Here is a 144,179-nt window from a genome sequence, read left to right on the forward strand (position 1 = left end):
TCAAATCGATACTATTTTAAAAGTGAATTTCATAAAATAGCTGCTTGCAATGTATTCATATTAATATTGGCATCAAATTGATTTTCAGAGGAGGTCCTTTTAGGATTTCTTGTGTTAATTTTGGTCCAAATTTGAGTCTACTATAGACAAAGAATGTGTATGCTTTTTGGGTCTACGACGAAATGAAAAAATAAATTTGTATGTACTATATATGGTATCATACCACTATAAAAAATAAAAAATTTGTTCTGCATAAGTCAAAAATAAACTAAGATCGTAATTTTTAAGCGAATTTAATGAAATTATGACTCAAAAAAGAATTAAAAAAATAAATTTAAAAAATTCCGGGATTTGGGATATCCTAATCCCGAAAAAATCCCGGGATTTGCAAATCTAATCCCGAAAACTCCCGGGATTTTCGGGATTTCGGAATTGGCATCCCTAGTAACTGCCAATTGTTTGTAATCATTCTGTTAATTTCAGCGAAAATTAGAACTCTAATAAATGAGTAAATGTTTGATATGTTTTGAATCCGACATTACACTTAATACTTGTTTGCTTTTGTTTTACAGGACACTGTATATTTATTCGGCTTTTCAGATACCATATGTTCTATAGAATCTATGTATGTAGTACAATTTGAACAAAGTTAAAATTTTAATTCAGCAAACATTTTCTTACGATTAAAAATACATACAAACTAATGCCAGCAGCGAGCCGACAGTTTTTGCCATATTATTTTTTTTTGTGAGTGTGTGAGCTTTTTTACATTTCATTCTTCGTTCGTTTTGACGATTTTATTTTCTCTTAACAAACTGTCAGATATTTTGTTAGTAAAAACCGATGCTCATTGTCGTTCTCAACCAAATCGTGTGCAACTCTTGGCGAGTGCGGACGTTGTGTATTTAACTTAACTCGGTTATACGTCAACAAGTTAAACGCTAGTGAAAAGAAACAAAAATTATTTTTATCAAACTAAACCCAACCAAATAAAGAAAGAAATTTACAAACTTGTTGCTAATAAATCTCACTTTACCAATTTCAATTCAACAGTTTTACACACAAAATATCCAATTTAAATAATAGTATAACAAATATTTATGTATAATACAAATTAATATAAAAATCACAAAGAAGTGGCGTTAAAAAAATTCAAAGAAAAAAATTCTGTGAAAAAATGTATAATTAAAAATACAAAAAAGTTGTTTTTCGTTGCTGTGTACTCCGAAAGGCAGATGAAAAAAAGAGTATGAGAGATGATTTTTTGTTCAAAGTTTGAAAAAAAAAAAATACAAAAACAAAATGAGAGAATCGAACAGGTAAACAAACAACAATCAGGAAAACATAAAACAAAAGAGATGTTTGCAATGCATGATTTTTGGCTTCCATTCGCTTTTGTTGTTGTATTGTGGTGGGGGTGAAAGGTGGGACGAAATTTTTAGTGTAAAAAGAAAATGAAAACAAAAACAACAATAATTCGTTAAAGATGCTGGCCTAATGGTTGTTCGTCGTTATGGCTAAAGAAATTAAATTAAATTAAATCAAGCTAAACAAACATTCAACTTTTATTCACTTAGATACAAACATACTGTGTTGTAGAAAATATAAAAAAATTGTAAACATGTCGTTGTCTTCTGTGTACGTAGTAAGTGCGTTGATAACAAACGGAAATGGAATCTGTTTAACATCCTTTTAGAGTTGGGTGTAGAATTTGCAAAAAAACAAATACATTCAGATACACACATATACTGTGTGCTTTTTAATGTAGTTTTCTCTGTTTTTGTTTTTACTGCTGCTGATGTTGCCATAGTTGTTATTGTTATTTTTTATTTTTACATATGTAACAAGTGCGCTGCTCATTTTTTATCATGTTTATCGTTATTTTATATTTTTCATCGGTGGAGTTTCACTGCAAAGAGAAGAAAATTCAATAAAGGCCAGTACAAAACTTAACAATACCAACATCAACAAGAAACAAAACATAAGTGGAAAAATGACAATAAATAAATGTTTAATACATACATTACAGACGGCCTTCTTCTGCACATACATACATATGTATGTATATATGTACACACACATACTACATGTAAGATATTTAGTCAAATACCAATAGGTGAACAATCAGTGTTGCCAGAACATTTCAGCCTCAAAATTAATTTCTAATATTATTATTAAAAACTTCACCATTAAAATTAAATAAAGTTTGTTCATATCTATATCTTTCAACATTATAACTGGGAAGTGTTCCTGTCCATGTGAGCGAGTTACAGTTAGTTATTATGCAATTATATTAGTTAAATCTATCAAATACATAAGTTTCCTTTTAGAAAATGATTTGAACATCATTTATACAGTGATAGACAATCGTTTGTATGCAACATGTTTTCTTTGATTTTTAAAGCCATTTTTGGGTTTATTGTAAAACTTTTTTTAGAAACTGGATTGAATACATCATAGTTATTAAATAATAGAAAAATATTATAAAATATTTTTCTCTAATAAAAATATCAGACAAAAAATTTATTTTCGTTGAGACATTCGTTTGTACGCAGTCATGTAATTATTACTTTTACGAGAATAATTGAATTCTTTTGAGCGAGTATTGGGGGTTTAGATATAAAATTAATATATTTTATAGCCATACGAATTATAAAAATCTTTATAAAGATATATTATTTGTAGAAATTGCGATTTGATCGCTGTCGAAGCTAAATTAGGAAATATTTTATCAAAATGTCAAAATTTTGAATTATTTTGAACAATATTTTTTAATATTTCGTAATAGATACTCATGCTGTATTAAAAATAGCATAAAACTATGAAAAACTGTTAAAAAATGGCTTCCTTACTCGATTTTACAAGAGTAATGTTACAAAAAAACTAAAAATTATGACACAAAATCCCTATTTTCTTAATGAAATAAAGACAAAAAATTTTACTCCTTGCAATAAAAGATCTATTATCATTCCTTTATCCTTGATTTAGTCATTACTGTATTAAGAATTGCTTGTAAACCAAGATTTATTAAGATTCATAAGGAGAGAAAACTGCACTCTCCATACGGCCCGATATCGGATATGAATAATTTCTAAAAGTTAATATTTTCAAGTGAAAATAAGTTAAACTTATATTATCTAAGTCGTTACAATAACGTATTGTGCGAATTGAACCAAAACGCCGCTAGAAGTACAAATTAGATTTCGATTGGAATTTTTTCACCCAAAATTAGATTTGGAATATTCTTTGATTCATTAGAAGACTGTTTAGCAGAAAAAATAATGAAAAATTGCGACTCGAGATACAATTTCTATCCAAAAATGGGTATTTGACAAGGGTTTGGATTGATTTTCCGACAAATATTTTAATTCTCTTCCTTAACCAGGCGGAATTTTAAGACACAACAAATCAAAATCATTCTTAAAATCATAGTTGAAAAGATTTATAAACAAAAAAGCATTTAAATAACATAAACAATTTTTTAAGCATGACCTTCGGAAATTCTTTTTGAAGCGCTTTAAAAATTGACCTATCCAAAATCTAATGAAATCTATTATGTCAGTAACAATTATGGAGGTCCTACTAAATGTTATGATAAGAAAAAGAGAAATGTACAAATCATTTGTATGGTTATTATAAATTATGTAAAGTGCGTACAAACAAATGTCTCAGACAAATTTGATTTTTTTCTCTGGAATTGCTAATAGAGCAAATAATATTACAATTTTATATTATAATTTTGTAACGAAGATAGTATTAAACTATTTCGCAAACCTTTTTTCTTAAAACACTATTTACTTTCTTTCAAAAGTTAAAAAAATATATTGCGTACAAACGAATGTCTACCACTGTAATTGACTTTTAAAATCTAATAAATATATGGCTCATTTACTGCAAGACCAGCATAAATCAAAAAACTTCGTTTTAACAGCATTAAATGTGTTATAATCATAAATTTTGTTAGATGGATTTACGTTTACATGAAGGTTATTTATGCAGAATTTAATCGTGATACTAGTGTTTATAAGTGAATTATTGATTTTCATTTTCTGAAGTGGACTTTGTATGGGGTCTATGTCCAAATGAAGACCGATCATTACGAAAATTGGTAGTATCCAATGTCCAATTCGGGGGGTACGGTTTTATGGGGGCTAGGTGAAATTATGGACTTATTTAACCCATTTTCAGTCCTAGGATCAAGTGCGCACAAGGTTTACATATACACACAGACGGACATAATTTAATCGACTAATCCAAACCGAAACTTTACTTTAAAGTGGGCGTAGGACCAATATTTTGGATCTTGCAAATATCAGTACAAACGCATAATACTATCCACACTATATGAAAGAGTTTAATATGATAATATATATGTATGTATGTATATATTCTAATACTTGAAATTGTTTCTAATATGGTCCTTTCTACTATAGGCTTAATTATGGAGCGATTGTCATAAAGTAGAATAATAAGAACCCATAATATATTTACTCTTGGGAGTCAACGACCAATATTTCGATTTGTTTCAAACGGAAAGGCTAAATTTAGGCATGAAACACTGCTTCAAAAACCTTTATATTGGGCTAAGTAAAGTCATATTGTCCATTTTCAATACAAAATATGTATTACACTGTGATATAAAAGTTGTTGTTTAGACTTTAAAAAATTAAAGGTTTGGTATTTTTCAACCGATTTTCAAATCTGACATTTTGTTTTAAAGATACAAGTGTTTCCTTTTAAATGTATAGTCAAATATCTGAGTTACGGCCATTTCAGTAAAAAAACTCACACTTTTTTTCAGAATTCTGGTGTATCCCTGTGTTATTAACATAGAAAATTGTGGAAATTTTCAGCTTTAAATACAAAATACCAAACAGCAACACTTAAAACAACATACTGTTGTAAAATGTTAACGAAAGAGAACAAGAACAAGAAAAATATACATAGAATTACGCACATACATAAAATTGCACAAGAATGTTTATACTCGCACATAAAAACTTGAATAGAGTTATGTAGGGTAACCTAAAAGGTTCTACAGAAACGAGGTATGATTTTTTATTTTAATACATATAGTGTATGGAAGGAAATAGTACAAACAACATGTTACAATATAAAACTTATTTGATTTTGCAATATTTCTAAATGTATCAAATTTATATTTGAGAAATTTCCAACAAATGGTCTCTTTCGGTAAGATTTTGTTTGGTAGCTCCCTTATAAGGTGCCCTTCTCAAAGAAAGGAGAATGTATGTATGCTACATCAGATCCAATGAAATACACCTAGACTATTATCGGACCAGAGTATCTATTGAGTATATAATCCACAAACTAGCCTACCGGAGGCACCCGAATTCGACGTAAGCAAGTGTAGGTATAAAAACCAAAATCTCTAACGAATTTTACAATGTAGTAGGCCCGGCCCTATTCTCTCCTTACCAAAAATCAGTAAATTGCCATTAAAACTTTTAAAAATGAATGTCTTAAGAGAAAAGTCTACAATACTTTTTTGTTATAAGAAAGAGTTCTGTAGAGTTTGGTCCATTATGACTTATTGCCGAAAAATCGATATCCGTCATACTGAGGTTAGGTCTTTTGGAGTTGATGTGGATTCCGGATCATCAACATGCACATTTCAAACATTTATTTCTTGGTATAAACGTCTAATTCGCGATAGACTCTATAAACAAACACAGATTAAATAAGTATAACGAATATAATGTGGCTATGGACATCTGTTCTAATATTGCTCGAACTTAGCTTCGGAGAATAATAACAGTGGTTACCAGTAACTGCTCTTTTGAGCTTCACACCTAAAACTAAATTTTCGGTTAACGAATTTTCTTAAGCTTTTAAAATTAAGAACAAGAATAAACTGTTGTTCACTTTCTCTGTCACTTCCTAGCCCAAAACGAGTATAGGCTCGAAGCTATAAAGAATATAAAAATTTAAGTGATACGTTTTTACATAATCTATAATCCGAGCAGATGACACTCACATCTTTGAATCTACACACATATATTTTTGATACTGATACAGAACTGTATAATAAATATCATTTACTTAGATATATCTAAAATAACGTCCATTTAATACCTAGTATGAGTAAATAAAATCTCGGGTGTGACATACCCCACCTGACTCTCATCGAACTTATTGAAAGTTGTTATTAATCACCCATCGTAGTTTACATATGTACGTGTGTGGGTATGTATATACTTGCGTATTTGACTCAATAACAATTAAATGCGTATGTTCGTGAGTATATCACCACAATAACAATCGTTATTGGCAAAAGCTGTATTTAACTTATTAACTCATTTATCAACTCTCTACTACTGACATTTGCTAAGAAAAACAAAACGCACAAAACAATACGGAGAAGACGTGGTAGAAGAATAACAACATAAAATCAGCCAGTCAGTCAATCCAACCGACCAAATAAACGTACAAAGCACTACTGTTAACAGCACTGACAACATTATTTTAAATGTTTTTTTAAGCAGAATTTCACGACTGACAAATATTCCGGGAATTTTGCAAGTATCTCTGATGTTGGGTGATTTCTCAGTTCTTTCTTTCTGCTTTTATTTTTTTTTGTTATTATTATTTTATAATAAAATTTGTAAACAGTTTAAAACGACACCAATTACTATTGCAAAAAAAAAACAATGATTATAAAAATGAGAGAAATAACAGTTGTTTTTAAGAGAAACGTCAAAACAGATTCAGTAAGCGGCTGTGTATCTCAGAATGAAACAAATTTGAATAAATTAAAATACACCAATATTATTGGCGTCATTGTATACGTCTACAATAGGGTTTCTAAATGTTTCATTACCGGAAATTGAGAAAAGAATTTATTTTTAAATAATAACTTTAAGAACCACTCTCTTAATATAGGTCATAGTTATAAAATTATCGCAAATGATCGACAATGGGACCATTGTTAAATAAACATTTTCACGGTGCATTGAAAGAACATATGCAGCTAAAACAAGATCTGGCAACTTTTCTCACACAACAATCTGACAACAGTGTGAACTGACAACTTTTTGGCAGATAAATTTACTGTCTGGCAATGAAATTGGAAGGTTTTCGTACAACAATCTGAACTGACAATTTACCTGTTGCTAACAATTTTTCATTGTCGGTACATTGCCATTATATTGCCCGATCTGCCAACGTTGTAAGATCTGACAACCGTGTATACATAGCTTTAGTGAAACTGACTTTAAAATAAGATCGAATTACAAAAAAAAATATTCCCGGAAATTTTTCCCGCTTAGAAAAACCCTAATCTCTATATATATATATATATATATATATGTATGTATTTACACTATGTTTGTGTATAATTTTGTTATTAAAAAATAATAACAAGTAAGATTAAAAAAACACAGATTTTTCTTATCACTATAATGTTAATGAATTAAACAGAAACGAAATTTTATTTTTATTTTTACACTGGCGAAAATAAAACAAACAAAATACATAATAATTAACAACAATATAAATAAACACATGTAGTTTTTGTAATTTTTTATATTGCAAAATAAATAAGAACGATAAGCCCTTGATTAATATAAATCTCAACTATTGGTTGCATATAAAAAACAATTTTTAACAAACTTTGCAAAAATTTTTTTTATAAATGTTCAGTTGAATTTTATTAGCATCGCTGGGTACTTACTGGCAACAGAATTGGATTTATTTGGCAACTACAACCGAGGGTTTACTGTATTTGTTTTGTATTAATTTCAATTGTAATATTGTTATTTTTCATGTTTTATATTTATGTACATAGTTAGTTTATTAGTTAATTACTTGTAAATGTTTTGAAATTATTTAAAAATTTATAAAAATAAACAATATTAAAGTGAATCTGCAACCTCTGTTTGCCTACGTAGGATGCTTACTATTCATATGGTAAAGAGTAAGATATTTTAAAAATTCTATTTTTGGACTGACCCATCTTGTAACATGCTGATAATTTGCATATATGCAAATGTTATATTACGTATTTACGATGTAGTACATATAACCCAACAAACATTTCACTTGTGTTTGATTTTTAACCATTACTACAAGGAGTGGCCTCAAAGACCAGCTGCTTATTTTTTAACGTAAAAATTACAAAAACAACAAATTTTGACAGCAACAAAATCAATTGCCTGTGGTTGTTGTCATTGGGTCTTTCTAAATAAACATTAAAAAATTAAATGTAGAATGACAAATAAACCAGGACTCGTAGGTCTATGATATTAACACCAGTCAATATTGATATCAATATCGACCTCTGGTATACCGAAATCATCTACTGACCCCTCAAAGTAAAACTTGTAGGGAAATGTTTAATACTTTGCCATTAGTGTAGACCATTGTCAAGCACTCAACTGATTTATCTGGTTTTGGTTTGGAGATAAACGACCTATAATCATGATGACTTTCCCTCTCAGAATTTTGTAAAATTTTTGATCATATCGCATAGATTAAAATAGTGTATTAACGCTCGTATTCGAATCATAAGCTATACTTTAATAATAATTTGATAATAATAATTTGAGACTCATTTTCGTGTCATATTTAAGTCAGTTGTGTTTGATTTTTAAATAAATATTTGTTTGACTCTGTAGGGGGCTTCCGGTCAACTGGGGCTTGATTTTCGCCATACTTTGAAACATTTATCATAATCGCTACATAACGATCAGATTTATGCGTGATCTTACGATCCGATATTTTTAGAAAATATCAGTAATTTTTTCCGTTTTATCGTCTTTTCAATAGACATGCGGCAGGCATAGCCAGATACATAGATTTATATTATAAGAGTTTAAATATGTATATACAAAATCAATATACCGCCCCATCTTTCGGTGATATAAAAATTTTCTTGATTTGAACCAGAAGAAATATTCTCAACTTTTTTTGGATTTTACAATCCTCAAAGTCGATCATATATGACAGGTGTTAATTTGTTTATAACAATTTGTTTATGACAATTGGCAACACTGGTTGACATGAAAATTATTAAGAGTGAATTCAAAGAGAAATCAATAACATAAGAGAGTGGAAAAACGATAATCAAAGTAAGCGATTTTACCACAAGAAGTAAATTCCGTTATTTATTGCAAGAAACAACAAGGTATTGAATAGTAAGTCAGCTTCCACAAAATACTTGTCACCTGTGCAGATACCAACAGCAGCATTCCATAGCTACTAACTACGTATTGACAAGTACATATCTGCCATTTCTATAAGAAATGGTCTATTGAAGTTGTTTAAATAGTTTATAAAAGGCTCATTATTATACGCAACACTAAAGTGAGGGTTATAATGTACATATGAATGTACTTATTATGTACGTATGTTTGTTTTGATATTTGTAACGCCCAGAAATAGCAGTAATATACAATATCGTTATCTAAAACTCAAAAATTCAAAATCGACTTTATTGTTGATTCTTATGTATCAAAACAAATGTGCACAAAAAAGTTAGCGACTTTATTGTTTCTCTTGTAAAATGTTATATACACTATCGGACAAAATAAAGTGCAAAAGTACTCATGTATATTCTTTCAGCGAAAAATCGGTTAAATGATTATTGAATATGGAATTTTTTTTCAAAATCATTTAGTTTATATACAATGCTACAAAAATAACAATAAAACTAAATTATTCTACTTAAAATTTTTCTGCATAACATCTAAAATTAAAATAAATTCACTTTTTTGTCGGACAAAATAAAGTGTAAATTTTATATATCATTATTTAAATTTCTTGTATATCAAAATTTTTTATCTATTTTGGTTCTGATTTTAATATCTGTATCTATTTAAGCCATTTTGGTAATTTTGTTCTCCATTATTATTCGCAATCGCTTTCCCTTCCCCTTGCTCTGAGCAACTTATTTCAATTTTCAGTGATTTTTCCTACAGTAATGTTATTTTTTAACTTTATCAAGTGCTTAAGCTTATTATCTTGCCGAAATATAAAGTTGCCCAAGTCCATTTCGAAGGCACTGATCTTAAGATTTCACTGCAATATGCTCATATAGTATTCATTGGAGCTTTTTGAATAAATTTCACCTAGGTTCCCCACACCTAACCTTAAAAATTGGACACTTACGAAGAGTCAACTGACCCATACCTTCAATCTTTCACCAACATATTTAAAAGCTTAAAATTTTTTTTCGATTTTAGTATTTAATTTCATATTTTTTAGATCAAATTTACGTGGTTGGTCAGATGAGTCCCAATTTCTACCGAAAATTTTGAAATGTCGACAATGAGTGTGAATTAAGCCCTTCAATATACAAAATTTAAAAAACAATACCCCAGGTTTCAAATATTATGGTGGAGGGCTATCGGTATTGTTACACTATTCAACTTTAAGAGCGAGAATCTTAGTGAAAATGGAGTAACTAATAACAAATGAGCAATTCACGAGCTTATTTAATAAAAATTTGGAAATAAATGCCGTAAAAATGGGTTTGGGAGACTTAATGCCTCAACCGATTCATGACTTCAAACACACGACTAAGGTTAAAAACATTATTGTAAAAAAAAAACACTGAAAAATTTGAATGACCTGCTCAGAGCATCGCCCTAAATCTAATAGATTAATATTTGACCACAATTGATCACAAAATTCCGCTGAAATAGCGAACAAAAACGGATTTCTTTTAAAAATAATAGTATGGGAGAAAGCAAGGGAAAGTGAAAGCGATTGCGAATAATAATGGTAAAATAATTACAAAAATGACTTGAGTAGATCCAGATATTCAAATCAGAACCAAAATAGATAAAAAATTTTGATATACATAAAATTAAAATAATGATATATAAAATTTACACTTTATTTTGTCCGACAAAAAAGTGAATTTACTTTAATTTTAAATGTTATACAGAAAAATTTTAGGTGGAATAAATTTGTTTTATAGTTATTTTTGTAGCATTGTATATAAACTAAATGAATTTAAAAAAAGTTCCATATTCAATAATCATTTAACAGATTTTTCGATAAAATAATGTAGCATGAGCACTTTTGCACTTTATTTTGTCCGATAGTGTATATATATAACATATATATATACATATATGTACATATATGTATACATACAGTGTCTCTCATAATTATTCGAATTTGGGTAAACTATAAAAAGAAACCAAATTTAATAATATATTTTGTGTGCAAAATAAATAAATTAATTTGTTATATTGTCTAGATAGTCCTTATGTTTGATATCACGCTTTTTAAAACTTGAAAAATTTGCATTGATTTAAATTAATTGTGCTTTTTTAAAAAAAGTCCATGAAATTGCCTCACAAAAGTATACGAATTTTTCCTGTATTTCATATTTGATCATATTATACGCAACACAAATTTTAGAATCGAATGGTTTTTATGCGTAATATTGTTTTAAGGGGTTACTATCCACGGAAAGGATATATTTTTGGCCCATTTGGTCCACAATTTTGGGGAATTTGTACCCTCTTTTCATGTAATATCATTAAAATGGCGATTTTTGGACATAATTGTAAATTTTTCTCCTTTTTTCCAGAGATAAAACAAAAATTTGATATTGGGACTTAAAAGACCCTTTGGGGTATCTAAAAATAATATCTTTTGTTACTAGAATCTGTATTTAAACGTTCCAAGATAAATTATTCTGATCATTCTTCTTTCGCTAATTCAATATATTGGAACTTAAGTCCATTTTTATAATACTAGGATCAACTATTTTCGGGGAAAGTTTTCTGGTATATATTCTTTTAGATATCAGCTTTTATACATTTTAAGTTTTCAATGTGTTGTGGAAGTGTACAACTCCAAAACATGCCTCGAAGAAACACCATTCAAAATAGTAAAATCATTATTTTTATATACCAATGGCCTCCATGCTGCATGGCACGATATCATTATGATCACATCAAAAATGTTGATATGTGTTTAAATATTATTTACTATGATCAAATTAAAACCAAAATTTAGGACTTACAGTGTTATTGTAACGGGCAACATAAGCGTGAAAGTTACGAGTAGTAAAAACTGAAATCTACTATATAGGATGACGTTTTGTTAAGGCATGTTTTGGGGTTGTATACCGCTATAATATATTGAAAATTTAAAATACATTAGTGCCAATATGTACATGAATATACACTAGACAACTTTGTCGAAAAATATCGTCCCTAGAGGTACGAAAAGGGACTTATGATCCAGATAATTCAATTAGAAACTGAAAAACGATACCAAAAATACATCTTGGAACGTTTAAGTACAGATCCTTATAACAAAAAATATTATTTTTAGATACCCTATGGGTTCTATTAAATTCCAATATTAAATTTTGGTTTTATTTCTGGAAAAAGGGTGAAAACATTACAAATATAGCCAAAAATCGCCATTTTAATGATATTTCATGAAAAGAGGGTACAAATCCCCCAAAATTGTGGACCAAATGGGTCAAAAATATATCCATGCGGTTGATAGTAACCCCTTAAAACCATATTAAGCATAAAACCATGCGATTCTAAAATTTGTGTATCGTATAATATGATCAAATATGAAATACAGGAAAAATTCGCATACTTTTGTGAAGTAGTTTCATGGACTTTTTTTAAAAAAGCACAACTAATTTAAGTAAATTTAAGTTTTCCAATTTTTAAGGGGCGTGATATCAAAACTAAGGACTATCTAGACAATATAACAAATTAATTTATTTATTTTCCACACAAAATATATTATTAAATTTGGTTTCTTTTCATAGTTTACATAAATTCGAATACTTATGAGAGACACTGTATGTATATAACATTTTACAAGCTTTACATCTTCTTCCAATTCAAAAAATACAAAAATGGAGAATGCTGCTTATGTTTCTACACCCTTCATATGTTGTACACCCCTGATATGTTAATTGTGTTCCCGAAAATGAGAGCTCATTATTATCAGTTCTCCAATTAGAGACATACATATGAAAGAAGTGGAAAAAACTTTATTAAGAGAAATTAATAATGTACTTTTTTAGGTTCGTTTGCCTTATCAGAAAACTATAAAACGTGTGTGCGGAATATTGTTATTGCTGTATGCTTTTACGTATTATTTTGATCTGGCCCACTACACATCTATAAATGTACATGCAAACATACAAACATGCTTAAACACGTTCTCTTAAATATTTATTTACAAATAGTGCATTTTAATTATGCAGCAGTTGTTGTTGTTGTTATTACTACTGTTGATGTTGGTGGTGTATTATTATTGTTGTTTGTGATTTGTTTATTTTTATACAAATTGACAAATTACGAATAAACGTGAAATAAAAACGGTACTTACATAAAACGTAAACATGTAATTGACATTTAAAGAAAAGTGTGTACAAAATTCAATTCAATTCTTTTCTTGTTTTTTTAGAGATGCGTGTGAAACTACATAATTTCTATACTCGATTCTACATAATGATTCTACATAATGATTCTACATAATGAACAAAGTTCAGTTCAAATTATCAAGATTAAATTAAAGGTGCTAATAGAATAATTGAATTGATTGACTAAATACTTAACTGGTTTGTTGTATGAAATAACGTTAAGATTGACTAAAAAATAAAAACACAAATTAAAAAAAAAAAGAAATCAACATAGAAAACTACAATTATGCAGTTAAATATCATGGATCCACAACAAATGAGGTAAGTTAGAGAAAATAAAAAAAAGTTAGGAGTGTTATCGTATTTAAAAGTTCTTACATGAGCAATGATTAAAATTTAAGGTATTTTTCGGAAACTGTCACTGTAATTAATAGACCGATCATCTCAGCATTTAGTCATTTTATTGCATATTCATACATAAATATATCAAAATATATCAGTAGACAGGGTGAGATTTCTAGTGAGAAAATTAAAGAATCATTTCCACATCAAATATTCAAAACATGAATATCACTTTAAAAAATCTATAAACAAATTTATAAAATAAAAAAAGCATTAATATTTATCCAATGTCTATTGCAAAATGCTTTTAGTAAAATATTTTTCCCACAATATTTATGTTTTCTATTAAAATTACCTACTTTAAAATAATACATACATATACATACACATGTGGACAAAAAAATAAATACACCTGTAAAAGTTCTGTTTAACAACTTATAATAAAATATTTATTGAAGATAGATTAAAAACTGAACATAACTAAATTTTTTATAAGATTTAAAATAAAAATACGAAAGAAAAATAAATTAATATCCTAAACTGCTTTCAGTCTTCTTAAAAATGTTTTAAAATGGTGGACAAAAAAATAAGTACATACATTCAGCAAAGGTACCAGAAAAGTAAATCTAATTCAATATTTTTAAATTTGTTTGTTCATTACAACTTTTGTTTGGTAGTATCGTGTGTAACAACCATTATTTTGAATAACTTTATCCACCATTTTTGGCATACCGGAGATCAGTTTTCGGTAGGTTTCCACTGGTTTTCTGGATAAATGCCCGTAATTGATTCTTATTTTGAAAACCTTCATTAGCTACTCTTCTTTTTAACTCTCCCCAAAGGTTTTCTATTAGGTTGGGATCAGGTGACTGACTTGGCCAGTCCAGTAAGACCACATCATTACCCTTAAACCAATCCTGGCACAATGTTGAGGTGTCCTTCGGATCATTATCTTGGTAGAAAATCCACCTTAAAAGCATTTTTATTCACCCTCTGGTCCGGACCAATTTGAGTAAATTTTTGTCGAAAGTTAGCCGTATCTATAATTTTTTGGCCGAAGCAAAGGAATTCTTCTGGCTATTCTACCAGGTAAATTGGCATTGTATTGTCTTCAACGAGCCGTTCGGGAAGAAATTACGTTACCAATATCTGCAGAAATGGCTCTGGAAGAGATGAAAGGGTCTTTTTTGCCATAGTAATTATACGATTATCTGTTGCTGGAGATGTTTTCTTTGGATTTCCACGGTGTTCAGCTGATGGTTGTCTCTTAAGCGCATTTTGTGCAAAAAATAAGGAACGATCCAAGGTTCCGGTAATAAAACGTAGCCTTTTCCTTATTTCTTAGCGTCAACGCAGTTCTCTTCTTTTCGATAGTTCAAAGCTTGCCTCAACCCATCTATTAAATATTTTCCCATTTATTTTATAAAAACTAAATAGAAGTTTAATAAAAATCGCAAACCTTTTCAAAAAACCGATTAAAAACTTAAAAATACAAATATAATTAAAATGTATTTTAAAAGTTCTCTACGAACAAAAAATGCCAAAATTTGAAAATGGAAGATAATTTTGTTTTTTTACAATAAATGGTATTGTCATATCGAAACCGAAAAAATAACATAGAGTTTCCAATAACACTTAAAGCCAGATTCAAATTTAATATACGAAAATGTATTGAATGGAAGTGTATTTATTTTTTTGTCTAGATGTGTATAAGTACAATAGGGTGGTCTCGGAAAAAATGTAGTAGGTACATACTGATGTTTCCATTGAAAATTAAATTTGAACCAATAATGTAATTTCTAAGTGACAATCAATTTACATATGTACATATGTATGTGTATTTATATGTGTTATATGTATGTATGTGTTATTTTATTTTTAAAAGTTATTTTTTATTGGATAAAATTCATATGTATATAAATTACTTATTTTCAATTAAAATAACGTTTCTAAATAGTTGTACTTAGCGATGTAGAAATGCATCAAAATTTCACAATTTATAAACAAATAGTTCAGATCATGCTAGATCTAGATCAGTGTCGAGAAAAAAAAATCGAATTCTGAAACCTATTAGTTATTTTTTTCTGTAAATAATTTTCAAATCAAATTTCACAATGTTAAAATAAGCAAACATAAATTCTATATCATTAATAGGAAACCACATATTTATAAACTGTGGTTTAAAATAATACGTTTTTAAATTTAAAAGTCTGTAAATATTCGTACAACATGGACTCGCAAAAGCACATCCACATTTAATATCGCTGCAATTGTTTACTGATAAAGTTTATGTAGAATTTGATCGTGTTTATAAGTGAATTATTGACCTTCAAATCATTTTCTGAAGTAGACTTTGCGTTACGTTTTTCGACTTATACAAAACTAAGTTGTGCCGATTTTTGTAGAGATATTGGAACATTTAATATAATTATGATCTCAAGAGCCTTCTATATAAAAAAGTAGGAATGTATAGTCGGGCATGGACGACCATATGATATCCTACATCATATTTTAGAAATTATTTATTTTTCATGAAGAAACTTTAGTGTTGACTTTTACCTTAATTTCGATGTATTCAATCAATCAATTTATTGATGAAAAACTAATTTTCTAAAAGAGGCTTTATATGGTGAAACATAGGCCAATCCTCATAAAATTTGCTGAATTTTATTGCTATACTAATGATTGTAGGTAAGTTTTGGACGTATTAAAGGGGGGTTTGTATGGGGGCTAGGGTCAAATATGGGCCGATCATTACAAAAATCGGCAGTTTCATTTGTGCTTATATAAAATTTAGTTGTACCGATTTTTTGGAGAGATACTAGTATATTTAACGTAGTTATGGCATAAAAAGCCCAAATCGGGAGCTCCGGTTGTATGAAGGCTAGGTGAAATAATGGACCGATTTCAATAATTTTTGGTCCAAATTATATCAAAATATCGCGATTTTTAAAATGTTAGTACTGATAAATGCTGATATTTCTTCAAAATTTATCTGGCAGCTCTTATCACAATGTTAGGGCAAAAATTGAACAGAAATCTAATGCATGATATAAAATTCGTGGTTTCAATCTTTAACCATAAATTTAAAAAACCATAGAACAATTTAAACAATACATAAAAAAAATTAAAAAAAATCAATTAAATTCCCAGGATATTTTTAAAACTTGAAAGGACACATTTTTAAGTTCTAATTTTTCTTCTAAGTGATTTTAAGTAACCAGTTGTTTGTTATATGTATATATTAGTACCAAAAAGACTTTTGAGAACCTCGTTGATAAAAATTTCTAGAACTAGTTCCAAAAATGTTCTTGAGATGTATTTGTTCTGTAAAGCTTTCATGGTAGCTTTAGTTTTATGAGCGACACAATCCGAATAAAAATCAATAATGTCGAGCAAAAATCCAAGCGTTCTTGAAGTAGTTCTGAAAGTACTGTAAATTGGCAAATTTAGAGACATTCGAACTCCTATAATTTCCGTACAAATCCCTATTTGGGAATAAATATTTCATATAAATGCAGTTAGTTATCTTCCTCAAGATGTTTCGCGGGAAACTGCATTTTTACGATAAAAATTGTTTTCAAGACAACAAAATTAAATAAAACTAGTTGTAAATATTAAAAAATATTTTATTGTTGGAGAATAATATCAATATTGTGCTTATCAATATAATTAAAGTGATAACATTTACACTTCTACTCATTATGGCTCATTAAACTTTAGCGTAAGAATGTTAATAAGATTTTAAGAAAAACACTTCAAATCTGTTTATATTTATATTCTACATGGTCATATTTTTCCACATGTAGTTTAGCGTATTAATGTATGTTTGTACGTATATCGTATGTACTTGTATTTTGAAGGTAAATATAAATAACAGATTTATATTAACTTTTCAGAGGAATTAAGTTTAAGAATGCAATCATCAAGCGATGGGCCTTTAAAATCAGAAGAAACAAGCTTTTAAAAATATTCAATGCCTGCGATACCCTACATTTGTTTAAGTAAGTAATCGAAATGTTAATACTTCACAAATTGCAAAACGTTGACTTTCTGTTTCAACAATAGAATATTAATATCTATTGAAATGTATTATATATGTGTATACTACAGTATGCCTTTGTGAAATTTAATGTCAATCGGATCATATTCACTTTAGACCTTTTGATTCTGGTCCGCCTTAATTTAATTAAGTTGCTATTATTTCCTTTATAATACCCTTTCTTAGCCGAAATCAATGTGTAATACAAAATAACGTTACCGTTACTTTTACCCTTTAAAATCAGTAGCTATCGTTAGAATTAATATTAGCTTAATTTTGAGTTCCTAATACATATGAAGCATGGATGCGAATAAGGGCGTAAAGACCACTTAGGCCAAAAACGCGTTTTTATATAATAGTGTTCAACTGATCTATTTACATCGATTCCTAAAAAGATAAAATGAAAACTCCATATTTTTCGCCAAATATTTAGCTTTAATTTGCAGGCCCTTGATTGGATATGTGGACGTGAAACGTAAAGATCCCCCCAAGGTAGATAGATATATACGTTTTCAGTTGTGAAAGAAGTTCTTGGACATTAATACTAATAACCAGATATAACCTACAAGATTTCTTTTTGATTTTATTGATTTATCTCATTAAAAACAATAAAATAGAGGGATCAAAATTTCAAAGTCTATACACGCGCCATCTTTTTTATGGTGGATTTTATAAATAGCACACTTTTATAAACTTCCCAATCTGATTTTAAAAATCTTTTAATTAAAATATAATAAAAATTATAATAATAATTTCCCAAAATTATATTTTACTCTAAATGTAGTCTGAATACATGACGTACATATATGGTACATATAAGAAATCGTAGTTTTTTCGGGTTTTTCAGAAATTTTTACATTAGGGTAGCTAGGTCTCCTTCTTGGAGCTGACCTCAGACAATTAAGGGTTAATGCATTAGTCTCATGAAATCCAAAGTAAATGGTTTTATGTTCCAATTTAGAATGTGGTGATTCATCGATTTAAAAAAGAATATCATTGGATTTTATGAGACTATGTTTTTTCAAAATTGTAAAACAGGCATTGAAATTAAAAAATAAAATTAGGACAAAAATAATTTTATACATACAAAAATGAAAAAATAAATCACAATACATTAGAATATGCACTGAAAGAGTAAAATATACTCTAAAAACTCGAAAATATGCGACGCACCATTAAAAACATGCATTTGCATATTTGGCTTCCCTGCTAATAACTATATACCTATAACTCAAAAATATGACAAATTTAAGATATTATTTAGTATTTTGAAACATATTCAACAAAAATATGTATGTGGATATGTATGTATCTTTATTCCATTTTAGCAAAATTTCAAGTATCGATTTTGGCAAGTTGTAACTCGAATTTTTTACTAAAATATTGCACAAATGGTTTATACTCTCTTATTCGGCTCCAAATATGTAACTTTTTTCTGTCTATAAATAATGTAAATAATGAAAGTATGTATGTATGTATGTAAATATGTACCACAAAAAAGTTTAAAAAACTAATAACTTCTAAACTTTGAAATTATTATTTGAATTAATTTTATATGAAAAAATTTTTTTAGTTGAAATTATATGTTTATGTTACATTAATAAACAACTATGTATGTTTAATTAATAACGCAACAATTATTTAGAAAGAAAGTAAAGTGATCATTATGTGTTTGCGTCCAAGTGTTTGTGCATTTCGTTCTTGTGTTTTTTTATTTTTAGTTCAGTTATTAACCACTCGATCACAAATAAAATAAACTGTATGAGTATCAATTTTCGAATCAAACTCACAAATCAAATATTTCCGGCTTTTGTATTAATATCATTGGTATACAGATTCATGGAAATTTCTTTTGTCTCTTAAATAAATCATTTTTGCAAAAGATTATGTTACTTTATATGTATATTTATATATAAATAGATTATTTTGCCAACTAACAAATTCTTATTAAATCTGACATATTGTTTTATCTTTTAAATATTTGGATTGAGTAAATACAGTGAAACTATGCTGTAGCGAACTGCGTAAGTGTAATAGGATGTATGTTATATAAGATCAGTATAAATACATCTGTTGCGCTCTCCTTTACCATATTCTCTGGAGGGAATCGAATTTATTTTTTGGTCTCAAACTTCAATAACGTGCACACTGATACTATTATCCAATCCCTAGACCAGTCTTATGTTGACCGGGTGCTCCGTAACTGGATCAACTACATGCTAAGGAACAGATGGGAAAAAGGTATTTCGCAGTATACCACATGGTCTCATTTTGTCACCTTTACTCTGGGATATCACGATTAATACCCTCCTAAGGACCCTTACTGAGAAAGGACTTAGACCTGTCTGCTATGCAGATGATGTCGTAATACCTTTAAAGGGAAAGGATCCAAATTACTTGTATAGAAGAGCTGAGGAGGCTTTGAATACGGCCTCGGGCTGGGCTCAACCTCTTTTGACAAGAAAGACAAACATTTCTAGGTATACTGAACCTTGCTTCCTGGACAAGAAGATACCGATGACAGACAAAGTTAAGTACTTAGGTGTAATTCTCGACCGGAAATTAAAATGGAGGCACCACCTAGAGGATAGGATCAACAAGGCACATCGGTGCTGGGCGATATGTAGGAGAACTATAGGCATGAAATGGGGTCTTAGTCCTACTATGACAAATTGGCTTTATAAAAGTGTAATTATACCAATTCTAGCTTATGCATCAATAATCTGGTGGACTGCTTTGGACAAAAAGTGTATTATCAAACTACTACAGGGAGTTCAGCGTACATACTGCTTGGGTATAAGTGGTGCCAAGTGTACTACTTCAACCAAAACTCTGGAAACGTTGCTAGATATTTCACCCATTAAAACATATTTAAGATATGAGGCGGCGCTTACAACCGAACGGCTCTTTACTTTAGGCGAACTGGCCAAAAGCGGTTGTAGGACACGTCATCAATGTATACTGGACAAATTGGAAGGTTATACCCAATCATCGGACGTGCCTGATCGCATACCAGACACAGAATATGTCGGAAAATTTTGAAACACTGATCCCAGATAGAATGTCTTGGTCAAGCGGAAAACTAGAGCAAATACCAGTAGGAATCCGTTTTTACACGGATGGCTCTAAATTGGGAGATAGAGTGTACCTGGGGTTCTAACCAGAAGGCAATTAGGGCGATATCAGGTTATAGAATTAAATTTAAGACCGTATTGGATTGTAAGAAAGCTTTAACTGAATACTCTCTCAGAGGTAAGGTTTCATCATATGGGTACCAGGCCACTCGGGAGTAGTCTGCAACGAAAGGGCGAATGTAATAGCTTTAAAGGGAAGAGAGCTGGAGGTAGTTAACCTGACGAACGCAAAACCATTCGATGCAACAAAAACTGAATTAAAAATATAGGTGAGAGAATCCCATGAGGCCTCTTGAATAATGAAACCACAAAGATACTATGTGGTGACTGATGAGAATAAGATGAGAAATCTCTTCAAAGTGAGCAAGTCTGAAGTTAGTATGATGGTACGTATTCTGAGTGGACACACAGGATTACGAGCACACACAGGATTACGAGCACATGTATACAAAATTGGCCATGCTGATTCAGACGAATGTAGAGCATGTGGAGAGGATAGTGAAAACCTGGATCACTTTCTTTACCACTGTCAAGCATTCGTCGAAGTTAGATGGAAGAGATATTCCGGAAATAACATTCCTGACTAACACTGATTGGAAAATTCTTAGGAATTACGTCCAGGAAACTGAGTTTCTGAACATTGAAAAATAATATTTTCAGTGAACAATTTTTTGTTTCATGAAAAGGAGCGCACAACAGGCCCGATAGTGGCCTAGGTGTATTTCTTCGGATTTTATGTACTATACATCCTATCAACCTAACCTGGTCTCAAACTTCTTCAGACACAAAGGTTTTTTCTTCAGACATTAAGGCCGTAGCTCAAATTTATGCGTTAGAGTTATCGAAACGGCTATTGAAGAAATCAATATTATTTACATGGTTTCATATTAATAGACTTAAACGCATACGGAAATATTCAAATATCCCTGTTCTCATTTGAGTTAGGATGAATCACCTTTATAACTATGCTTCAGTGTATTACCAGCATCATTGCGTATGAACAATAAAGTCAAATGATGAACATTCCAATGAAAAAGGGAAACCAAACGAAACAAATATTCACACGTGTGCTCCTTACAAATAAACAAATAAAAAACATGAAAACAGCAGTTAGTTGAAGACAGAAGACTCGTTTAACAAAACGCGTACAAAATGACTCTTATGAAATGATTGAAAATGATTAAGTGGCTTGGCTGTCTTCTGCAAAAAATCGAAACGTATCTATAGTAGGATTGCCCACAAAAAACAATGTGCGATATTTCCAAATAAGATATCCTTGTAGAAAAAGTTGTATTAGTTCCTCAACAAGTTCTAGAATATCTCATGTAATCGTCCCACTTTGATGTTGAGACTAATGATTTTTGTACGAATAGTCGGAAGTGGTTCGCAGGAAGCGTTATGGAGTCGACGCCGTTATTTAGAACGTTTATAAGGTTAGTTTTTTCATCAATTATTTTTGTTAGAAACTATCATAGGTTCTTTAGAAGCGTTGTTTAAGTAGTATACATTCGTTGGGACGAGTTCTTTCTTTAATGATTTTTGTTTGAAATGTCATTAATGCTTTTTATAATTTATACATACATTTTGGAACCACTTTTAAGTATATTTACATATTTCTATCGAAAAAGCTTGATATCACTGATAGCAATTTGTTCCCAAAGAACTGGTTTCTGAAATTTTAAGTTCTGTACAAAACATGACGAATTCAGCAACGACTATGACATGTCATAGATGTTTCCATAAGACGTCTTAATAAAATAATCCAATTGGGTACTTTTAGAGAACAAATTCAAATTACAAGCACAAAATTTTCACCGATTTCAAATACCCCAGCTTAGAAAAAGAACTGCTTAGAAATAACAGACTTATTTCCAGTTTGTAGAGATTTCTTTCATTAGTAGGCACAACAACAAATAATTTTTGTTTCACGGGTCCTTTGAGGAATTTCTTTAATATTCCGAACCTCCATACATATTTTGATAGCTGGAGGTTCTAATATAAAATCAACGTCCAAAAATAGTGCTAGGTCTTTAGAATTAGTCCATAAATTTTCAGGTCAAAAATAATTATAACTGTTTTGTAAATCTTCACGTACATTAGAAGAACTTTTCCAAAAATCATTTAGAGAGTCTTCATCGGCATGGTTTTCAAATTAGAATGACTCCTCTGCTGACATCCCAGACAACCTGACGTTGAGTTTCATGACCGCTGGATTTTTTTTTTTTTTTTTTTTGAATTTCTCTTCAAGTTATCGATGAAGTTTCTATTTCTCATTTTGTTTTGGTTGCCAATTAAGTAAATAGGTAATGTAGTAGTAAATTTTTTGTAAATTGGTGGAAAACCATTATTGTTGAACTCGGGTTTCTTAGCAAAAGCTTACGGATTTCCTGAAGTTACTCAGATACCACAGATTTTTTGGAACTAATATTATAACATTTATAAATGGTGTTTATGTTTTGTGCACATCTTTTTCGCGGACTTCCTAAGCCTTTAGACTTAACTTAATTTTCTTTGATTTATAACTGGGCCGCCCTAATGTACGTACATATACATATGTATGTACGTACTTGAATCTTTTTATTTTACTGCTTTCATAGAAGAGTTGAATAAAACGAAAAATTTAACATTTGATGCAACACTTAAACTATCCCTACACTTGCTGACAGGTAATCTTAACTTGGGAAATGTTTTTAAATTTGGTTATATTTTCAATTCAAAAAAATATTTGAATTCATTTTGAAACTATCCAAAGTGTAGAAATAAAGTGAGATTAGAAACCCCAATTTTAAAACTATTCTCATGAGAGTCTCATGAAGAAAACTCGTTTTTAGATCGCTTATACGAAACCCCGATCTCGTTCGACTCTATACCAGAATCTTGTATATAAAGTATTAGGATGTATTTTTCGAATTTATAATTCCAAATTTTGTGGACGATTTCAGATAAGAAAGTTATTACAATATCTGCAGAAAGATGACCCAAATGTATATCATGTTTTGGTAACATTATTTTTGTCGAGGGAGAATTTTTGCAATGAAATTCGTACTATCGGTAGAGCCTTCAAGGCTTACATACATTCTTCGTTGCCTTACAAAGGTAGGAGCTTATGAAAATTTCAATATAAATTTTATTGTATTTCTTCGAGTCTCTATATTAGGTCGAAATAGATAATGGACGTTTAACTTTTGGATTGCTAATACGATTTGCAAAATATGTATATGGTATAGAAACCCTTGCGACCTAAGGTGTTTTTTATCTCTTTAAAATACGTTATTGGGGACAAGTTTAGATTTCTTTGGTAAAGTGCTTTCAATACAATAATTTCCAGTCGCTTACACTTGTTAAGTGGACTAAAACTTTGCTGATAAATTTTTGCAAAAATAACTTCAAATACAATTTTCACAAAAAGTACGTTTTTGAGAACAATAAATTCTAAAATGCAAACTATGGAAAGTTTTCAAATCCAACTTTTTGTCAGTGTTTTATTCTTTGAATAGTGTCGTTTCTCAAAAGAAGTGTGTAAATCTTAAGTTAACACTTTTATATGTTTGCCAAGTACATGATATATTTAGCTAAATGAAAATACAAATTAAATATTTATTTTAATAGAAAAATGTTGCTTGTGTTACAAACTGTTTGCAGAAACTAAAAATAGTTTTCGGATTCGCAGTAAAGTTGTGGCATCGGGTATGACAATAAAATTCCAAACAACACTTAATAAAAAGCTCTACATTTCAAAGAAAGATACTTACATATTTGTTTTGATGTTATGTATTGTTTGTAGTGGCTGACTGGTTACTGGATATCTGCTGATAAAGATGATGTCTGGGACTGTTGTGGTTCATTTTCTAACATACATATGTACGATCATATGCAGGAACATACACTTACTATATATCAGAGCTGTAAATGAATCATTTTTTATTTAAATTCGTTACAAACTAGCTAAATTTTGAATTAATTCTTTTCACAACAAACAAGAATTGAATGAAATTTGAATCAATTCAAACGAATTAGGCAGAAATTACTTTTATTTCCAATTTAAATGAATTTGTTCGTTTTCAATTCAAATTAATGCTTTTTTCTAATTCATTTGAATTAATTCGAAATCAATTTAATTCAAATGATTTGGAAATGGATGGCAATTCACTTGAATTAGAAACGAATTCCAATTCATTCTACAAATTCATTTACATTAGAATCAAATTGCAATTCCTTTTTACCCTATTCGTTTGAATTGACTCAAATTTCATTTAATAAGTTTTTTTGTATGATAAGAATTAATTTATAATTGTTTAATTCAGTGCATAAATGATTCGCGAATTAATTGAAAAATCAATGATTCATTTACAGCTCTGCTGTATATAAACGTATTTTATTCAGGTTTTTTTTTTAGATTTATTTGTTAGCAGTATTTTGTTCATTTAATTTGTTCGAATTTGAAAATTGGTTGGTAATTTTTTTGTTTTGCCTTGTTTGATACATTTTGTGCTGTGGATCATAATAATGATGATCATGATTAAACTTGGTCTGTCTTGTCTAAAATATGTGCATATATTTGTTGTTGGTTTTGCCTGTCAAACTGTTGGTATATTTACCTTTTAAAGTCGGTTAAAATTAAGCCTGCTCAACTTTTGCTTTGTTATCCTTGGAAATGTTTTCTTTTGTAAACAAGTTTTTTATGTTTTTCTCCACTTCAGGTTTACTTTCTTTAGAATCAGAAGGATTTTAATGTTCTCCTAATATTGACACTATAGTTGAATAAATGGATTTGAATTACAAAAGGTATAACTTGTTAACCAATTCCTGTTATATTTTAATCTAAAAATTTAAAGATTCAAAAAAATATATTTTTTCGTATTGTCCGAGGTCTGCTAAGGGTCGGAAGATTTCAAATTTAATTTCTTTAATTATTCAGAAAGATATGTTTTATTTCCAAAATGGTGAGCACAGACACAGGTAACAATTTTCTAATTTTATTAAAATGTTAATTCACGGATTTAAATCTGACTCGCTCTCCTAGATATTTCAAAAAAAAAAAAAAAAAATACCCTAATATACACATATGTATGTATATTAGGGTATTTTTTTGTACGTATTTTTGTATTTTTTTCACGGATTTAAATCTGACTCGCTCTCCTAGATATTTCAAAAAAAAAAAAAAAAATACCCTAATATACACATATGTATGTATATTAGGGTATTTTTTTGTACGTACATACTATGTATATTCATAGCAGTGAGTGCGTGCATGAATAAGTCGTTCTTCTTCCATTTATTGGCCAATCTTTAGAGCGAACGTATTGTTTTGACTTTTTATACTTTTGCAATTTAAATGAACGAGTTTTCTGTTTGTCTGTTTTATTTTTCTTCTGCACATTGTGTTTTGTTTAATTTTATTTGTGCCAGTTCTGAGAAATCATAATTTAACATTTTTAACAATAAATGCCAACCAAAAACAACATCGCTGCAGCCAGCGATCTCTACCACTACTTCAGCACAAATCACCAGGAGCCAATAACAAGAACTTTAACCACACAGCCTATGTCATCATCAGTTTGTCCAATGAAACTAAATACATATGTATGTAGGTATGTACCACAATAGGCTTCGACTCTACAAACAATTGCAATATTCTTCATTTGATGCTAGAGAGAAAGTAATAGGAATTATCAAATCAAACTCATATTTTTTATCCCAAACTCATATTTTTTATCCCTTTATTCACAAACAACATTTTATTTTATAAAAGGTTTATAAAACTAAATTTCCATACAAAATTTGATTTGTAAATCTATATAAAAATGAATGTGTGTTTGTTTGTATGTTTGTATGTTTGAACGTTATAGACTACAAAACTGCTGAACCGATTTTCTTGAAATTTTCACAGCGAATTCCTTTATGTCTGGAATAGGTAATAGGCTACTTTTTATTTTGAAATTTCAAGTATATTTGAGATAATATAACAGTTAGAGTCCTCAAATTTTGTCGGAGCCACTTTAGTGTCAATATGATTATTTAGGACAAAAAGTAGGCGGACTAGCATTAGGGGGCGTGGCACCTCCCATATAAATTAAAAACAAAAATTCGTTTATCTTAGAAACAATTACAGTTAGAATCTTAAAATTTTGCACAAATAACTTTAACATCCATGTTAACATTTTGGAAAATAAATTGGCGGACTACCCATGAGGGGAGCGGCACGAAATGCAAAAATTCGTTTATCTGGGAAATTAATAGAACTAAATTCTTCAACTTTTGCACTAAGAACTTAAATATTCGTCTGAACATTTTGGATGAAAAAACTAACGGGCGAGCTTTCAATTGGGGGCTTGGCACTACATAAATGAATTAAATACAAAATTTCGTATATCTTGGAAACTATTATATTATTCAAATTTTTCATAGATAGATAGAAATTGGCGAACTTTCAGTAATTTGCTTGGCATCTCTAATATGTAACATATTGTAAATCTAGAGAACTATTGCAGTTAGAATCTTCAAAATCGTTAAGTGGGTTTTTTATTTATACTGCTTTTAGGGTAGCAAAGCACACTGCACAGTGGTATAGGAAAAAAAAAAAGAGGGAAATAATTCGGTAACTTCTAAACGGTTAATCCGATTTTAATGAAATTTGGTGTGCACAAAGAGGAGGTGTTGTCGAGTTTAGGTTTTGAATTTGGACCTTATAGGCCAACCAGGGGCCCGGCGGGGGGTCATCAAATTAGGACACCTCGGCTATGTTAAATTTTTAAAACGATCCTATTTCTTCATTTGAGTTCCGATTTAAAAAAAATTTCGTATATAGAATCTCCTCATCGAGCACTATAAAAAATGTCGTCGTAGCAGTAAATTATCTCTTATAGTTTAGGAGATATTCGCATTTGAATATTAAAATTTTAAAATTTTTACCGTCCTTACTTTAGTTTTTTTGATAATAGCAGGTCCAAATATTTCCGATTTTCGCCATTTTTTTTATTTGCTTAACAACAAGTTTATATACCAAGCAGTGAAAGAATTATGTAAAAATCATGACTGAGTCCAAAGTTATAGGCATTTAAATTTAAAAAATTAAAAAAAGGCGATTTTTTGTCATTTTTTTGGGAAAAAAGTATCTTTTTCTTTTTAAGTTATCTAAAAAGTTTCTAAGAAGATGTATATAGAATTTATACTTTTTGGAAAGCTGACTTTACATAAAATACGATAAATGAAACAAAACCTAAAAATTTTTGATACCGAGGGGACCAGGTCCATCCAAAAAAACCCTATTTTTTATGGAAAATTAAATTTTGAGCAAAAATTCTCAAATCGCATAGTCGATATCAAATTATAGTGACCTGTTTTATATGACCCAATAAGTTCTTAATCATTTTGTAACGGGTTTCGATAACCCCGCCCCTGGTATGGATATAATAGGCAAAAAACCAAAAAATCCCATTTTTGGGATTTTTTAAAACTTTTTTGGGAATTCCGGGATTTCTAATAAGAAAATTCGAAATTTTGATTTAATTTTGGATTTTAAGTAAAAAAATCTACCTAACTGTAAAATTTCATCAAAAAATATTCATAAATAAAATTTTTATTGCAATTTGAAAAATTTGTATCTTCGCAAAAACTGAATAAAAAACATTTTTTAATTTTTTTTAAAAAAAGTATTCCGCGAATTTTTTAATTTTCAAAAATTATATACAGTTTTGAAAAATAGACAAAATTACCTTTCCATTGATATATAACATGCCTACCTAATGTTTTTTAAGTGACAAATTAATTAAGGAAAACTCAACATCTTTTAGAAAATTTACCTAGCACTATTATTTTCATCCATATATGTAACAAATTTAAGAGTTAACCTTATGGATGAAAATAATAGTGCTAGGCAAATTTTCTAAAAGATGTTGAGTTTTCCCTAATTAATTTGTCACTTAAAAAACATTAGGTAGGCATGTTATATATCAATGGAAAGGTAATTTTGTCTATTTTTCAAAACTGTATATAATTTTTGAAAATTAAAAAATTCGCGGAATACTTTTTTTAAAAAAAAATTAAAAAATGTTTTTTATTCAGTTTTTGCGAAGATACAAATTTTTCAAATTGCAATAAAAATTTTATTTATGAAATTTTACAGTTAGGTAGATTTTTTACTTAAAATCCAAAATTAAATCAAAATTTCGAATTTTCTTATTAGAAATCCCGGAATTCCCAAAAAAGTTTTAAAAAATCCCAAAAATGGGATTTTTTGGTTTTTTGCCTATTATATCCATACCAGGGGCGGGGTTATCGAAACCCGTTACAAAATGATTAAGAACTTATTGGGTCATATAAAACAGGTCACTATAATTTGATATCGACTATGCGATTTGAGAATTTTTGCTCAAAATTTAATTTTCCATAAAAAATAGGGTTTTTTTGGATGGACCTGGTCCCCTCGGTATCAAAAATTTTTAGGTTTTGTTTCATTTATCGTATTTTATGTAAAGTCAGCTTTCCAAAAAGTATAAATTCTATATACATCTTCTTAGAAACTTTTTAGATAACTTAAAAAGAAAAAGATACTTTTTTCCCAAAAAAATGACAAAAAATCGCCTTTTTTTAATTTTTTAAATTTAAATGCCTATAACTTTGGACTCAGTCATGATTTTTACATAATTCTTTCACTGCTTGGTATATAAACTTGTTGTTAAGCAAATAAAAAAAATGGCGAAAATCGGAAATATTTGGACCTGCTATTATCAAAAAAACTAAAGTAAGGACGGTAAAAATTTTAATATTCAAATGCGAATATCTCCTAAACTATAAGAGATAATTTACTGCTACGACGACATTTTTTATAGTGCTCGATGAGGAGATTCTATATACGAAATTTTTTTTAAATCGGAACTCAAATGAAGAAATAGGATCGTTTTAAAAATTTAACATAGCCGAGGTGTCCTAATTTGAGGACCCCCCGCCGGGCCCCTGGTTGGCCTATAAGGTCCAAATTCAAAACCTAAACTCGACAACACCTCCTCTTTGTGCATACCAAATTTCATTAAAATCGGATTAACCGTTTAGAAGTTACCGAATTATTTCCCTCTTTTTTTTTTCCTATACCACTGTGCACTGGGTAAAGCTAGTAGTTTATAAAATAAAATTTTGTTTATGAATAAGACCTTTAATATGTAATAAAATCCCTATTTAAATTTGTTTTTGTAGACCATAATCTCAACCTTCGGTTAGACTATAACCGGTTAAAATAATTTTTGTATAAAAAACTGTCAATAAATAACAAAATTTAACAAAATTTTTAATCTTTAAATTCCGCAAAAACTAAAACGAAAATACAAAAAAATTGAGTTTTTATTATTTTTGTCGATAGGGTCCACATTTATTTCGAGTCTGGGAAAATACATTAGCAATAAATAAGGAACACATGAGGGTTTCCAAAACTGCTTCCTGTTTTACGATCCAAGATTTGGGAGTTTAGAACATTTGTTCTAATTTGTTTTAATAAAACAAATTGTTGAAATTCGGAACACGCCTTAGGGGCAAAATTTTCGGGAAATAGTAGATGTTTTTTACATTAAAATATTCTCTTTAAATTTGTTTTATGTAGAAGGTACATATGTTCTAAAATATTTTATTTTAAATTAAAAAGTAAAACCTATTTTTTTGTTTGTGATTAGAAATTTTTTGTAAAATCGATCGAAAATTACGACCAAAATATAGCACATTTATTTGAACCCAAGAAAATGCTCGTTTAGAGCATGTGTTCATTTATTTAGGATGATTGGTTATTAACTTGTAGTACAACGTATAATTCTACGTCTTCTTGTCTGTTCCAAAAAAGTCGTAATCTTTTTTGTGTGAATAAGTTGTGTGGATGACAGTAAGTACCCAGCAGTTCGGGTAGACAGTACCGTACTTGCTATTTAATTTATTAATGTGCTTGTCATACGAGAAAGTCAATCGTAACTCACTCCATAGATTACACAGCCAGAAAGCAAGTATGTACAAAAGAGTCAATACATGGCAATGAACATTTTCGCTTAAGATCATTTTGATGTGTCTACTTTCTAGATTACTTGGGGACAGTAAATTAACGACTATCCTCGCTCTCGCTTAAATAAAGGAACACTATAGTAAGTAAGAACTGTCTTCACTCTCGTTTTCAAATATGTAAATTATTATTTGAGACTTACATATCTCACTTTTCGGATATTGGGATTTTAGATGTTGGGGAAAATGTTCACATTTTTTTATTTCAGTATACACATTTATTTCGGGAAACATCCGAAGTAGTAATATTCGTTTAACATTGCCAAAATAGATTTTCTTTCGTTATACAAATTTGTAATTTATAGAAATTTGGCATATCCCGCACACGCTATATTTTTCTTTATAAAGAAGTTTATTTAAGTTTTTAGAAAATGCATTTTTGGAATTATTCCATAACAGCGTTTTTTTTAATACTTTAATGAGAGCCAACCAGACGTAAGTGGAACTGACTGCCATTTTCGGATGCATTGACTCTTTGTTGAACTGCTGGGTAGACTTTTGTTTTTGATGGTAGTATGTATTTCTTTTTGGGTTTTTTCTTATTCTTTGTTTGCAAGAGTCAGATTACTGAGAAAAATTAAGATATCTGGGAATTGTTATAATTTTATGAATGTTTTATTTTGATCAAACTCTGAATGGTAGTAAAAGAAGGATTTAAATAAAGTTAAATTTAATTTCTTTCAAATGCATTGTATTTTAATATTAAAACAAAGAGTTACATATCTACTCTAATACTTACCTATTTATATATTAGAGTGGTGTCCAAGTTTGTTTCATTAAATCATGAATTGTTTTATTTAAGTATATTTAATATAATTTAACAAAATATACATTGTAAAATACAAGAAAACATGATATTCGATACAGTTTATTAAAAAAATGAATTCAATTAAATTTTGACCAAATGGCAAGAAAAATTATATTCGATCACACTTAGTTTCATTCCAGATATACTCGTCTATGAATAAACATTTTCTATATAGATTCCGCAGTTAGTGGACAATTGTGCACTGATTTAAAAAAGGTTCTGCACATTTTGTGTGACTTTATGTCATTTCGCGTTAAAATCTGATTGTTAGTAAAGGTTTCTTTCTTATTTTGGAATTGAATAACTAACCAATCAACCATTAAATCAAAACTTCTATGTATTTATATGTATGTATGTGTACGTCGGGTATATTATTACCTATTTCTTTGTTGATTTTAAAACAAAACATTTTTTCTCCGTCTTAAATATTGTGTATTTAAATGGAAATAAATATTTCAAATGAATATCATCCATGTACGTACTCATAAGTTTCCATATGTAAGTATGTACTATGTCCTACATTCATACGTAAGTAGGAACATGCATAAATACATATTATGTACATATGTATATATGTTTATTAGATCTGACCGTACAAATAGATTTATGTATTTCGTTAGAGTTCCCATTATCGGATGGGCCTAACTTTTTGCATCTCTTTAAATTAATAAAAAGCTAAATTATATACATTCATACTTTTTAGGGGCCGGTCTAATAAACGGTGTATGTATGAATGTACGCTGTTGTAGAACAATTTAAAGAATTGATAATTTCTTGTTATTGTTGAAAACTGATATTATTTATTAGAGATGTTTAATTTCATGTCCCATTCGCTGTTTTTACTCAGAAAAACGTTTGCTTTTCACTCTCCATTTGTTTTGATAACGATTATTTAGCGCTAAATATTTTGTTTGTGAATAAAGCCCAGTGTATATTTAAACTGGAATTTTAGTTTTCCATAAGAATTATGTGCATTAGAATAGCTCACAGGAACAAGTTCTTTGTTATATTTTTGGATTTATGTTAATATAAAACTGATTTTTGCCGATTTTCGAAGGGAGACTAATATTTACAAGTCATTTATGGACTTGTAAAAGCTTTATCAATTTTAGTTAAGTTACATAAATATTTAACATAATTATGAGTTCCAAAGCCATATTAGGGAGGTCCCGTTGTATGGAAGTTAGGTGAAATTTAAACCAACATAAATAGGATTCGTCCTTGTACCAAAAGTTCCTGTACTTTATATACGAGGTTTTCATGAACGGACATGGCTTAATCGACTAAGAAAATTGTTCTAAGCCCATTGGTGGGTATAAGACCAATATTTTTATGCGTTACACATATTAGCACAAACTTATAATACCCTTCCTCCCCCACTATAGTGGTGTAGGTTATATTTAATAATGATTCAATGATAAAATATCGTTTCAAATTGTGAAAGGATTTACGAAACCAATTTCACTCGTTTTCATAAAGTGTCAAAAACAAAATGCGCAGCTCCTAATAAAAATCGCTTTTTATTAGATTTTTTTAAATTCAATTTGAAATTCTATCAATATACCTAAAGCTATGTATACAAGATCTTACAGATCTAGCAAAAAAATGTTCGGAAAATGTCTATAACCGTGTGAACTTAAATACAATTTTTGTAAACTATTGTAAAACAATAATATTGTTAAACATTTGAAAGATAAGTTGTTTCTATTGTCCACACTTTACATTAAAATAAACAAATAAAATTGTAGTAAAAGTGAAACAGTTCTGGCAATGTCTAACCCTGGATCTGGTAACTTTTGCCATACAACAATCTGAACTAAAGCTGGAGTTGCACACCACGCGTTCTACGCTCCTTCGTATTTTAAGCGTCTGTCAAAAAAGTAGAATCAATGTAGTTGTGTGCTGCTATGTACTTTCTACTTTTGTAAGCGCCATAAGCTGCGCAGAAACATGTCAGCTGATTTTGACAACTAATTCTATTTTTAATGTGTATTTATCAATTTCATTAAACTAAAACGATTTTAATTGAGAAAATATATGTAAATAAAAACTTAAAAAAACACGAAGTTTTTTACAAAAAAAAAAGAAATGACGCTTAAAAAACGTAATGCTTTGACTAGAAAACGCGTACTGTGGTGCTTCAGCTTAACAATTTTTGTTGGCAATTTTTTCTTACATTCGTCTGAACTGACAATTTACCTATTGCAAACAATTTTTGATTGTCAGTACATTGTCAGATCTGACAGAATTGTAAGATCTAACAAACGTTATATATAGCTTAACATATACAAGATCTATGTTTCCGTACTCATCAGCTTTGAAGGTTTTAGTTACAAATAGTCATAATTAATCAGAAAAACAAAAAAAACATATATATAAATTGGGAAAATAATTTGACATATTCAATAATTAATATTTAATTCTACTTTAAATGTTCATTAATTTGTACATCACCGAATTCAAAGTTATGATTTATCAAGAAAGCTTAAGGCCCGTAACCATATAAAATTTTTATATATTTAATTCCGTGTATTTTATTTTCCTCGAATGCAGATGCATTAAAATAATTTAGCTAAATTTGCTGCGTAAAATAAATTTTTCATTCGTCCCATTTATTTTTCATTAAATTACCTAAAACGTTTTTTTTTTTTTTTTTCAAATCAAATAAATATTTATATTATTTTCTTAGAAAATTAAAAAATAAGTTCAATAATTTAACGCGCGTTTTATATATTAAAAACGTAATTTACAAAATTTGAAGAAGTATTTTTTATTATTTTGTTATTGTACAAATATTATTTTACAATTTCTTATCACTTAATTTGTCACTTCCATCACGAATACGTGAACTTTTTTGCTTAGAAATTAAGGGATTATTTTAAGCGCCACTGTTTGACAAGTACCATTTACACAGAGAAAAAGTGATTTGTCGTAAAAACTCGAGTAAAATGTTTTCGCTATAACTTAGTGATAGGGCCCAATTTTGGTTATAACCCTAGTATACATATGTACATACATGTACATACATATATACATGAAAAAAAGTTATAAAAAATATTTACAAGGACTTTGTGACTAGATAAAAATGAAGCTCACATCAAATCATGAAGCTATATACCAAAGAATAATAAGAAGTTGGACTATGACATTGTTTTATAACAATAACATTTCCTTCTCTTCACAGACGAGTTCTGTGTAAATTCAACACACTTGTGAGAACTCAATTCTCTCACAATACTTCAAAACTTTTTCGCGAAAATGCCGGGATAATAGGACTTGAACGACGTTTTTTCACAAACACATAACTATTTTTTAATTTTTTACACAATTTTATCGCATTTAACAATCCGAAATATTTTTATTTTTCACAAACTAAAAAAATATTTTTTTAATTTTTTTGACAATTAATTTTTGTGTGTTGAAATTAAAATTGACAAAACAAAGTTGTATATTTTGGTATTGAAAATGAAATAATTATTTAAAATAAACTTATTTTTTTGCAAAAAAAGAGATTTTAAGTCCGAAAAATATATTTATTAAATGTATACGGATTAGATGTGGGCAAAATAAATTAAAAAATCTGCGAATGTAGAAATTTAAATGTTATTTATTTTTCCTAAAATTTTTATGTACGATTTTATGCAAGTATGTATGTTTGGAAAGTGTGGTGAAAGTGGTTGGAGCTCCAATACTAAAACAAAAATTCTACCAATACATACTTAGAGTTAGGTACCGAATGACAACTCCTTTACGTACCAACTGACAAGCCCCAATTTCTTTATATTCTTTGCTATATACCAAAGAATAATAAGAAGTTGGACTATGACATTGTTTTATAACAATAACATTTCCTTCTCTTCACAGACGAGTTCTGTGTAAATTCAACACACTTGTGAGAACTCAATTCTCTCACAATACTTCAAAACTTTTTCGCGAAAATGCCGGGATAATAGGACTTGAACGACGTTTTTTCACAAACACATAACTATTTTTTAATTTTTTACACAATTTTATCGCATTTAACAATCCGAAATATTTTTATTTTTCACAAACTAAAAAAATATTTTTTTAATTTTTTTGACAATTAATTTTTGTGTGTTGAAATTAAAATTGACAAAACAAAGTTGTATATTTTGGTATTGAAAATGAAATAATTATTTAAAATAAACTTATTTTTTTGCAAAAAAAGAGATTTTAAGTCCGAAAAATATATTTATTAAATGTATACGGATTAGATGTGGGCAAAATAAATTAAAAAATCTGCGAATGTAGAAATTTAAATGTTATTTATTTTTCCTAAAATTTTTATGTACGATTTTATGCAAGTATGTATGTTTGGAAAGTGTGGTGAAAGTGGTTGGAGCTCCAATACTAAAACAAAAATTCTACCAATACATACTTAGAGTTAGGTACCGAATGACAACTCCTTTACGTACCAACTGACAAGCCCCAATTTCTTTATATTCTTTGCTATATACTAACTTCGATGTATTTTTTTTTTTTCGATATTCTCAGAGACTATATGAATTAAGATTCCAAATTCCGTCAAATTATATGTTTAAATTCATTAGCACTTTTTTTGTAAGTGTCAATTATTTATAAATACATCTGTTAAAGAATTAAAAGTTCATCAAACGCATTCCCTGAGATTAATTTCTAAAGCTTTCGATGTAGTTGAATTAATTCCCTAATGGAATGATTTATACGGGATGTTATATTAATTGTGAATGATTAAATTTGTTTTTAAACTTAAATACTTTTCCAAACATTCAAATTGTTATTGATTAAATAAACGTTTTATAATTCAAAAACATTTTATATTTAAGTAAATAAGTAATTTAAATAAATGTACATTCATATGTATGTAGACCGACTCACTCTGTATTTTTAAGATTTTTTTTGAAAAAATTTATTCAAATTGGTGTACCATTTGAACACCGTTAGACACGGCTTCCAAACACCTTCTAAATTATACTACATATTGTATATTTTGTTTAAGAAAAAACTGTACATCGAAAAAAAAAAATAATTAACAATGGCCTTTTTTGTAACCGGTCTAAGTCACGAACGGCCGTCGTTAGACTTAAAATATTTTGGGAACCATCATAAAACAAAAGAAAGATTTTTGATGCTGGGTTGTTGCAAATTTTTAGAACCCTGTTTTCAAAAATACCGATTTAATTGAAATTGAATTCAAAAGAGCGTAACAACAAATTAGGAATTTCCACAAGTAAGAAAGTTCAAATGTGTTTATCGATGTTAGGATACAATACATGTTTTTGTCTTTCCTGTAAAATTTGTAAAAGTGTTGTTACGCTATTTTGCATTTCAGGTGGCGATATGTAAATATCCTATGGGGGATACGTTTTTACATGCCCCCCATAGGATATTTTCTTGAGAACTGTCCAGCTCACAAACGGGCAACACTAAACGCAAAATATTTTGGGTAACATTATATGACATAACAGCGAATATTTTGAGAAGGGTAAATCAAGCTTCATTTTTTGTGAGTCGATCTAATGTACATACATATATTAGAGGTCTCTCAAAAAACATCTAGTTTTGTTTTATGAAGATTTCCAAAAATGTTGGATCAAGTAATGTCAGTCTCATATACATATATACACACAGAGATATACATATGTACACAGAGGGAAAAATAAATAAACACGCCTGGTACCAAATTAACACCAAATTTTTCAATAACATCCATTGTCAAGTATATACATATATACAACAACAACATGCACATCCGTTGTCTAAAAGTTAATAAACGTGGTAAGCTCAAAATGCGTTGTAAATAGTCAGCTTACCACGTTTGTTAATATTTAGACAACGGATGTGCATAAAGTTTAGATTGCGACAACGAATTGTTGCAATTTTGGCAAAGTTGCGTGGTCTACATTACATGCTGTTGTTGTATGTATGTATATACTTGACAATGCATGTTATTGAAAAATTTTGTGTCAATATGGTACCAGGCGTGTATATTTTTTTTCCTCTGTGTAATTTCAAGTTGTATGGTCAAAGAAAGCTGGTAGAATTATAATCCTCTGAACATTGGAATTGTAATTATCTGATAAATTATGTAGATGTTTATTTTAATTATGCCCGAAATCAGAAAAAATAAAAGACAACAATATTTAAAATTTTATATGAAAAACATTAATAAAAACTGAGTAGTTTTCGTATAAAATTTTAAAAATTGTTTTCTTCTCTTCTTTCTGAATTCGGGCATTAATGTGACCAAGTGTTTAACGCTAACAAATTTAATATCAAATTGGCAAATTTTTCATTCAGTATATAAATCCATCAATCCATTCTTACAAAGTGTTAGTTCTATTGGACAATTATTTAATAATGAAGCTTCTAAATTATTTACAAAGAATCTTTATGATACAATTGCTCAATATATACATACGTTCCGGGTAATCTAGCCAGTAGACAATTGTTCGTTTTAGTAATTGAGAGGGTAGTAAAAATTTTGTTATTACTATACTTTAAAAAGTGGTTATTTTTCCCATTGAAAAAAAGATAACAGAGACAGTTTTTCATATGCGATTGCAATTTATGTATATTTTTTGACTTCAGCTCAGGGCACGTAAAATATAGTGACTCGGTTATATATATACTTATGGTTAACATATTATGTTTTTATGTATATATTAATTACATACATCATGTTGACATTTGTTCATACGTACATACATACATATATGTAAATAATTATTATGTTTTACTCATAATTTCCTATTCTCAGTTTCAGTTGTTTTCATTTCATCGTAACATTTCTTATTGCTATTCAGCCGTGGACATTGACGACATGTTCAGGTTACACAGGAGTAATGACAGCAGCGGCGTCTACAAAATCTCCAGGCGGTAAGTTGAATAAAAATTGTAATATAAATTTAATTTGCAATATTTATAATTTGTTATGACAATTGACAATGGCGTATATAAAAATGGATGAACCGAACTTTTCACCTTAATATATAAATATTTTTGTAGATACCCTGCAGGAAATGGAACTAGTAGTAATCTACTAGTACCAAAATCACCAGTACTAGTTCCCAAAAGTAAACTTTCCTATACCATCCTAATGCTCAAATTAACTAGTTTGAAAAATTACTATTAGTATTAGTACTATTAGTTCTAGACTTATACTAGTACACTTGGACACAATTGGGTCCTTTAGAATCAGTTTATTACTAGTTTTAATATTCACAAAACGAAAAAGTACCAGAAAGTTTAATTTTATAGATTTTCAATCAGCGTGCTACGTGTGCCAAAAAGGCCAAAAAGTACCAGTCATAGAGCTAAATAGTATCAAAAATTCATTCCTGCAGATTTAATTTTATGTTTCTAGGTTCAATATTATAAACAATTCTAAAGGTACTTTTTGAAGTAGGAAAAAGTACCAAAAAGTCCCTTTTTATAGGTTCTAACTCACCTAATTTCCTGTTTCTAGGTTCAATATTATAGAATGTTCAAAAAGTTACTTTTTAAATAACGAAAAAGTACCAAAAAGCACGCTTTTAAGGTTCTCACATAAACCGGGCTCTACATGCTTAATTTCATGTCTTTAGTTCAATAAAAAATAAAAATAAAATATTTAATATATGATACACATAACCGATTTCGTTTCAAGCATTTTGGAGCTAAATATTTTAAAATTTGAATCTTTATAAAAAGGAATTCTCTGGTACTTTTTGGTTCTGGAATTTCTGTAATATTGAGCATAGAAAAAGGCATGAAAATTTACAATAATGTTTATTTTATATATTTTCTTGATCTAGAAATGAAACCAGAATCGTTATCAATTTTAATTGGTGGTAGTGCGAATATAACGTGTCGACTTTCAAAGCCCCTTAGTTCGGATATATGGTTCCTAGAAGAAAAAACAAAATGGCCAATTAAACAACCATCCGATAAAATCAAGGTAAATATTTTTTTTATAGATAATTTTAGTGTAATAACAATAAAAATCTAAGTTAAGAAAAATCAAAAAAATCAAAAAAATCTTAGTTAAATATTTAATTACGATATTTAAACAAGAATATCTCTAATAATTTTTCTCTGTTAATTTGAATTAAATATTTTAATACATATATCTTTAGATAATAAAAATTACTTAGAATTTATTTCTTTTATTATTATTATTTATTAAGTATATCAACATTATTTACGAGTACATATTACTAAAGTTAAAAGAAAACGAATTAAAACATTCCCACGTTACATTAATTTGGGTTTGTTGCAACAGTTGTGCTATTAGCATTTCTTTTATTTATTTGTTACAAATGTCAACAATTCGAAATTTATTGCAGACAATTATTCGCTCTCTTAACTTTCCAATGACAATGGCAAAAGTTTTTTTTCTTTAATAGTTTTGTATGTAAATACAATACATTTTTTAAAATTTGTTTCTTATTATTTTTCAAATTACTTCTCGTATCGAAAATAATTGAAATTTTGAAAAAAAGCTATACATATGTAAATTCACACTGCGAATATTCTGTGAGAGTTCGCATTATTGAGAACTAAGTAAAATAGGTTTTTATACTTTTTTTAAATGAAAATGTTGCTAATTTATTGTGAATTTCGAAAATTCTAATTCAAAGACTTGTTATAATAAACAGATTTGTTTGAAATTTCCCACTTTTTTCTCTAATTTACAGGAATATCAAAATACTGTAATTTTTACATACATATGTATGTATGTATGTATGTGTGTATGAATGTATATTGTTAAAGGTTTTAAATTCCTCCTTTGAATTCCTTTCACAGAAACCCTATTGCTAACATTTAATGTGTGTTATTTATATCTTCTAATGACAGTTGGCAATTGTAGCTGAAACTCCAATGTATTTGTTTGAGCTCTTCACAGTATATATGTACATATGTACTTAACGTGGACTCTGGTAGTTTTTTAAAGAAATATGTAAGTGCATGTAGATATATTTACATATTATCAAATTTCCCATGTGATTCTACCTATTCATATAGTGTTGTTCAAAACTTTTTTTAATAAAAACTAATAGGTTGTGTCATACATATCTAAATTTTTAATAAAATTTAGAAATTTAATTGTAATTCTTGTTATTATAGATGTAAATTCTTTATCCGATATTTAGAAATTAAAAAGTACATTCCTTTAGTACTGTCAAAATTTTATTACTTATCGAAATCTATATGGAATTACCGTTCTAAATACAAAGAAAAACTAAAAATTCGCTTTGATTTTCGAGTTCTTTAATATTTTTAAAACCAAATTTTTAACCAGAAAACATAATTTTCTTAAATGGCGCATTTTCAAATCGCCATTTCGGAACTATATTCTCCGAAATCATTCGAGATTTCGGAGAAAATAGTTTTTTGTAATTCCTTAGTACTATGTTTTTTATATAAAACCATTTCGGAATATAAAATTTCAGATATGTACATCTAAAGTTTAAGTAAAATTTAATAATGTTAACCATAAACTGTGAAGGTCAAAGTCAAGCCATGCAATATTCGGAAATTTTATTGAAACCATAGTGAAATATTATTTTGATTTTAACTGATTTAAACATAAAAAATATAGTGATCTCATATTTATAAAAAGTCCAGCTGTTTAGTTTTGTACGCCAAAGGGTTAATGGAAATCGTTACCGCATTTTTGATTGAAAATATGTATGACATTGATCCGGGCGAAATGTAGTGCAATACAGCGACAATTTACGATAACTTCATTTTGAGAAATCGATATGACACCTTTTGAGTCCACGTGAGTTCAATAGTTTATGCTGATAATTCAGAAAAATTTGAGGCCAATTTTGTTATTTGTTGCAGACGGACAGTGTAGTTCGAAAATTTTACGACCGAATTCTACTTCGTCAAGAACAAACATTTATGCCATGGATTAAATCTTTAGAATAAAATAATTTGCTTGAATAAATCTTTTTTTTTTGATGTTACTCTTTACAATTTTAATTCCTACCGGGATTAAAAAGCTTACATATAGTAGCAACAAAAAGTAAACCCTTTGTTTTAAGTTTGCTACAAATAAGTTCAATTATTTTTTTTTTTTTTTACCAAATATGCATGTTAAGTGTCAGTCGGAACCGGCAATTAATTCCTATAGAAACATTGTTCATCGAAAGTATTTTCAGAATATAAGCTTTTTAAGATATCTATGTATATATGAAATATATTGAAAATTAAAAATTGTTTTAAAAACTAGATAATTATTGGATACTGTTAACATTGAGTTAAAAGCTTTACAAAAGTTTTGCCTTTCACTGTATACGCGCAAAATTTGTATATTACACGAATTAGCATTTTTTTGTAATTCGTATTTGTATTCTTAATTCGTGATTGATTTAAATCGTAACAGTTGCAATAAACTTAAGAAATACGTTTTTTTCTGAGTTTCCCTGGTTCTGTTTGCTGCTGTCTGTCATTGTTGTATTCATTTATTTTGCGTTAAAATATATTTATGTAAAATGTATTTTATGTACTTATACATACATATTTACATATGTATTAGAGGCGCCCTTAATAATGTATTAACTTATGGTAAACCTTTTACTTAATATAACCTGAAATAACTCAAAAATCGAGTTGTCGTTATTTCTTGGTCATATCTGAGCAATTTTTGAACTGGAATGCATTATGTTTTAACTTATGATTATAGATATATATACTCTTAATATGATCTTTATAAATATCCAAAAATTGTAAATAAGATATTTAACAGATATGTATATCGCTGGCAAATAGATACCATGTTAGAAGGATAAGTGTTTCTAGAAAGTAGAGTGATTTATTTAAATAGAGGCCCTTAATTATAAAATCTGAGTCTACTTGAACTAAACACTAGTTACTTTAAGATACTAACGAATAAAATTATACTCACCGAAGGCAAATTAATCTTTACGGGCACCTCTAATGTACATTTTTATTTATTTAAGCCATCCTTCTTACACTGGTTAATACATATGAACATATGTATGTAAGTAAATACTGTATTATTTTGAAATAAAAATGGCCTCTAAACTTGTAATTTGGCGTCTTTTTACTTCGTTATAGGTAAATGCTACTTGCATACATATTTATGTATGTATGTTTATTTGTACAATTGTAAATATGCTACTGTGTAAGTCCATTAAATTATAGAAGAATTCTTGTGAACTATCTGACATTTGGTTGATGTTAATATTCGTACAAAGTTGGCTTGTTTTACAGGCCAAACTGACATATCATTAATGTTGTAAATGTATTATGTATTTTATTTCAATACGGGTTTTCACAACAATGCCATTTGTCAGAACTTTTGAATGATTTGCGGCAATGTGACTGTGGCGATACTTTGAATCTGTTTTTGAATCTTAAAACAATGTTATTTAAATAGAACTGTTTGTTAATCTATGAAGTGTATGTTTGCATATAATATTGTCTTTTTTAATATGTTGGAATTTATATTCAACACAACCTCATCCAATAAGATTTGTCCGATTTTTATTGTTTGGCTCCATACACTACATTTTTCAAAATTTATGCAAAAGTTGTGTTTTAATCTCGTGTGAAAATTAAGATATTCAATTCCTAGGAAAAGGTAACAACCAAGTATTCCAATTTTCACCATCAAATATACAATATAATAAATAATTTGTATATAAAAGTTTAATTCCGCATTAAGCATATGAACATTTGACAATGTAGGTATTTTTATATCCTACTTATTACTTGTTATTATTAAAGATAATCCGGGTTTTGGAAATTGTCGAATAGTCGATAACCCAAAAATGTATAGATAATATTGGGTAAATTAAATAATTTGTTTAAATATCTCGACTTATTAGATTGTATGTATATTTATGTATATAATATTCTTAGTTTTTATTAATATTTTATAATTATTTAAACAATTTAATGATTTATTTAATTTATTTATCTATATTTTTCAGATAATTGATTCATATACGGCCGTACTAATGATACAAAATGCTGTTGAACAAAACAGTCGGTATCAATGTAAGGTTGGAGAACATGCAATCGGAGAGTCAGAACTATTCGTGGGTATGTTGATATTTGTTGAAATTTTTAAAGTAAAAATTATATTTTATACCCCTCACCTTCGTGAGAAGGGTATATATAAGTTTGTCATTCCGTTTGTAATTTCTACAATATATTATTTTCGACCCTATAAAGTATATATATTCTGGATCCTTACAGATAGCGGAGTCGATTTTGCCCTGTCCGTTTGTCTGTGTGTATGTTAAAATCAGTTTTCAGAAGACCGCGGATATCTGCGAGATCCGAATTTTCAATAATTCTATCGGAAATACGATCGAATAGAACGCTATTTAAAATCAGCCCTATCGTCCCATAAATAACGAAGATATGAGTAAAAATTCGAGACCAATTCTGAAAATTTCATTAAAAATTTACGTTTTTCGTGCATGCTTATACAGAAACAATAATCAAAGAAAAACAAAACACAGTATCAAACGGTAAATTGTTTTGTTATTGTAATTTTTTTTGTTTATAAACACAAAACAAAGAATGAACATCATGTTACGTTACGTTGTTATTGGCTAGAAACATGAAATTAAGTATGTAGAGCCTGGATTAGGCTCATTAAAGGGGACTTTTCGGTACTTTTTCGTTCTCCAAAAAAATATACTTTTTGAAATTTCTATAATATTGAACCTAGAAACATGAAATTTAGCATGTAGGGCCCTGATTAGAACCTATAACAGGGGCCTTTTTGGTACTTTTTCGTTCTACAAAAGGTACTTTTTGAATTTTCTATAATATTGAACCTAGAAACATGAAATTAAGTATGTAGAGCCCGGATTAGGCCAGCACACATAAAAGGGGACTTTTTGTTACTTTTTTTTCTATAAAATGTACTTTTTGAATTTTCCATAATATTGAACCTAGAAACATGAAATTAAGTATGTAGAGTCTGGATTAAGTGTGAACCCATAAAAGGGCACTTTTTCGTTCTTCAAAAGGTACTTTTTGAAATTTCTATAATATTGAACATAGAAATATTAAATTATGCATGTTGAGCCCAGATTAAATGAGAACCCATAAAAGGGGACTTTTTGGTACCTTAATGTTTTGCAATTAGTATTTTTTGTTATTTTTTTCTAATAAAATTCGTGCTGACTGTTTTTTAAGACATCATGGTGAAGGGTATATAAGATTCGGCACAGCCGAATATAGAACTCTTACTTGTTTGGTCTTAGCTTTCGAAGCAAGATCTACATTTTTCACTTATTATCCCAATGAATATAATAAATAACACAGGCCCAAAGGACAAAGTATAATTTTCGAAGAGATTGAGCTGCGCTGAATCCGAATCTCTTAAGTTCTTAAGTTTGAAAAAAAGGCTAGTTTTGGCCCTTGTTGAGACAATACAACTTTATTTATAAAATATTGTATTCCATTTGAAATAACACCTGACATATCTTCTTTCTTCTACGAGATAACAGATTCGGATTCAGCGTGACTCAATCCTTTAATGTGAAAGTGTGACTTTAGTGTGAAAAGTATGTCTTGGTTTCAGGGTTTCCAGTTTTTAAAAATTTTGTCAGCTTGTGTAATTTATTGGTTCCGTTTTGCATAAATAATTCGTAAATTAAACAAAAATACTGAGGAATCAGATCTTTTAATAAAAATCTTCTTAAAACAAATTATTAAAAATCATTATGTATATAAATATACATATAATTATTTTCATTTGCAGGTACAAAACCCCAAAATGTTACAGATTTCTCTTGTATATCATATGATTACGAATATATGGAATGCAGTTTTACGAGACCAAAAAATATGATATTTACCAGTTTTGATTTGGAATACAGACTAGATGTAAGTTTTTTATATAAATTTTATTTATTTATTCTTATTATTTTATTAAGTTTAAGTTGTGATTTAAAATACCAGAAAAAATATTTTTGTTCGAAATTGCCACTTTTGGAACTGTTAAGTTAATACTTATTCTCTTGTAGTGATTCTGGAACTAGTTTTTTAATCAATGATTTTTGTTTAAATTTGTCAACTTTGGAACTATTTCTAGAGAAGCTTAGCATTTAGCATTATTTAAAATTTGTTTTTATATTCAAAGTTATTATGATTAGGACCAATTTTGAGAAACTGTTGTAGAATTATTTTTATTGTACCAAAAATTTTTAAATTTTTTTTTTCATCTGATGTTGTTTCCGAACTAGTATGCATTTCATTGAACTAGTGTAGTAGCAATGTATAACTATTGTCAAAAAACTAGTTCATTGAAAACTCTTTAAAAGTATTTTAGAATCACAAGAATGATCCGAGGAATGGGTTCCAGAGGAAGTGGTAACATTACTAGTTCTAAGGTTGTTGTTAAAGAATCTGCAGTGGTTCCTTTTGCACTCATTCTAGAACAAATTTTTCTTAGAACAAATGTTTTGAAGAAGAGCCGAGGAGGCTCTGAATACGGCCTTAAGCTGGGTTCAACCGAGAGGCATCAATGTTAACCCGGCGAAGACGGAAAGAAAGACACAAATTTCTACGTATACTGAACCTTGCAAGAAGATACCGGTGACAGACAAAGTTAAGTACTTAGGTGTAATCCTTGACCGGAAATTAAAATGGCGACACAATATAGAGGATAGGATCAACAAGGCACATCGGTGCTGGACGTTATGTAGGAGAGCTATAGGCATGAAATGGGGTATTAGTCTACTATGAAAAATGTATAAAAGTGTAATTAGGCGGCCAATATAAGGTGGCGCTTACAGCCGACCGGCTCTTTACTTTAGGCGAACTGGCCAAAAGTGGTTATAGGACACGTCATCAATAAATACTGGACGCATACCAGACACAGAATATGTCGGAAACGTTGAAACGCTGATCCCAGATATAATGTCGAGGTCAAGCGGAACATTAGAGTAAATACCGTTGTTACACGGATGGCTCTAAATTTGGAGGACAAAGTGGGCCTGTGGTTCTATATTGAAGACCCAGAAACAGAGATATACCACCATTTACCTAATCATAACACAAGCTTCCAGGCAGAAGTCCGAGCAATAGCGGAATGTATAAATTAGATTAGAATAAATATGGCGATAGAGTTAAATCTAAGGCCGTATTGAATTGTAAGAAAACTTTAACTGAATACTCTCCCAGAGGTAAGGTTTACATCATATGGGTACCAGGCCACTCGGGAGTAGTCGGCAACGAAAGGGCGAATTTAATAACTTTAAAAGGAAGGGAGCTCGAGGTAGTTAACCTGACCTCTTGGAATAATGAAACGGTGGATAGTACCACAAAGATCCTGTGGGGTGACCCTGATGAGAGCAAAACGAGAAATCTCTTCACAATGAGCAAGTCTGAAGCTTGTATGATGGTAGGTATTCTGAGTGGACACACAGGATTACGAGCACATCTATACAAAATAGGACGCGTGGATTCAGAAGAATGTAGAGCATGTGGAGAGGACAGTGAAACTCTGGAGCAATTTATTTACCACTGTCAGGCATTCGTCGAAGTTAGATCAAAGTATCTTGGTAGTGTTATTATTCCGGAAATAACAATCCTGACTAACACTGATTGGAAAATTCTTAGGAATTACGTCCAGGAAACTGAGATTCTGAACATTGAAAAAATAATAAAATTATCAAAAATAATGAGTGAACAATTTTTTCCATGAAAAGGAGCGCACAACAGGCACAGTATAGATCCTCCTATCAACCTAACCTAGCCTAGAACAAATTTTAAAAATTTTCCAGGGACTTATTATTTTCGATATTATTTTGCTTAAATATGTATTAAAAAAGTAATAAATTTTTGTGCAATAATACATTTTTTATTCTTTCAGAGCTCTATCCACAGGTGTAACTGTGAAGATGAAAAAAATCACAAATTAAAATGCAACGTAACCGATTATTTACCAATGAGAGAGAAATATGTATTCACTTTAAAAGGAACAAATGATGTTGGTGAAAATATACAAACATTTACAATAAATAATCACAAAATTGGTAATATTATATTTTTTTCTAACTATTAATAGCTTGAGAATAATTTGATGTCTTAAGAAGTGAATTGCATTCAGAAACATTTTAATTCGATATTTTTGTTTTTTCATTCAAGGATGCACTATGTACATTAGTGTTATAACTTTTACACAATTTTAGAAAATTTCAAATCAGCCCCATTCTATTCCATATAGAGTATAAAAAAGATCGCGAAAAAAGTATACAATTCACTTTTTCGCGAGCGTCAAAAAAGTTTCCGCGGCAAATGCTTTAAAAGTTTTCAATATCTACTCTAAACAAAATGTAACATTTTTTAATACAAAATCGAACATTTTTGATATAAACAAATGTCATTATTTGACCAATGACATTTACAAGGAGAAAAAAGAAGAATAGGAGCTGCTGTTTATCTCTCATCCAAATCTAGTACCCAAACATGTAGATTATATACTATTAAAAATTAATGTAAATTTATTTGTGAGTGGTTTTAGACTGGGTGGGTACTACTTTTGGTTACACTTCTAATGTACATATGTTAAAAATTAGAAAAATCGGACCACAATTTCGTATAGCTCCCATACAATAAATAAATCATATTCATATTATGTTAAATGTAATATTTCAGTATGTTGTGTGACCGTGTTATCTTCCATAGCATACTTTAAGAATTATTAAAATTATTGAATATTAAGGAAATATAAAATTTAAATCAATCCACTATTATTTTGATAATTTATTCAACTAGTTTTAATTTTGAACTGAAGGATATTTAAGATCCGGCATAGCTAAATATAGCATTCTAACTTGTTAAAATATAAAATATTCTCACCACTAACAGCGGGTTTTTAAGTGAAAGATTAAACGTCACACAGTGGTATAGGGAAAAAAAAGAGGGAAATAATTCTGTAACTTCTAAACGTTTAATCCGATTTTGATGAAATTTGGTATGCACAAAGAGGAGTTGTTTTTATTTAATTTTGGATTTTGAGTAAAAAAATCTACCTAACTGTAAAATTTCATCAAAAAATATTCATAAATAAAATTTGTATTGCAATTTGAAAAATTTGTATCTTCGCAAAAACTGAATAAAAAACATTTTTTAATTTTTTTTAAAAGAAGTATTTTTAAGTGACAAATTAATTAGGGAAAACTCAACATCTTTTAGAAAATTTACCTAGCACTATTATTTTCATCCATATATGTAACAAATTTAAGAGTTAACCTTATGGATGAAAATAATAGTGCTAGGTAAATTTTCTAAAAGATGTTGAGTTTTCCCTAATTAATTTGTCACTTAAAAAACATTAGGTAGGCATGTTATATATCAATGGAAAGGTAATTTTCTGAATACTTCTTTTAAAAAAAAATTAAAAAATGTTTTTTATTCAGTTTTTGCGAAGATACAAATTTTTCAAATTGCAATAAAAATTTTCTTTATGAATATTTTTTGATGAAATTTTACAGTTAGGTAGATTTTTTTACTCAAAATCCAAAATTAAATAAAAATTTCGAATTTTCTTATTAGAAATCCCGGAATTCCCAAAAAAGTTTTAAAAAATCCCAAAAATGGGATTTTTTGGTTTTTTGCCTATTGTATCCATACCAGGGGCGGGGTTGTCGAAACCCGTTACAAAATGATTAAGAACATATTGGGTCATATAAAACAGGTCACTATAATTTGATATCGACTATGCGATTTGAGAATTTTTGCTCAAAATTGAATTTTCCATAAAAAATAGGGTTTTTTGGATGGACCTGGTCCCCTCGGTATCAAAAATTTTTAGGTTTTGTTTCATTTATTGTATTTTATGTAAAGTCAGCTTTCCAAAAAGTATAAATTCTATATACATCTTCTTAGAAACTTTTTAGATAACTTAAAAAGAAAAAGATACTTTTTTCCCAAAAAATTACAAAAATCGCCTTTTTTTAATTTTTTAAATTAAAATGCCTATAACTTTGGACTCAGTCATGATTTTTACATAATTCTTTCACTGCTTGATATATAAACTTGTTGTTAAGCGAATAAAAAAATATTTGGGAATATTTGGACCCGCTATTATCAAAAAAACTAAAGTAAGGACGGTAAAAATTTTAAAATTTTAATTTTCAAATGCGAATATCTCCTAAACTATAAGAGATAATTTACTGCTACGACGACATTTTTTATAGTGCTCGATGAGGAAATTTTATGAAATTTTTTTTAAATCGGAACTCAAATGAAGAAATAGGATCGTTTTAAAAATTTAACATAGCCGAGGTATCCTAATTTAAGGACCCCCCGCCGGGCCCCTGGTTGGCCTATAAGGTCCAAATTCAAAACCTCCTCTTTGTGCATACCAAATTTCATCAAAATCGGATTAACCGTTTAGAAGTTACCGAATTATTTCCCTCTTTTTTTTTCCTATACCACTGTGCGTCAATTAAAAAGTCACAATTTGCTATCAAAACAGGATGTTTTATAAAAAATAACAACAGTTGTAAGTGTAATATGCATTAGCTGTTAAGGCTTTAACATTTTTGCCCAAGTACTTTACGAATCAAGTACTCATAAACAATTTTCGAAGATTAATTTTTAATTTAATCGCTAATCGTTCACCTAAAAACTGCTTCTAAGACTTTTATTCCTACTGAATATTTAAATACATATACACAATTATATGCATAATTTAATTTGAATAAATTGTGATTACAGTTATACCATCTGCTGTGGACATAGTTCAACGAAATATTACCAGCCATAGTATTGCGCTTTCTTTGGAGAAACTCAAGATTTCATATTATATCGAAAAGGGACTAACGTATGATATTCAAATACGCGATAATAACAGTAATTGGCAGACACCTCAGATGGGAGATTTAGAGTGTCAGAATGGCACTTGTAATATAATTATAAGTAATTTGTATGCATTTTGGCTGTACTGGATCAAGGTGAGGGTAAAATCAAACGCCGTCAACAACGACGATTTTTGGAGCAAAGAAAATATTATATCATTTCGCACGAAATCAGAGAGACCACATAGGGCCCCTGAAGCACCGTTAGGTAGTTTTTATATCGATAGCTCTGACACAGAGCTGCGCTTGTATTGGGAACAAATGCCTGAACATGAGCACAATGGTCCAGGTTTTCACTATATTGTAAATGAAACAAACGGAAATGGTGACGTTATGTAAGTTCTACTTTAACTTTATTAATTAGAAGAAAAGAAACATTTAATTACGGTTTGTATCTATTGTATTGGTTTCATACGAACAGGCTTAGCACTAAAACAAAGGAATCTTCCTTAACATTAGCATGGAAAAATGAAAGTATGCAAACGTTTATTATCAAAAGCGCAAATGATAATGGCGAAAGCATTTACCATAATGTAATACGTGTGTATCGCAGTGCAAGTTCCCGTTACGAACTCAATGAAAATAATATTGCAAAAGTTTATCACAACAGTAGTTACACGTTATCCTGGAGGCCACCGCCAAATGTTGCAGAATTATTGAATTACACAGTTTTTTGGTGTCTACCGAAAATTGAATTGCCAAACCAATGCAGGGTAAGTAGAGGCATTTGTAATTGATCGTAGAATTGCATATAACATGGATAATATCAGAATTCATATTTTTAGACATTTTTGTTATAGAAATGAATATTTCATTTAAATGTAGAGTTTACTTAAGACAAACTACATACATATATGTTTGCATATGAAATCGAATCGTATTTTAGAAATTTACAATTATATATCCTAATAGTACGTATTTCAGAACTTTGAAAAGTTGTAAATTATAATTAAATTTAATTTGTACGTGTTAAGACAATAAGGATAATATGTACTAACTAAATCAATTGAACCAGGTTAAATGCAATAGATTGGTATTATTATCTAAAATATATTTTGTATGTTTTTAATGATTTAAATAATAAAAAAAAACAATTGCAATTTCCTTGTAGGGACCAATTTCGTACAAGTATTTAGACAAAGACGCTACAAATTTCACAACAGAACCGAAAGATCGCAGTTTAAATTTGGCAATATCAGCCAATTATCCACACTACAATAAAGGCATGCAATGGGCTAGATGTTCAGGTGATGTTTCGAGCGAACTTATGAAAATGGAACTAGAGGTTAATGCACTTAACGAAAGTGCAGTCTTAGTTAAATGGAGTTCCGGAAGTGTATGTGCCTCCATACTTAAAGGATATAACTTGACATATTGCCAAGCATCTTTAGACGATAAGTGTGTAACATCTGAAATTACTGTCGAGCTTTTAAGAGAGGAAAAGGAGTATCGAAATTATACAATTTCCGATTTACCGGCATACACCAAAGTATGTTTGAATATGTTCATGTATTCTTCGAGCAAGCAGGGTCGCATTAGTGACAGGAATTGTGTTAGAACCAAACAAATGGGTAAGTGGAATAGATATTTTTATGCCCTTCAACTTCGTGAGAACTTATTCCGTTTGTGATTTGTACAAAGAATATACATATGTATTTGGAAACCTAATAGATAGCGGATATTGATTTTGTTATGTCCGTCTGTCCGTATATTTGATGTTTGCTGAAATCAAGTTCGAGAAGTTTGATATTTAAAATCAGTAAATAATATCGAGGAAAAGAAGAAAATTTTTGTAAAAATTAAAAATTGGAATTTAAAAAATTATAAAATATGTAAAAATTTTGTTAAAAAATACTATGATGAAGGTTTTAGAAGATTCAATATACATAGCTGGATATACATAGTACTCTTACTTGATTATTCCTGTCATTGTATTTTCCATATTTCAAACTATTTTTAGCACCATCTCCACCGAAACATATAAGATATATAAAAAACAAAGTGACAAGCAAATCGGCTGAAATTCACTGGAGCCCGCCAGATTTAAACAATGGAATTTTAAGTCACTATTCAATTTATTGGTAAGTTTTACACCATAACACCAAAAAAATCATAAATCTTTACTTTATTTCCGTATGATCGAGTTTTCAATAAATTCTCGGTTGTTTTATTACAAACTCATTTAAGTAAAAAATAATAATAATACGCATTAATCATATCAATGAAAATTACATTTATCTGCAAATACCCTTTTATGACCTTTTTGTGCGAAACTGAAATTTATAAAAAATATCATGTGATGAGATAAATTCATTATTTAAATTACTTTGCTTGTGTGTCTCTATATCTTCTGTATTTTTCATAGTTTATGAAAAATCAAATAAAATATGAAAGGACGATTATTAAAATGTAAATCTCACCCCAAAAATTGAATTTTATTTTGTATTTTACGATGTATAATTTTAATATCTTTCCTTGATTTATAGGCGAAAATATCCTGATCAGACATTTGAAAAAAATACAACATCTATTGATCAAACATCCTACAACTTGACTGGCCTCAGTAGCTATTCAAACTACGAAGTCTATGTTACTGCTCACACTATCGAAGAATCTGTTCCCAGCAGGCGAATAAACTTTACCACTCTCATCGGAAGTAAGATTTAAAATTGATTATTTGGCCGGCATAGTTTTTACATCATAAATTTTTAATTATGTTTTTAGTTCCATCGGGACCACGCAACCTTAATAGTTCCAAAGACGGTGTAATATCTTGGGATCAACCAGATTTGCCCTCTGGAAGGCATATATTTTATGTAGTTGCTCTTACGTGGAAAGACGAGAACAGTAATACAGTATATGAACGGGTGTCTATTGTTAGAGGTCGTAGTTGCCGCTTTAATAATCCTTGTTTAAATTCAAAGAAGGAATATACGCTAAGGGTAAGAGCAGTCAATGTAGGAGAAAAAGAGGAAGTTGATCGGGAAATTGTAGCTATGAATAAAGATGCTATATTGGCCGGTGCTCCAATTGACGAGGACTTTTGTCAATTGGAGGCTAATGAATATGAAAACTTTTTTGAGGCCAAGACTGTGCCCATTTTCCACAATGATAATCGCCAGTTTTATTTTGCCTCTCCCTGGATTAATGATAAGCGAATTATTACTTGCTCTGGCATTTCAGAGGCCTTAATATACGCTTTGGCATTGATTATAGTATTTATATTTGCTGCTTATATATCCTGTTGGATTCGCAACAAAATTATTAATATGAAAAATATTAAAGTGGTTTTACCTGTGGGCTTAGTTCCTGATTACAACCCACGCAATGGATCGGAACTGGGATCAACAACGAAAAAAGAATTCCATTCGGATATATCTCGTAGTAATGATTGTTTGGTGTCGTATGGACACAAGGAAAATCATAATTTAATAACAAATTTCCATAGCGGTTCTTCGAACGCATTATCCTCACTTTCTTCGACGAACAGCTCCAATGATCACCAGAAGGAAGAACAAATAGGTGAACATCCTTCACTAGAAACAACTAATGAAGAATTAAGTTCCAATTCTAGTTCAACTACGAATTCAAATCACCCATATCATGACCATCACCAGATTAAAAGGTTATCATCGATAGACAGTAACAATACGATACCTGCATCTGGCTGTGAAGAGGAGGAGGAGGGGGAGGAAGAAGATAATGATGAAATCAATAGTAAGGAGAATGAAAATGTTCAAAATTTTACTTCACAGCCATACAATGGTTATGTAACACACAATTCACAATTGTTGGCATCAATTTTAAATGCTAGCGATAGAAATGTCTCAACAGCGCCGCATTTCAACTCAACATTCCCAACCATGACCAATGATGGTTATATTCAACCAAGTGCTGCTAAGCAACTGGTAAGTTTTTCTTTTTTACTTTACTAAACTATGTACAATTCATAGCAAACAAGTGGAAGAAATCTCTCAAAAAAATCAGGAAACAAATTCACGCAAATATGTTTTTCCGTAATTAACAAAAATTTTTGTATCTAACTTCCATACAAATTTTTACAAAAATTAGAAAAAATCAAATTTTTTTAAATTTTGTTTGTATTTAAACATACCCAACACAAAGCTGGTAAAGATTAAGAAATGGAATACCTGGGTCAATACGTCCTTTTTTAAGGGTTTTTAATTTTTAAATGTTTCTCGCAAAGGAATAATGTAAAGTTCGATATCATGTGAAAGATATTCGAGAGGCGCTTCAAATGACGTTCGATATCATGTGAAAGATATTCGAGAGGCGCTTCAAATGACGTTTCATCAATTACACTGTGCAACAAGAAAATCTTTCCCGAATGAGACCAAAGGGAAATGAAAGTAGTCCATTAGTAGACCAAAATCCCCAAAGGATTTGAAAAAGTTAGCTCGAGTTTTTAGGCATTTAAAGTTTTGCAATTTTGTGAACAATATACCCATATATGTATTTTATATATGGGCAATTTCATGTCAGGTGACCCAACTCAAAAAATCGATTTTGAGCTTGATTGCTGCTGAAAATTGCCAGAATCGGTCCACAATTTCATATACCTTCCATACAAAAGTATATATTTCCGGAAAATGGGTTTTTTGTTAATAACTTCCATCAGAATGTTGAATCTTCACGAAATTTTACAAATTAAAATCTTATGTCAATAGAATTCTTTCAGAGAAAAAATTTTCTGGATTGGTCCATAATTGGACACATTGGACACATAATAATTAAGATATCCATATAAAATTTGGTACAAGTATTGCTATCACATACAGAAATATTATTATTAATTTTTTTCGGATCGATCCATAATTGGTCATAGCTCCCATACAAGGTCCACTCCCGAAAATCACTTAAATCCACATAACTCATTAGTAAATGAAGATATCCATATAAAATTTGGTACAAGTATTGCTCTTATATACAGAAATATTACTATGAAAGTTTTTTCCGATCGGTCCATAATTGGTCATAGCTCTCATACAAGGTCCCCTCCCGAAAGTCACTTAAACGCGCACAACTCATTATCAAATTAAGATATCCATATAAAATTTGGTACAAGTATTGCTTATATGCACAGAAATATTACTGAGAAACTTTTTTCCGATCTGTCCTTAACTGGTCATAGCTCCCATGCAAGGTTCACTCCCGAAAATCACTTAAACGCTCATAGCTCATTACCAAATATTGATATCCATACATTTAGCACAGATATTTCTCTTATATACATAAATTACACTATAAAATTGTTTTACGATCGGTCCATATTTGGTCATAGCTTTCATTCTAGGTCCCCTCCAGAAAATCACTTAAATGCACAATATTCATTACCAAATAATGATATAGATATAGAATTTTGAAATTTTGTCTTTATATACATAATTGGTCATAGCTCCCATACAAGGTCCTTTTACGAAAATCTCTTAAACTCATTACCAAATAAAGCTATTGATACAAAATTCGGCACAAATATTAGTTTTGTATACAAAAATTCTATTTCAACATTTTTTCACGATCGGTTCATAGCACCCATGTCTATCCCATACAAGGTTCCCTTCAGAAAATCACTTAAACACACATTACATATTACTAAATTACCATATATATACAAAATTTTACTGAAATATAGCTTTTATGTACAGAAATTTAGCTTAAAGATTTTTTACGATCGGTATATAATTGGTCATATCTCCCATACTAGGTCCTGCCCCTAAAAGCACTTTAACCGTATTTAACTAGTTGCATTATCAATTTGTTTAGAACAAAATCATATATATGTATTTGAAAATTCTTAAATCTTTCATACATGCAAATTACTAAATACAGCTAAAGCCTATCTTAGGGCGCTATAAAAATATAAAAGAAAATGGCGTTTGTAATGTTCAATAAATCTTGGAATTGTAACAGATTTAAGTTGTTTAAATCTTGGGATTTTTCTATTTAAGACATGAGAAAACTTATTTCTACAAATATTTGATCAATTAGAAAAGTATTAATATAAAAGTAGCTGGTGGAGGGTATTTAATATTCGGCTCAGCCGAATATAGCACTCTAACTTGTTTAACTTAAGAATATTTTTTCAATATTTGGCACTTAATTTTTCCCTATTTTTTCAAAATGGACGTTTTTGTTGTATTTTTTTACTCAAAAGAATACTTAGACCATTGCCTTTAAGAGCTTTGTAATTACAAAATCAGAGAGGGTCTGCTCAAAATTTCATTAAATTTCACTGTAAGGGTTTTTTTTGGCTTTTCCAAATTCAATCTACATCAAATTTTATTTGATTTCGAAGCCAACTTAGCTGACCTGAGATCAGTTTTGATCTTTTGGCTACAGGACAACAAATCTGAGAATGAATTGGCAACTTAGAATGAGCTAATTTGTCATTTTCGCCTGGAACATCAGAATCTTCCATTTTGGGCCACCCTAATGTATATATTTTTTGTTAAAACTTGTCTGGAATAAATATATATTAATGTGTATTTTTTATTTCAATTTAGTTTCAGCCATCTTTCTCGCAACAGCAACCGCCAACTTCAATAAATGGCTATACATGTATAGAATCTTTAGGTAAATTGGCAACTCCAGACGAATCACATGTTAATAATGCAACATCGCAAGCCATCGTAAACTCACCAGTTTCAAATACAACAACAATAAATACAACTTCATTGAATGGAGTTAATATACCAACAACAAAAGTATCATCGAATATCTTGTCATCACTACACACATCACCATGCATTACAGATATACGTGAATCTCCAAGCGCAGAATACAATAAAGATAACCTGCAGCAAAATGCCGCAACTCTTGTTTCAGCGACAAATGTATCACTGCAACCAAATAATAACAACAATACAATTTATGGCTACGTAACACAACAACAACTTGCCACCTTTGGAACAAATGTTGCACTAGGAAAAGAACTGAACACGTAAACTATTAACACTCAATCTTAGAACCCACATTCATAGTCCTTACAGGTGGACCTAATGACTTCGAAATGACTGTAATTTATGGACATACACATATTGTTGTTTATATCTAAGTAAGGATGTTGTTAGTGTCAAAATACTCATCAGTTTTTAAAAACAAAATTAACAAATATTTCGTGACTTATAACACTGCTGGGCAGGTACAAACAAATGTTTATATTATAATTTTTATTAAATATTATTTTATAAAATGTTTGCTTAGTCCACTTTTTACAGGAAATTAAATTTGAATATAGAAAAAATACCTACTTTTCAATAAAATTTCTTTCAATGAGAAACGCTGCAAAAATCGAGACTACAACGCAAACGCGTGTAAAGAGTACTCAGTAAAGGACTATGACTAGTCGAAAAGTAATACAAATATGTATATGAAAATAAACATCCATTTATCTTATACATTACATCAAACTAATACCGAAATTTGAAATTAAACTTTATAAAAAAATAATTAAATTTTGGATAACTCGTAACAAAAACATTTAAATTTATTTTTTAAAAAATTAAAATTATTTGATTGACTCCTCGAGAAATTTTCTGAAATTGACTTGGTGCGTTTGCAAACAACCTAAGATTTTACATATTCTAAATACATTAGGATCATAACATTTTTTAAGTCTCAAACAAATTTTTGGATAATAAAAAAGTTAAAAATATTTGAAACTTTTTCTACGAATTTTGAAAACATCAGTTGCAAATAAATTTGATTTGATTGCAACGATATTTTTTACATTTGCCCGAAATTATTTTGTTAAATAAAAATAAACATTAACAAATATAGAATTATTAAATAAAAATAAAGCTTTTCCAATTTGATATCAAAGAATTTATTCACATAGAATAAATTAAGAATCATTTTCCAGTTTAAATATTAGTTTGTGCTTTTAAGTGCGTTAAGGATGAAAGACCAATCAGATTAGTTAATCTAAAAATAAATTTAATCTAATGCGTCTTGAGATCACCCGCAGCGGGAAAAATTGCAGTAACGATGCCTTACAAAAGGCATTATTTTGCAGACACGAGTGTGCATCTAGAGGTGTCAGAAAAATATCGATTTTGTTTAGATGGATCTTATTTTGTTCATTAGTGTCTAAAAATAACTGGTGTTAAATTTTAGTCCAATCGGATAACCGGAACCTGTGGCGGAAATCGATTTAAAAGTGTAAAATTGGGTAAATAATAGGACTTTTTTTTTTGATTTCTTCAAAAATTGTACTCTTAAAATTATCTTTTCTTATCTTTATTACATCAGCATTGCGAAATCGTTTCAATTTTACACAGGCTTTGTCTTCCGTTGAAGACCTATTAAAAAATCTTCCGTCGAAGACTTGTAAGATGAACTATAATTTAATGCATATAAGAAAGTCTTCGTTTGAGGTCATATAAGGAGACCTTCAGTCGAACATCTTTAACTCAAAAACAGAAAATAAAATTATTATTATAATAAAATTTTTATTAGATTAACTAATCTGAGCAGTATTGATGTTAGTTCTTTAAACTGAAAACTGGCTTTTGGAAAATATAAAGTTATTTTCGCTGTTAATACTTGCAAAAAAAAAGAAGAACATATTTACCAAAATTATTTTTCCAAACACTCCAAAATATAAAAAATGAAATAAAGAGTTATCAATTACTATTTAAAAGTTGTTTATGAAACAGTATAATGTCATAAAAATATTTTCGAAACGTCTTTTTTTTGAGTTATGTCAGTCTTATAGTTAATGAGCGATATGTACATTAGTTTCCATTTTGTTTTTGAAAGCGGAGTTTTCGTTATAATTACATACATATTGTTTTTTTACGCAATTTGTTTATTAAATAAAAATTCGTAAATCTAGTCTATAATTAAAAATTAAAGCTTAAGTTTGTTTTGCCTGCTCTTGCACTACTAAATTGCATAATTAAAAAAATATACTTTATATGTTTGTATGTAAACGATATTAAAAGACAAGAATATTTAATATGTTATTAAAAAAACCAATTGATATAAAAAAAATTATTTATTACTTAATCCATCTGTGCCATTACAATTAGCTAAAGAACAAATCTAGTTTAATTTTACATTTTAAAATAAATTAAATTTAACAATGGTGTATAAAGCATGAACTTGTATACAAAATGCAATTTTGTAAAATACATACATACATAAAAACCATAATTTTAAAAATAATAACTAATAATAACTTCTTTATAGTAGAACCAAATAAAAACAAATTCATATTTTATTTTAGATTTTTTATACAGTACATACTATACTAAGATACAGTTTTCAGCTTAAAGATCAGCTATTAAATTAAAATGAATCTTCGAAAGTTACTGTTGTCTTCTCAATTTTTTTTTCTTTGCTAGTTTATGCAGCGATTTCAGATGGTTTAAACTTGGTCAAGAAATACCAAGTGCAAAAATAATAAGTTCAAATTACATTAATTTAAATAAAACAACAAAAAGAGTAATGATTAATATTAGATAAAAATTGTTATCATTAGATTTTTAAGCTCAAAACTGGTTCTAAATCAATCGCCTTGGTTCTATCTATCCCTAAAACCCCAAAAATACCGCTCACTTCAGATCACAAGTTATTAAACTACGATAAAAAGTAAAAACAAAAAACATCTACAACAAACACAGGCAATTGTTTTTGTTCTTTTCTACTGTCAAAATTTTCCTTTTGTTATACTTTTAACTATCTGCCAAAGTTCGCCTGTTGTTTTTGTAACTTCTACGAAAAAAGTATTCAGCTGAGCTTATGAGATAGATCACTGTATTAATACACTTTTCTACTTATTTTTTATGGAATAAATAACGATAAATGAAGTTGATTATTTCAAAGTTTGTAAAGTTGTTAATTATTAGGTAATATTTATATTTCGTATATTTTAAGTAATAAATAAAAGCACTTATATACATATTTATAGATTATTTGTATTTGTAAAATGTTGTTGTTCATTAATATTTTAGTTTGCACTGCATATTTTTAAGGTTATTTCTCTATCCTCAAAAAATAATTTTAAGATAAAAATTATTAAAAAAGACATTAGTTGATATACATCCACTGTATTTTTTCTTATTAAAAAACTAAATAAATATTGTTCCCATTTTGTAAACAATTATTTTTTTAAAAACTAGATTTATTGCAAAAGAAAATAAGACTAATACTCGAAATAAATTCTCTAGACCATTTCTATAAATTGTTTAAAAAATATTGAATTCCCCTGTAAGCTATTTGGTTGTGGGCTAGTCTATCTATGGGTTCTATTCCCACCATAGTCTCTGATCTGTTTACTAAAATTGGATATGGTCATCATCTCTTTGCTCGGTAAATTAATTTAAAAGTATAAATTGTAATTGACAAATAAAAGGTTTATTAAATTCGACCAATAAAAACTTGCGAAAACCAGTTAGAGATATAGATAGTATATTCAGAAACAGTTAATTACTTCCTATCAGATACCCATCCAATGAAAAATTTATTTATTAAGAGCAGTTCTTTGCAATAAAAAGTAAAACATATTCTAACTGGAGATAATTAATAAAATTATTTTTATATAAGTTTCAGAAAGTGACGTCTAATTCTAATAAATAATAGGGTCTTATTCTTAAACATTTATCAAAGATTTACAGAAAAAATTTAGTATGAATTTTTTTTATAAACCATTGATAAATATTTATTATATAATCAGGTCCTAAACATATAATTTTTGTTACAAACTTTGTATTAAACTAAATATATTATAAAAATTCTAGCCAAAATTTGTAAAACAAATTTAAAAAAATATTGTATACCTATGTAATTAAATACATATTATTATTATTTTTATTTGTATACATAAATGAATTATAAAAAGCTATAAAATGTTCTACATGTTTAATTGTATTGACATATGTATAAATATAAACAGTTAAGAAAAAATACGTAATTTAAATGAAAAAAGACTTGAAATGTTTAATTTCTATTTATTAATTAAAATAAAATGTATACTTATAATAAATATTAATTTATCACATAAAATGTTAAACAAAAATCATCACATTTCGATAAGTTTTATTAAATAAAAAAAATATGTAATATTATGTAAAATACACATTTACAGGAATAAAAGATGATTTACAACAATGTTTTGTCTACAAATGTTGTTTTATTACTGTCCAGACCTAATAATATTTTACTAAAAGCTGATTATCTCGAGATTCTCCCATTGTCTTACTCTGATTTTTTATGTTTGCTTATAACACTATAAGCTATATTTGGTGAAGGAATACAGAAAATGGAAGATACCTTATTTGAGATATCCTTGACTAAAGGAAGTTTTTTGGTATAATTATCCTTATGTTAAAACTACATATAATATTAAAAAACTAGTAATATTAAACTACAGGAAATATGCTCTCTAAACTGTAACGACTTTGGAAATTTTGGAGAACTTAAATTTCGTATGAATGAGAAGATTGTATGTACCGAATTTTGTCGAAATCGGTGAAGCTCATGTTCAAAATTCCAATTTTTGTTTCGAAATTTTATGAAAATAAAATTTAAAAAGTTTATTAAATGTTACTCCGTGGTACTTCAAATAATCCCTGGAAGGGATAACAGAGCCATTCAACGTGAGATTCAGTGTTTTACTTCGCTTGACCACAACTCGGGGACCTTTCCCTGAAGCGTTCCGAAAGCAAATTGCTTCCGACTTCGAAGTGTTTATCCCAATTCCCGTAGTATTCATCAATCACTAAAAGATGATCCCGAATCTTTGCAAGTGCAATATGTGGATCACTGTCATGGGCGTAAATTAGGGAGTCGTCGGCGTGTATGATGCTCTTAGAGTCATTGTAGATGTGGGGAAAATCGTACACGAAAATACTATATAGTAATAGAGCTAAAATATCTCCCTGTGGAACATCACTAAAAATATCACCAAAGTCAGACTTGGTACCATTAATTTGAACAAAAACTTTTTTGTCCTTAAAATAGCTTACAAACATTTTTATCAAAAAGGAGTCACATCTCATTTGTATAAGTTTACTAGCTATACCCAGTGTGCTTTGCTACCCTAAAAGGAATATGTATAAATAAATACCAGATTTATTATATGTTACATGTGAAAGATGTCAAGCAAATTATTGCAAGTTCGCCAGTTTCTATCTATCGCCAATTTCTATCTATCTATAAAAATTTGAAAAATATAAGAGTTTCCAAGATGCACGAAATTTTGTATTTAATTCATATATGTTGTGCCAAGCCACCCATTGAAAGTCCGCCCGTTAAGCTCTAAATGTTCACATGAATTTCAAAGCTCTCCATGTAATATTTGAAGATTCTAGCTCTAATAGTTTCTCAGATATACGATTTTTTCTATTTGATTCATGTGGGGGCTCTAAGCCCCCCAGATGAAGGTCCGCTCTTTTTTCCTTAAAAATGTTCAGATGAATATTAAAGTTCTTCATGCGAAATTTGAAGAATTTAGTTCCATTAGTTTTCCAGATAAACGAATTTTTGTCTTTAATTAATATAGGAGGTGCCGCTCCCCTCATGGGTAGTCCGCCAATTTATTACCCAAAATGTTTAGATGGAAGTTAAAGTTTTTCGTGCAAAATTTGAAGATTCTAACTGTAATAGTTTCCAAGATAAAGGTATTTTTTTATTTAATTTATATGGGAGGTGCCACGCACCCGAATGATAGTCCGCCTACTTTTTGTCCTAAATAATTATATTGACACTAAAGTTCCTCCGACAAAATTTGAGGACTCTAACGTTCAAACATACAAACAAACACACATTCATTTTTATATATATAGATAAGAATATACAATTTTTTGTAATTACTTCACGCGAGAGGCACCAAAATTGGGGACTCTAGCTATTATAGTTTTCTAGATATACATATTTTAATAATGAGATTTTAGTATTTACTTCATATGGGAGGTGCCACGCCAGCTTTTGCTGAACTCCCTATTTTTGTCCAAAATATTTGTATTTAAACAAAAGTTACTTGTACAAAATTTGGGGACTCTATACGTGGGACCTCGCTCATTTGAAATTTCAACATAAAAAGCAGTTATAACTCCTTCCAGACATACAGGAAGATATTGTGAAAATTTAAAGAAAATCAGTTTAGCCGTTTAAACTGATTAAATAAAAAACCCACTTAACAATTTTAAAAATTCTAACTATAATAGTTTTCCAGATTAACAATATGTTACATATGAGAGATGCCAAGCAAATTATTGCAAGTTCGCCAATTTCTATCTATCTATGAAAAATTTGTATTTAATTCATATTTGTGGTGCCAAGCGCCCCATTGAAAGTCCGCCCGTTATTCTCTAAATGTTCACATGAATGTCAAAGTTCTTCATGTAAAATTTGAAGATTCTAGCTCTAATAGTTTCTCAGATATACGAATTTAATTCATGTGGGGGCTTCATGCTCCCCGGATGAAAGTCCGCCCTTTTGCCTCCAAAATATTCAGATGAATATTAAAATAATTTGTGCAAAATTTTAAGAATCTAGTTCTATTAGTTTTCCAGATAAACGAATTTTTGTATTTAATTAATATGGGAAGTCAAGCCAAGTCCCCCATTTAAAGTCCGCCAATTATTCCCTAAATGTTCACATTAATGTCAAAGTACTTCATGTAATATTTAAAGATTCTACATGTAATAGTTTCTCAGATATACGAATTTTTCTATTTTATTCATATGGGGGCTCCAAGCCCCCCAGATGAAGGTTTTTCCTTAAAAATGTTCAGATGAATATTAAAGTTCTTCGTGCAAAGTTTTAAGAATTTAGTTCTATTAGTTTCCCAGATAAACGAATTTTTGTTTTTAATTAATAAGGGAGGTGCCGCTCCCCTCATGGGTAGTCCGCCAATTTATTACCCAAAATGTTTACATGGATGTTAAAGTTCTTCGTGCTAAATTTTAAGAATTTAGTTCTATTAGTTTCCCAGATAAACGAATTTTTGTATTTAATTTATATGGGGGGTACCACGCCCCCTAACGCTAGTCCGCCTACTTTTTGTCCTAAATGATCATATTGACACTAAAGTGGCTCCGACAAAATTTGAGGACTCTAACTGTTACATTATCTCAAATATACTGATTTTATATTTTCTTAATGTGGGCGTGGCTCATCGCCCACTTGAAATTTCGAAACAAAAAGTAGCCTATTACCTATTCCAGACATGCAGGAATACGCTGTGAAAATTTCAAGAAAATCGGTTCAGTCGTTTAGTAGTCTATAACGTTCAAACATACAAACAAACACACATTCATTTTTATATATATAGAAGATAGATAAATGATGCCAAACTGATAGGCTTTATCGAAAGCCTTTTCAATATCCAAAGAAATAGCAATGGTACATTTTTGGTCCCTTAAGTTGCAAATCACTTCATTGTGTAAATGAACTAATGCATCAACAGATGAATGGCCTCGATTGAAACCAAATTGTTGATTCGGTATTCCATTCTGAATTTGAGATTTTTCAATCCTTAACAAATGTATTCTCTCGAACAATTTACCAATGTTTGATAGCATAGAGATAGGACGCGCATTATCAATTCGAAAATTGTTAGGTTTTTTCATATTCCCAGAGCTTAGGAAAATATCGGTTATTGAGACAATTATTGCAAATAATAACTAACATTTTAATGGCTGACGGGGGCAATTTTTTATTATAAAGTTGGACAGGTTATCCGCTCCTGAAGATTTCTTAGAATTTAAAGACCTACAATTTTACTAACTTCGGAAATGTCGGTGAAATGGATGTGTCAGGATTAACAAATCTGTACATTTTTGAGAAATGCTGTTCGAACTGACGTCCCTTATCAGCGTCCTTGTCAAATAATACATCATCAGCAATCAGCTTCGAGAATCCCTTAGAGTTCTTATTACCAACAATGTTGAATACTTCCTTGAAGGCTCTTGGACTCGGCTTTATCTTTGTTATCCTATGATTGAACTCTTTTGCTTGATTAATATCGACCTTTTCCTTAATAATTGTCCTAAGGAGTTTCATCTGACCACTTAAGAGACGATACTCATTCGAACTTCTATTACCGTTCCGATGGAAAATCTTTTTCAGCTCTTTTTGCCAGCTCTGGGGCGAATCCCCAGTTCGTATTTCTGAAATTAAAATTCTCCCCAATAAACATGTGACCGTGACACATTATTGATAGTGTCGGGACTAGAACACAAGTCGGATTGAGAAAAAATTCCTTAACGATTGGAGCTCTGTGTGAAAAAGACTTGCAAACGAAGTCTACCTATTATTGCATTTTCATCTTCATCTCTTTAGCCTTACTCAATAATTCCTTTTTATGCTTTAAATGCTTTTTGTAGGCTGGGTATCCCCTATAATAAGCAGCATGTCCAGTCTCATTGCAATTAACACATATTGGAGAAGATTCTCCCTTTTTAATACTACAAGAACCAGGTTCATGGGACAAATTACATTTAACACAATTGAACTTAGAGTTATAATTTCGCGCAGAATACCCCCATTGTTGGCATCTAAAACATTGAATCTCATTTTTCTTTAATTTGGATGATTCCCAAGTTATAGCTTAAGGATGTAGTGTAATTTATTTACATTTTTTAGTTCCAGTAAATAAACCGGTGTCATTATTATTTTTAGCAGAAAACTGCGTAATAAGTTAACTGACCTTATCGAGTGTATTTGGTAATTCCACATCAAGAGCACTTTTAATTTCAGACACCACTCTCAAATGATATAAGCCTCGTAAGACTACTGATACTCTGCTTAATTCTGGAGGATTAAATGAATACGATTTAATATTCTGTGCCCTTAGAATTTCCATCATTTCCAAGTGCGCAGAAAGATTTTCAAAGTATATCTTACTCTTGCTCTTGGACGAGTTGACAATTTTGTAAACGACCTTGAGTTTTCTGTCGTTTAAATGGTCAACTAATTTCTTTACATTAACATTATATAAAACGATCGGAGGACAAAATTTTTGTCTCGTGGGTCTACCAGAAATGTTTAAAAAATTTTTGAGGTTATCTTTGGCAGCAGAATTAAGGTGGAAGTACACAACACACGTTGTACGCGGCATCGCGTTATAGGCTTCTATCAAAAAAAGTTGAAATAGTGTATTTTAATTTAACAAATTACACACTGCCGCTAAAAGTTTAGAAACTTTCAACTTTTGACACGTCGGCAGCTGAGCAGAGTTGTATTTTGTTGTGTAGAATAAGAATAAACTAAAATGTAATAAATTTCACCAACAATGAAAGAGAAATAATAAAAAAAAACAATAACTTAAAAAGGTGACTGCATCACTACAACAAAACATGTATTTTGTTTTTGTACTAGAATCAGACTAATGTCAAAAATGACATAAGAAATGTAAACAAATAACATTCTTAACATGTAAACAATAACAACTTTTGACATACTCTACACAAAAATAAAAAAATAATCATTTGCTTTATTGCAGTCACCTTACTTCACTTCTAATCGTCTTGCTAAAGTGTTCGGTTGTGTTCTGCTTAGTAATTTTGATTTACGAAAATAAAAAACAATGAATATTGTGTCTTATTGGAGGCCATCTTGCTTTTTGTGATATTTTGTGAATTTGCATTTTGTGTTTGAGTTTTCTGAATTTTGAGACTAGTTTGCTTCACAAATTAGTAACTTTATAATTTAAAAGTAAATTATTGTGTTAAATTTTTCACTTATATTCTTTTTTGTTTGTCTCGTTTTTGGTGAAGTGGAAATAATTTTTTTCTGAGGTGTCGGTGAAAAAAATTGTCATAATGGGGGACGGTAAACCGTCCCCTGTTCCGCTCAGCGCATCTAGTGATGATTTTGAACAGTTTTGTGATGGTAAGCTTCCGGGTGCACATGCTCTAGGTAAGAGATGTATTTCGGGTGAACTGATTGATTCCCCACCGAATAAGTTAAGTAACACTATCCCGTCCTCTGGAACTTGTGAGTCTGATATTAATAAGTCTAATGGTAATAATGGTGCTGAATCCAATGTGTGTCCAATGTCTCGATCTCATTCAAATCCTTCCGACCGCAATGGTGGCAATAATTTATTATACCCCTTGGATCATTCTGGTGATTAATTTGGTAATTGTTGATTCTTCAAAGGCTGATCCTGAAAATCAGGTAATGAGAAACTCAATTTTTCTGTATCAGAAGATTAAAAATCTTAATATTTATGGAATTCTCTTAATTAAGGAGATTTGTAGGACCTTATTTGGAATTAAGTTTGATACACCTATGAACGCCAATAATTTCGCTTCTATGAATTTGGATAATCTAGGATTAAGACCGTTTATACCTGATTCTTTTGTATACTCATATGGGGTCATTCGTAACATTCCCATTGAACTTGACGATGAATACATTCGTCTTAACATTCGATCTGACATTCCCATCGTATCCGCTAATCGCTTTATGAAGAGAGCACCTAGGGTGACACTGTACCTGGGGACATCCCTGAATATATTATTTTGGACTACTGCCATTACCGGTTAATTTGTACTATCCACCTGTACGCCAGTGTAATAATTGTGGTCGTCTGGGGCATACTGTAAAGGAATGCCGCTCAAAGAAAAGGTCCCTTAATTGTACCAGAACTGAATGTTCAGGTAATTGTCAAATGAAGTGTATTCTATGTGGGGATTTCTCCCACAATGGCAACGACAAGAAAACGCCTTTCCAGGAAGGAAGTTCTTAGTTCCTATTCGACCAATAGTTTTGATATTTTTAATGACTACGATGGACAATTTCCAAGTTTACGTCCTGATCGACCCGCTCCTGTTAAAAACAGGGATGAGGAAATCAATAAGATTCTCACTTCTCGTCGTTACAACAAAGTTGTTCTTCGAAAACCCCTTCCACCGAGACCCAAACCCCATTTTTATATGCCGCAACCTCTCAATACTGATCCCTCTGCTCCTGTTACCATTAATGGTAAGGAGAGAGTATCTGATTTTGAGAGGGTAATGCCCCAATTTACATCGTTCATTCGTAATTATTTTGCGAAGGAGGGTAATGGTCCTGGCCTTCGTATTCTTGAAGATTTTAATCCTAAGATTTCTACTGCTTTTTCTAACTTGAATCCTGAACCTGATCGGAATGCAGATCTCAGTGTTCCTGATATTGTGGATGCTTATTGAATGAAGATCCTACAGTTTAATATTCAAAGTTTCATTTATAATAAATCATCGCTTGAGTATTACGTCAATAATAATAACATTGATGTCAATTTTTTCTCTGAAATATTTAATATTGACGATAATAATCCTAATTATAAATTGCTGAATTATAATATATTTTGTAGACTATGTGATGGCCGATATGGTGGTACTGCCATTTGTCTAAGGAGTAATATACGCGCCAAAAGGGTGGCTAATAATACTAGATTTGATGTTCTCATTGTTAGGACCTTGAATTTGAATCCGAACTTCAATTTTGTTTCCGTTTATTTTCCACCTCAATTGGTTGCTCGTGATATGCAATCGGAATTATCGAGACTTATTCCTTTTATTGAGAATATGGACAATGTTATTCTTACTGGGGATTTTAATGCCCATCACACTCTTTGGGGTGATAGGGCTGATGATCCCAAGGGAAGAATTATTTTGGACTTTATGAATTTGTTTAACTTTACTTGTCTCAACAATGGATGTGTTAATTACTAGGCTGGTTAAGTTCCTATATAAGAGTAAATTACTGACTAGTATATCTACCCTTCAATTACAACAGGATCCTGAATTAATTTCACCTGTATTTAACACTGAAATTTCTAGGGCTTCTTATCCAATAACCTCGTCGTCTAGGGTACCCAAAACCTGGTGGAATGACGGCCTTGCCTCTTTGTTTCGTCGACATGTTGCGGCTCGCATGAAAGCGAATCAGTATCCATGTCCTGTCAACTTGGAGAATGCTATCGTTGCGTATGATTCATGGAAATCTGCAGTTCGTTTGGCTAAGAAACACTGTTATCAACAGAAAATTGCTGAACTAAATCAACAACCGAATGTTAGGTCTGCCTGGCTTTTTGTTAAGAATGTAAGGGGTCATGACCCTGAAACCCAATGAGACAATGATAACAATCAGGAATTTTTGGAGCATCTTAAGGATCAAGTTCCCAATAATGGAATGACTTTCGCAATTTTAGGCCCATAGCTTTAATATCTGTTTTTGTGAAGATTATTAACTTAATGTTAAAGGAGAGACTCATGGCATACATGGAGAATGTTAATTGCCTGTCCAGGAGATCCAGGAAATCTATGTCTACCACCACATGCTTGAATGAATTCATCTTCTGTGTATCTTTGTTGAAATCAAGGGATTACAATGTTGTGTTAGCCACTGTTGATATTAGCAGTGCATATGATTGTGTCAATGTTAGGATCCTGAGGGACATTTTGGTTGAATTTGGTTTTCCTCATGTGTTTCTTGTCGAATAGAGAACTCTGTCTTGGTGATAAGTCTGTTCGGGTTTATAATGCCTTACCTCAGGGCAGTTGCCTAAGTCCAATTTTATTTAATCTATATACAGCCTCCCTTCATTCAATTGAGGACCCTAACACATTTGCCTTTCTGTATGCTGATGACTTTTTAATTGTTTCATATGATGAATTTTTTAAGACTCTGCAGTTTCGAATCTTGGCCGTAAACTTACCACTTTTGGTAGTCGTTGTAATTCTCTTAACTTGACTTTTAATAGTTCGATGACTAAGACTATGTATTTTGGAGTTGCTCCCACGAAAATTGTCAAGTTGGCTATTGATGGTACCCCTATTGAAATGGTGAATTCCTTTAAGTTCCTTGGTATGACAATTAAGAATACCCTATCATTGAATGAGTACTATGACCGTGTTACTCGCGAATCTTTGTCGGCGGTCAATCTTCTGAAAAAACTGACTAGTGTAAAAGCAGGTCGCAGACCTGATGTGGCCTTAAATTTTTATAGGAGCTTTGCAAGGGGCAAGATTGAATATGCTCGCTCTGTTACGGCCCATTCTCCTCAGTATATTGATAATAGGATTAGGACTTTACAGAATAATAATCTACGTCGTTGCCTTGGTCTCAGCCCTTCGACACCTATCCAAATTCTGTATGTTTTTGCGAATGAACTGCCCCCGCACCTGAGGGCTTCTTTACTTGCCTCTAAGGAATTGTTGAAGATCATCTTATATGACAGTGATTTGTTTAGGGAGATTAAATCTGCGCCTAATCTGAACAATAGTTACTCTTTTGTATATCATAAATTTCGTGAAATTTTCGACAAAGTTTCACATCTTGACCCCTGTTGCTTGTCTGACAAATTTCGTTTCATATGTAACTCTCCTTTTGGGAAAAGGACTGGTACACCTCCGCCACCTCCACCTGAGGCTATCAGGTCTCATTATCTTTCCTGACTTGAGGAATACAAATCAAAAGGTTTTGACATCCTTGCTACCTATGCCTCCGTTTCGCATGATTCAACTGGATGTGCCGTTTTTGTCGTATGTGCTGAACGCTTCTACTTGCTAAGATATCCCCATGTTTTCTCGTCCCTTACTGGTGAACTTTTGGCGATCAGAAAGGCAGTGGAGGTTGCTGCGGAGAAGGGATTTCTTCGACTTGTCATATTTACGGATAGTATCAATTATGTAATGGTTTTGCGACAATCGCGGTCTTTGAATCAATTGATGTATGACATACACAGAATTGTAGATCAATCCTGTATTATTGAGGTACATTTTGTTATTTTCCACTGTGATTAGTATAGGTCTATAAGAAACAAACATGATCTATTTAACGATTACACAAATCTTTCTGATTTGTTGAATTCACAAAATATTGATATTTTTATTCGGTTAATTAAATTTATAAATGACGCGGAAATTTCCGATATAATTTAATCTTTCACTTCTGACATTTTTAGCATTCGGTGGAAGTAGGCATTTTTCAATGCCCAACGAATGTATATACTATACATTATTTTATTTGAATTTACTGCAAGATATCTGGTACCTCAAGTCACTATTCTTCAGCATAATTTCCTGAATCTATATTTTTATTTTGTTCCTGAATTTTTGGAAATTTTTTCCCCAGTTCTTCTTTCTGGGTTTTTCTTATACTGTCTACTGCTTTATGCTGAGTGGGATACCCTGGCTTTTTGGTTACGTACCTTGCCATTTGCCTGATAATCAAAAAAAAAAATCACCTTACTTTATTATGCCATGGCATAGACCAAAGAATAAATAAGAAATGAAACTGTTGTCAAAAGTACCTAAGTCTACTGTCATCCGGTACCTAACTCTAAGAGTGTATTAGTAGAATTCTCAAGTCAACATAGTTGCAAAAAATCGTATTGAAAAATATGGAAAAAAATATTACATTTCAATTTATACTTTGAAAGGGTTCTTAAGATATTTTCCACATATTTTATTTACAAACATTTTATAAACACGTCTATTTGTTTTTTTAATCTATAATATTGAAAAAATAAATTATTTATTTGAAATATCTTTTTCGTTTACCATACGAAAATTTACAACATTGTTTTTTTTTGTTTTAATTTCAACCAACAAAAATTCAATGTCAAAAAATAAAAAATATTTTTTTTCGTTTGTAAAAAATATATTATTTTCGGGCTATTAAATGTGTTTAAATTGTGCAAAAAAATTATAAAATATAATGTTAAGTGATAAAAAATATTTCAAAGTGCTATTATCCTCAAATTTTCGCGAAAAAGTTCTGAAGTTTGGAGAGAGAATAAAATTTTTACATATGTGTTGGATTTACACACCACTCATCTGTGAGAAGAGCGTAATGTTATTGTTGTAAAAAAATGACAGCGTTTCACTTCTTGTTTATTCTTTGGCATAGACTATCAAGCAACTGATTTGATTTTATTTTTCAAGTTGAGAGCAAACCAAATGATATTTATCATTATCAAGGCGATTAGACATTTTGCGGCGAATTCATGAAATTTTTTATATATGTAGTTTGACAGCGTCGGGTTTGAGAGAATTTATTATATAGAGTTTGACAACATCGGACTAAATTTCCATGGACAAAAAAACAATCAGTTGTTGAAATGACTTTACCTTATTATAAGGCGAATTCAGATAAGGTGGTGGCCAGTGTTGCTACAACCGCATTTAAAGTGCAATTCTAGCACTTTTTTTCGTCAGCTGCACTTATTTTTTAGAAAAAAGTGATTCGTCTTTTCCCAGATATTTTTAGCATTAAAAGTGCATTTTTGTCACTTTTTCATTTATTTTGCACTTTTTATATGTAATTCCATGAAAAGTATGTAATTCCATTAAAAGGTGAACCACGATAATAAAACCCTTATAACTTTTACATTTTTGATAATTTAACAAAATTTGGAGTATGAGCTTTTATTACACCAAAGACCAAGGCTGTTTTGAAATCGGTCCATTATTATACCTAGCCGCCATACAAAAGTACCCGCAAATATCGCTTTTTAGCTCATAATTCTGTTAAATGTATAAAACTATCCCTTTTAAAATCTGCAGATATAAAATGTATATAAGCCTAAACCATTTTCACAGCAACTGGACCTTGTTTGACTCACTTATAAGCACTAGTATTATGATAAAAATTGGCATAAATATGTTTTATATGAATATGAATCCCACTCCCAAATTGTATGAGGATTGGTCCATATTTGACCCTAGTCGCCATATCACACCTGTTTTTTATTTTTATCTATAAATTGCTTAAACATGTATATAGGTCAGTCATGTCCGACTTCACTTTCCTACTCCTTTTTATTATACCCTACACCACCATAGTGGGGAGGATATTATGTATTTGTGGATCGACTCAGAATCATATTCTAAGTCCGGCTGGGTGGCTGTCCAGTACACCTTGTGCGCAAGATACAGGCCGCAGTTTTCAAGATATTTCGATGAAATTTTGATCATACGTGTTTTTCGGACTAGGACGAATTTCACCTATATTTTCGGCCCTAAATTGACCCTATCCCCAATAAAATAAAAAAGTGTCTTAATCGTCCATAATTGATTTATAACCATTAGTAACGCGATGAAATTCATCATAACTAACTTTTATACATAAAAGAATTCCTCCTCCGAAATTTATGAAGACCGGCCCATATTTGACGCTTTCTCCCATATAAAACCTCTTTAAAAAATTATTTTTTTTTATCAATAAATTGCTAAAAATACATCGGCTTAAAGATAAAATTCAATATAAAAGTTTTTTTTTCATATGGTCGGCCATGCCCGACTATACTTTCCTACTTATTTGTTTAAATGTGTGTATGTATATATTTACAATATTCACGTACGATATTCAAGTACATATCTTCATTATTTACATTTTTTCTTAAAAAGTTTTTTATTTTAAAATTATGAATTACCACTCTGAAGGTGTGCAAATATCACATTCCATCGTATGAAATTGCCCACATGATTATTGTAATAAAATTAAATCTAAGAAGTGGATTGTTTTAAATATATTATATAACTAACAACAGTTATGTTCAAGTTTAATAGCAACAAATACATATCTTAGAATTTTTGTTGTTTTTATGCCAATTTTTTAAGTAAAATTAAATTCTAATATGATCTAGCGATGTCCGTTCGTCTGTCTTGAAAGCATGATATGGTCCAAACTGAAAGAGCCAGAGGGCTAAAATTTTCCACAAATATTTTCTAGATGTAAGGTTTGTTTGGTATTGCAAATCGGAAATATGACAATCAAATTCTCGCATAGCCCCATAAAAATGACCCCATGCAATACATTTTAAACCATCATAAAAATATTAAATATGTAAGTAGAAAATATGCTGAAAATTAGCATAAGTTAGTTTTATGTACACAAAAATTATTCTGTATGGCGGACTTTGATCTTACCCACACATAAAAAGTCACCTTCAGCAAATGACCATTCTGAAAATGACTAACACTCATAACTAGCTTAAAAATACTAACTACTGATATAAAATTCAACCTAAAAGTTTAATAGGATCTTAAATATATCTAACAAATTTCATAGTTAGTTAGTTTGAAAGGAGGATGTATATACATCAAATCCGAAGAAATACACCTAGGCCTCTATCGGGCCTGTTGTGCGCTCCTTAACCAGTGCCTTAGGTGGGAATCGAACCCACCACCTCCGGTCTACCAGACTAGAACACTAACCACTAACCTACCGGAGGCCACAAATTTCATAAGAACCGGTCCATATTATATCCAAGCGTCTATAAAGGCCCGCTTCTGAAAATGACTTAAGCGCTAATAATTTGATTAAAAATCATGTCATAAAATTCTTCATAATCACATTTCATAAGATCTAAAGGATCTAAAAGGATTTGTTTTAAAACATCATCATTAGATGTCGGACTTTGTCCCAAATATTACACTTTTCTTGTTATACCCTACACCACTATAGTGGGGAGGGTATTATACGTTTGTGCTGATGTTTGAGCCGATTAAGACATGTCCGTCCGTCCGTCTGTCCGGCTGGCTGGCTGTCCATGTAAACCTTGTGCGCAAGGTACAGGCCGCAATTTTCAAGAAAATTTGATGAAATTTGGACCAAGTATGTTTTTTGGCATTATTATTTCACCTAGCCCCCATACAACCGTACCTCCCGATTTGGGCTTTTTATGCCATAATTACGTCAAATATACTATTATCTCTCTAAAAATTGGCACAAATAAGTTTTATATAAGTATAAATGACACTGCAGATTTTCGTAATGATCGGCCCTTATTTGACCCTAGCCCCCATACAAACCGCCCTTCAAAAAATGTCTGAAACGTCTAAAATTGACTTGTCACCATTTGTATCGCAATGAAACTCAACATAATTAACTATTATTTAAAAATATATCCTTTTCCCAAATTTAATGAGGATCGGCCCATGTTTGACCTATACTCCTGTATAAAGCCTCATTTAGAAAATTTGGTTTTTATCAATAAATTTTAAATACTTTGGAATTAAGGTAAAATTCAACACAAAAGTTTCTTTGTGAAAAATAAAAAATTTTAAAATATACTCATGGTATAGGGTGTTATATGGTCGGCCATGCCCGACTATACTTTCCTACTTGTTTTTATACATTTTAAACATTATTAATTAATTTTTTTAAATGTTTTCGAAGGATATTAGCTTTTTTAGCATGCTTTTGGCTAAATACATATCACCGGATTATGTGAAAAATTGCGACCTGTGCATAAGTTTAACATGGCTTAATCGACTTTTAAAAACTTGATTTGAATTTAGCACTTTTTTCAACGAATTTGCACTTTTTTCTGAAGGAGTTATGGCAACATTGGTGGTGGCAGTTCTGCAGCAACAACATTTTACATGTATTTTGTTTTTGCATTTGGTTTACGTAGATCAAGGCGAATTCAGATAAGGTGGTGGCAGTTCTACAACAACAACATTTTACATGTTGCTAACGTTCAAAGGCAATTTCATATAAATTTAAAATTTATAAACGTTAGGAGTTAACGTGTAAAATTATACAAGTTAATTTTAACGTCGATAAAAGTGCTACCAATTCAAAAATAAAAATACAAATATTAATGTGTTTATGTCAAACAATAAAAAATATTTTAAAATAAAATTTAAATCAAAAAAAATATCAAATAAAAAAACCTTTTTTAAGAAAATGTAAATAATTTCAAGATTTAGCAGATTTCTTCTGTGGAGTGATGCCAAGTCAGGTAATGTTCGTTTTGTTGCTAACTTTAAGCGTTAACACTCATTGATAGCAACAAAACACAACTATAATTAATTAATTTTTTTTAAATGTTTTCGAAGGATATTAGCTTTTTTAGCATGCTTTTGGCTAAATACATATCACTGGATTATTTGAAAAATTGCGACCTGTGCATAAGTTTAACATGGCTTAATCGACTTTTAAAAACTTGATTTGAATTTAGCACTTTTTTCAACGAATTTGCACTTTTTTCTGAAGGAGTTATGGCAACATTGGTGGTGGCAGTTCTGCAGCAACAACATTTTACATGTATTTTGTTTTTGCATTTGGTTTACGTAGATCAAGGCGAATTCAGATAAGGTGTAAGGTGTATTTTGTTTTTGTATTTGGTTTAAGTAGATGTCAAAAACTATAAGTACGGCGAATTCATTTCATGAAAAGTTTTGTAAAATTTGTATATTTTGACTGTGTGCCAAACGGCAACAAAGTTCTATGGTAAAATAACATTTTCTTATGGTGGAAAATATTATCACTTTTGCTGTGCCAAACGAAATCTTTTTTGATTACATTAAATTTTGACAATTGTCACTAATTGCACAAGGAAATCTGCATTTGTTTTAATAAAAGAAGCACTTTTATTGATTTTGTATTATAAATAAACTGAAATTATAAAATATTTTATTTTTTGTATTTTCAAATTTTTCTTTTCATTTGTCAAAAATGTATGTAGCCCTATGAGCTAGTAAAATTTTATTCACCTCATGTCTATAAAAATTTACATTTTCAAGTAAATTGTTACCGATTGGCACACACTCTTTATTAAAAATAAAGATATTAAAATTTGTGAAGAAAATATATTCTGAATTGAATAATGTTTGTTTCAAACGAAAAATTCTATTCCGGCAGATTAATTTGCAAAATTTAAGTGAGTATCTGAAGTTAAGTAAAACTTAATTTTTTGTGAAAAATAAACATAAAAAAGTACATATTCATGAAAATATTATATTACGAATGAATGAATATTTGTTGCGAATGGATAATTCTACTCCGGCGGAGTAATTTTCAATATTTGGCCATAATGTAGCAGCCGCCGGACGGGTAAATACTTCATATGGGTTTTGTTATATAAAGCGTTCCGGAACAGACTTTTTTTAGTTAATCTCTTTATCTACATATTTGTATACATACCAATTATGTCATTATTTAAGTAAAATGATATTTGTTTACGAGATGCTTGGTATTTTTAGATTTTTTACATAAATAATTCAAAATATTAACGAAGTTTTTCTCCGTTTAACGGAAATTTTTAAATATAAAAATGTAAACAATAACAAACTTTGACAGCTACGTAAACCAGGCGAATTAAGAATTATTAGCTGATTGAATAACACCACCTTATCTGAATTCGCCTTGACGTAGATGTTAAAAAACAAGGTATATTAATCTTCTTCTTCTTCTTTATTGTATCGCTCAACCTAGAGCGACGTAGTAGGGGGAAAAAACTACTGCAAACTCGAAGTTTATGTTGTAGTTTTTACTTATTATTGTGTATCTTTTTTTATTTTTGTTTTAATCTTTTTTTTTATATATCTTTCGGATTTCTTTTTTCTCTCTTTTTTTTAAATCTTTTTACTTTATTATTATTTTTTTTTTTTCTTTTTTGTTCTTTTTTAGTTTATATGTATATATATATATATATAAGGTATATTAATCTTATAAGGTAGTGTCATCGGCGAATTCAGAATACCAAGCGAATTGGTTATATTTTTTATATGTAGTTTGACATTGTACCTGCACCTGAAGGCGAATTGGCTGTAAGGGAAAATTTTCAAAAACAGCTGACAAATAAATCAAAGCGAATATATATTAAATAAAAAATATTTATAAATTTGAATCTATTTATAATTTATTTTGATGATTAAACTTTTAGAGATTAAAAACACAAAAATATACCCTAATCACACAATTGCACTTTAATCACAAAATTCACATATACAAAATGAAACCAGTTTGACATTAACAAAATAAAAAAAAGTTCGACATTTACAAAATGTAAACAAAATTTTACATTATTTATACACCACGACGAAAAATGAACATAATAGCAAAAAACGATCAGCTGTTCTGATAACACTACCTTATAATTAATATATCTTGGTTAAAAACCATAAGTACGGCGAATTCATTTCATGAAAAATTTTTGTAAAATTTTTATATTTTATTAAAAAATAAAGATATTCAAATTTGTGAAGAAAATATATTCTGAATTGAATAATGTTTGTTTCAAACGAAAAATTCTTTCCGGCAGATTAATTTGCAAAATTTAAGTGAATGCCTGAAGTTAAGTTTAACTAAATGTTTTGTGAAAAATAAACATAAAAAAGTACTGGAATAGACTTTTTGATTTAATCTCTTTATCTACATAGTGTATATATAAAACAATATTGTTTAATTTGTTAACATTTAATAGATTTCAAAATTAAGCCATAACGTAGAAGTAAACTGCCACTGTTCGGCTAATTTCTTCATATCTGCTTCTTTATACAAAGTGTTCCGGAAGAGATTTTATTTAGTTAATCGCGTTATCTACACCACGAAAATTTTAAATATAAAAATGTAAACAATAACAAACTTTGACAGCTACGTAAACCAGGCGAATTAAGAAAAAAATTATCAGCTGATTGAATAACACCACCAAGCTAAATTTCCATGGACAAAAAAACCACAGGGTATACAGAGGTGTCTCGAGCAAAAAACTATTTCCTTCTCTTTCGCACAAAACCATTTCAATGATTTTTTTGTCTGTATTTTATATACCTCTTCTCACAAAACAATTTCAAAATACAAAAAAAGCTGATTTTAGACTTTTCCAAATGTCAAAAGTGACATACTTTGTAAAAAAAACAATCAGCTGTTGAAATAACTTCACCTTATTAGTTTCGCCATGAACACCACCCTATCTGAATTCGAACTGGTGTACACCAATGTGAAGGTGAATAAGGTGAAGTCATTTCATTTTGCGGCGAATTCATAAAATTTTTTTTATATTTTTCACCATAAAATAAGTTTTACTTAATTTCAGGCTCTCACTTAAATTTCGCAAATTAATATGCCGGAATAGAATTTTTCGTTTGAAACAAACATTAATCAATTCAGGATATATTTTCTTCACAAATTTTAATATCTTTATCTTTATTTTTTAATAAAATATAAAAATTTTACAAAAATTTTTCATGAAATGAATTCACCGTACTTACTGTTTTTGACATCTACGTAAATCAAATGCAAAAACAAAATACATGTAAAATGTTGTTGTTGCAGAACTGCCACCACCTTATGTGAATTTGCCTTGGTGAAACAGTTGTTTCCATCTTACTTTGTTATTGTAATCATAAACATCATGTAAACATAAAAAATATAAATCATACGACTTTTATTCTCTAAGGATGGAACATGGTGCACATATAAGGTGAAGTCAATTCAACAGCTGATCACATTTTTTTTATTTGAGGTAGATACAACTGTCAAAGTGCACCATTTAGAGTTGCCACAATCCAAAAAAATATGTACATCTATCTAGGGATTCATTATATTTTTAGGACAAAAAATTAATAAATAAATTTTATATTCATTTTAATCCGTAGTAAATTTATGCGAAATACTCAAAAATTGCACAAACTATTTGTCTTAAATATGCATCTATTTTATCAATTATAGGGAACTTTTTACTAATCAATTGAGAGTACAAACATCCCACAATTGTAAAAAAATTATTAAAACTCGATTTTATCATAGATATCTTAATTTTTAACAACTTTCCGTGGTAGTGGTTGGTCACATTTATATAAAGATCATTATATATTTCTTATACGACACTAGTAGAGACCTACACGGTATTATAAGTTCCCAATATTGACTGATAAAAAATAATATGTATATAATTTGTAATTTTGCTACTACTTACAATTTTGTAATCTAATACTAATTTTTTGTTATTTTAATTGATAATTTATTTACTTTTTTAATAAGTAAATAATAAATAATATTCACAAACAACATTTTTATTTTATAAAAGGTTTATAAAACAAAATTTCCATACAAAATACCGTTTATAAAATAAAAATTTTGTTTGTGAATAATTTTTCAATTCATGTATAATTTTTAATAAATTTTATCTTATAATACATATTTAATTTACGTGAAGAGATTTTTGGGCATGTCGGATTGTCTTTTTGTAAGGTAAGTTAAAAAAAAACACGGTGGCAACATGTAAATTTTTTGACAGAAGTATCTACTTTTGTTGTTTTTGTAGAATTGACATCACCTTATAAGTGCACCCTGGGATGGAATTTAATTTTACTTTTTCATTAGACTTTACATACGTAAAGTGTACACGATCAAATAGACTACGTTTTACGTTTGTGCAAGCCTGTTTCGTGTTTGTACAAATGTTTATATGTATATAATATAAAAATATATTTAATTTTTGTCAAACCGTTTGTATGGTTTATATTCATAAATTAGTACCTCCGTTATTTATGAACGGATTTTGTTGATTTTAAATAGGAAACTTCTCGAAAGCATGTCTTTAGAAAATTTATTACAACAGACACAGCCGGACATGGCTTAATCGAGGGACTATATTCTATAGTCTCTATCTAAAATAATACAAGTTTTCAGGAGAGCAAAAAACTTTTTTTTTTATTTTAAAAATTGATTTCGGGATTTTTATTATTTTTTCCAAATAAGTTAAAGAGTTTCTTATCGTGCTTTCAACCTCAATTTTTAAATAAATTCAATGTAATGTATTGATGGTGGGGAAGCATTTCGCCGGTTGCTTAAGCCAGCTCATCAGGAAACCTTTCCCAATATTTTAGGAAAACTAGAAATGTCTTATGAAAGAATTATTTTAAACTCAATAAGAATTCAAAACGCATCTTTCACAAAACATTAAAGTTTTGACAAAACACCAACAATAACAGTGAGTTTATTTTTTCTTACATTCCTTTCTACACTTGTCTGGTTGTTTTCCAACTCTAAATGTAAGGGGAAAATAAAAACAAAATAACCCAATAAGCATTTTTGCTGGAATTAAAGTGTAAATCAAATTTAATTCCAGTCAAACATTCAATTTTCAAGGGTTGAAATACACTTGCATTACACTTTAATTCAATAGCATTCTCCAATGAAAAGGAAACTTGAATTCAAGTCGAACATTCTAGTATTATTACACTTTAATTCAAGGCTTGAATTAAATTATAATTCAAATAGAAAAAATGCTTGAATTCCATCTTTGAAATACAGCTTAATTCAAAACTTTGAAGTATAAGGTAATTCAAGTAAAAAAAACAGTGCTATTCAAGCATTTTTAATGCCACTCTACTAAACTCCTAAATAAAATTAACTAGATTTTTTAATATTTAAATTATTTCATATATTTATGTAACACAAAATTATGTTAACAACAAAATATTACTAAAAAAAATATGTAAATTTAAATATTAAAATTTTTAGTAAATTTACTTAAAATAATGCAATGATATACATACATGTGTATATGTATGTAAACAAGCCTTTTAATTGTTTGCAAATATTAATTATAAGTAAAAATGTAAAGTTTATAAACATTTAGAATATATTACAACAAATTAAAATGTTTTCTTTGTTTTTTGCCGTATCGATTTTTTGCTTGCTGGAAAAACGTTATAACTACTTTTTCAAATTGTGATTCGCTGTGATCGGCAAATTTTTGGCGGTACGCAACTGAAATATTTGTAAATTTAGTCGAAAATCCCACATCCAAAATACCAAATTTAAATAAATAGGTACCTTTAACTGCTAACATAGTTGAAACATTTTTTATCTCGATTTATCTTTGGAACCTTGCCAACAAAACTGTTTAGTAACATCATCTTCTACTGATTCTGGTATACTAGTTTCTCAAAATTTTCTTCTGAATCTTGAATTTTTGCCTCAATCTTAATAAAATCTTCTTTTATTGCATATGAAGTTTTAGTTAAATTAATTTTCAATTCATTACTTCGTTGATGGTGTTGTTTTGAAAAAGCGTTTCATTTTGAGGTAGATTACTTACATTTTGATTAACTTGCTAATTTTGAATCGAGTCGTTGTCTTGCGAGCGTTGAGCAAAAATTAACAATTTTTTCTGCATTTAATTTATTTCATCTTACTATGACACTTACTATAATTTTTGATTGAAACTTTCGACGGTGTATTTTTTAATCTATATTTTTACTTTATTTTATTAATTGTTTTTTGCTTTCACGGTTTAAATCTTGGAAAATCACAAAATTAATAATTTTTTATGACAATAAAAATTAAGTTTGAATAAAACTTTAAATATTTTTCAACATTTTTTTACTTGAAAAATATTTGAAAAATAAGCTGGAATTTAAGTTGAATTCCAATTAAAACACAAGCACTTGAATTTTAATTTTTTGAGTGCTTATTGGGAAACAACTCCTATTTTTTTGTTTATAAAAACAACAGAATAGGGTATTCAGTTTTATTTCGCTAGTTCGTGAAGAGTTTTGATTTTTTTCTTCTGCAATATGGTTTTACGACCATAAATCGTTATATAAAAAGAATTTAAAATTTTGCGTTGTTTGCAAAATTATTCACAAATTTATATCAGATTTTTTTTTACTTCTACGAAATTTTTTTTACAACCTTCAGATAGAGAGCTTTCATACAAATTTAATGAAGTAATTAAACCAAATTGTTGAAAAAGCAACAGATTATAAGGCTTTGTCCAAAATAAATGTTATATGATTAAACACGGCAATAAAACTCTCGAAAACTATTAAGACCGGGTTTTTGAGTTGGCAATCAAATGGCAATTAATAATTAGATTAGTTAATCTAAAAATAAATTTAATCCAATGTTAATACCATTTGATGTTTTTGAGTACAAGATTAAACTTCGCAGTGTTGCCATACAAAACAACAGAAAATTTCACTGTTTGTTATCAAAACAATGCATATTTTATAAAAAAGAAGAAGACAATTGTAAATTTAATATGAAAATTAATGAAAACTTAAATTAAAAACAAAAAAATGTATTTTGAAGTGTCCATAATTTATACTAATCAATAAATAGAACATTTTAATGTTTATATTTATAAAAATTTTATTAATTTTTTTGCATCAGCTGTTTACTCTTTTGGATTTCGTGCTTAAGATTAAACCACCTCCATTGGGCGCTTAAACTTGCAAACAAAATTAACTAATTGAGTACTCAAAAACATCTTTCGAGGATTAATTTTAATTTAATCGCTAATCTTTCACCTAAAGATTGGCCCTAAAACGATTTCAAATATTTTTAGGGATTTGTGTTCAGCATGACCAAATTTATTATTAAAATGCAAACTAAACTTGTTTATAAAGTTTATACTAAACATAAAGATTAATGGTTAATTTTTATTGTGTAGAATAGATGTTTTGTTTTGTTTTTAATTTAAAGTAAAAATTTCATATATTCTAAATTGAAATACTACAACAACAAACAACAAAAATTATATTTACTTCAAATATTATTAACATAAAATGTTAAAATATTATGTTAATAACGTTAATGTTCAAATTATAATATTTTTACAAAAAACTTTGAGAATTTAAACACAACACAATTTTAAAACTTTTTAACCATGACAACAGGCCTGAAGTGATGCTGAATTTGGGATTATTATGTAATTTCGAATTAAAAATTCTTATATTTTTATAGATTTTAAGTGTATTTCTGTATGTATGTTAGTGTATATGTGTATAAAGTATTAGTGTAAAAATGTTATTACAATAATAGGTTAATTACAGTTAAAATTAAATTTAATTTTAGACACAATTGGGTTAATTAATTGAAATTAAGTTTTACGTTAAGTTAGATGTAATTAATGTAGAAAAGTTTAAGTAATTTAATAAAAATTATAAGAACTTGTAAACAATGATCAACTGGGCTAACCATGTTACCTTGTATTCAGTACACCCTGATCATGACGTTAAAAGCCAGTTTACAATACCACAAGTAATATGATCTGTCTAAATTGTGTGTAGAAGAGAACGGATGGGATAGTCTAAAAGCAATATGTTTCATTCAAAAACAAAAAGTTTCATTAGATCAGGGATGTATTTTTATGTAAACACATATAAAAAAAGTAATAGCTTTCTATTTTCATATTAATAGTGTAAACGCAAAAAATATATAATCATACGATTTTTTTAAAAATACGGATGGAATTTCATTTGGTTTTCCATACGTAAAGTCTCATAGCCTAATGGCATTTTAAAATGATAATAATTAATGTTGATACGTTAACGTTTGTTGCGTTGTTTTCGGGCAAAAGAAAATCTCGTGTAGACGGCATATATTTTCGTGTGAACACTGTTGTAAACAACGCAACTATTACAGTAATATGGCATCTCTATGTAGGAACAACTGTCATTGTAGGACCGCCATTTTTTGTAAATTTTGTAATAGATTACTGTAATAGAGAACTTTAATATTTTTTCTTTCAATCGTGTTTTATCATTGATTTGTGAAGGTCGCTTTTTCGAGTGGTACAAAAGTAGTAATTTTGTGGAAAACACGTTTACGTTTATTAATCAATAACTAAAAATATGGATCGTAAGTTAATTATTGAAAGTGCAAGAGTAAAATGTAAATATTTTAACTTAAAAATATAGGCTACGGTGGTGGACAAGGAGGAGGTGGTGGATACAATAATTTTTCAGTGCCCCCACCCAATTTCCAAATGTCTGATGGTAATAGTGGGCCATATAGTAAACCACCACCCTCTTATTCTAAACCAGGAGGTAAATAGTTCATTTCATTATTTTACTCTTTTCGTGTAATTAAATGTGTGATTTGTTTGAAAAAAGGTTATGATTCTGGAAGTCGCGGTGGCGGCGGTTCTGGTGGAAGCGGCTGGCAAGACCGTGGCAATAGTGGAGGTGGATATGGGTATGTATCTTTACTTTAGTGATTATTTAAAGTGGACAATTGAAAGAAATATAAAGAAGTTAAAGGTTTTTTAAGATCATCCAAATTAGAGTATTTGGTTTATTTACACCTCAAAATATGTTAATAACGACGAACGTCAAACATTTTTCAATGCTTCTCAACTAAAATGTGTATGTTTTGCAGCCATTTTGTTAGCATCATAATCTATTACAAATTTGTATATGTCAGTCATCGGCCGGTTAATTTTGTTTTGTTTTGATTTTTCACTCAAATATCTATGCTTTTAAGATATTTTAGCAAATTATAGTAAAAAAAAGTAATCAGGCAATGTTCAATAGTTCAATGCAAATTATATCTACATATGTTCATATAATATATAAGTGTTCATTTTACTCATATCCGGCAATCGGTCGGTCAACTAGTCCATATGATCACAAATATTAATATTTGGGTTTTTATTGTGTTGGCCAAACTAAAAACAGTTTGTTAATATGTAATATAATGTTAAAATATAATATATCAACATTATTGATCTGCGTGATTGCAAATATTTACGTGTAATAAATAAATTTGTTACATTGATGAAAATTTTCAGTCGTAAAATATTTCAACTCTTCGAAAGTTGGCCTAGAAATCTAGATTATTGATCTCTATCAATGTTTTGATTTTTTTAATTTAATAGATACATTTTACCAATTTTCTTCTTTGTTTGCGTTATCTAAGAAATTTTGAAATGAGACCTGAAGTTTGGTTTTATATAACCAAAAAAAAATTTTGATAAAAATAGATAAATTCAAAAATCGAATCCAAAAGCTTATTATGTGTATAAATGATGAATAAATGTTTGTTGATGAAAATTCCATATTGTAAAACAAGATGTCGTTCATTATTAGATGTAGATCGGAATGTCATAGCTTACTTTCTCAAAGGACGCCAATATAGTACATCACTGGGCTATGTATGAATGAATTTCCTACAAAAATTTGTCCTATATGACAAAATATAATAACTCCAACGTTGTAATAATTGTAATGATATTCTGTCATGAGGTTTTTACAAATTCGCTTATTAATATTAAAGTAATCGAAATTAAAGATCAAACTCCATGATGTCAATAACACAAAAGAACGGTAAAATACCTACCTTTGAATATAATTTTAATTCTTATACAACGGTTTTTTATAAACGTAATTTTATATGTAAGTGTTTTATATTATTTCAAGGAAAGAAAACAAGTTGAGAAGCAATATTTTATATAGGGTAAGGATTTCATTATTTTTTTTTAATAAATTTGAATGTATAATATATTTTTGATGGTATTTTCAAGTTTTTTCTAACAAAAGTGTAAATGGTTTAAAAGACAAAGTGTCACAACAGACTGTAAAAAGTATATAAAAAGTATTTACTATATAATGGGTAAACGTCGTTCACTCATTAAATTAAAAGTAAATATAGAAATGTAACGATTTGTAAATGAATGGTTAAAAATTATGAGGTTAAGAAAGAGTCATTGGTGTAAATGTGAACAAAAGAAAATATACCTCTCGTAAAATACACTACTTGATCGCATACATTTTATAAATATCAACATAAATTGACAAGATTAAAAAAAGGAAGGTCGTCATCGCTTCGCTCATCGATTGAAAAAGTAAATTAAACCTATCAAACTTAACAATTATCCACAAAATATTTTACATAATTGATTGAATATTGAATACAAATCGTTAAATGATGCGTTACTATTACAATCCTATTTTAGAAACGGAGGCGGCAACAAGGACAACTATAATAAAGGTAAAAATAAAATGCAAGCAATATAACAAATTGCTATGCAATCTTCTATTAAAGAGTAATGTATAACAATTTGTAATACCATTTTACTATTGTATTTAATTTACTTACAAAATCTTACTACATACAACTATTTTTGAGACCTGCAAAATAATTTTTAAATTTTACGTACGATTTTCTTAGGATAAATACTGTATCTTTATACTTCTTATCGTTAATTCTATGGATTATTTGTAGAAAAACTCAATGTTTACAAAATCAATTTGTTCCTTAAGGCTAAAATAATATTTAACTAAAATAAGTTAGGACTATTTTTTTAAATAACTTTTAAGTTGGTATACATACATATAAGGTTCAAATGTATTGACTAATTTCTTTAAATCTACTGTCAACAAGTAGTAAAGTTCTACATTAAAATGGCACGTGTTTGCAACTAAAATCAATGTCTCAAAAATTGGGTATAAACTTGTCAAACGGTTGTATTAATTTGGTTGTATCTTTGGAATAGAACACTTCTAAAAATATTTTTGACTAGCTTACGACCACAATTCATGTCCACGTTAAAACACATTCAGGATAACCACTAATATGTTTAAAATATTTGTATAGTCCTCATTACAAAAATTTCTTATTTGGTAAAACTGAGTTAGATGATTTTAATTCAAATGTTTAAATTTTTCCACAAAGAAAACGTGGGAAAAATATACATTTAAGAGTTTGTACTAAAAAGTGTAAATATGAGATGTAATTACAAGGTTATGTTTAAAGATCTGACGTGTTAAAAAAAAATTTAAAAAGGCAAACTGTAATCAAAACAGAAAATACAAAATCTGTATTGAGTGTGATTTAAAAAAGCTGAAAATGGTTGTCTACAAATTTTTGTCAAAAAAGGTTAAAATATGGTTATCAAAAATAAAGAAATAATGTAACGTGCATATAAAAAAAACTTGGAGTATGTTTTATAAAGGTTCAACGCCATAAATATTGGGTTTATTAAAAATATATGAATGAATCAAGTACTAAATTTTTATATTTTATAATAGTTTTCTTTGAAAATTGTTAAACAGCAGTAGTTTATAATTTATTTAACTTTTATTATAATTTAGTTGTGAATGTATTTTTATAATCAAAATTGTGTACATATAGTAATAGTTCAACAATTTACAGGCTCAGGAGGCGGTAGTTTTGGAGGAGGTGGCGGAGGTAGTGATTTAATTACTCAAGAGGACACTATCTTTGTTTCTGGTATGGATCCAGAGGCTACTGAAATGGATATTGAGACTCATTTCGGTGCAATTGGAATAATTAAGGTAAGTATTTAAAATAATTATTAAAATCAAAAAGATCAGACATTTTAGCAACCTCAGAATATTTTTTCAAAATTTTACAAATTTATAATCATTTCTATAACTAGGGAGAGATTACATTCAATCCAATATATTATTTTATTTTTTCTTCTTTGCAATTTTTAGAAAGATAAACGCACCTCTAAACCAAAGATTTGGTTATATCGCCATAAGGATACAGGTATCTCGAAAGGTGAAGCTACGGTTACATACGACGACATTAATGCGGCTCAATCTGCTATCGCTTGGTTTGATGGTCGTGATTTCAACGGATGCATAATAAAGGTATCTTTGGCTCAACGTCCAAACAACTGGAGCAAAGGCGGCGGTGGCGTCGGTGGAAGTGGTGGCCGTGGTGGTGGTGGTCGCGGCGGACGTGGTGGTGGACCTGGTGGTGATCGTGGAGACCGTCCTCGCTTCGATCGCGGAAGTGGTGGTGATTACGATTCAGGTAGAGGAGATCGTGGCGGTGATGATCGCGGAGGCCGTCCTAGAATGGGAGGAAGCGGTGGAGGTGGTCCAGGCGGTAACAATAATGTCGCTCCTCGTGAAGGTGATTGGAAGTGTAGTAGCTGTAATAATACTAACTTTGCTTGGCGCAATGAGTGCAATCGTTGTAAAACACCCAAAAGTGGTGATGAAGGTGGTAGCGGTGGTGGAAGAGGAGGAGGCGGCGGTAACTATGGAGGAGGTGGTGACCGCGGTGGATATAACAGAGACAGCCGAGGCGGTGGTGGCGGTTTCGGTGGTGGAAACAGGTTCAGTGGTGGAGGTGGTGGCCGCGGCGGTGGTGGCGGTGGTGGCGATCGCGGAGGACGTCGTGATTACGGTGGCAACAACAATAATGGCGGTGGTGGCCCCATGCGCAATAATCCTGGCAACCGCTCGCGACCCTATTAATTTTACTAACTAATAGTGAGCACAACCAAATAACCATTTTTCAGTCAGATATACCTAGTTTTTAAAATGAAAAAATGTGTTTCGTCGTTCGTTTTCGAGCCTGTGTCACTCATATTAACGCAAATAAAATTTTTACTTTTAAGACTATCTGTAATTTTAAATGTCATTTTAAATCCCCTGAATTAGTGTAAAAATAACTTTTTACGCTGTAAAGAAGAAAAAAAGAACATGTATTAATTTAACAACTATTGTATTACATGCTTGATTTATATTTATATACATACATTGTAAATTTCCAAATTTTAATTGGATTGTTGGAATAATTATGAATCCATCAAATCAAAACAAAAAAGACTTATTGTCTTTATATGATGAATAAATTGTACAATTTATGTAATTTAGTTGAGTAATAAAAACTTAAACAAAAAAAGTTAATTTACATTTTGTAGTATTTTGTTATAAAAATGTATTTTTGGATTGATTTATACTGTAATATTAATATCTCTTTCAAGGGATATTTCCTCCAAAAAACGCACAGACAGGCATTCTGGCTGAAAACCTGGCCAAAATTATTGGAAGTTTTTTTTTTTGAATTAATGGCTGGATTATTTGTGAGTGTTAGTGTTAATTAGACTCAAGGATGGACCTAACTGATTTCGGTTAATTTGAAGTGACAAATATTAAACAGTTGTCTTTGTTTTTTTTTTTGCTGAAATGTGTCTTGAGTATTAGTCAATTACTTTATGTCAAAATATGTCCCTAATTGATCAATAGTCCAATTTTCAAATGAGATTTAAAAATTTTTTCCCCAGGTAAACAACAATCTGACCCTCTAACATGGGTCACTTCTTGGCAGATTTAAGATTGTGATGATACAAATTGTAATAATTTTATCAAATTTCACTATAAAACCTCAAAAAACTTGCTTCTAATGTTTAATCCCAATCTATGGAATATTGTGATCTGAATATGTTTAATTCTACACAAACTAAACCTCACATGTAATATACAAAATTTAAGAACTCATCCGTTAATATCTCATATCGTATTACATCATTTGATTCCACTTTCGATCGGAATGAAATTCTGTGACAGGCCTGAATAAATTTGTATATGTACTAATTAAATAAAAATATTTTCGATTGATTGATTAACGATTCATGTCTTCAGAATTTAAAATACATAGCTGCATAAATTGATTGCAAAATGCTAAAAAAAAATGAAATGAAAAAACCGAAAATATTCGCTACACTTAGGCAACTCAATACCAACTGGGACCAAATGGGTCTTAAAATATAGGGGCAGAAGTATTTTATCATCCCGAGATCCAATATTGATAAACATATCATATAAAAATATATTATTGCCAATTTGATTATAAATGCGCTATAATTTTGAATCAATAATTAAGGACTTGCTTCGTAAAATATTTTCTAGTGCAGTTATTTTGCTATTTTAAAATAAATGTCAATATTATTTTATTAAACTGCACTATATGCTGTTATTTACCGCAAATTTTCTTTATTTTTAATGATATAAAAAGAGAAAATAAACAGAAAGTGCCACTTGCTACTTTCAGTTAAAAATATCTTTTTTTGTTTATTTATTTCAAATAAAATCAATTGTATTACATTTGACTTAAAGTATAAAGAGTTTAGGGGTTATGTCCCTTTTCTACTTAGTAATGTGTTATTTAATTGTAATATGTACAAAATTTACAGTGAAGATTTATTATTATATGTTAGTTAGTTAGTTAGTTTGAAAGGAGGATGTATATACATCAAATCCGAAGAAATACACCTAGGCCACTATCGGGCCTGTTGTGCGCTCCTTAACCAGTGCCTCAGGTGGGAATCGAACCCACCACCTCCGGTCTACCAGTCTAGAACACTAACCACTAACCTACCGGAGGCCACTATTATTATATATGAACGAAAAAAAATTTACAAAAACCTATTTGAAGCTATTAAGATAAAAATTCTATACTACGGTAAAATTACGATGAGATCATGTCATTAATGTGGGGATATTGTGATGCTAAACATCTTCTGTTGAAGTTTGTTGTCAATTTGAATATTCTATCATGGACGAGCTCGATGCCTGCAAGATCATGTAGACGTCGAGTAGAGTAATGCCAAGGAAGATTGAAAACCATTTTAAGTATTTTATTTTGTGCTATTTGAAGCTTTTTTATATGACATTTTGCGGAAGACGACCAAACTGGAGCGCAGTAGAACATAACGGGGTGAAAAATAGATTTAACAATGAGTTTCTTGTTATCAATATTCAGTTACGAGTTTCTATTAATTAGAGGGTACAGTACCCTAATTAATTTGTTGACCTTATTAATAATGAAAGGTATGTGACAGTAAAAATTTACTTTGGCATCAAGTATAACACCTAGATATTTGACATTACTTTCCCATTGGATGTGAATATTCATAAAACGTAATGGATACTGGGGAATAAATTTTCCATTTATCAAAATAAGCCTTTAACTCATTAAGATCAATTTGAAGGTTGGAGATAATGTTAACTGCATATGTGTCCGAGCAAAGAATTGATGCATCATCGGCGAATATTGACATAACGCAATTGGAAAATACTGGAACATTTGCTGTGTATATATTATATAATATTGGTGACAAACAAGAGCCCTGAGAGCAGCCAGCTGAAATATTAATTTGCGTTGACGAAGTTTTACCCAGATATACATTAAAATATCTATTTTGTAAAGTTTTGTATTATTTTAATTTGTATATTAACCCATTGTGCCATACTGAGTCAAATGCAGTTTTTATATCGAGTAAGACCATACCCGTTGATTTACCGATATTAAAATTATTTTTCACCAAATTTCTTATTTTTATAAAGGTTGAGTAGTGTTGTGTTCTGTTCTGTTCTGAACCCAAATTGTTGTGGAGGCAGTATGTTATTATCATCAATGAAAACTACAATCTTTTCTTTCAGAATTTTCTCTAGTATTTTGCTCAGAGAAGAAAGTAAGCTTATTGGTCTGTATGATAAAGGTGAATCCGCTGGCTTGTTCGGTTTGAGTATTGGTATGGTTTTAGAAATTTTCCACGTAGATGGGAAATAACATAAACTAAGACATGCATTAAATATTTTTGTAAGATATTTAAAACCTTTATTAGGTAGATTTTTTAAGCATTTATCATTTATTCCATCTAAACCGGGCGACTTGTTGTTTTTAAGTTTTTTGATAATATTAACTACTTTTTCCTGGGATATAAAATATGATTCAGGTGGGGTATAATTCATATTAAGTATTTGGGTAGCAATATTATTAACTTCGGAAATAGTTACGCTATCACTTAAATGAGCTGAAGAAGAGTGATTCAATTTGAATGTTTCAGCCAAAATTTCCCAACAAACCAAAAAGCTTTAAAATTCGTTTATAACAAACTTACTACCATAAGCGTTAGGTTTGCAAAACTATTATGATAATTATTGTAAAATGCTTGTTAACAATTATTTTATCAAGAAAATTGAACCCTTGTGATAATATTCCTAGTTGCAGTTTACAACAAGCTTAGAATCGCAATTATGAAATAAGCTTACTGAAAAATAGTTTCTGAAACATGATTGAAGTAAGCTTATTTTCGTAACATTTTTATAAGCTTGTTAATTCAATTAAAACAATAGTTTTTTTTGTTTCATACATATTTTTTATTTTTCATTACTTTACTGATATTTTTCAATTATACTTTCTACAATTTTGCACTTTTCTATATATATTTTACGTATTAGTCTATTATTGGTAAATGGAAAAGACTTGTTTATACTTTTTATGAACTCGTCCTCCCTCAATCCTATAGAAAAAGCGGCATCTATAAAGTAAAAAAGCACATTGTTTTATTATGTGGCATTTTTTATATATTAATTAAATTACCATTTTTAAACACAAATTTTATATTACTTTATTTTATAAAATTACACTCTTAAACACTTAAAAACACTGCCTTTGCCAAACTAAACAAGAAGACTGAAATGAAGAAGAATAATAATAAGAAAAACACGCAATAAAATAACGGGATATCTTATAGGAAAACAATTACAAAACTATTGCGATCATTAGTCTTTTACAATCACATTTGTAAAACTTGTTATCCTAACTAAGTGTACAGCAATTATTATTGCAAATATTGTTGCTATACGAAGCGTTTTTTAAGCATTATTTTAAAAGTATTTATAATTTCCATTAAAATAAACCTATCATAAGTATCCTTATGAAATGTTGTAGAAAATTCTTTATTATAAGTTTATTTTAAAATGTAGTTATATTTTGATTATGGCTTGGTTTGTTGGGTTCTACTTTCTCTCGCTGAGTATAGTAAATATTGTTGTTGTCACTCAAAATCGGAATATTACTAGATTTCTTTCTGAAAATTTTAGATATTTTCCAAAAAGCCGGAGAAGATTTGTCAATATTAGACAAGGTAATATTCCAGGATTGATTTCTGAAATTAATTATCTCATTTCATATATTTTTGTTTAATCGTGACATTGCATAATAATCGTTTAAATCTCTAAATCTTTTCCAATTTCTTCTGTAACATTTGGTTTGGTAATTGGCGCTATATGCTTTTTGGGAACAGATGTATCTATTGCTGCTTTAACAACGTTATTAAAAATATTTATCATGTCATCTATTTGACTTTTGTTAGTTATTGCACTATGTTCACCTAATGTAGGAAGATTTGTATTTATGAATTTTGTATTTTGAATTATCTCATAGAGTATATTGCCCCATTTGTTATTTCTTAAGCATCCCCAATAACCATGCACAGTGGTATAGGAAAAAAAAAAGAGGGAAATAATTCGGTAACTTCTAAACGGTTAATCCGATTTTAATGAAATTTGGTATGCACAAAGAGGAGGTGTTGTCGAGTTTAGGTTTTGAATTTGGACCTTATAGGCCAACCAGGGGCCCGGCGGGGGGTCCTCAAATTAGGACACCTCGGCTATGTTAAATTTTTAAAACGATCCTATTTCTTCATTTGAGTTCCGATTTAAAAAAAATTTCGTATATAGAATCTCCTCATCGAGCACTATAAAAAATGTCGTCATAGCAGTAAATTATCTCTTATAGTTTAGGAGATATTCGCATTTGAAAATTAAAATTTTAAAATTTTTACCGTTCTTACTTTAGTTTTTTGATAATAGCGGGTCCAAATATTCCCGATTTTCGCCATTTCTTTTTTTATTCGCTTAACAACAAGTTTATATATCAAGCAGTGAAAGAATTATGTAAAAATCATGACTGAGTCCAAAGTTATAGGCATTTTAATTTAAAAAATTAAAAAAAGGCGATTTTTTGCCATTTTTTTGGGAAAAAAGTATCTTTTTCTTTTTAAGTTATCTAAAAAGTTTCTAAGAAGATGTATATAGAATTTATACTTTTTGAAAAGCTGACTTTACATAAAATACGATAAATGAAACAAAACCTAAAAATTTTTGATACCGAGGGGACCAGATCCATCCAAAAAAACCCTATTTTTTATATAAAATTCAATTTTGAGCAAAAATTCTCAAATCGCATAGTCGATATCAAATTATAGTGACCTGTTTTATATGACCCAATATGTTCTTAATCATTTTGTAACGGGTTTCGATAACCCCGCCCCTGGTATGGATATAATAGGCAAAAAACCAAAAAATCCCATTTTTGGGATTTTTTAAAACTTTTTTGGGAATTCCGGGATTTCTAATAAGAAAATTCGAAATTTTTATTTAATTTTGGATTTTGAGTAAAAAAATCTACCTAACTGTAAAATTTCATCAAAAAATATTCATAAATAAAATTTTTATTGCAATTTGAAAAATTTGTATCTTCGCAAAAACTGAATAAAAAACATTTTTTAATTTTTTTTAAAAAAGTATTCCGCGAATTTTTTAATTTTCAAAAATTATATACAGTTTTGAAAAATAGACAAAATTACCTTTCCATTGATATATAACATGCCTACCTAATGTTTTTTAAGTGACAAATTAATTAGGGAAAACTCAACATCTTTTAGAGAATTTACCTAGTACTATTATTTTCATCCATACATTTGTTAGGCATGTTTTACTACCTAAATTTTTATGAATTTTTACAGCCACTTTTTACGATTAATCTTTTATTCTTTATCCCTAAAAAAAATTAACAAGTATTTATTTTATATAAAAATAGTCTTTATTTATTTTTTTTTTTATAAATTAATATAATTTTGTAAAATAATCGGTATCACAGTAGTCCATATCTAAAAGATAAAGTAAATCTTTAAATTCACGAATATTTTCAAATGCTAACGTTTTGTAGCAAATCCAACGTTTCCTTATAGTAGATAAAACAGGATCAGAAGATAGAATCAGATTATTAAAAATATCTTCATTTTGAGACTGCCTAGAACACTTCCTTGAGCTAAACTGATGAATATGCTTAAAGTCTCTATTCCTCGATTCTTGGGGTTCTTCTGTAAGCTCTCCTAAAGGCAGAATATTATGTTCTATGATGACCTTTCCATGACATAATATCTTGTGAACTGTAGGTGTCATTTCTTTCCAGGGATATAATTCCAAAAGTAATTTAGAAACTTTTGTAGAATACTCTCCAAATTTTGTTGCGTTCACTTTATGCTTGCTATTTATCGCCATTAGAATAATATTGACCTTTTGCAGTAAATCCATACTAATTCCGGTTATTTCGGAAGTAGTTTCAAAAGGTTTAAAAAAACGTCTAGCGGTATTACCATCGTTTGTGCTTCCATATCCTGTGAGTGGTTTATCAATATTTAATCCCATCCGCTTTTTAAATTCCTCTTGAATTCTTCGTTTCTCACTGGCTCTCATTTCCATTAACTCCTTATTGTTATTTGCACTTTTGTTTGCATTTTCCGGTATGCTTCTGTACTTTAAATCATATGCTAAATGTAGAAAATGTTCCAGAAATAGTATGCGAGCATGTAGGGGGGATATTCCAAATTGTAATGTTTCCTCATTTATTGATCTTTGCTTGGAAATATTCGAAAATTCTGATTTTTTATCACCACATATGTAGCAGTACCAAGTAGATGATGTTCCTGTAATGGCATTTCCAACATTCCCATCAATCATTGTAAGTTTTAAATCATAGGACATGTTAAACGAATAATTTTCTATTTCGATTGTTATAGGTTCCAAGTTTTTAATTTCTGCTTCAATACGATTTATCAAATCTTGCGTTGTTGTTTTGGATTCCTTTATATACTCAAAGCTTATTGGCCTACAAAAAGCTTTGGATCCTGGAGTCGAATTCTTCCAAATATCATCGAAACTGGTTGATGGAGAATCGCTGTCAGCATACTTTCGAATTCTTAATGGAACTAGCGATGCCATAAATACACTTTTATACTCGGAAGATGATTCACTTGTGTTGATTTGTTTATATTCCGAGAGTGCTGATAATCCATCACATCCCCACTTACAAATGAGTTGAAGATCACAAGAATTTATTTTTTTTAGTTGGTCTGAAGAAAAGTCAGAAGCAATCCTTAAAGCAGTATTTTCGAGTAGAGCGCCGAGTCCAATAACAGCCTTCCGATCAGTTATTTCAATAGGAGGTGGTATAATGCTTTTCTTCTTTTCATTTATTTTGTCATATGATGGTAAAACATCCACTCCTTTTTCAGATAGCGCCTTTCTTAACGTTATGTAGTTATCACGACTTAATCCCAGCTGCAACATAAGCGCAATAGCTTCTTCCTCAGTGAACGTTGTATCAGATGATGGTGTGGGTATACTCTTTACAATTCTTTTCAGTCGTCTTGGTGATGCGGTTGGAAGAATATTTGCAATTTTTATGGCATCCAAAGGCTGTTTTTCTTTTCTTATCATTGCTTTAAAAGTGTCCGAAACTTCTTCGTTAGATAAGGTTTCTAGTGAAGTTGATAACCTTTTCCTCTTAGATTTTGAGCTCAAATCCTCATACTGCTTACAGGGAGCACCAACAGTTGATACGCAAATAGCAACTTCTACACATTCATCCAGCCAATCAGAAAATTTCGATCGAAATTTAGCAATGGAATACCGAACACTCTTCAGTTTTATATCAACTGATTTTATAAAATTTTCAATTTTACATACATATATCAGTTTTATCCACTTTATTTTTATGTGCAGTTTCAATATATTTCAATAAGAAGTTCACTTTATCTTGAAAAGGAGCTGAAGAGTGTTCAAATAAAATGGAGCACAAATCATTTTTTTTTAGTACGATCGCCATGGTTAGAAAATTACAAATAATTACAAACAGATATAAACCTGTCTTATATATTAATTACAGGTACTTAAATTAAATTATTTTTTAAAGGGTTATGATATTCTACCTAATATGTCTAACGTATCCTTATGTAATGAATTTTTCCTCAATAGGTCACTTTAATAAGCTACCTATTAAAGTGACCTATAGGGGTAAAAATCATTACAGTTTAAAAAATAATACCTAAAAATTTTTTAATATATGTAACAAATTTAAGAGTTAACGTTATGGATGAAAATAATAGTGCTAGGTAAATTTTCTAAAAGATGTTGAGTTTTCCCTAATTAATTTGTCACTTAAAAAACATTAGGTAGGCATGTTATATATCAATGGAAAGGTAATTTTGTCTATTTTTCAAAACTGTATATAATTTTTGAAAATTAAAAAATTCGCGGAATACTTTTTTTAAAAAAAATTAAAAAATGTTTTTTATTCAGTTTTTGCGAAGATACAAATTTTTCAAATTGCAATAAAAATTTTATTTATGAATATTTTTTGATGAAATTTTACAGTTAGGTAGATTTTTTTACTCAAAATCTAAAATTAAATAAAAAGTTCGAATTTTCTTATTAGAAATCCCGGAATTCCCAAAAAAGTTTTAAAAAATCCCAAAAATGGGATTTTTTGGTTTTTTGCCTATTATATCCATACCAGGGGCGGGGTTATCGAAACCCGTTACAAAATGATTAAGAACATATTGGGTCATATAAAACAGGTCACTATAATTTGATATCGACTATGCGATTTGAGAATTTATGCTCAAAATTGAATTTTCTATAAAAAAATAGGGTTTTTTGGATGGACCTGGTCCCCTCGGTATCAAAAATTTTTAGGTTTTGTTTCATTTATCGTATTTTATGTAAAGTCAGCTTTTCAAAAAGTATAAATTCTATATACATCTTCTTAGAAACTTTTTAGATAACTTAAAAAGAAAAAGATACTTTTTTCCCAAAAAAATGGCAAAAAATCGCCTTTTTTTAATTTTTTAAATTAAAATGCCTATAACTTTGGACTCAGTCATGATTTTTACATAATTCTTTCACTGCTTGATATATAAACTTGTTGTTAAGCGAATAAAAAAAGAAATGGCGAAAATCGGGAATATTTGGACCCGCTATTATCAAAAAACTAAAGTAAGAACGGTAAAAATTTTAAAATTTTAATTTTCAAATGCGAATATCTCCTAAACTATAAGAGATAATTTACTGCTATTTTTATAGTGCTCGATGAGGAGATTCTATATACGAAATTTTTTTTAAATCGGAACTCAAATGAAGAAATAGGATCGTTTTAAAAATTTAACATAGCCGAGGTGTCCTAATTTGAGGACCCCCCGCCGGGCCCCTGGTTGGCCTATAAGGTCCAAATTCAAAACCTAAACTCGACAACACCTCCTCTTTGTGCATACCAAATTTCATTAAAATCGGATTAACCGTTTAGAAGTTACCGAATTATTTCCCTCTTTTTTTTTTCCTATACCACTGTGCCATGTCTGCAGTTTAGATTACCACCTAATATGTATTTATTGCTAGTATCTATTAACTTGCGAAGGTCAGATTTAAATTTAAGTTGTTTTGAGATGTCTGAACCAGTAGTGCCTCCTGGAAAATAACAAGAGTAAATGTCAACACAGTCATTTCCACAACTTACTCTAACACCAATGTTTTCGATAAATTCAGTAGTTTTGGTGGTAAAGGTTGATGAATAATATTTTTCATAATTAATATGGCAACTCCTCGTCCTGTTCCTGTTTGGCGATCGAATCTATAACAGTAATAACTGTTATGTCTAATAGATAATTTATTATTAAGCCAAGTTTCACATATTAGGCAAATATCAACATTGTGTTTCACTAAGAAATTAAAAAGTTCTTCTTTTTTGTACGAATACTACGGGCATTCCATGATATTAACTTGATGTTATTGTTCATTTATATAAAAATTTAAAGGCAAGGTTGGTAACAACCTGATATTGCTCTTCACGAGACTTACAGCTTTTTAGATTTGATATTAATTCAAATGTAAGATCTTTTAATTCTTCAAATGAAAACAAATTATTATTGTTATTAACATTATTGTTGATGGAATGACTGAATTGATGATTATAATTCATTCTAGATGTATTTGAACGATTACCCATACTTTGATTTGGAGTATTTGGGAAATTATTGTTGTAATTTGTGCCATTATTAAATGCTTGTATTCTTTTTCTAGGACTCTTTGGTTGAGATCGTTGTCAAATTTGTTTATATAGTTCTCTACTTGGACATTCAGGCGACATAGCCTTATGACCACCATTGCAGTTCGCACATTTTATAGTTGTAGAGGAGCATACTTTTATGGTTTCCAGCGCATTTTGCACAGAATGGTTTTACCTTGCATCTACTGGATCCATGTCCGTACAACTGACAATTGTAACATTGTGTTAGCTTCGACTTATTTGGTTTTTGATATTCCCATGTTACTTTAATATAATTAATAGCAGAGTAATTTTGCCTTAGTTCTTTAAGGGTAATTGATTTTCTTTCGAAATAGACGATGAAAATAATATATTCTCTACTACCTTCAGCAGACCTAGTCACCATTTTAACATTGATGCATTGATGATAAGGCCTAAATTTATTAGTTGTGTCTTAATAACTGTAGGGTCAGTTTTCTCCAATCCAAGAAGAACAGCTTTATATGGTTTCTCGTTCTTTTGAGCATAAGTAAAATATTCTAATTGAAATATTTCGGTAAGAGCTAGGCATACCTTATCAAGATCTTTATTTGAGCAAAATAACTTCAAACCAGGGATCGTAAATAATTATTATCTTTGAATTTTTAAAGAAAAAAAATCAAATATAAGAAATTATAGGAGAACAACTTTAAAGATACCATTTTTATTGTTTTTAGCTACATTTTTATAAAACGCTATGCTTTTTAAATTTTTGATTTTTATTTTTCTGGCAAAAAATAATAATTATTTTCTGATTTTTATTTTTTTGGGCAGAAATAAAAATCAAAAAATTATTTTTATTTTTTTTTGGCAGAAATAATAATTATTTTTTGATTTTTATATTTTTGGCAGAAATAAAAATCATTGTTCGTACGTCAGTGTCTTTGTTTGTTTGTTTAATTGTTTGTTCGTTAGTCTGTCTGTTTGTTTATTTGTTTGTTCATTATTTTATTTTAAGATGAAATAATATAAAATACAGATTTATTTAGTTATACATTTTATTATTTATAAAATTGTTTGTTTATTTTTTTGTTATAAGTACACAAAATATAAAATACATGTTTATTTTAGGACACATTGTCTTATTTAGCTAATTGAAAATGTATAATTACAAAAAAAATAAGTATAGCTCTTCTTCTTTATACGTAATTCGTATTTAAGCTTGATAAAAAAACAAATAAAGAAACAATTTTATAAATAATAAAATGTATAACTAAATATATCTATATGTTATATTATTTTATATTAAAATAAAATAATGAACAAAGAAATAAACAGACAGACAGACTAACGAACAAACAATTAAACGGACAAACAAAGACACTGACGAACGAACAAATAAACAAACTAACGAAACTATCTAAGATCAAATAAGCAAAGAAAAATATCAAGCGAATAAACAAACAAATGAATAAACAAAAATGATATTACCTTAATGATTTTTATTTCTGTCAAAAATATAAAAATCCAAAAATAATTATTATTACTGCCAAAAAAAAATAAAAATAATTTTTTGGTTTTTATTTCTGCCCAAAAAAATAAAAATCAGAAAATAATTATTATTTCCACCAAAAAAAAAAAAAAAAAAAATAAAAATCCAAAATAATTATTATTTTCTGAGTTTTATTATAAAAATCATAACGGTTACGGTCCCTGCTTCAAACCCATTGAAATTTTTCGAATTGAATATTCTTTTATAGACAATATTCTACACATTTCATGTATTTGCTCCATCTGATATTTTAAAATTGTTATTGGTGGTATGTTCACCTTAACAGCTGGTTCGACAACAGCTTCATCGCTATCATCATCATTATCAAGAGTTTGAAGGGGTGTAAAAAAGTTTACATTTGTAGTTCTAAGAGAACTACTAGCGGTTGCTTGTCTCTTACTCATACTGTGGCCTTGAGAGGCAACAACAACATCTTCTACGTTTCTGCGCTTAATTTTTCATTTTGAAACAATAAACAAAAATACTTGGTGAAAAAAAAATAAAATACCGCACACTTTTTGATTGCAGATCAAAAGGAAAAATCAACAATTGATACAAAAAGTATATGAAAATTGAGCAAAAATTGAAAAAAGTGAAAATTTCAAAGAACCGCAAATGGCGCAAACTTGCGCAGACTTTTCTTTTTGTTCCTGAATATTGAAAGTTCATATTTTGGTGTGGTATATAACATTAATCTACTAATAACTACTTTCACCTTTAAAATCCTTATTTTTTTGAAGTGATAAAAAGTGTAACATTTTATTATTTTAAAATTTTGAACGAATTATTAATTGGTCAAAACGGAGTCTCTTCGACTCTACTTGACAGTTCGCGTGCAGTGAGCTATCACGTTAACCATTCTAACACTTCTATATAAGATATATATTAAACCAAAAAATCAAAATTAGCAGGTGGTCTCAACTTTCAAATAAAAAAATCTCAATATAAAACCTTTTTCGTTTAGCCACAAAAAATATCATATAAACCTGTTATAAAGAAAAAAAGCTCTAAAAACGCATTTAATTTCCATCAAATTCTTGACTTTGACATCATCTCAAAACTACAAATCTGAACTTAAAGTATTGAAAATTCACTAGTTTCTATACCCTACACTGATGTTTGTAACATACAAAAAATATTCGTTCTATACCCACCTTAAAGTATACCAATCGGCTTAGAATCGATTAAGCTATGTCCGTCCGTCCGTCCATGTAAACCTTGTACGCAAGGTACAGGTCGCAATTTTCAAGATAATTGGATGAAATTTGGCACGCACGTTTTATTTGGCTCAAGAACGATGGTTCAAATCGGTCCATTATTTCACCTAGCCCCCATACAACAGAACCCCCCCAAAAGGGCTTCAAAGCTCATAATTATGTTAAATATACATGTATATCGATAAATAGCGGCGCAACTAAGTTTTATAAGTCTTGATGACCTTGCCAAATTTCATAAAGATCGGGCACAAATAAATATTATATAAATACATTCACAAAACTTTATCGGGCTTGGTCCATATTTGCCCCTAGCCCCCATATAAAGCCTCTTTCAGAAAATAAGTTTTTCATCCATAAATTGCTTAAATGTATCGGATAAAGATAAATGCTTTGTTATGAAAAATAAATCACATTTAATATTCATAACTGGTGTAGGGTATCATATGGTCGTTCACGCCCGACTATACTTTCTTACTTGTTTAATTTTGTTTAAATTCATTTTTGCCTTTTTGGTCAGGTTTTCAGGGTAAATGACGCATAATATTTAATAAATATTAGTCGTATTCGTGTCAAAAATTTGGAATAAAGTTAATTGCTGTCTTTTTTCGAAATATATATCTAATATTTTTGAGAAATATTTTTTTCTTGTCAATAAAAATTATGTAGTAGAAAATATTTTTTATTTTATTTAAAATCGTTGTTGAACACAAGACAGTATTAAAAAGATTAATTTATTTTAAACATAAAAAATATTTCAAAAATGGTCCGTAAAAGAAACACTCTTATTAGAGAATTTTTTTGTTTATAATAAAAATGTGAATGCGAACATTTGAAAATTATGCTCTACAAAATTCATGGGTGAAAATTTAAGAAGACATATGATATGTTCTCATTTTGTTATATACCAGGAAGAATTGGAGCAAGTTCAGAATAAATCAGAACAGAACTGCGGTGAAGAAAGAAAAAAGAAATTTTTGGTGGAGATGTTTGAAAAAGACATTAATGATGTTTGTTTGGAATTCGATACTGTTCAATCACAACCCTTATCTTTCTTTGATTCAAGAGGTTTTAAAGTATTATCAAAGCCACTTTTCGATGGTTTACAAATGGATCGCATCACATCTCAAAATATAAACGAATTAGTGGAAACAAAATATATGGAAATGAAAAACCATATAATGAATGTGACCAAAGTGCAAATTTTTCAATAGAAAAGGATATAGCTACACACCATGATCGTTCCGTGTTAGACATTAATTTACAAATGGCCGAAAAAACAGGTTAGTGTTTATTTATTCTTTGGAATGTCGTTATTGTTAAATTGATAAGCGAAATCTCGTATTTTGAGGCTCAATATGATCATAGTAAAACACCCTATAACAATTTTAAAAAAAGCTTTCACACATACAAAGGTTAATATGCATGTGAAAATAGATTCCATTTATATCAATTTTGCGTACTCCGATTTTTCTAATCAGAACACAGAGTTAATGTTAATGGTCCACAGTTTCCTGTACACATACAGCCTGTTTTTCTAAAACAATTTAGTTCTCAACATTTCATTTTATTACGATTAAGTTTAAAATTAGGTTTTTATAATGTTTTTGAAAGTTTTCTTTTAAAAATGTCTAAAATGAAATGAGCTTTTTCTATCGTAATAGAACATTTAAAAATTTTTGCATGTAGTAATAAGGTGTTTGGTGTTAACCCTAAAAAATAAACAAAAATAAAATAATTTTACATAAAAAATTTATATTATGAAAAAATGTTTTTTTTAAAAACAACATGAAAATTGTATGCAATGTCTCATGAAATTTAAAGCTTTTTATTGCAAATTGCATTCAGGTTCAAGTGGTCACATATTATTTCGTATTTTGGTATAATTTTCGTTGTTTTTTGGACAAACGAAAAGCCTTTGCCTATCGTCTATTTCTGACATTTCTTTCGTTTAATTCGAACGAATTCATTTTCAAAAAACCAAAAATATATGGAAAAATAACAGCCTGTTTTTCTAAAACAATTTACAGCTTGTTTTTCTAAAATGAAAATTTGTCTTCGTTCTTAAAAATAACAAACGAAATTGGCTTTACGTTTTTGTAACGAAAAAATAAATTTCCATGTGAGTGACAACGAAAGAGCTTTATTTTTCCATATATTTTTGGTTTTTAGAAAATGAATTCGTTCGTAATAAACGAAAGAAATGTCAGAAATAGACGATAGGCTAAGGCCTTTCGTTTGCCCAAAAAACAACGAAAATTTTACCAAAATACGTAATAATATGTGGCCATTTGAACCAGAATGTAATTCGCAATACAAACCTATAAATTTCTTGAGACATTGCATAAAATTTTCATGTTGTTTTTAAAAAAACATTTTTTCATAATTTCAATTTTTTTCTAAAATTATTTTATTTTTGTTTATTTTTTAGGGTTAACACCAAACACCTTATTACTACATGAAAAAATATTTAAAAATTCAGAAATGAAATACGTAGGCAATAATGTTCTGTTACGATAGAAAAAGCTCATTTCATTTTAGACATTTTTAAACGAAAACTTTCAAATGTTTTATAAAAACCTAATTTTACAGCTTGTTTTTCTAAAATGAAAATTTGTCTTCGTTCTTAAAAATAACGAACGAAATTGGCTTTACGTTTTTGTAACGAAAAAATAAATTTTCATGTGAGTGACAACGAAAGAGCTTTATTTTTCCATATATTTTTGGTTTTTAGAAAATGAATTCGTTCGTAATAAACGAAAGAAATGTCAGAAATAGACGATAGGCAAAGGCCTTTCGTTTGCCCAAAAAACAACGAAAATTTTACCAAAATACGTAATAATATGTGACCATTTGAACCAGAATGTAATTCGCAATACAAACCTTTAAATTTCTTGATACATTGCATACAATTTTCATGTTGCTTTTAAAAAAACATTTTTTCATAATTTAAATTTTTTTCTAAAATTATTTTATTTTTGTTTATTTTTTAGGGTTAACACCAAACACCTTATTACTACATGAACAAATATTTAAAAATTCAGAAATGAAATACGTAGGCAATAATGTTCTGTTACGATAGAAAAAGCTCATTTCATTTTAGACATTTTTAAACGAAAACTTTCAAATGTTTTATAAAAACCTAATTTTAAACTTGATCGTAATAAAATGAAATGTTCGTGTGAGAACTAAATTGTTTTAGAAAAACAGGCTGTTAAACTTGATCGTAATAAAATGAAATGTTCGTGTGAGAACTAAATTGTTTTAGAAAAACAGGCTGTTAGTTCTCACACGAACATTTCATTTTATTACGATCAAGTTTAAAATTAGGTTTTTATAAAACATTTGAAAGTTTTCGTTTAAAAATGTCTAAAATGAAATGAGCTTTTTCTATCGTAACAGAACATTATTGCCTACGTATTTCATTTCTGAATTTTTAAATATTTTTTCATGTAGTAATAAGGTGTTTGGTGTTAACCCTAAAAAATAAACAAAAATAAAATAATTTTAGAAAAAAATTGAAATTATGAAAAAATGTTTTTTTAAAAACAACATGAAAATTGTATGCAATGTCTCAAGAAATTTAAAGGTTTGTATTGCGAATTACATTCTGGTTCAAATGGCCACATATTATTACGTATTTTGGTATAATTTTCGTTGTTTTTTGGGCAAACGAAAGGCCTTTGCCTATCGTCTATTTCTGACATTTCTTTCGTTTATTACGAACGAATTCAATTTCTAAAAACCAAAAATATATGGAAAAATAAAGCTCTTTCATTGACACTCACATGAAAATTTATTTTTTCGTTACAAAAACGTAAAGCCAATTTCGTTCGTTATTTTTAAGAACGAAGGCAAATTTTCATTTTAGAAAAACAGGCTGTAAAGCTCTTTTGTTGCCACTCACATGAAAATTTATTTTTTCGTTACAAAAACGTAAAGCCAATTTCGTTCGTTATTTTTAAGAACAAAGACAAATTTTCATTTTAGAAAAACAGGCTGATAGACTTTTTCATGAAAAATGAAAATGACTGTGTAATATTTATGTACATATATACATACTTAATATAAGGCCCAATAAAATACGTTGTTATTGTAAAAAATTTGCTTTTAACCCAAATAATCGAAAAAAATATTGATATTGTTTTGCTTTATAAGTGAAAACCGTCATCACAGTCACTGTTTTAAACAACAGTGATTTACAAATCACGTTCACTTAGAACGACGTTCTTTAGAAATCACTGGATCGCTCATCTCTATTAGTGATAGTGAATCCGAGGGTGAGGACATTATAAACCCAGACCTGTTTAAAAACACAACTGCTATATCTATAAGGTGTGTAGCTCACACAATGCAGCTAGCAGTTAAAGATTTTTTTGAAGAGATTAAAGCATTAAGAAATTCAGCACGATTTTTAGACCCTCGCTTTCGACGCACTTTGAGCTCGGAGGAAAAACTGGTTTCAAAGCAACATATTAAAAAGTTGATGTGCAAATTAATAACAATTAAACAGGTAATTACTAGAAATTTAAACTTAAAAACTGTACTTTACCTTATTTATAACTTTTCAGCGCAACAAATCTTCAAATACATCTATCATCAATATACCCCCATCTTTACCCACTGAAGATGGCGATGAATCATCTAGTCGTCATTATTAAGACAAACATTATCAATGTAAGAAGTCGATTCATCTTCGGATGACGATACCGAAATGAAATGAGCCGGGACATTATGACAGCAAACGCGCAAATAGAAAATTACAGACCCCCAAAAGAGGATGTCGACATAAATTTACTAAATTACTGGCATGAACAACAATACAATATGCCATTTTTGAAACAATTAGCTTATATTATCCACGCTGTCCCAGCAACACAAGTAACCGTAGAGAGGCATTTTCTGCTTCTGCGACTTATTTTGAATGATCAACGGTGTAACTTATCTGATGAAAAATTAAGATCAATGTCTTTTACAGGAAAGAAGAACCTGAGGGAACTTTATTTGTAATAGGTATCGACCAGAAATCTATGGCTAGTCTTGCCAAGAATAAAGGTAGGGCTTACTTCGCCTCTAAAGCTGTCATATTCAAAATTGGGAAGGTGCCGATTGGAAGGTCTGTTACAACAAGCCTCGAAAAAGACACTAAAATACCTAAGACCACAGCATCAGTAGCAACTACTGATAACGTTAAGGAGTCAAATCCTAAAAGCGAGGAAGCTACTACTAACTCGCCAAAAGAAGGTGCAGCTGCCCTTTCGAACATTGGGGATTGAAAGGAATGTCAAAACCGGCCCCGATAAGGACACTAAAACACCTAAGACGGTACCCAAAGCATCATTAGCAAGTACTGGTAATTTTGAGGAGTCAAATCCTAAAAGCGAGGAGGAAATCACTCACTCGCCAGAAGACAGAACAGCAGTGCTGTCCAAAATTGGTAAAGTGTCGATTAAAAAGATTGCTCTTGCTATGCCTGATAAGGACACCGCAGTGCCATCAAAGGTACCCACTGCATCAGTAGCCACTTCAGGTTACACGGAGGAGTCAAATCCAACGAGCGGGGATGTAATCACTAACTCGCTGGAAGATTGTTTAAATGGATGACAATGATTGAGGTTATCCAAATAAACCTCCATCGGAGCTAGACAGCTACCAACGCTCTGATGGCTAAAATTAACACAGGTAAGATACATATAGCTTTAATCCAGGAACATTGGACGATTCGCAACAAGGTTTCTGGATTAAATCACGTAAATTTCCAACTTTTCTACGCTGATACAGGGTTTCTACCGAGAACATGTATCTTATGTCACAAGAACTTATGTTTTTAAAGAAGACATAGACGCCAAAGTAGAAATGCTCACAAGTGCCTTGGTTGAACCGTTCGAGGACAGCTGCCCTCTGCGAGAGCGAAGATATGCCCAGGAGAAACCCTGGGTATCCGGGGAGATCCGGAACCTTGGTAAGACTCTTCGCAAACTATTTAACCGGGCACGGCGCAAAAAGACCGCAGTATACTGGGATGGTGAATATAAGAAAATTGTTCGTAGAGCCAAATGAGACTGCTGGAAACTTTTCTGTGAACAGGTAGACAGCGTAAATGACGTATCGAAGATAAAAAATTCCTATCCAAAACTCATGTCCAACCGGAATCTATGGTCGATGATACGGGCAGGAGGATATTGATGAGACAATAAAACTCCTAATGGACTCTCATTTCCCACCCGGTATATCGAATAACATAGATGAACCGAAATTGGAGGAAGGGGAGGCTAACACGGAAAATGTAATTACATCTGATATGGTTAAAGGGGCAATCAAGAGCTTCGCTCCCTATAAAGCTGCAGGGCCGGATGGCATTTTCCCGGCACCCTTACAGATGGAGGCGGAACTGGTTTCCGTGCATCTGTCTCAGATATTTACTGTATGCTTGAAATTCACATATACCCCCATTAAATGGCAGGATGCAAGGGTAATATTTATACCTATACCAGGGAAACCTAGCTATTCGACACCTAAGTCTTATCGACCGATAAGTCTACTTAAAACCTTGGAACGGATAGTCGATAATATGATTAAAAACAGTATACCCGACAAAGACCTAAAATTTAAGCAGCATGCCTATGTAAAGGGACGATCGGTGGAAACCGCTTTAAACGAAGTTGTCCACATAGGTGCATCCTTTGATAGCAAACTATATACACTGGCGGTATGTATTGACATCGAAGGCGCCTTCAAATACGTACACACTGATACTCTTATCCAATCTCTAGACCAGTTTTATATTGACCGAGTGCTCCGTAACTGGATCAACCACATGCTAAGGAACAGATGGATAAGCTGCGATATGTACGATATAACTATCAAGAAAAAGGTATTTCGCGGTATACCACAGGGTGACATTTTGTCACCTTTACTCTGGGTTACCAGAAAGGATCTAAATTACTTGTGTAGAAGAGCTGAGGAGGCTCTGAATACGGCCTTGAGCTGGGCTCAACCGAGAGGCCTCAATGTTAACCAGGCAAAAACGGAAATCTGTCTTTTCACAAGAAAGACAAAAATGTCTACGTATACTGAACCTTGCTTTCTGGGCAAGAAGATACCAGTGACAGACAAAGTTAAGTAGTTAGGTGTAATCCTCTACCGGAAATTAAAATAGAGACACCACATAGAGGATAGGATCAACAAAGCACATCGGTGCTGGGCGATATGTAGGAAAACTATATGCATGAAATAGGGTCTTAGTATTACTATGACAAATTGACTTTATAAAAGTGTAATTGGACCAATTCTAGCTTATGCTTCAATAATCTGGTGGACTGCTTTAGACAAAAAGTGCAATATCAAACTACTACAGGGAGTTCAGCGTACATGCTGCTTCAACCAAGTGTACTACTTCAACCAAGGCTCTGGAAACATTGCTAGATATTCCACCCATTGAAACATATTTAAGGAATGAGGCGGCTCTTACAGCCGAACGGCTCTTTACTTTAGGCGAACTGGCCAAAAGCGGTTATAGGACACGTCATCAATGTAAACTGGACACATTGGAAGGTTATACACAATCATCGGACGTGCCTGATCGTATACCAGACACAGAATGTCTTGGTCAAGCAGAACATTAGAGCAAATACCATTAGGAATTCGTTGTTATACGGATGGCTCTAAATTGGGGGACAAAGTGGGGTTCTATATTGAAGACCCAGAAACAGAAATATACCACCGTTTACCAAATCATAACACAAGCTTCCAGGCAGAAGTACGAGCAATAACGGAATGCGTAAATTGGATTAGAATAAATATGGCGCCCACAGCGCTTAATATATTTACCGATAGCCAGAAGGCAATTAGGGCGATATCAGGCGATAGAATTAAATCTAAGACCGTATTGGATTGTAAGAAAGCTTTAACTGAATACTCTCCCAGAGGTAAGGTTCACATCATATGGGTACCAGCCCACTCGGGAGTAGTCGGTAACGAAAGGGCGAATGTAATAGCTTTAAAAGGTAGGGAGCTCGAGGCAGTTAACCTGACAAACGCGAAACCAATCGACGCAACAAAAGCTGAACTTAAAATATGGGTGAGAGAATCCCATAAGGCCTCTTGGAATAAGGAAACAGTGGGTAGAACCACGAAGATCCTATGGGGTGACCCTGATGAGAGCAAGACGAAAAATCTCCTCAAAATGAGCAAGTCTAAAGTTAATATGATGGTACGTATTCTGAGTGGACACACAGGATTACGAGCACATCTATGCAAAATTGGACGTGCGGATTCAGACGAATGTAGAGCATGTGGAGAGGACAGTGAAACTTTGGAGCACTTTCTTTGTCACTGCTAGGTATTCATCGAAGTTAGATCCAAGAAGTGATGTTATTCCGGAAATAACATTCCTGACTAACACTGATTGGAAGATTCTTAGGAATTACGTTCAGGAAACTGAGTTTATGAACACTGAAAAATAATTCGTTCAGTTCCCATTTTTTTCATGATAAGGAGCTCACAACAGACCCGATAGTGACCTAGGTGTATTTCTTCGGATTTTATGTACTATACATCCTCCTATCAACCTAACCTAACCTGGTCTCAAACTTCTTCAAGACGAGAAATCTCCTCAAAATGAGCAAGTCTGAGGTTAGTATGATGGTACGTATTCTGGGTGGACACACAGGATTACGAGCACATCAATACAAAATTGGACGTGCGGATTCAGACGAATGTAGAGCATGTGGAGAGGACAGTGAAACTCTGGAGCACTTTCTTTGCCACTGTCAGGCATTCGTCGAAGTTAGATCCAAGTATCTTGGAAGTGATATTATTCCGGAAATAACATTCCTAACTAACACTGATTGAAAAATTCTTAGGAATTACGTCCAGGAAACTGAGTTTCTGAACATGGAAATACATTCAGTGAACAATTTTGTTTTATGAATTGGAGCGCACAACAGGCCCGATAGTGGCCTAGGTGTATTTCTTCGGATTTGATGTAGTATACATCCTCCTATCAACTTACCTACCATGTATGTATGTATGTATGTATGTATGTATGTATGTATTTATGTATGTATGTATGTATGTTTTCAAAAAACTATACATAATCTGAGCTAGCAGTAGAAAGATAAAAAGATAAAAAACTCAACTCAAATAAAAACATCAATACTTGCCATATTAGTTTAACAGATTTGAGTGTTGTGTGCTATAGCAAAAAATATGTATATTTTTTATTTTTCAACAAACACTATATGAATACTGTTCATTTGTGCTTCTAGAAATTGCAGTGTAACGTCGCAATTTTTCTAGTTAAACATAAAAACAGACGGCAATATTTAGTACCAATGCTATTTAAATCTGAAGTTTAAATATTTTTAGTATGGCGAGTGATAAAAACGTGTATTTTGCGGTATATGCTGACTAATATATTAGTAAAAGTAAACACTGATTTTAATATGTTTGTATAGTAACTTCAGACTAGGGAATAATCTTTAGTTATAAACAAAATTTAGAAATTTTTTACAAATTTGCGTTTGCGTACTTTTTATGATATTTTTTGATTGAGAGCAAAGTAAAAAAATTAATTGCTATCATAAATTTGCTAAATATTTTTACTGAAAATTACGCACTACTATTGCTGTTGACAATGTAAAAAAATAGCTGAAAATTTTGCCAGCCGATTTTAAACCGCCGCCGATAGGCATGGTGTCAGACGCCGTCGTTAATGTTTGTCGGCGCTTCTTTCTGCTCTCAGTTTGAAAAAGTATTTCGACGAAAATTGACGTGTTTCGGCAATATTTTGCAAAATATCGTGTTTTACCGCATTTATTTCAGATAACATAAAATAAATAAATGCTTAAATAATTTTATTAACAAATTGTACTTATATACTGAAAAACATTTTTAGAACATACAACAAATTGTTAACTTAATTGTTAAAACAAATCAAAAGGAAACAACAACAACTAAAAAGGAATAAATACAAAGGCCACATAATTTTACTACCACACAATTATTACGTGAAAAATCGATAAAAATAGATTTTAGAAACAAAATATTTTTGTTGATAACTTTGTTAATGTTTGTGTGAGTGTACCTACAGTTTTTGGAAAGCATAAATATATAAAAAAATTAACAAAAATTCTACAAAAAGAATATAAAAAAATCTAAATCAAAAATTCTGCGCGATTATTGCGTTTGAAAAACTGTCGGTCCGTTTGTTTCTTGTGTTTGAACTTGGTTGTTGGCTGTTTTGTTTACCTTCTCGTTTGGTGAGGAATTTGTAATTGCAGCTACACCTTAAAGTTAAGATTTTTGACGCAAAGAAATTATATTTTAATTAAATTGACTAAAGAACGTATTCTATAGTCAAAAATCGTTTAATTGCAATTCATTCAAATATCTACAAACCTAATTGAAAAATAACAACGCAATACATCTTTGAATCAACTTTACAAGTTCCTCCTACTAATTTTGTTATTAAGTTTGGATCAATAGTATGGGCACAGAAACTAAAATAAATTGTTATACTGAGAACACTGCAACTGGTATTAACCGTGTTCCAAATATTGTAAAGCTTTCTTCTGCAACTGCTTTTAACAATACTTGTGTAAATAATGGCAAATGCTCATCGAAAAATCTTGTAACGTCTGTCTCAAATAGTGCGTCAGCTCAGCCTCACTCATCATCGTCACAAATTGCCGTAGAAACCACAGTGCCATTTGTGCCCATACACATCGATGAAAATGCCGTTATTGAAGGAGCTAAAGAAATCTTAAAAGTAATACGACCAACATGGGATCTTAATTTTGTTCAATTCAAGGTAACTAGCGAATAATGTGCCTTCGGTATTTTGTTATTATTGGAGATGGTAATGAATTGTATATCATTGATAGGTAATAGGTAGTTTCTATTCATTTTTTTAATAGTTAAACAGATATTAATTTTTTTGTTTGAATTTAAAACAAAAAATTATATACATATTTTATTTTCGTTTTTTAAACTTAAATTAACCGCGAAACCCCCAAAAAATTACTATAAAAATATGTCATTTTAAGACTAATAACTTTGTATATAATTCAATGTTAAATTTTTCAAGTTTCGAGTGTAGGTAAGATGTTCAAAAATTTCCTTGAAAATAATTAGTAAATATAAGCAATTTCTTATATTGGATGAATTTAGCTAATAAAATTTTTAAAACGTTTTTACATGTAAAATCAGAACGCATTTATATATATAGCAATTCTATATAGGTACCTACATACTTTTTTTTTTACAAAATGCATTTAAAAACTTTTAATATAACTTTATTAAGCTGTATTAAAAGTTTCAATGAGATCCATTTCCTTGTATGCTCAAAATATATGAATTTATATCATTTTCAATATTATCATTAAAAATATTTTTTAAATTATGCCAGGAAACATATTTAGTTCATTTACCCCTGAAAATATTGAATAAAATTTGCTCAAGACCATATTGTATACAGACATATACATATACAAAGTATTTCCACATTAGGAATATTTGATAACTTATTGACCGTTTCTTGATATCAGCCGCTGTCAGCATAATTCTATATGCATATTTATTTAAAAATGAAACTTAAACTATCAATTAATGAACACGGAACTATTCGCCCTGTAATTTAAAATAATTACGAAATTTATAATGTAATCTTTTTGAATTGATATATTAAATACATTGGAATAAGACTGTCCTAGTTATAACTAAATACACTACAATATTTTAGTTATAACCCTAATAAACATTTGTATAAATACTACTCAAGCTTTTTCTTAGTAAAATTACGACATTTTACATTATCGTTTAGTGATTTTAAGATGATTTTTACATCATAGAATTAATTTTATTTATAGCTTTATAATTATGTAATAGTTTCTATGAATTAAATTATAATTCAATGTTAGATTATAAAATTAGTATAAATTATTAAAAAAGCTTTGTAAATAATACTTATAATAATTAATTCAATGTTAGATTATAAAATTAGTTTAATTTATTAAGAAAGCTTTGTAAATAATACTTATAATAATTAATCGTTCACGAAATAAGGCAAATCATTTAATTCTAATTTAACTATAACAATGTTTTCATAAAAGTTGTACGTAAATACCTATTAACTCATAAAGAATGTATATTAATAGGTACTGGTATTCATAAATCGCGGTATTCGATATTGAATATTACTTCCCGGGAAAATCAGATTTGAATTATTCCATTATTTTATTAATACATTATTTAACAATGTATGTATACAGTTCGTAAATGTCGTGCATTGTTTAGGTGTAATAATTGATAAAGAATTTAATTTTAGGAAACATATATCTGCAGTTGGATCTAAAGTTGGCAATACTAATTTAGATTGTTTTCTACCTAAACCTGTACGCCTTAGAATATCTCACTCTTAACTCATGACGCACATTCTCTATTGCCTTGAAATCATTAGTGGTACTACTAAAAGCTATATTAAATATTTGACTGTAATATATAACAGAATCTTGCGGTATATTTTTCTCAATAAAATTTCGGGACCAGTGTTGGATTTCTCATTTGAATTCCTTTTCGTTCGAGAATTTGATAAATACGAGAATAATGCTAACACTATATTGCATAGTAAATACACACAAACCAACATCTGTTGCACGTACTTTTCAAAGTCAGAAAATAATTTGACCAAGAATTAATAGTGGTATTTTTAAAAGGTCATTTTTAGTACGATCATCTAGAATTTGGAATAAACTTCCTAGAAACCTGAAAACTTTTAGTTACTCAATAAAAAAAAACGTATGTAGATTATTTAAGGAATATCAATTAAGGAAGAATAAAAATGTATATGCCTAAAATGTTATCAATTAAAAAATCTATTGTAATTATTGATCACTACGTATTTTTGTAATATATTAATCATATATGGCCCTATATGGGCTCGATTAAATAAATTAAAAGACAGCATATTAATAGGAAATTATTTCCCAATATTATATCTACATTGTAGATTCTACAATTAGTTTTTAATACCGCCTTATATTTCATCTCATAGGTATGCTATGAACAAGATCTTAATATTTGCATTGCAAATAATAATTTGTTAAACTATTAATTAAAACAAACAATAGCTTCTGTTTTTTTATTGTTTTTTAATGAAATACTAAATCATATGATCATTTTGTAAAGTGCGCATTTAAAATTTGCATTTAAGTGTATGTTTTTGGAATTATTCACAAACAAAACACTTTTGTTCGTCTGTTTTTGATTTTTTACTTATCTAAAGTATATTGTTATAAAACTGGTGTTTGTATTTTTAAAGGCATTCGCTCAGAATGTATGTATACCTGCTGTGTATATAGATTAGTGTTTATATATTTACATACATACATATGTTTTTATAAATATACATTTTCAACAGATAATGCATATTTTTGTCATGATAATTGTTTACATTTTTATAAAACTTTCCACTGTATTTGTAATCTACTGAAAGAAAATATCTACAGTAAATTAAAAAAAAATTTGACTGCATTATTCGTCAATAATAAAAACAAATCAAAAATATTAGAATACTTATGGTATTATTCATAATAAAAACCTAACTACTAACTAACGAGCTGCTATCCTTCCCTTATTGTAATTTACACACAAATAAGTTAGCAGCAATATAGTTAGCAGCAATATAGTTAGCAGCAATATAGTTAGCAGCTCGTTTTTCATTATGAATAAGTGGAGGGAGTATTCCTTCGTGCTGATGTTTATAACAGGCAAAAATATTGGTCCTACAACCCGTACCTCCCGAATAAAGATTTTAAGCTCATGTTAAATAAAGCAATAGCTATACAAAAATCATCATAATCGAAGCTCTTTTGACCCTATCCCCCATATAAACTCCCCTAATACCACGTTTATATAAACATAAACATTTGACGTTAGCCCCGATATAAACCCTCTTTAAAGAAAATATGTTTCATAAAAAATTGTTAAATATATCGCAATAAAGTTAAAATTCAATATCAATGCGCTTTTATTTATATTAAATCATATTTAAAATGTAATTATAATTGATATAGGGTATCATATGGTCATATACACTATGCCACATAAGTCTTTGTTCGGTATTTTCCGATGTAATAAAGAAAATTAAAAAATTCTTTCACAATTTTGTAAATGTTATGTTTTGAGAAATATAAATCATAAGCAGCGTTGCCGTTTTGGTCTTTTCCTACCAAATTTGGTAGGATTTTTTTTCATTTGGTAGGATGATAGTTTAAATCGATTTTTGGTAGGTTTGTCAAAACACATACTTATAAAGAATATTACCAATTTAATTATTTATTTATTAATGTATTAAAATATTAAAATTTTTGTATATCAAAATCTTATTACATTTTTGAATCATTAAATGGAGTTCGGAATATCGCCTTATAACAGGACTTGAGGATTGAAAACAAAAGATTTTTGTAGAGCCCTTTATTTCTTAAAACAATTTATGTTAATTTTATCTCAAATTTCATTGTAATTTTTTGAGAACGACCTAATGTGGGAGCTAGGGCAAAGTTTTGTCTGAAATTCTGAAACAAAAAAATATGTAGTGTATGACTAATTGTATCTAAGTAGTCACCTGAAATGCAAAGAGGAACAAAATATTGAAAACTTTTTGGTTGAAATCATATTGTCGCAAATTATTAGAACTCTATTGCCAAAAAACAGGTCCTTATTAATATTATTTTGGGCTATTTAATGTGGCAGTTAGGGTACCGATATTATGATTTCTGGGTACTTCAAACTGAGTGGGGGTAAATTTGTTTACAATTGCTACATAACCAACAATTTATGTTAATTTTATCTCAAATTTCATTGTAATTTTTTGAGAACGACCTAATGTGGGAGCTAGGGCAAAGTTTTGTCTGAAATTCTGAAACAAAAAAATATGTAGTGTATGACTAATTGTATCTAAGTAGTCACCTGAAATGCAAAGAGGAACAAAATATTGAAAACTTTTTGGTTGAAATCATATTGTCGCAAATTATTAGAACTCTATTGCCAAAAAACAGGTCCTTATTAATATTATTTTGGGCTATTTAATGTGGCAGTTAGGGTACCGATATTATGATTTCTGGGTACTTCAAACTGAGTGGGGGTAAATTTGTTTACAATTGCTACATAACCAACATATTTTTGAACATTAAAATTATTTTCCAGGTGTTTTCGGATTTGTATTGGGTCTGGATACAATTATATAGGTATAGCAAATTTAATCTAAACATTTTAATCCTTGCAATTAGGTACAAAATATATATTCATATCATATCTTCAAGGACGTTTCCCTACACAAATTAAAAATGAATCTCAAGAAATGTATTTATCATAAAAGCTGTGATACATGGTTTATAGATCTTACAAATGTTCAGAAAATGTCTAAAAATTGTAAGTTGACACGAACGATAGACATTTTCAGAAAAATTTTCTGCCAATATAGTAAGATCTAATAACCGTTTATACATAGTTTAACACAATTTTGCATTTTAGGCGACGAAATACCTTAATAAATAAGTCACACTTTTCTCAAAAAATAATTATATATGATTTTCAAACGATTTTGGTAGTTTTTTGACAAAAATTTGGTCAGTGGCAATGCTGGTCAAAAGACAATGTTTTTCAATTCCAATATAACAAAAAAAAAAAAAAAAAAAAACCATTCCGAAATGTAATTTATTTTTTATTAATCGACGTTTGTAGACTTTTGTAAAATTCAAAACATGAAAAAAATTATTTTTCTTTTAAAAATATTTTATTTATTGGAATTGATAAACGATTTCTTATGATTTTTATTTCCCAAAATATAACATTTACAATAATGTAAAAGATTTTTTTATTTTCCTTTAATACACAGAAAAATACCAAAATTAAAATCATTTGTAGACTTTAGTGACATAGTGTATATTTTTTTGGTGCATAGTTTCCACATTTTTAGTGCATATTTTAATTTTTTTAGTGCATGAAAATCCTTGCCTTGGTGATTATACACACAGTCTTATACATAAACATTTTTATAGAACATATTTTGTATGAAAATTTGATTTATAAACCTTTGATAAAACTATGAATAAGACTCACAATGTTTAAAATGTTTAAGGTTTATTATGTTGCTTTTATTTTATACTATTTTAAAATTCTGCGAATATATTTTTTGCAAATATAGATTCATTTTAAGTGAATCTAAAAAATTTATTTGCCCAAAATTAATGTAGCCATTTTTTCAAAGAAAATGTAATTATATTTTTAAGAAATCAAAAAAGTCTTATTGTTTACTCAATTTTACACTTTTCAAATGATTTCCGGCATGGGTTCCCGTTATCCGATTGGGCTAAAATTTTACACCACTTACTTTTAGACACTAATGAACAATATAAGACACATCCAAGCACAAGTTATATTTTTTGGACACCTCTAATATACATACATATTATCAAGCTAAAATATTTTTAGGATTTCTCTCACCTTCAAAACATGCCGTAATTGTTCTAGTTGACCAACATTAACGATTTCTTTTATTTTGATTTATATTCAATAAAAAATAATTCTTTCATATCATTTTTTTACTAAAAACACTCAAAAAACCTGTAAAAGAATAATTATTATCGTTATATAAATTTGTAAATCGATTAATTGAGTTCTACATTAATGCATTAATATTTCAAACATCAATTTTGCTATAGAAAATCTTTTTCTAACATTGTTTCTATTTGTCTCTAAATTGTTCGCCACTGTATACATATAAAAAGTACATTTCATTCATGTGGCGTGATTTTTTAAAACACGCGACAATATTTAGAAACTGTTTATAGATTTTGTTTTTATTTAAAATATATGTATAAATTACAAAATAGATACTATAAATTTATGTGCTGTCTGTCATTGATTTCATCTCGACTGTATTCACGGAGATAGAGATTCTAAATATAATTTTGGACTTTGGTTTCATACGTCAAAAATCTGTTTGTTATTTGTATACTTATGATGATGTACACATTGAAACTAATCTTTCGTATACAATTTAAAAAATTATGGGACTTTTGTTGTTTTTTCTTAGGCAATTTCTAATTGATAAAAATGACTTAAGTCTTTGTCATTTCATAAACATTTTTTTCTTCGTTTAGTGAACTTTTTCGACCACCTGTATGCCTTATTAATATTTTTTTTATCAAGCTTTTATCTATTGTATCTATAAATGTCAAAATATTACACTGATTCCTACATGATACCCAACAAAGTAGTGTAGGGTATCATGTGCAATGTGTGTCTAAATATGGACTGATCAGCATAACATTTTCGTTTTGTATAAGGTTTTATTGGTCCGTTGGCTTAGTTTTTAGTCTATCAATCTGGTGGCTGTTGTTTCGATTTCAGCCAAAGGCTCTCTGTTTGATTACAAAATTATTGTGTGCGCCATCAAAGCATACGGAATTTTTTAGCAAATTGTGGCATTATAGTTGTCTTGTGCAGGCCTTTAATGTCTTACTCGCTTTGTAATTGTATTAAGATTTTAAAGGTCTGATATACTTCATTTAGAAGGATTAGGTCAAAATAAGGAGATATTACATTTTGTAAGTTTGTATCTGAAGTGATATTTTATATCTTAAGGAAAATTATATGAAAATTAAATTTATTATTCATTTGTCGAAACTTAACACTAACTATAAGGACTGCCTATTTTCAGATGTGTACAACTTAGTTATGTTTTACAAACATTAAAAATATGAAAACTTAAAACTATTTCGTATTATTTCAATTTCAGTAGGATTATTTAGATTATGCGAAAAATAAACAAACTAAAATTTGGTAACATTTTTATGTTTTATTATTAAATATAATAAAAAAGCTAATGACTCAATTATTATATTTTTACAAAAATAAAGAAAAATATTAGCCAACATATCTGAACATTTTATATTTTAACGACAATTCGCTCCGGTACGACTTTAGCTAGATGGTAAACACAGCGACAGCTGTTTCAACAAAAAGTTTTTTTCGCAGCAAAGAACTATCTGGCACAGTTGAACTGTTACAATAAGATATACAAAGAAATATTTGTTTTATATTCTGTTCTCACTTCCCTTCTCAGAAAGTGATGAATAATTCAAAATTTGAATAAAAAAATACTTACCAAAAATACATCTCATATTTTAGTAAGCGGCAGTGTAGTGTATTATATTATCAAAAAACTTCTAGTACTACGATTATATATTATATTCATGTGTTATATTTTTCCTTCTTCCCTTCACCTGTTATTCATACATATATACATACATATATGTGAATGTATATCGCAACCGTAAATTTTCATGTTTATAAGTGTTAATACAATAACAAAGCTATTAAATTATTTTTTTTATTCGCGATGAAATCTCAGTCATATAATAAAATATTTTAGACATTGCTTATACAATTGCAACAATGCTAAATAATTGAGTGTGTATTATGATTGATTAAAATGTTCCGACAATATCAATGGAATTTTTTTATTAAATAGCATGCTTACAAGTGTTTAAAACTGTATAACTAAATTTTAACTTTTAATTGAATTACTTTTTTTTTGTATTTTGTTGTTTCATACTTTAATTAGGCATTCAATTTTCTAACAAATTGTTTGAATTTTAACTAACATTGATATTCATTATACTTAGTAATAAAAATGTATTTTATGAAAAGAAAATTTTCGTATAATTAAATACATATTTATTTCAATTTGTAACAAACCAAAAATCCAAAGTATGGTAGCCGCACACCTCAATATTTTGATAAAGTTTCTTCTAAAACGTAAAGTGAATTTTTTTTATATTTTTGTTGCGAAGCATACTGGGTACTTCTCTACGGAAAAGAGTTTCTATTAAGTTTTTGTTGCAATGTTTAAGTTGCAGATCAAGAAAGAAACGACCAACGTCCTTCCATCTGTATAAATTTAGCATAATCACTGGTTGGTTTGCTTTTTAATTTTATGGTTGTTTGTTTTGACTTTATCTTGATTAATAACTTAAATAATTTTCATATTTTATCTTATCTATAAGTAATAATAACATTTGCATTCTTAATAATTAGTTTAGCAAATTAATGATGTAGTTATTAGTACATTTACATACATACGTATGTATATATTTTTTATAAGTTTTTTGCTTTTTTACGGTTAATTAAAACTTGAAATAGTAAATTTGTTTTCTCTTTTATACCATCAAGTAAAGCATGTTTATTTCCATATCTGATTGTAATGATATTTTACTTTCAATTTTATTGTGTATTTACAGAAATTTACCGATGGTATTACTAATAAGTTAGTGGGTTGTTTTTATAATCCTCCCAACGATTATCGCATTACTTCCATTACAAACAATCTTCATAATACGAAAATCAACGAAAGTGATCATTCAGATTCAGATGTTCTGTCACAAAGTTCAAATACAAACATCACCGCGGAGAGCACAGCTGATGATAACAATGACTCCGGAAATCTTAGCGACGCTGACGCCGATACAGACCCTGAATCTGCAATGTCAACAAACACAAACATGACGACTACATGTGAAGCTCCGCCTACGAAAAACGTAGTACTCGTTAGAGTATATGGCAACAAAACAGACCTACTTATAGATCGTAAGGCCGAAACCCGAAATATAATCCTTTTGCACTCATATGGATTTGCACCAAGTCTTTATGCAACTTTCAAAAATGGGTTGGTTTATGATTTTGTACCTGGTGTAACTCTCAATCCCGAGAGTGTTCTTCGACCAGAAGTGTGGTCGTTGGTGGCTCAACGTATGGCTGATATGCATAGATTGGTTAAGCCTAATTGGAACCACGATGCCAAGCCTGTGCCAATGCTGTGGAAAAAAACACAAAGTTTCTTTGATTTAGTACCTGTTAAATTCACTGATGCCAACAAACATAAAAGGTAATTGTCTACGGAATAGATAAACATTGATTTAGTTTCTATTTTCTGCAATATGCCAAACAAAAATTCATTATTTTGTAGAAAACTACGTTGAGAGGTCGGTCCGAGTGGTCGAACGGATCAGAGAACAAACGAAAAACGTCAAGGCTGTCGGCTGGCCGGCGGTTTAGCTATGACTCGTTGTTATTGTACGTAGTTTGTCGTTCGTTCACATTCGTTCGTATGCATTATTGTGGTAACAAAGAAATCGGTTGTACAACAACAGAAATATCAAACGAACGAATGAAAATTGAAAGAATTATACCTCGTGATCATGCATGTTCATGTCTGTTAATTAACAAACATATTATTTCGAATCATGAAATTTTACTAATCACTGTATCTTGATTTTTCTTTCTTGGTTTTTTGTTTGCGATTCATATATAGACTTGAAGGCACATTTTTACCTATTACACGAATGCGTAAGGAATTCTCAGAACTCTACAAACGATTGGAAGCTTTGGGATCACCTTTAGTATTTACCCATAACGATTTATTGCTGGGCAATGTTATCTATACAGAATCATCTCAAACTGTGACATTTATCGACTATGAATATGCGGACTACAACTATCAGGCCTTTGATATTGGAAATCATTTTACTGAATTTGCCGGTGTTGACACCGTCGACTACACCCGTTACCCTAGTCGAGATTTCCAAATGAAATGGCTGAGAGTCTATTTACAAACATATCTACAGAGATCACAAATCAGTGATGCCGAAGTAGAGGCATTATATGTGCAGGTGAACCAATTTGCATTAGCTGCTCATTTCTTCTGGGTCATATGGTGTCTAATTCAAGCTGAACATTCCACAATTGATTTTGATTACGTTGAGTAAGTTTTTTTTTTGTTAATATTACTACATATATGTGGATGTATCGCATTGTTTTTAGTATTATTTTAGCAATATTGTAATAATAAAAAAAAAACGAGAATTGGCTATAATATATTATGTACTATTTAAATTGCAAGTATGCAAGTACATATATGGGCAATTTCATGTCAAGTGACCCAAATAAAAAAAATCGTTTTTGACAAAATTTGCACTAAGGTTAGTACTAATGAAGAAATAGCAATCTAAATTCTTTTGGACAATTTTTGCTAGGACCAATAGGTGAATGTATCCTGTATGACCAAAATGTCCAACTTTGATCCCCTCTGACTCCGTCAGTTCTTGCGTCTGGTCTACTATTCCATAGTACTAGGTTAGGTTAGGTTAGGTTAGGTTGATAGGAGGATGTATACTACATCAAATCCGAAGAAATACACCTAGGCCACTATCGGGCCTGTTGTGCGCTCCAATTCAAGAAAAAAAAAAAAAAAAAAAAAAAAATTGTTTACTGAATGTTCAGAAACTCAGTTTCCTGGACGTAATTCCTAAGAATCTTCCAATCGGTGTTGGTTAAGAATGTTATTTCCGGAATAACATCACTTCCAAGATACTTGGATCTAACTTCGACGAATGCCTGACAATGGCAAAGAAAGTGCTCCAGAGTTTCACTGTCCTCTCCACATGCTCTACATTCGTCTGAATTCGCACGTCCAATTTTGTATAGATGTGCTCGTAATCCTGTGTGTCCACTTAGAATACGTACCATCATACTAACCTCAGACTTGCTCATTTTGAGAAGATTTCTCGTCTTGCTCTCATCAGGGTCACCCCATAGAATCTTTGTGGTTCTACCCACCGTTTCATTATTCCAAGAGGCCTTATGGGATTCTCTCATCCATATTTTTAATTCAGCTTTTGTTGCGTCGAATGGTTTTGCGTTTGTCAGGTTAACTACATCGAGCTCCCTTCCCTTTAAAGCTATTACATTTGCCCTTTCGTTGCCGATTACTCCCGAGTGGCCTGGTACCCATATGATGTGAACCTTACCTCTGGGAGAGTATTCAGTTAAAGCTTTCTTACAATCCAATACGGTCTTAGATTTAATTCTATCACCTGATATCGCACAAATTGCCTTCTGGCTGTCGGTAAATATATTAAGCCCTGTGGGCGCCATATTTATTCTAATCCAATTTACACATTCCGTTATTGCTCGTACTTCTGCCTGGAAGCTTGTGTTATGATTAGGTAAACGGTGGTATATTTCTGTTTCTGGGTCTTCAATATAGAACCCCAGACCCACTTTGTCCCCTAATTTAGAGCCATCCGTGTAGCAACGGATTCCTACTGGTATTTGCTCTAATGTTCCGCTTGACCAAGACATTCTATCTGGGATTAGCGTTTCAAAGTTTCCGACATATTCAGTGTCTGGTATGCGATCAGGCACGTCCGATGAATGTGTATAACCTTCCAATGTGTCCAGTATACATTGATGACGTGTCCTATAACCGTTTTTGGCCAGTTCGCCTAAAGTAAAGAGCCGTTCGGCTGTAAGCGCCGCCTCATATCTTATATATGTTTCAATGGGTGGAATATCTAGCAACGTTTCCAGAGCCTTGGTTGAAGTAGTACACATGGCACCACTTATACCCAAGCAGCATGTACGCTGAACTCCCTGTAGTAGTTTGATATTACACTTTTTGTCCAAAGCAGTCCACCAAATTATTGAAGCATAAGCTAGAATTGGTCTAATTACACTTTTATAAAGCCAATTTGTCATAGTAGGACTAAGACCCCATTTCATGCCTATGGTTCTCCTACATATCGCTGGTGCGATATGTAGTACTAACGTTGGTGCAATTTTTATCCAAATCCAAAGACATCGATTTTAAAAGTTGGGTCACTTGACACGAAATTCCCCGTATGTATGTATATGTGTAACAAATTTAATGAAAAGGGAGTAATATATTTCGTTTTTTTTTTTTTTTTTTGTGGTTATGGAAAATATAAAATTAAGCTTTTATTAGTGTATTTTTTATTATGTGATCTCATTTTTATTAAGAAACCTACTTAACCTTAACTTATTAGTACTTTAATTATATATTGGGTTTGTGCTGATGTTTGTAACGCACAAAAATAGTGGTCCTTAAAGTATCTCAATCAGCTTAGAATCAATTTCTGAGTCGATTTGGCCATGTCCGAAAATAACTTCAGACATTTAATTATGTTAAATAAACTAGTACATATACCAAAATCGTCAGAACTAAATATTATATAAGCCTGCTTATTTTCTATATAAACACTAATATTATGATGAAATTTGGCATAACTTTATATAATATAAGCTTAAATGCCTCTACCAAATTTGGACCGGATTATAAAAATCAGTTTTTCGATATAAATAGCTTAAGTGCCTTTGAATTAAGATAAAATTCAAGGTAAGTGCTTAGTTAAAAAATAAGTCACATTTTCGTTATACCTATAACTGGTGTAGGGTATCATATGGTCGCCCATACCCGACTGGACTTTTATTCGATTTTATATAAAAGTTTGTATACTTTGACTTTCAATAAATAATAATAATATTAAGATCCTCATTCGGCTCCATTTCTGCAACTTAAATATTTGTATTTGTAGTAGTATTAATAATATATTTATTTCATTATCTCTATTTACAGATATGCTTTTATACGTTATAATGAATATTTAGCTAGAAAGGATGCATTTCTGGCTTTGGATGCAAATCTACCAAAGTGTAAAATCTAACGATTGACATGAATCCTCCATCCTTGATAGTCTTTTAGTGGTGCTGTGGTAATTCCCTGCATCTTCCTACCAGTTCCCTGAAAGCTGCTCTTAAAATCAGCAAATAAAAAACAAACATAATTTAAAAACAAATAAATTTATTTAATAAAATTAGCATTCCTCAAGCATTAAAACTTTAAATACATATTTATTTTATTAGCTGTTAACGTTAGATATTTTGTTCTCTCATAAATGTTACCAGTAACTTCCTATATAATTATTTGATTTCACTTTTATCTAAAATGATTTCTAATTATATTTTTGCATTGGCTTTTTAAATTATTTTACAATCTTAATTGTCAAATCAACTTAAACAATATGATTGTACATAAAATATTTATAATTATTTCTTTACTTAGTTCTTAGTTACATACTTACTTATTTAGTTTTATATATTTTTTTAATATTTTTAAATGAAATTGATTTGTGATTTAATACAAATTGTGTTTTTATTAATCTAACTAATGTAAAAGAACATTTTTATAAATTTAAAGCCCTTTATTCCCCAATAAACCAAAGAACGAAATGTTAGCAAAAATAATATCACTTTATGGTGTATTATTAATATTATATTTTATTGTTGAAAATGTCATAATTTTAAAATAATGATCTTTAATACCTTCTTTCTTAAAAAAATACATCAAACCAAAAAAAAAATAAATTAAAAAACGAACTCTGATAATAAAATGTACTAAATGAATTTATGCATTTTCAGATATTTTATGAATTGCATATAGGTCTACTGTGCCAATTGCTTATATCATACATAAATATATGTACAAACATACATGTGTATATTTTTCAGAAAATTTTATTGATACTTATTGAATATGTAGTGTGTGTACTCTCGGTCCAATAGGAAGTTTGATCTCATATTAAAAATAATTTGAATTCAAATGTCAAACACTTGATAACGATTTCAGAATAATTGATTTCTAAAGAGGTAGGAAAATATATTCTCTGTAGGAAAATAATATTTTTTTTAATTTTAATAATGTTATATTATAAACTTTCCTAAAAATACTTTAAAGTAATTAATAGCATTGTTATAATAAGACTTACAAGTTGCTGATCACGCTTTAAAAGGTATCATGTTAACCACAGTTTTTGTACCCTAAACCACTATAGTATGTAGGATATTTATTTATTTATAAAATTTATAATCATAATGAATTATGGATACAAAAAAATTGTTTTACATAGGTACTAACAACTATGGCTTTAGACCTAATAGTTTTTTAAATGAGATTGTATATATTATAGTACTTTAATAGCCCAGCAAAAAAAAGTGTGGAAAAAGATGTAGAATTTTCATCACAACTAGTAACCCGAAGTGATTCAAATTCAGGTGAAAAACCTATGAATTTTACATTAGCGTGTCATTGGAGGGATGTTGTTCATTTTTGACAACTTTGAACTACATCTAATCTTGTCCTTAGAAGCTGTAAAAATCCGATATTTGTATGTCAAAAAGAAACCACATTCTTTCAATGAAACGCTTATGTAAATTTCATTGGTTTTTCATCAAAATTTGAAGTACTTCGAATATGTTGTTTGTAGTGACTTTTCTACAACTCTTTTCTCATTTTTAACTGTTTTTTAATTTGTAAGTATATGTTTGGTTTATAAAAGCGAAAAGTATGCAATCGCATTTTTAGATGTGATTAAGATGTCGTTTGTAAAGTATGACATCAATTATTTTTTGCTGGGAGTATATTTTTTAGGAGATCTACTAAGCAAATTTTTCTATAAAAAAGAAAAAGTTTGTTTTATAAAATTACAGGAGAAAATTAAATGTTCTGTGCTTAGAATTGATGTTGTATTACAAAAATGGCAATGGTTGGGGTTAGAGTTGTTAAATAAATGTTGTACAGTTAATCGGGTATGTCCTAATCTTAGTCTAATATATTTTTGCAAATCCATTCTTTTAGCTTCATTCGGATAAATTGGTGGAGTTTTATCTGGATTGATATGGGGGAGGATATTATGAGTTTGTGCTGATGTTTTTAACACCCAAAAATGTTGGTCCTACAGTCAGCCGAAATTTATGAGGATATTTTTCCTTGCCACCATATAACACCTCTTTCAGAAAATCAATTCTTTTTTTATTACCAAGTTGTTATATTATTTCGAAATTAAGATAACAACTTAAATACTTCAATATAAAGAATAATTCACATACTCACTGGTGTAGGGTATCAGATGATTGGCAATGTCTGACTATTTATTCTTTTAAAGCAGTACCGAAAGCAGAAAGAACAAAATAATGTTCAAACAAATAAGTTTCTTAAAAAAAAAAACAATTTTTTGTTGCCAAATTTATATCGAAAATTTAAATTATTAAATTTTTTGTGAATTAAAGATAAACCAAATCTGAAGAAACTAAAAGAAAATCGTTTGATATAATAAATTTAGAATTGAAACAGTTATTTGATTTGTTTATATTGCAATCCCAAAATATTTTCTTCTGATTCGAACTATATATATATTTCTTAAATGCGAAACTTGCTTTTTGCTATTAGCTTTTGATTGTAAAATTTGTGTTAATCGTGAAACCTATGTTTAACTATAATAATTGTTTATTAATAATACAACAAGTAATAGAGTATTACCATCAATAATAAATTAAGTAAAATATAAAATATAAAAAATTATACATTCCTTCAATTATAAACACAAAAATATTTTCTATATGTTCGAGTTTGTTTATTTGATATTAATAAATAATGAAAACAACTTGCAAAATGGTGTTAATTGATCTTATGTATGTATGTATGTGGATACTACAAAAACATTGTTATTCAATGTTTTTCTTAACGTTAAACCTTTATCCTCTGATTTCAATGTTATGGTTATAGTCAGTGTTCAGGGTTGTCAGATTATTTTCTACCTTCATCGCCAAATTATATATCAGAATTCGCAATTTCAAATTTGTTCAAATTTGTATAAAAAATGACAAATATCGATAAACAGTTTGAATTGATGAAGAACTTAATTAAAATATATATTTTTTTTAATTCAATTTCCATTTTGTCACCTGAAATGCCAAACAACGTATCATAAAAAAAAACAAAAATCCACTTTTTGATTGATTTTGATTCACAAGATGATAATACATCTCCTTACAAAATTTTATGCGTCTACGGCAAAAATAACGATTTTATGTGTATTATTATCGGAAAATATAAGATCTTTTTTTTTTCCTCTTCCACGGCTCTATGGCGAGGTATTGAAGCTTTCAGATAGTGAAAGAAGGGCATTGGTACATACTGGAGTATAAGCCCAAGAAATGTTCATTGGCATGGCTATTTGATGCTGTTATTAAGCCAGTAACGCTGTATTAATAATAAGACAACATCTCTTGCTCTTCTTATTTTCGAATGCTCTAAAAACAACTTCCATAACGTTGTTTGATATGATCAATTGGCTTCCAGTTAGAGTTTCTAATTTCCCGGACTTTTTTCATTACCGGAAATTGATTTCAAATATTTTTAATCCTGGGAAATTTACAAAATTTTTCAATACAAAATAAACTGCAACATTTTTTAAGAAATATTTGTTCAATTCACAATCGATGTAGCTTTGTATGCGTACAAAGTCAGCAGATTCTACAATGGCCATAACCAGGGAAACCAGTCTTTCTTCTGTTGAAAACTTTTTATAAATTCAATATAAAACTTTATTATTTTAAGTATTCATACCAAAATCGAATTTCTTAACGCCAGATTTCTTTAAATACCCAGCAAAAAAAGTGTGGAAAAAGATGTAGAATTTTCATCACAACTACACTGAAAATAATCCATGCCTAATATAAATAATATTGATATGGCAAAAACATCAGGTGATGAATTTGATTTTAATACAGTTAAAAAGAAAAAATACAAAAGAAGTTCAAAAGGTGATCTAAAAATAGATTTATCCAAATTGCGATCTGTTAACATTGAAAATAGGGCATCCTGTAGTCAAAATAGGTTTGCAATTCTAGACAACTTAAATGTTGAGGCAAATGAAATTAATCATGTAAAAATTAATCCGGTGACGAAAAAGCAGAAGATAAATAAGCAATTTTGTCCACCTATATTCCTTTATGGAGTTAATATTAAAACGTTAGTTGAACAATTAAAAGCAAAGGGTATTGAATTTAAAATTATTAACAAAAATAATTTTAAAAGTAAACTTTACTTGCAAGATATCTCGGCACATACTGAGATGATGCAATTACTCAGAGAAAGGAATATTGAATCATATTCATTTACACCTTCAGAATTGAGACGCAAGTCTTTAGTATTACGCGGTCTTTATTATGATACAGCTATTGTTGATATTGAGGCGGATTTAAATAATCTATCTCCTGATACTATTTATTCTATTTCAAAATTTAAAACAGCATTTTCAAAGAAAAACAATATAGAAACGGGACTATTTTTAGTTACTCTCAAGGAGGGAAAACGTTTAAATGATTTGACTAACATTCGTTTTATCTTAAATCAAGTTGTTACTTGGGAAAAGCCAAAGAAAAATCAAAAGATTGTTCAATGTTACAGGTGCCAGAATTTTGGTCACATGTCGAAAAATTGCAATAGATCTTACAATTGTGTTAAATGTTCTTCAAGTCATGAACCTGGTAAATGTTTATTTGTTCCTGAATCTAATAGCCAACCCTTCTGTTTTAATTGCCAAAATTATGGTCATCCAGCTAATTGGCGAGGTTGTCCTTCATTTAAAAAATATATAGATATAAAAAGGAAAATATCTGATAAATCGAATGAAACGAAAAGACAAGTTTCTAATAATGTTTCTGTCGCCCTAAGTTCAAGTGGTATAGATCCCAATCGCTCTTTTGCAAGTCATTTTAATAATAATTCTCAAGATAAGCCTACTTTTGTAAATGAATTTTTGAAAATAGCTAAAGTTTTATGTGAACCAGAATCATTGGAGAATAAAATAATAAATTTTATGAAAAATTACAAAACAATGTCGAAATCTCAGGCATTGAACGATTGTAAAAGTCTTTTAAGGGAAGTTCTATCAACTTATGGTCCGTAAATTATTCAACATGTTTACATTTAATGTTAGATCACTTGTAGAGACAAGTAGAAGAATAGATTTATTAAATTTACTCAATTGTAATAATATTGATTTTGCTTTTATTCAGGAAACACATTTAAAATCACATCATAAAGTTTATTTGGAAAATTATCACTTTATTACAGATCTTTCATCACAAGGTGTAGGTATCGCAATTAGAAAAAATTATACTTTTTCAAAAATAGAAATTTCTGGATTAGTATTCCCGAATATCTTCATTGAGATTCGTCTTTCAGTAAATAATTTAGTCAGAAAAATTTTAATTGGGTCAATCTATATCCCTTGTAACTTTAATGCTACACAATTTGAGAATGGTTTGTCAAACATTGCAAATTTTTCAACTGATTTTGATGCATTAATAATAGGGGGTGACTTCAACTCAAAGAATACTTTTTGGGGAGATAATACCAACAACCTTAATGGCAATACTTTTTTTGATTGGTTAAATCTTAATTCTTATTCATTTGCTAGACTTTGTAATGATATTCCTTCGTATCCTAACGGGGGTTCATTTTTAGATCATTTTCTTTTGAGCTCAAATATAGTGGAACTTATTGATCCAAATTATAATATTGAAAATTTACCTACATTTTCGGATAATTTTCCGCTACGTTTGAGCTTAAAATTATTTGATTTTGATTTTATCTTAAATCAACCAAATATATATTCATCATTTAAGGACACTAATTGGGAAAATTTTCAAAATGATTTAACAATGAATATATCGCAACATTTTCCACCTTCTAATATAAATTTAATGAACAACGAAATTGATACATATATCAATAAATTTACTTCAGAGGTGAATGCGTGCATTAATATCCACTCCAAGTCAGTTGAGTTAAAAGCAAGAAAGTTTGAGACATCCGATTTTGTAAAAAAAATGTTTAAGGTCAAGTACAGATGGCAGAAAGAATTGAGGAAAATTTACAATAGAACATTGAATAGAAATAATGATCAGTATAGACTTATTTCAAAACAAATCCAACTTTTGAATATTTTAATAAAAGAACAAGTTAGTAAGGAGCATATTAAAAATTTCAGTGACAAACTTGAAAATATAAAACCAGGCCCTCTTGCTCATAAACAAATTTATAATATATTAGGCTATAAACGTAGAACTACAATTGGAGATTTATCAGTTAATGGTCAAATTATTAATGATGAAAATGAAAAGTTAACTTCACTTAAAAATCATTTTTCGGGGATATATAGTGGCAATACACTAGAGAGAGATATTTCAGAAATAAATAGCTTCTTGACTTCTTTGGATCATAATGTTTTATTCAATTTCGATGATAATTTTTCGGCTCTAAACAATCAAAATTCAAACAGATTTATAAATTTAGACAACATTATGTCTCAAGTTAAGGAACTTAATAATAAAAAATCTGCCGGAATCGACAATATCTCGAATTTTATAATAAGAAAATTGCCTGTAATAGCTTTTGAATTTTTAGTTATAATTTTCAATAATTGTTTAAATAATGCGTATTTTCCAGATAGCTGGAAAGTTTCGAAAATTGTACCAATTAAAAAGAAACCAAACTCATGTGAAATAAATAACCTTAGGCCTATTTCATTGTTATCTAATTTGGGAAAATTATTTGAAAAATTTATTCGTGAGAAAATGGATATTAATTTAAATGATGACTATATACCAAATTTGCAATTTGGCTTTAAAAAAGGGCATTCGACTGTAGACGCTTTATCAAAGTTCCAAAATGATGTTGTATGTAATTTAAGAGTACGACGCTGTACAGTTGCTATTTCTCTTGATGTCGAAAAAGCTTTTGATAGAGCGTATCCAAAGGGAATACTTTTTAAAATGAAAAATATTGGAATTGATTTACACATCATTAAAATGTTCAAAAGCTTTTTCGAAAATAGGCGATTTTGCATACAATTAAATGATTCTAGGTCCGAATTTGGTGAAGTTTCTTGTGGAGTACCTCAAGGCTCAATTCTGGCACCTCATTTATACAATATTTTAATTTATGACTTTCCCCACAACCTATTAAACTCAACAGGTGTACTTTATGCAGATGATTCACTACTCTATGCACACCACGAATCTCCCTCAGAAGCACTTAAAATTGTCTCTGGACACTTAGTTAAAGTTAAAGAATTTTATGATTTTTGGGGAATAAAAATAAATGCCTCTAAAAGTGAGGCAATTTGTTTAAGAAACGCATCTGGCAAATGTCCTTACTATGTTGTCCCTGAAAGTAAAAAACTGAAACTAAGTTTAAATGGTGTTGAAATACCTTTCAATGATAAATTTAAATACCTTGGTATTTATTTTAATAAACTTTTTAAATTCAATGACCACGGCAAAATTATGTTAAAAAAAGTTTATAAAATTAAAGGATGTTTTGGCAGAGTGTTAACCCATAAATCATTGCCTATTAGGACAAAATTGTTAATTTACAAAACCTGTTTAAGGCCTGTTTTACTGTATGGATTTCCTATTTGGTTCTCTATTTCTCCCACTTTAATGAATAAATTTGAAATTTTTGAAAGAAAGGTATTACGATCATGCATTGGTAAAAGTTTTGTTTCAAGATTTAAAAGATACTCAAATGTCGTAATATATGAAGAATCAGGTGTAATACCGTTGAGCTTTTATGTTATTGATATTATTAAAAGATACATAAAAAGACTAAGTTATCATGAGAACATTATTATTAAAGAAATAAATAATTCTCAAATAGGTTTTAATTTAACAAATACACCATACGTATCTCCTCTTGGAGTACAAAATGAAAATATTGTTTTTAACATGGCTAATTCGTCACCGGATTTTTTTAAAAAAACTTATCCTGGCTCTCACAGGGGTTAATTTTTTATTTGAAGTTTGTTTTTTATCTCTAGATTATAAGATTTAATTTTAAGTTTATTTAGTAATATATGAGATATACTCTCACGACATTGATAGCCCCGGGAGCAAGGGCTTTGACATATAATTTTTTAATATACAATTTAAACTATTATTGTTAAGTTTGGTACTGTATTTTTACGATATTAATATTTGTTTAAGACATTACATTATAATCTTAAATATTTCCTATTAGTTATTTTAATATATGTTGTTCTTATAAAATTGGTTTCAAAAAAGTCTCAATAAATATAACTATAACTACAAAATTTTTCAATACAAAATAAACTGCAACATTTTTTAAGAAATATTTGTTCAATTCACAATCGATGTAGCTTTGTATGCGTACAAAGTCAGCAGATTCTACAATGGCCATAACCAGGGAAACCAGTCTTTCTTCTGTTGAAAACTTTTTATAAATTCAATATAAAACTTTATTATTTTAAGTATTCATACCAAAATCGAATTTCTTAACGCCAGATCAGACATTCTTTAAATACCCAGCAAAAAAAGTGTGGAAAAAGATGTAGAATTTTCATCACAACTACACTGAAAATAATCCATGCCTAATATAAACGAAAAATGTTGTACATTGTACGAAATGCTTCGTGGTTTCGCACCACGAAATTCTTTCGTAATATATACGAAATTGTACGAAATATTTTAGTAAAATGCAAAATAATTTTATATAATTTTAGAAAAAAATTTTTTCATTTTACGATTTTTTTAAAGACATAAATATTTTAGTTCTTTTAAAATAATTATTGTAAATTTAGAAAAAGATTGCGAATTAAAAAAAAAACAAATTTTACAGGAAATTAGGCAAATTACGAAATTAAAAAAAAAATCGTAACAAAATAATTTTTTTGTGAAATCAAAAATAATTCTTGTATTTTACTAAATAATCTTGATACGAAAAAAATTCGTTACTTTCGTTAAATATTACATGCCTTAACGAAATTATTTTTGTAAAAGAAAACCAAGTTTCTTAATATATACGAAAACATATATTATGACAGGTTTTCGTACTTTCGTAAAATTAGAAAAGGGGTTGATTAATAGGGTGATCGATTATTCGACATTTTCCAAAAACCGGTTTTCGAATAGTTCGAATAGTTGACATTTCAAAAAAACCGGTTGATATTTTTCAAATTCAGAAAAAACCGGTTAACCGGTTTTTCATAATAAATAAAAAATATATGTTAATTTGAAGAAATTAATATTTATGTTTAAATTTGATTAATAAAACATGGCCCGAAATGATTTTTAACAGTTTAACAGATTATAACTTTAGATCTAGTCGTCTGATTTACATTATTTCTTTAATATAAAAAAAAAATTAGGAAAAAAGTGGACACTTCTGTTAAACATAAGGTACTATGTAATCCTAGCTTATTCTAAAGCCCTTTTAGGAAATTTTCATAGGCATTCCAACACTTCCATAATATTTCAGCGGTAAATTAATTATTGTAGTTGGAATATAATCTTAAGATTAATAAAATTTTATTAAACAGTTATCAATTTTACAAATAAATTTTTTTAATTAATTAGGAAAATCAAAAAAGTTTAACCAATGGTGCATTAGAAAAATATATCCTAGTTCCTGGACTCGAATATTTTTAAAATTTAAACGTACTGTATTATTTACTTCAAAATTTCATTTAAATAATCTTTGAATACAAAGCAAATAAAAGTATTCGAAACCGGTTTTTAAAAAGTGAAAAAACCGGGTTATTCGATATTCGAAAAATCAACATTTAGAAAAAACCGACACTGGTAAAGCAGAAAAAACCGGTTTTAAAACCGGTTGAAAAATCGAGTCGATCACCCTATTAAACAATATTTCGTATTATACACGAAATTGTCGTATATATTACGAAAAAAGTAGTTACAAAATTTTTTTTCGTAAAGTTAAGCATGGATTATTTTCAGTGTAGTAACCCAAAGTGCTTCAAATTCAGGTGAAAAACCTATGAATTTTACATTAGCGTGTCATTGGAGGGATGTTGTTCATTTTATATAATTTTCCCAGTATTTCCGAATTCCCGGAAATTTTTCCCGCTTAGTGTCAGATAATTAAGAGTAATTTAGAAAAAATTTAAATTTTAAGGACACACCCACCTCCCATATAACCTAAAACGTCAAAACACCTATGAATCTATATTTTTCATCAGAGTACATTCCAAATTAGAATATCGTCATATGAAATCCAAAAAGCCCTAAGTTACATGAACAAAATTTTCAGGAGAAGCAAAAAAACCTTCTAAAATGATAAATAATCCAAAAATTTTCAACATTTTCTAAAGTGAAGCTTATTTTTTATTGACAAATTAGTATTTGAAGAAAAAAATTGGGGTTTTTGTTTTACTTATGCAGATATGAAACATACGCCCTTGAGAATTTGTTTTTTATAAAACCCAAAAGAGCGTAAGTTACATTAAAAAATAGTAAGTTTCAACATTTTTAACTAAATTAAAATCGGTTTTTGTTGGTCAAATATGCCGAAACGTGGAAAGCATAAGGCTTCTTCGTTTTCATAAAGATTTTTGGAAATTGGGATTTTTCTTTGAAAAAATTCTAAAGCTGTTAAAAAAATGCATAAATCGCAAGGTTTCGCTAAAAGTGCCGTTTATGTTTTATTTGATGCCAACATATAACATTTTACAATTTCGATGTTAAAAATTCAAAAGAATTTAAAAATTTTCATGAATTTTAAGGTATTTTTAGAACATGTCTTTTAGAATTTCGAAGATAGGGACGTTGATTTTAATTGTAGGAGTGTAAAATTTAGCAGGAACATGTATTTTGATACGGTGCATCATAATAAATCAAAAAGTCGGTTTTGATTTTTTGTAACTTAGGGCCTTTTGGATTTCATGTTTACTTGGTAGATGGAAAATCGTCCCAAGGACACGCCCTCCCTCCCAGTTAACCAAAGTCTTAAAGAAGACGTATAACTGTATTTTTCATCAGAATACATCAAAAATTAGATTAGAAGTGTTTGATAGGATAATTAATAAAAATTTTGTATTTAACACGTTGACGTAAATGAGGGCTATAGACGTCGAGCACGGTTGCTCGTAAATGGAAATAACGTCTATAGCCGTCACATAGCGTTATTTTTTTCAATATTTCACTATAAATCAGAGTATAATAAATATTCTTAAAATCCTTCAATATTAATTTAACAGTAAATTAATATCCCAGCAAAAAAAGTGTGGAAAAAGATGTAGTATTTTCATCACAACTAGTAATCCGAAGTACTTTAAATTCGGGTGAAAAACCATGAATTTTATATTAGCGTGTCATTGGAGGGATGTTGTTCATTTTTGACAACTTTGAACAACATCTAATCTTATCTTTAGAAGCTGTAAAAATCCGATATTTTTATGTCAAAAATAAACCACATTCTTTCAATGAAACGCTTATGTAAATTTCATTGGTTTTTCATCAAAATTCATACTTTGAATATGTTGTTTGTAGTGACTTTTCTACATCTCTTTCCCCATTTTTAACTGTTTTTCATTTGTAAGGATACCCAGCAAAAAATAATTGATGTCATACTTTACAAACGACATCTTAATCACATCTAAAAATGCGATTGCATACTTTTCGCTTTTATAAACCAATCATATCCTTACAAATGAAAACACAGTTAAAAATGGGGAAAGAGATGTAGAAAAGTCACTACAAACAACATATTCGAAGTACTTCAAATTTTGATGAAAAACCAATGAAATTTACATAAGCGTTTCATTGAAAGAATGTGGTTTATTTTTGACATACAAATATCGGATTTTTACAGCTTCTAAAGATAAGATTAGATGTAGTTCAAAGTTGTCAAAAATGAACAACATCCCTCCAATGACACGCTAATGTAAAATTCACAGCTTTTTCACCTGAATTTGAAGCACTTCGGGTTACTAGTTGTGATGAAAATTCTACATCTTTTTCCACACTTTTTTTGCTGGGCCCAGCAAAAAATAATTGATGTCATACTTTACAAACTACATCTTAATCACATCTTAAAATGCGATTACTTATTTTTCACTTTTATAAACCAAATATTTCCTTACAAATGAAACCCCAGTTAAAAGTGAGGAAAGAGATGTGGAAAAGTCATTACAAATAACATATTTGAAGTACATCAGATTTGGTGAAAGAGTAGTGAAATTTACATAAGCGTGTCATTAAGAGAATGTGTTTTATTTTTGACATCCAAATATCGGATGTTTACTGCTTCTAAAAATAAGATTTTAAAGGTTTCGGGTTACTAGTTGTGATGAAAATTCTACATCTTTTTCCACACTTTTTTTGCTGGGTATATGTTTGGTTTCCCAGCAAAAAAAGTGTGGAAAAAGATGTAGAATTTTCATCACAACTAGTAACCCGAAGTGCTTCAAATTCAGGTGAAAAACCTATGAATTTTACATTAGCGTGTCATTGGAGGGATGTTGTTCATTTTTGACAACTTTGAACTACATCTAATCTTATCTTTAGAAGCTGTAAAAATCCGATATTTGTATTTCAAAAATAAACCACATTCTTTCAATGAAACGCTTATGTAAATTTCATTGGTTTTTCATCAAAATTTGAAGTACTTCGAATATGTTGTTTGTAGTGACTTTTCTACATCTCTTTTCTCATTTTTAACTGTGTTTTAATTTGTAAGTATATGTTTGGTTTATAAAAGCGAAAAGTATCCCAGCAAAAAATAATTGATGTCATACTTTACAAACGACATCTTAATCACATCCAAAAATGCGATTGCATACTTTTCGCTTTTATAAACCAAACATATACTTACAAATTAAAACACAGTTAAAAATGAGAAAAGAGATGTAGAAAAGTCACTACAAACAACATATTCGAAGTACTTCAAATTTTGATGAAAAACCAATGAAATTTACATAAGCGTTTCATTGAAAGAATGTGGTTTATTTTTGAAATACAAATATCGGATTTTTACAGCTTCTAAAGATAAGATTAGATGTAGTTCAAAGTTGTCAAAAATGAACAACATCCCTCCAATGACACGCTAATGTAAAATTCATAGGTTTTTCACCTGAATTTGAAGCACTTCGGGTTACTAGTTGTGATGAAAATTCTACATCTTTTTCCACACTTTTTTTGCTGGGATGCAATCGCATTTTTGGATGTGATTAAGATGTCGTTTGTAAAGTATGACATCAATTATTTTTTGCTGGGTTATAAAAGCGAAAAGTATGCAATCGCATTTTTAGATGTGATTAAGATGTCGTTTGTAAAGTATGACATCAATTATTTTTTGCTGGGCTCTTATAGCCCCTTTTCCTTTTGTACGGTCTTTCAAAATTTGGATTTGTATAGCTTTTTTAGCTTTTAAAGTAGGCCACAATCACTTAATTTATCCAAAAATGAAACCTCACAAAATCGCAATAACCACATGGAATGATTACTTAATAAGACTGTATTAAAATTTACAAAGACAAATTTTAAGGAAAAATCATAGCCTTCACTTATGTGTCTAAAAACCTTAAAATGACAGGCAAAAAATTATCAACTTTTCATATGTATAAACAGTCACAAGATTAAGCTATAATCAAAATTTGATATAAATTGTATGATTTGAAGTGTTAGCTATAATCTACCATCAAAAATTTAGCAGAATTAAATAATTGAAAGAAATCATTTTTGGCCGGAATTGACCACCGTGCACACGATCTTTGTATAAATACGAAGTTTAAAGTTTTCCAAAATTTCCAAATTTATTACGGTTTAGATTTCATCGAGGTTCAAAGTTCAAATTTTTTAAAATTTTTTCAACAAGTATCAAATTTGAGAAATATACTCAAACATACATTGCGCAATTTGTTATCTAATGTCTTACCTATAAATTTATTGCAATCTATGTAGTATACACAGATACATATGTATGTATATAAATTAAACACGATCTTTATTATAGTTAGATTATTTTGATTATAGTTTTTTATATATTTATTATGTATTTTATTATACAAAATTAATTATGGGTATAAAGTATATGTTTATTTAATAATAAGTAATATTAATAGATATACATTAGAGTTTTGACTTTTTTGTAATTTTTGCAAATGTCAAAAATACTATAGCAAGATTTTGTAGGCCGTGAACAGATGTTATGGAATATGATAATATTTTTTCGCTATCGTAAAAAAGTTTCCGCACCAAAGGCGATGAAGTTTTGTATAAATATTACTTTTTCTATATGAGAAAAATAAATATTTTTTGCAACATTTTTGCATTTGTATTACACTATCTTACAGAGAACATTGTTTTTAAAACCCCTGTTATGAAATTTCTAACAAATCGCGATAACATTGCATGATATAGATAATAGTATACGTTAATATGAAATTTTTTAAAATAATTTTAGTAAAAATAACGAACAAAAGCATTTTAGAAATTGCGTTCGGTGCGGGATGTTTTTCACCGAATTTACTTAAAAAATAGCCTTTTATTATCAGGACAGTATTTGCTATAAGGCAGTGCTGTGGTATTATGCCTCCCAAAAAAAGAAATCCCTAATATACATACAAAGGAAAATAATGCGTATATTCATTCAAAATATCATAACACGTTATTCACCTAATTGGGGCTTTAAAAGTCATAACTTATTAACTTATTATAAATAATTAGGTTTTATTTGAAAAATAAGATAGATGGAAAAATATATGTGAATCGGTTAACTATCACATCCTAAAGTAGTTTCTTTTAAAACGATAGATAGTGCTACAGAGTAATGATTAAAAGAAATGTATGTTGTCTTTAAGAGTTTCACCTTTGTTGTTATTAACGTTGTAAAAAATGTGTTAATTGGTTTGTCTATTATTCAATTTATTAGTTCAATCAATATTCCATATATTAAGTATGGGCCTGTTCGAAAATACATCACTGCACTGCATCTTATGCGCAGTATGTTCGGAAATGCAACACAAAATTGGCCAACACGGTAAATAAAGGCCTTAGAAAGTTATTAATTTGATTTTAATTTATGTAATGAACTTTATTTTCATGTTAAAATTAAAAAAAAAAAAAACATAAGAATCCGAAACCAATCATCAGATGAAGTGCAGTGATGCATTTCCGAACAGGACCCATGCAAAATGGGGATAAATTTATTCTTTATTAGAAATTACTATATGTATTAGAACTCATACTTTTAAAATGTTATATTTGTTATGATGTATTTAAATATAATTTATTTGTATATGTTATCAATCGTACGACTTTTTTCGAAAATTCATTTGCCATAGATTTTTTTGGTGTTAAGTGAATTTAATAAAAGGTTTACAGCAATTCAATATTACTGTACACAAACTTTGTATTTCAATTTTTTAAGAAATGTGCACTTTTTAAATTCACATACCAAGTCCTGTAACGCATTCTCAATTTTCGTCCAATGCACTAATTCGCGTTAGCTCTAAAATTCTATCTCAGGGCTTTTTTGATTAACGGTGTATGTATTGGTTTAAAAATCTACTCTATTCCTCTTCTATTCATAGGCGTAATTTTCATTATTGCGAGGACTGAGTTTTAGCTTCTGAAGAAGAGCTTCCTGAAGTGGTGGCACTTTCGTTAGAATCATTATTAGTGGATTCCGGCTGTCGTTGTGTGAGTATACGTAGAAAATATTCACCGAAAACAGAATGATTATAAGCTATAACACGTTTAAGGGAAGTTGCATAGTTTTCCAATTCTGTTTTAAAATCAGTATATCCAGGCGGTGGTGGAGGTAGACCACCTTTCGAGCGAAGTGTCAAACGGAAATATGTTTGTAAGCGCTTCCCTAAAATATACATATTAATACAAATTTATACATAAATTCATTTATAACATCTACTTACACATAAGTTGTCGTACGGGCGAATCTTTATTAGCAATTTGCATAATTTGAGTTTTGAGTAAAGATTCGGCTGAGGCATCCATTATTGATTGGTCTTCCTTTTGTAAATACTGATTAACAACGGTTTTTATTTGTTCCCAAATGTTATCAATTAGTTCAGAAATCGTTCTAAAATTAGATGAAAATAACAAAATTTATAGTTTCCTTTTTTCAGAGTTATATTTAATTTTCTCAAAAATCGCAAATTCGATATATTTACTAAGAAGCATGATATGAAGTCACAGATTTACAGAAAAACTTAATTTCGAATCTATATTGACATTTTTTATAAAAGTCATTTACAATTCATATTAATATGTACACTGTATTGTATTCAGGTGAAATAAAAAACATAACATTTTTATTAAAATATACTTTTTGCTCCATTATTTTTAAAATATTAAATCGATATCGTAAAGTTCAAAATGTTTAGAATTAAAATGTGAGATTATTATATCAATATTATATATGATGAATACCGTGATAGAAATTACACAAGAAATTACAACAAAACTAAACTTTATGGAAAGAAGCTTTTTTATAATAATATGTATAATTTTAAATTAGGCCTTATTATTAAAATAACAGCTTTAAGTAAAATAAATAATAAAACTATAGAACATATTATTTAATTATTTTGCATTGCATTTATTTGACATAAAAAATTAAGATTTCTCATTTTTCATTTCGGTTGTCAAAATTTCTTTTCCAAAAGTCGAGTTAATTTTTTCACAAATTCTTAGCATTTATTACGCATTTTAAATTTTTATAGAAAATATTTATATAGGTATGTATGTATGTATATATCACTAATCAAGTTAGTTTTCAATTTTGTTTTCTAAACCTTTGATATTTTTAAAATGCTTAACAAAACGATTTAAATGGTTCTAATTTTGCTTCAGAATATATCATATATACTCACTTTTCACTAGTAACACTCTGAAGTAAAATCTCAATTTGTTGTGCCAATTGTGTACGATTTTCTGTGCGTTGCGATATTATGGGAACAGCAGAACATATAGCAATCAGAGATGCTCCAACACATAAACGTTTGGCCTTTTGACCCAATTTTAAGATACGATCCTTGTCGATTGAAAGAATTTCAGGAAATTCTACATCTTCTGGCCAGTCCATAAGTTCCATATAGGCATTTGATATTGTTTGATCTCCACTGATTGGGACATTATTAGCATCTTGGGTGCGATTACGCTTAAGCCAATTTTCGGTTGCCGGAAAACCAACTGAAAAATAAGATATTATTATTAGTGTATATCGTCACCTGAAACGCAAACGGCCCTAACTAACCAAAAATTCAAAATCGATTTTAATGTTGATTCTAATGTATTGCATCAAAACAAATGTCCACACCAAAAATTGGACTCTTCTAACAAAAATTATCGATTTTATTGACCAAAAACAAAAGGCCCTATCTACAAAAACATTTCAATATTAAAGGTAAAAAGTCCAATTTATCGATTTTTATATACGCCATTGTCAACTATCATAACAAATGATAGGTTTCACTATTAAACAATTTGTTTATTTACTACAAATAAATCGCGTTGATTGAAACAAACTTTTCAATATAAATAGTTTTTTGCTTCTCCTGTAAAATTTTAAAAATGTTAGATAGGGCCGTTTGCATTTTAGGTGACGATATATACATATATACATACACATGAAACAGCTATTAATTCTATTCTATAGCTATTATTCTCGTAATAGAAGACTTACATTTATAGTACTCTAAATATTCTTGAAATTTTTGTTTTTCATATTCCACCGAATTGGCCATTATATCGTTACGAGCAAAATCGAGAAGAAAATTTGCCATATCGACTTTCATCAGAGTCATCGTTTCAAGAATACCCTTGAATGTGTCAACAACATCTTCAATTTGTGTCAACTCTTTTATGGCATCGTCCCTAGCAGGAGCGCACGATTTCGCCATTATCTGTATAACGAAGTTGGCATAATTTCTAAAATCAAGAACACCCTTTTCAGCTTGTTGACGTATTACGGACTCGTCAAGAATTTCATTTATATGCTCTAAGGCACGTTTATTGTTTGGTGACAAAATCTGGGGAAAACATTCTTTAATATCTCCTAAAAGTCTTATGGCATAATCGTAGCATGGTGGATTTTCGTTCAGTT

General features: G+C 29.5%; 5 protein-coding genes across 10 annotated transcripts in view; 3 read left to right on the forward strand and 2 right to left on the reverse strand.

The window, feature by feature from the left end:
- Positions 1-854: 854 nt before the first annotated feature.
- LOC119599839 (cytokine receptor-like) lies at positions 855-61,322 on the forward strand. 3 transcript variants are annotated; one of them, XR_005231099.1, is made up of 15 exons: positions 855-1,319; positions 13,420-13,696; positions 38,497-38,615; positions 39,533-39,675; positions 43,685-43,796; positions 45,475-45,599; positions 47,590-47,752; positions 50,442-50,916; positions 51,003-51,294; positions 51,693-52,152; positions 52,542-52,662; positions 53,068-53,237; positions 53,306-54,489; positions 57,106-57,743; positions 57,806-61,322. XR_005231099.1 is itself a non-coding variant. In XM_037949749.1 (14 exons), exons 2-14 carry the CDS (start codon positions 13,662-13,664, stop codon positions 57,544-57,546), a joined length of 3,840 nt encoding a protein of 1,279 aa, XP_037805677.1. In that variant the 5' UTR covers positions 855-1,319; positions 13,420-13,661; the 3' UTR covers positions 57,547-61,322. The 3 variants fall into 3 exon arrangements, 2 of the variants coding, with proteins under 2 accessions (XP_037805677.1, XP_037805685.1); XM_037949749.1 differs by having other exon boundaries at positions 57,106-61,322; XM_037949757.1 differs by having other exon boundaries at positions 855-1,247; positions 57,106-61,322.
- On the reverse strand, positions 1,542-66,674 carry LOC119599871. Its single transcript, XM_037949794.1, has 2 exons — positions 66,258-66,674; positions 1,542-1,909 (listed from the first exon to the last, which is right to left on the reverse strand). Exons 1-2 carry the CDS (start codon positions 66,666-66,668, stop codon positions 1,907-1,909), a joined length of 414 nt encoding a protein of 137 aa, XP_037805722.1. The 5' UTR covers positions 66,669-66,674; the 3' UTR covers positions 1,542-1,906.
- Positions 66,675-84,728: 18,054 nt separating this feature from the next.
- Positions 84,729-89,455, forward strand: LOC119599883 (RNA-binding protein cabeza). The gene is made up of 6 exons (XM_037949813.1): positions 84,729-84,928; positions 84,988-85,116; positions 85,183-85,264; positions 87,024-87,058; positions 88,223-88,365; positions 88,528-89,455. The coding sequence occupies exons 1-6, from the start codon at positions 84,922-84,924 to the stop codon at positions 89,299-89,301; spliced, it is 1,170 nt and encodes a 389-aa protein (XP_037805741.1). The 5' UTR covers positions 84,729-84,921; the 3' UTR covers positions 89,302-89,455.
- A 22,813-nt stretch (positions 89,456-112,268) lies between these two features.
- LOC119599894 (ethanolamine kinase) lies at positions 112,269-126,826 on the forward strand. Its single transcript, XM_037949825.1, has 4 exons — positions 112,269-113,339; positions 121,834-122,477; positions 122,904-123,353; positions 126,027-126,826. The coding sequence occupies exons 1-4, from the start codon at positions 113,016-113,018 to the stop codon at positions 126,112-126,114; spliced, it is 1,506 nt and encodes a 501-aa protein (XP_037805753.1). The 5' UTR covers positions 112,269-113,015; the 3' UTR covers positions 126,115-126,826.
- Positions 126,827-141,008: 14,182 nt separating this feature from the next.
- Positions 141,009-144,179, reverse strand: part of LOC119616532 (T-complex protein 11-like protein 1) — a 16,074-nt gene continuing 12,903 nt past the window's right edge. For all 4 annotated transcript variants that reach the window (XM_037972952.1, XM_037972943.1, XM_037972960.1 and 1 more), the window contains 4 exons: positions 143,760-144,179; positions 142,948-143,266; positions 141,988-142,154; positions 141,009-141,929 (listed from right to left, as the gene is read on the reverse strand). The exon at positions 143,760-144,179 is cut by the window's right edge and continues 59 nt beyond it. In XM_037972952.1, the coding sequence (XP_037828880.1) occupies positions 141,658-141,929; positions 141,988-142,154; positions 142,948-143,266; positions 143,760-144,179 (1,178 nt within the window). In that variant the 3' untranslated portion in view covers positions 141,009-141,657. The remainder of the gene's footprint in view (positions 141,930-141,987; positions 142,155-142,947; positions 143,267-143,759) is intronic.

This window comes from Lucilia sericata, unplaced genomic scaffold, assembly GCF_015586225.1.
Source record: "Lucilia sericata isolate MDLA Ls3-8-SP2 unplaced genomic scaffold, ASM1558622v1 Contig000003F_arrow, whole genome shotgun sequence".
NCBI lineage: Eukaryota > Metazoa > Arthropoda > Insecta > Diptera > Calliphoridae > Lucilia > Lucilia sericata.

Bases quoted from the DNA above. Each gene is read 5' to 3' on its own strand.
- LOC119599839 (XM_037949749.1), top strand. From the start codon at position 13,662: ATGCAGTTAAATATCATGGATCCACAACAAATGAG. The intron at 39,676-43,684 runs GTAAATATTTTT...TATATTTTTCAG, and splicing joins AACCATCCGATAAAATCAAG to ATAATTGATTCATATACGGC. The intron at 45,600-47,589 runs GTAAGTTTTTTA...TTATTCTTTCAG, and splicing joins ATTTGGAATACAGACTAGAT to AGCTCTATCCACAGGTGTAA.
- LOC119599871 (XM_037949794.1), bottom strand. From the start codon at position 66,668: ATGCCGCGTACAACGTGTGTTGTGTACTTCCACCTTAATTCTGCTGCC.
- LOC119599883 (XM_037949813.1), top strand. The intron at 85,117-85,182 runs GTAAATAGTTCA...GTTTGAAAAAAG, and splicing joins CTCTTATTCTAAACCAGGAG to GTTATGATTCTGGAAGTCGC. The intron at 87,059-88,222 runs GTAAAAATAAAA...AACAATTTACAG, and splicing joins CAAGGACAACTATAATAAAG to GCTCAGGAGGCGGTAGTTTT.
- LOC119599894 (XM_037949825.1), top strand. From the start codon at position 113,016: ATGGGCACAGAAACTAAAATAAATTGTTATACTGAGAACACTGCAACT. The intron at 122,478-122,903 runs GTAATTGTCTAC...ATTCATATATAG, and splicing joins GATGCCAACAAACATAAAAG to ACTTGAAGGCACATTTTTAC. The intron at 123,354-126,026 runs GTAAGTTTTTTT...CTCTATTTACAG, and splicing joins ATTGATTTTGATTACGTTGA to ATATGCTTTTATACGTTATA.